Source organism: Xyrauchen texanus, chromosome 3, assembly GCF_025860055.1.
Source record: "Xyrauchen texanus isolate HMW12.3.18 chromosome 3, RBS_HiC_50CHRs, whole genome shotgun sequence".
Lineage (NCBI taxonomy): Eukaryota > Metazoa > Chordata > Actinopteri > Cypriniformes > Catostomidae > Xyrauchen > Xyrauchen texanus.
The window spans coordinates 27287999-27417512 of NC_068278.1; the positions used below are offsets into that span (position 1 = coordinate 27287999).

The 129514-nt window shown below is 37.7% G+C and overlaps 1 protein-coding gene across 2 annotated transcripts; it reads right to left on the minus strand.

Moving 5' to 3' along the window:
- Positions 1-2662: 2662 nt before the first annotated feature.
- Positions 2663-104469, minus strand: arid3c (AT rich interactive domain 3C (BRIGHT-like)). 2 transcript variants are annotated; one of them, XM_052098291.1, is made up of 9 exons: positions 104244-104469; positions 103208-103834; positions 90659-90745; positions 31489-31561; positions 13205-13388; positions 11825-12069; positions 8879-9166; positions 6963-7052; positions 2663-6056 (listed from the first exon to the last, which is right to left on the minus strand). In XM_052098291.1, the coding sequence occupies exons 1-9, from the start codon at positions 104280-104282 to the stop codon at positions 5887-5889; spliced, it is 1803 nt and encodes a 600-aa protein (XP_051954251.1). In that variant the 5' UTR covers positions 104283-104469; the 3' UTR covers positions 2663-5886. The 2 variants fall into 2 exon arrangements, with proteins under 2 accessions (XP_051954251.1, XP_051954259.1); XM_052098299.1 differs by lacking the exon at positions 90659-90745.
- Positions 104470-129514: the final 25045 nt, after the last annotated feature.

A 129514-nucleotide genomic window follows, 5' to 3' on the forward strand; every position in this document is an offset into this window, starting at 1 on the left:
GTGTGGGCATCGCAGCTATTTCAGCCCACATTAGATCAGATATTACACTTATTCTGCTGTGTCTCGTGGGTTGATTTAAATAAAATAAGATACTTGCTCCAATCTTGCAAATAAAACTGTCCCCAAAGCAGGGAGATGTCATTCATCTGCTCCATCATGATGAGACGGCACCCTCATGATAATGCGCACTGCATAGTGGATGGAAACACGCAACAATTTGAATTTACTTGTCGAATTTTTAGAAATGCGCTTAAAAAATGCTAAACATTTTGGATGGAAACCCAGTATATGTTAAACTACCACACAAAGCACATTTTTACATTAACAGACAAAACTTAAAGTGTACTTCATTAGTGTATTTGCCCTGAACTATTTATCGTACATTGATGCTGTAATTACTAAAATCCAGTGTTGACAGGGCTGATCTGATGGATTGGGATGTTTTATACATCTTATTGGTCATAAGGGTATAAAAGTGCAGTTTTTAATAAACAATAAGAAGAAAACTCCTACAAGGAGAAAACTCCTCATCTACCTGTCCTCAACCCAGATTGATGGTCTCCCTGACTTTATAGTACCTCTATCGATTGTGAAGGTGCTTGTCAGTGATGCATAAAATTAACACTGTGTTATAGGGCATGGATTTCTGTCAGGACCTGACAAGATAACTCATTATTGGACGACGCTGCTAATTTGTTTTTGTTTATTCCGAAGTGTTATGTAACACTGCTTAAGCCTCAATGATAACTCTATTACCTGCAAATCCTCAGCAAGACCATTGACAGACACTAATCTTGGCCCTACTCCTAATTACATCAGGCTCTCGGGTCTTAATGAACCAATCTTTACCACATTTTAGCTGCTTATTGCTGCACACACCCCTGGCTTCATTAGTTTAATTGCCTGCATTTGCAGTGCGGGATTTTGACCTTTGTCCTGCCAAGTCAACTTTTTCTGTCTGTCTGTCTCTTTTTTTCCTGTATCTTTCCATGTAGGATTTATAGGCTAATTGCTGATATTCTCTGTATAATGCTGAGCGCTTGTGTTTACATTCTGGACCATCTACTCTTTCCACTAAATCTCATTATGTTTTAATATGAACATAATGAGATTGAAGGCCGTCTTGCTCTGTATACATCTCGTCATTTAATGAATGCTTGTCGCTCAATTTGTCTTTTAAGTGGACAGCTTTTATCAAAATCCTTTGTCAGTGAAGGCTCATCAAATATTAAGCGATCTATCATTATGACTCCACTCTGTATTATCTAAACTTTAATCTAAAATATTTTTTTTTTTTCATGGTTCAACTCTGGTTTAGTCTGTGGATTATGTTAAATTCATATGTTAGGGTCTTTAGTTAGGTTGATACAGATGAGAGAATATTTTCATTACTTTTATGACACTAATAAAATATTATGCTCTAGAAAGCAGTACAGCTCTATCAGAAGAGGCACAAAAATGTACACAAATGTTGAAACTGAAGCAAAGTTAGCATGTTACAATAAGGTAGTATTGGTTAACAGTAGTTCACTAAATTAGTTAACATAAGGTAACAATGAACACTACTTTTACAGCACTTAATAATCATGGTTAATATCAGCATATACTAATACATTTTTAAATGTAAAAGATGTATTCATTAATATGAACTAACAGCGAACAATCCTATAAGTTAACATTAACCAATATTTATGAATGCAGTTAAAAAAATATTGTTCATTTTAGTTCATAATGAATTTACTAATTTTAACAATTAGAAAATTATTGTAAAGTGTTACCAACACAATTTTTTTTTTTTTTTTTAATAATAATGTTTTAAGAATCATGGAGGGATTTAAGGCAAACGCAAGACCAGAATTACGCACTGTAAAATCTAATTAGTTGATCTTACTTCGGTTTGCATACTTTTTTAAGTAAACATACTTATAAAGTAAAGTGACTTAATTATTTAAGAACAGTTTACAAGTAAACTAACTCATCTGTGATTGAAGTATCACTGTTCTAATTTAATTATTTAAAATGTAGTTATAGCATATCTTATAAAGTACAAAGAAAATTATGACTGTCTAGGTTACCCATATGCCACACTGGATTCTCCTCAGTACTTCTAATTTACATAGATCTGCACTTTTGTTAAGTACAATTGAGTAAAGAAGAATTAATTAAATTTAACACGCTCCAAGTTTACCATAGGTAACACTAATCACCCAAAACAACAATAGTCATAAGAATTAAAACTATATTCACTTTTTATAACAATTATTATATTTCTAAATAAGTTTCCATGTTTTGATCAAACATACAGTACATCATTTATTAAAGCACAAGGGCTTATGGGTATCCCACAGAGCCACAAATTTGTACTTGATAATTCTGAGTTAGTTGTACTCAAAGCCAAAATCGAAAGAATGTATATATTTCCAAAATGTGACATCTTTAAAGTACTATTTAATTAGGACCACTTAAATGTTTTAATTAATGTTTTAGACAGTAACTGTAACTTAAATTAAAACTAGTAAGAATAGTAAAAATAAAGCTTGAGTCAACTATATTTTTCATATGAGAAAACTATTAGTATTTACAGTAAGTCCTACAATTAATTTCATCACCAAAACCAAAATAAAAACTCAATTGGTCATTAAAGTGGAAAGCAGTACTTTATTTCTAATTATGCTACAAGTCAATGGCAAAACAAAGAAACAAAAACAAACAAAAAAACTTTCACCTGTTTTTCCCCCTCCTTTTTTTTTTAACCCCTGAGCACCACAATCCAGCTTTCCCATAATGCACTGGATTTATCCAAATTGAATTAAATGAAAAGAAGCTTCATACACAATGAATAATAGGACCTAAAATCTACCAGGTTAGCATTGTTGACATAGCTAAACATAGTAAACAACATGTTATTTTTTAAGCACATGAGTGAATTACCTTTTTTCCTAAATTGTTTTTCAAAATGATAGTCTTATATGAACAAATTCTCAAAACATTATCATCTACAGTAAGCCTGTGAGCACGGTCTTGTGAAAGCTTTGGTTATGGAATCACTCTGATTCCTGTTTTTGTTTCACAGTCAACAAGCTCTCCAGAGTTTGTCCAGAAATCTCTGGAGTCTAGTGAAATGAGCCAAAGAGAGAACAGACAGTAATGTGAAGCAATAGACTTCATATGCTGATCAAGAGGTAAATGACACTGAACAACAGGAATCAGACAGTTGTGCATTGATTGTGCCCTCTGGAATTCCACATAAATATACATTATATATTTCTATTACAACAACAAAATGATGCTCAGGTTTACTTGTTTAATTCTTTCTTAAATTGTGCTGAAAAGTCTGGAAAATGATGTTATATTCTTAGATTTCCTTTCGTGGGCCGTGACAAATTGAATATACAACTTGGCCTTGTCTTTGAAAACTTTTTGATCCAAAAGCTTAATATCAAGTTTTGCTACAGCAGAGACCAACTTAAAACTTTCCTGTTGCTTGTGATTAAATGATAAAGGTTAAAAGATGCAGCTGTCAACATTGTCAAACCCAGATCTTTGGTATTTTTTTTTAAACAAATGTCCTGTTATATCACAGGAGCATGTTTCCACATTCCAATCCCATTTAAGAGAGTGTATATAAAAAGATAATTACGCTTTTTGTTAGTTTTGGTTTAGGTTATATATCTTCTGAAAGCCACATTAGGTATGTGATGTAAGCTACAACACTTCATTAAAAATGTTAAAAGACACAGCTTACCTTAGTTTATATGATATATTAAGATGTTTTCAGATAGATATAGTAAAGATCTCATTTACGAAACCTCTATAACATCAATATTGAATCAATTTGAGCAGTTGTACACATAAAATAGAGCCTTCTGGTATTTTCTTTCCCCAGTGCATAAAAAAAATGCCAATAACAAAAACGAACAAGCAATGCAAATCACGCTGTGTTAAGCCCTGTGTGGTCCAGCCTCTGGTTTTGCAGAACAAGTCACACAAACAAAGACGAATTTGGACCAGAAAGGCTACGATTAAAAACTGGAGGCTGTGATCATGTAGTTGGCACAGTCTATAACAAATGAGGTAGATGTGTGTTCATTATATATTCCCTTCTTTGGTAAAACAACATAGAAAAAAAAAAAAAAAAAAAAAAAAAAAATCCAGTGATCTATTGAGAAAGAAAAACAAAACAAAAAAAAAAACATCATTTTCAAGTGGCTTCACAATAAAAAATTATAGAAATGAAAAAAATAAAAATAAATGAGGTATATCTTTTTATCCATTTACAGGTTTACAGGATTTGTGAGGTACTGGGCTGTAAAATGACTATTGTTTTTTTTTTTCATTTTTTTTTTTCATAAAAGTGGTGTCACTAAAAGCATTGAAACAGCCCAAGATTCAACATGATAGGATGCTGAGAATAAAATAATAAATACAATCTGAAATTGTCTACAGAACAAAAACAAATGACACAATAACATAATCCCATCTTCCTCACCAACAGAAAAGAGAAGAAAAAGAAATAAACAATATAAAAAAAAAAAAAAAAAGAAGAAGAAGAATGGAATAAAGAATGAGAGATGAACTCTCACATGCAAGTGCATTGTTTAGAACTTGATGAAAATTGGATTCTATTCACAACAGAGATAACACCTCATGAACTGTTGGTTAACCCATTTACGGCACATGTACTGAAATCTTCTCAAGAGCCTCTTTTTTTCTGGTTGAAGTGCTGAACCATTTTTTTCATGATCATATTTCAGCTCAGAGCCCGCACTTCCATGTCACAATATTATATAATCTTCCATGACTTCCTAAAACCTGTATTAACCAGCTTGACCCGTTTGTCCATCTACTAAACCATTTAATTAACACTCTTTCCAATTAAACACAAGCTGAGATGGTGAAAAAGCGTGAAACATTGTTGACAAGTGTTCCCCAAATAAGTAATCAGTAATCAATGGAATACATTTAGCCATGGCCATGTCTTGAGCGTGTAGGAGACATAATCGCATCTAGTCTCCCAGCTTTCTTCAGTATTAAGCTGAAAATGGCTGTTGGCTGCCTGACTTTGTTTTTTTTTTTTATAGATTCTGTACATGATGCCATCACAGCAGATAAATATACCTTCTACATTTGTCTTTACGTTGAACAGAAATTCAAGCAGTGATACAGTAAATAAGCTGCATTAACCATTTGATGCCCCAAGTAAAATGGCATGTGCTTTGCTTAAAATCAAAATATTAAAATCAGAGTGTTAGCATGATACTTCATTATGATGACTCTCCATTGCATATTTCTGATCTTTTGCAATGGCATCAGATATGTGTAATGTTGCTAGAAAACTGTGCTTTGTAATCATTATAAGTTATCAAATAAAGTCATAAACCACTAATATGTTGCTCGTATTCTCTTTGGTAATAGCTGACAGTAGCTCTTGCTGTTTGATTCAAGAATGCATCAGGGTAAGATACAGGAAAAATGAACAAGATCTGTGCCTGAAAGTTAAAAAAAAAACCTGATTTCAAGAAAATCAGCACTCAGTTTGAGGAACATCCTGTCCTCTTAGGTTCCTCACACTGTTCCTTGTGTTCATGGCATTGCCACACAGTATGTTTCAGTCGCTCCTCACTGAATAACAAGCTGCAACTTGATGCATATGTAAATGTAACACACTTCAAATGTGCGGCTATGAGCTGTTGGTGCTTAGCTTACACATTTTGTCTTTGCCTTTTTTTAAGTAATAGACTCTCCTGTCCTGATTGCAGGGGGAGGGTTATAAAAACAGTAAAAAGTGTACATTGAAGGAGACAAAAAGAAAACTGGTCCAACAGGATGACCTAGAGACCCTGCCTTATCTGACAATTGGGGAGAGTCGAGTGAGGTGCGATGGGCTCAAGGGGAGGTGGCCGGTCCGTGTGAGGAGGCGGTTGAAGAGGAGGAGGATGGCGGCATGTGGATGCTGAGCCCTGGGCTGCTGCTCTTTCCCTGAGTGCTGTGTTGGTGATGGACTCGCTGGCTGCCTGGTATGAAACCAATGGCTGGCTTACGGGCAAACAAGACCCCTGGAGTTAGCATACAAATATTAAAGTTAGTTTTAAAGTTAGATTTATGGCATATAATCAGCTTGAAAAACTAAATTGTTTGACATTTTAATGCAATAGTAGTATATATGCATGTTGTTATACATACTGTATTTTCTAATAAGTTTTATCTGAACCATATTTATGGTGGTGAAATGATCCTAACAAAAATATATGACAACACCCCCTTGCCAAAGCAATTGCTCCATTTTGGTGGCAGATCTGGTCACCATCCACTTGCATTGTGAGGACCTACAGAGCTCAATTATTTTTCAAAAAATCTTCGTTTGTGTTCTGCACATCTGGGATGGCATGAGGGTGAGTAAATGATGAGTGATCAAACTTTTTGGGTGAACTATCACTTTAATGCTAGATGAGATTCTCACTGTTTTTATTTCAGATAAATACTGCTCTGTTCGCAAAAGTATAAAAGGATATGCTTTCTCCCAAAAAAATGTATTAGTAGCTAAAGAAAGAAAAAGAAAAAAAAAAACTGTTCTGGAGCTATTCATCTTTACAGGAAACAATCATTCAGTGAAAAATGGATGCCACTTCAACTTGATCTCCTCCATTGAAACATTCCCAGCAAGCTTATGAGCCATCTTCTAGTAATTACTGTCTCCCGCACATCAAGCACAAGCACTGTATCTAGGTAAGGTGCAGGGCCTTTCTCTCGGGCACAACAGCCGATAAGCTCCATCGACCTCCCAGCGCCCAGGCCCAATTTTAAGATATTTAACTTTTTTAACTCTATTGGACTTGCCACTTCATTACGATGGATTTTATAGCAAAGACATCAAATTGTGTGGAGGACTAAGCGAGGGGGTGCTGCTATAACTTATTGAATTTCCTGCCTGCAATTACATCAGCAAACGGCGCTCTATTTACCTGTGTAGACAACCCCATTTATTTCTATTGACATGTTGATGCTGCTAATGCCGTTGGTAGACAGGTTCAATGCGGTCTCTTGTCTATCATCTGTCAAGAGAGGAGCCAGAGAGCGAGAGAGAGAAAAACTCAATATGAGCATTTATAAAAGGAACACAAGAAGCAAGAGAAGTGTGCCACCAACTATCGGTGATAACTCATGAGTGACAGGATAAGGAGGGGCTTATTAAATATTGGGGGGTAGTAGACTACTGTAAAAAATGTGACTTAAACTTGCGTTCTCTAGATAGGGGAAATCTGTACATTTCTTTGAACATTTCTTATAATAAGAACAATGAAACTTAATGTTACACACAGATTATTAAACATAAATACACTAAGGTGATTACAGTCATTTTAGATGTACATTTACAAGAAGTCAGCCACTAATATTGAGTGTTTTTCTGTATTATAATATAAAGTCCTGACCAGCATTATAGAATTGTGCTTCATTGTCCAATCATCTCTAAAGAGTAACACCTGTTAAATGAGTGGCTTAAGAATAACAGTCATGCAGAAGACAACAAGCACATTACTCATGGCTAGCCTGCAATCACAGCACACACTCTGCCATTAAATTATGAAGGTAAACTGCAATCATTACCATTAGAAAATTAGCTTAAAAGGAATTGTAAACTTTCACAACACATTTACACCTAATTAAGCAGATATGCTTATTTTTTTTTTTAATGAAAATGTCTGTTGAATCGTTCTCTGAGTGTAACCCTTATTAAAGTGCATTTAGAATGATAATGTATTATTTATTCATAAATATTATTATTCATTCAGAACATGGTTTGTTTAGGTAAGATTGGATGGATGACGTTGGAGCACCTTTTGTTTGTCCGTTAAGCCTGAGACTTTCCCTGCTGCCGCTGGCTGTTTGTGATCCTTACTCAGCACATAGTAAATAACCTTCAGTATTATCTACCCTCATCTGCATTATTTTATCAATAAAGATTTCTCGTGTCACTACTGACTCAGTCCACAAGACTGTATGGGTCACTCTACATAAACACTCCACTTTACCACCGTTTCTTCCCTGTCAGGATGTAAGAGATTACCAAATAATAGGTGTGGGAATCAGTGGGTACCTAAAATAATTTTATATTGACATCTGGTTCATGATACAAAAATATTATATATATTTGTATTGTGAAGTTTAGTGTAAAGTTATTAAAAATGGTTATATCTCGTACTAATTTGTTTCTAACTTGTCTTCATTGGATTTCGGTGCTTTGTTTGATTATATTCTTAGCTTGTTTGGAAGTTGTATTTTGGTCAAATAGAATAAATGACTGTGCATTAACTTTTCACAAAAATATGAATGTAAAAATATAGCTAAAAATATAGATTATTGGCATTAGAATATAAATACAGTATTGCAAAGTAAATATCGATTTTTACCCCATCTTTACCAAGTAGCTGCCATTATTATTAGCTACTTGCTAATCATTACAATTAGGTAGTCTTAAGCCAGTCTGCTCCACAATTACAGTACATGCCTTTCCATGAGAAACATGTCATCTTGGTGGTTGATATCATGGCAGATACAGTGTTATTATATTACAATACTACACATGCTTAATTATAAAGGTTGTTTATTTAAATTGCAATGTTATGACTTCTAAGAATCTTTTAAGCTGACTGGACAATACCACAAATTGCACTACATTTTACACCCAAGTCTACAAACGCTTGCTGTTTATCATTCGTCTCCAATAAAGTGTCTTTCAAGAAGAGAGAAATAAAGTTTGTGCCTCTGTTAAGAGCTTTTAATTTCAAGTTTTTGTAACACTAGATGACAATAAAGAGTCTTTTATGAGAACATAAACTGACCATGAGAGCAGTCTTAGCACTCTATTTTCTTCACTCACCTCTGTTGTTCAGTTTGATGTTCATGGGTAGTTGGGTTGCCATGGCAAAGAGATTCTGCTGCAATGCATGCTGCATTATCCTCTGCTGCTCCTCTGCCATAAGCATCACTTTCTTCTCCGGTGGCTCTCCAGACTCCAGCTTCTCCCGCAGCTGCTCCAATGCAGCCGCCTGCACAGCTGCTGCAGCTGCAGCCTGGGCCGCAACAGCCTGAGCTGCACTGTGGTGGCCAGCCAAAGACACAGGGATGCCCATCCTGTTAGTCAGGCAGTTGGACAGCATGCTGTCTTCTGTGGAGCAAGAAAGCATCATGAGGTCTGTGTGTAATGACTGCGTAGACTGAAAAAAGTGGTAACCTACAATTGTTACCTTAAAGAGCTCTTTGTACCTGATCTAACACTAACCTAATTTATTCAGGTTGATTCAGTGATTTAAAATAATATTTTTGAGTTAATTTCGATTTACCACAAGATGAAGCACATTTTTGGGGATTAACATTGTTTACAGTGTAGTAGTGATGTGACTCTAAAGCATTTTGGCTCAATATTTGACTGTGATACTAACTATACCTCATACTTTACGATAGTTTAAACCGATACCTTAGTCTTTATACTCTGGAATGGTTTTGAAAGTGAAAAACAAGCTCTGAAGTGACAGCATTGCACAGTTAACATTTTGCAAAAAGGTTTGGTTCAATAACATTATTGAATGCATAATGTATCATGAACTGACAATAAACTTTATTTGTAATTTTTTTTTGTTATTATTAAAAATGTATATTTAACGGTAATGCTTTACAAGGTTCCATTTGTTAACATTAGTTAACATGAACTACCAATTAAAAATATTTACTAATCATGGTTCGTTTTATTTTCTACATATAGTAATACATTTTTAAAATCAAAAGTTGTATATAGTAATGTTAACATTAGTTAATGCACTTTAAACTAACATGAGCTAACAATGAACAGTTGTATTTTTTTTTTAATAAAAAAGATTAATAAATGCTAGTTAGTAATGTTAACTAATGTAGTTTACTAATGTTAATGAATACAATCTTATTGTAAAATGTAACCTTGCACAACTACACTGTAATAAATTTGCTTCATGAGGCAACATCTAAAAATAACTAATTTTATTCAAATGTAAAAATTTAAAAAAAAACTTGTATTATTTAATATGTCTTATGAACTGCACGTATCCACGTTTTGCAGTGTTTCTTCTTTGCATGTAACATCATCAGTTTGGATTGTATGCTACATATTAATATTGGAAATGTTGTAATAACATCCTCATAGGGAAGCATGAGTATGAAACACAAGTCATGCAATAAGCACTCAGATCTATTTAAAGCTGCATTGTAAACACTATAAATACTGTCAAATTTGTAAGGGTCTTTGATCCTTCACGAGTTGCGTGACTTGTCTTTTTCCATATGGGCACATTACTGAATCATGAAACAGACCAGGCCTCTTTGTATTTCAATGCTCCTGCTGGTGGGATGCGGAAACTGGCAGAGTGGGCAAGAGGAAGTCCTGCAAGCTGTTTCCTGTCCGCTCTGATGACCACTCTGGCCACAGTGAGGAATCAACGTGCCAGTGTTATTGTGAAATAGAGATGATTTCTCCTTTGGTGGGTCTAGTTGGTAATTTAGATTGTCTGGAATAACATGACAAATTCCTGATAAAGAAGTTTGGGATTGAGGTTAAGATGGTGAAGGAAGGCATATCTAAAGTGAACTTACAACCCATCTCTGACACAGTCCCTATCTTGTCTCCAGAGACTGTATGAATGTATAGATCCTATATTTCTGCAATAGTGATGGCATCTTACAGAAGCCAGTCGGGAAATGCTCTGGATCATATATTTAATGTTTTAATGCTTAGTAGTGGATATAGTCATGTCGTTTTTCAGTTAAGTGCATTGCTTAAATTATTATGACACCCAGCTAAACCTCTGAAACATCTAAACTTGTGATCTCTTGTAGAAGGCATTATCTGTAAGTTTTTCTGATAATTGTTTTATTTATTGTCTATATAGCTATCTGTAATGTAATATTTAAACCCTATAAAAAAAACTCATATTAGTACTTTGTTGCCTGAGATTACAAGTAGTTCTCTAATATTTTTATTGTTTTGCTGCAGTTTCACTCTGTTTCAACATATACATTGTGGTGTTGAATAAAAGGAACTTTTATCCACAAGCCTATGTGTCTGAGGACAAGTGAGGACAGAATAAATATATTTAAATGTATTTTTTAGTTTTCCTTTTCTTTTCACTATTCAACAAGCAAAGTAATATGTTGCATTCCTTTTTTTATATATATATATATATATATTCTTCGTTAGGGATAATATACAGTGAACCAGACATTGTCACATAACTATCACAGGGTGGTTGAGACAACTACTTGTCTAATGAATAAAATAAAATAAATAAATGCACATTATATACTGATTTGAGTTGAAATGATTGTATTATATAATTCTATAATAATTCTATAAAATATGATATATTTATATAATTATTTCATTTATTTAAAATTGACCACAAAGTGGTACGAGAGACATGAAAGTTGCATTTGTATGTTTGCCTTAGCGGTCATTATATGAAAATATTTGACATGCTGTGATTTCCAATCAGAATCAAGTCTTCCAGAGAGCTGTGTATTAAATTGTTTTACTTTTTATTATTTAGTTATCTATTTATCCTTTCAATACATTGAGATTGCAAGGAATTATTGTGCATGGTAGTGAAATAATGTTTATGTTAATTTGTATGGGTTAAAAAACAAAAAACAATACTCAAATAAAAAAAAAAAAAAACATTTCTCTTGAAATCTTACAATACACACATAATAATGTAATTTTATCCTTCGTGCTTTAGACACACAATTTTGTCACATTGGAGTTGTAGAGGCATGTTCACAAAGTGAAACAAAAACAAACCTTTCTTGATGAGGGGGGTCTGAGCCATGTGCCCACCATTGGGAGTGGTCATGCTGATGTGGGGCATATGGAGTTTGGGGGAACCATGCAGTGTGGGGGTGCCCACGGGGGAGTAGTTGAAGAGGGTGGAGCCATAACTCTGTCTCCGCCCTTCACGACGGTTGCTGTCGATAGCTGCCTGGAGCTCGCCGGGTGAGCTCAGTCCCCGCTTTTCACATTCATAAGGATAAAGGTACTTCATATACCTGTAGAAAAGAAAAGAATATTGTCCTGTTTTGTGGCGATATGATGTTATAATGAATTGAGAGATTTTTCAGTGCTAGATATTATGCTATACTGTTTTTTTTACAGTGGCACGATTTTAAATATCCAACACGAAACGGAAAACTACAGTCTACTCTGCAAACTGTGAATGTTTCTAGTAAATGTGATTGCACAAGTCAAAATGCCATCATTTTTTCTTATGGTAGTTAACAAAATTGGACTTCTTAGATTGTAATGAAATTGTGTTAAACGACAGTGCTGACAGAAAGCAAAACCAGAACCAGCACAACATTTCTGAAACAAATACAACAATGAAAATGTACAATGTCATGTTCATTGTTTAGGTTTGGATTTTTGGAGTAATGTGATCTGATATTTTCAAGTAAAGGGTTCTGAGTTCATTATAACAAGCACAAAGAAATCCTAAATGAGCAGTTCAGCCAAAAATGACAGAATATGTATTATTTACACAAAACCGCATGCTACTATTTTTTTTACATGCAACACAAAGGAATCCTCTTATGGGTTTGAGACAAGGGTGAGTAAAATGTAATTTTTGGGTGAACAATTCTTTTAAATGTAAACATTAATCGTTAATATTTTAATTTCATCATAGTAATACATCTTTAATATCAAAAGTTGTTAACATATAAAACATTTTAACATTAGTTAATGCGCTATGAACTAACATGTTCTAACAACGTACAATTGTATTGTTATTTACTAGCATTAACAAAGATTAATAAATGCTATAACAATATATTGTTCATTGTTAGTTCATGATTCATAATGCATTAACTAATGTTAACAAATGGAACCTTACTGTAAATTGTTGCCCTTTATTGCAATGTATACTACATTAAAATAATGTCTTTATTCAATTTACATGCTGATTCAATAGAGCAAAATGCTTAAAAACAGCATTATTTTTTAGTTGATGAATCACAGTCTCAATTTTATCTACAAATATATCTCTTTTATCCACTCAAACCCTGTCAAATATACTCTCCCCTTTACTCTCCCAATTTTAAAAGCAGATAATTGAATTGGACGAGATAGTCAAGAATCAACTGGCTGTTATCAATAGGTTTTCCCCTCTAAAGTTATCTCACTCACTGTGTTCGGAGGGTGAAAGCCGCACTGGTGATAGAGGTAGGGAGGTTCAGGCCTTTGGTAATCTCACGCCATATTTTCTTATTGATGACTTCCACTAAGCCGCCTTTTTCGGTGACAAGCTTGTAGAGAGTGTAGAGATCCAACACCTGCTTGGCCATGATAGGAATCCGATTCACTGGAGTCCCTGCAGGAGCGGGGGAAAAGCACAATATCCACAATCAATGCCATTAACTCAAGCTCATTGACGGACCTCTGTGCCGCTTATAAGGCCAATCAGTCAGGCATAAGTAAAATGTCCGACAGCTTCCCAGTCCACTTAGCAAAAATATCACTTTTTGCCTTCAATCAAAGGTCTCTGCTGTCTGTTTCGCCAGAACTGAAAAGATTTGTGGTTTCTCCTTTGGAGCAAGAGTGCATCAGTCTTATTACAAAAAGTACATATCTTATTCTCACATACTGAATTATGTATTTTTAGGTTAGCTTTTTTTTCAGTGTATGTCTAACCCCAGTGTATGTCTCACCTTTTCCAGTTCATTTGCTGAAAAAAAAAGAAGAAAAACCTTGGTGGTAATTTGTGATCACGATTTAATGTTCGGTTGTAATGTGTGAAGAGGATAAGCCCTTTGTGTGCATTTGAGACTGGCTGACCTCAAGATAATTAACCTGTATTTTGCTGATAGAGTTCTATTGTGTCCATTGGATTTGCCATAATAGCAATCAATGTGCGAAGAAATATAGAGCAAACAACAGCAAACAGATCCACGGACTGAAAAGAGAAAGGAGAGCAGAGCTATGGTCTATCACGGTAAAAACACATCAATTAAGACATGTAATTACGCTTTCATTTTACCTCCCTGGCATGTGAACTAAGAGACACTATTAAAACTAAAGATTTATCTGCTCTCTACTCTGAGACAATGCTGGCATTAGATCTAAAGTAACACCACCATCTAAAACAATCGATTGATGTTTCTAACTTCTCCTCAAACTTACCACACAAGTCACTGAAGAAAAAGGAAGTATAAGGGGTCTTGGTCTGGGGGAAAAAAAAAAGTGGTAAACTGTAAAGTGGTCTTGACAAAAGCCACCAGACTCCTTAACTGAACATGTGTTTTTCTATATGCAAAAGTAAATGCAAATCCCAACCCTTTGTGTCTTATGAACCACAGCCCCATCAGTAAGGCTCAAGTATGCCTTCGCAACACTTAACAACAGCAAAAAAGTGCTCCTATCAGTATTGGGTGTAATCCAATTACAATTTTTTATTTTTTTTAAATACATTTTATATTCTTGCAATCAGATTACAATTACTGACAAAATTACAAATTTACAATTTGCGATTACTTTTTAATTAACTTAATTAAAAAGCTTATTTCTAGTATATTATTTACTGTATGTAGAATACATGAATTATGGCCCTATAACAAGCTATTGAGAAGTAGAAGTGAGGTGCTGAATGTATGATTTATGTGCAACAGTGACATTGGAAGAAATATAAACATTATTTAAAATTTGATGAGTGAAAAAAAAAATTGTTTAAGAAAGTAACTTAAATGTAAAGTAAATAGTAATATGATTACTTTTCCACTTAAGTAATTAGTCAAGTAATCTTATTACAATTTTAGAGAAGTAATTAGTAATTTGTAGTGGATTAATATTTTTAAGTAATTTACCCAACACTGGCTCCTATTAAACCATATTATACTGGATAACATTAGGCATAATAGTGAATTAAAAACACTTACAAAGTACAGTCTCACTAAGTTATTTCTACTTGATCTGACTTGGTTGATCTGTTCATTGGAGTAACCTAATATAATCTGGACGATTCAGTCATATAAAATATATTTTATCACTTTAATAAAAAAGAATAATAATTTAGGTGTTACCACATAATGTTTTTTTGTTGTTGTTTTTTTACGGTGTATCACATATATTCTGCTACTTTCACTTGCAAATAATGTGTAAATCATTCATAAATCCAATAATTTACACACAAATGTTCACTGTTCGTGCCTCATGAAATAGGCCCTTTACACACATTATTTCACACTCCTTCCTTACAATGGAACTGAAAAAAAAAAATTATGATGTGAATTCTCTTAAAATTGTTAAAAGGTTTAACAATGCAAAATCAAAACCTTTTCAAGTACCCCCTGGAACCTGCTTCAGTACCCTCTGCGGGTTGATCATTGCTATAATGCACAAAGTTAAATCCCAATAATGCACAAATAATAATGTAATCCCATGCACAAAAAGCCAAACTAAACAAGGCTGAAGCAATAAATTAAAAACTAGACTCTACAAAAGCCACCTTTGGACCAAATGTGAACCTGGATAAGCATCTTTAAAACAAGATTTACGAGCACTCGATATCTGAGGTGATGTATTCATCTCCTCCAGTTTCCTGAAAGAGATGCAGCGAATAAAGGCCAGAGCGAGCTTTTGTCATACCAAACAATTTGATCTGGTCATGCATCATTATGACAATGAGTGATTGTGGACTGCAGAAAAACAGGATTTGCCGAACTTACATAGCTGCCTTCTGTTAATTGCTCACTGGCTAAAAAGGTTTAATTGAAAATGTGCTGAAGGGAATAAGCCGGTGTTGGGGCCAATCATCTATGTGGCTGCCTTCATCAGCAGTCTGTGTTTTCATCATTCACTTCAGGCAGATAATAGAAGGGGAATGTGCCTGCGATTGCTTGCTCTTCCCAAGCATGAAATGAATGGGCTAATTTGTAAACACAATGCTAGAAAAAAAAAACTTTATCCATCTGTATAAAACAGGCAAATTGCCCTTATTAGAAGACCAACAAGCTTGAGTAAGTCCTCCATGATGTAACTATCAGGGAAACTAGCTAGGTTTACATTTACATAACATTTATTAATTTAGGAGCAGATGTTTTATCCAAAGCAACTTACAAAACAGGTGTTCCTAAGTGTTTTTTCAGCATACTTGGAAAAAAAAAAGTAAACAATACCTTCTCCTTGCATTGAAACCAGTGTATAATTAAAAAAAAGTTAAATGAAATAATTAAATAGGCCAGCCAATCAAATAACTTTTTGCTACTTGTTTAAGTTACTTAATTAAAATAAACTAATCAACACAATGTCACAATACGATTTCATTGCATTGTATCCATTTAAATTTGTAAGATGGAAATCCATCTTAAGTAATCAAGTTGGGACTACATGAACACATTTTGTGGTGTTAATGTACAGTAGCATTGATGAAACTGGTTTTATTTTTATGCATTTTAGTGCAAGATACTTAAGTGGAGCTTGAGCTAATGATGAGGACAAGGAACAAATGTCCATGATGAAATCAAGTTTAGTCAAAGAGCTATTGCTTTTTATAATTATATTCCTCCTTGACCATTAAGAATGCTCTCAGATGATGCTGATTTATTATAGGAAGATCCAATAAATGCATATACAAAGATTGTGTGTGTGTTTTTGTTGTTGAAGCTTTTCTGACAGAGTAAACAACTAAAAACATACAGGCTGAATACAGCCTGGTGTACTCACTTTTGTAAATAAGAAGTACTAAAACATGATACTTTCTTTCTTGATTTTTGTTTTGATCTTCAGCATATTTGTTATGTACAAATGGATTCAGGTATGTGCTATTAGCCTGATTTCCTTTTCTATATGGAAGCAAGAGTGAAATTTGGCATGAACTGAAAGACAGAAGGAAATGTGACTCCAAGACTCGTTCTTCGAAATCACACAACTTGCCTTTCATTCTCCTCAGGTAATTATGAGAGCGTCAAATATTGATTTATTCAAAAGAAAGTGCTGATGCTGCCCTAGATGTGATCAATTTATTGTTGCCTCCCTGTGGGAATCATGAATCAAAGTGGGAATTTATCAGTTTACAACAGGCAATAACACTTGCATTGTTCCCATTGCTTTAAGATTAGTGGTCGTAAATGAGCCCATCACTTCCAAGTCATTTCCATGATGGACGTATGTATTCTTCAGAACCCATCACAGAAACTTAAAAGAAAGGATACAATTAAGTGATTTACATTAGTTGTTTAAATCAAATACTCTACATTTAATGAGACAAGCATACTAGAGCCAGCATCAAGCAGAAGGTTTTCATCGAACTACCATAAAACAACAGTCTACTGAAGGGTTTCTGAAGTTTTGAATTTAGTTACATTTTAATTTCTTATTTTATTTTCAATTTGTGCTTTCAATTCAGTTTAGTTTATACTCTATGAATGTTACTTTTAGTCTTTTCAGTATTTGTGACGAGGAGGAGGGCGGGGCCGGGCCATGACTATGCACGCCTGGCCCCCAATCGGGCTAATCAGCCGAGGAGAGGGCTGAATGCACTCTGATTAGCCCGACTGGGGGCCGGGTGTGCATAGTCACGGCCCGGCCCCGCCCTCCTCCTCGTCACAGTATTATTTGGCTTTAGTTTCAGTTTTCAGTACATTTAGATTTATTCTACATGAAACATCAAGTTGTAACCTGCAATTGTTTCCTCAATGATGTATTGCTACTTGATCTAACTCATAAAAATTACATAGTCAGATTAAATAACTTTTCCGAATGGAAGAAAACAACTTAATTTTGATGTTACCACATGAATCACAGGTTTCCAGATAAAATATTTCTACAGTGTATACTGAAGAAAAACAACAACTTAAAAATGTTCTTCATGTGGTAAGATCTAAATTAACTGGTTTTATTCAAAATAAATAAATAGAAATTAACATTACTGAATCAACCTAAATACTTCAGGTTACACCAACAACACTTAATTAAAGAGTTAGAACAAGTAGAAATAGGTAACAAAGAAAAAGGTAACAAATGCAAGTTACCACTATTAGTTTTTCAGGGCTGACCAAATTTGATTGATACAATTAAAATATGTTTAGTGCAGATAAATGTTTTCAGTTCTCCCTAATATTATTGCTATTTAGTGGCATTTTCATGTTTAAGAAATATTCCGGGTTCAATACAAGTTAAGCTCAATCAACAGCATTTGTGGCATAATGTTGATAAAAAATTTATCTTGACCCGTTTGTCCTTTTAATAATAATAATTCCTTGCATTTATATAGCGCTTTTCTAGGCACTCAAAGCGCTTTACATAGTATAGGGGGAATCTCCTCAACCACCACCAGTGTGCAGCATCCACCTGGATGATGCGACGGCAGCCATAGTGCACCAGAACGCCCACCACACACCAGCTATTGGTGGAGAGGAGAGAGTATAGTTATGTAGCCAATTCAGGGATGGCGATTAATACGATGCCATGGTAGATAGGGGCCAATGGGGGGTATTTGGCCAGGACACCGGGGTTACACCCCTACTCTTTACGAGAAGTGTCCTGGGATTTTTAATGACCACAGAGAGTCAGGACCTTGGTTTAACATCTCATCCGAAGGATGGTGCCTTTTTTACAGTATAGTGTCCCCATCACTATACTGGGGCATTAGGACCCACACAGACCATAGGGTGAGCACCCCCTGCTGGCCTCCCTAATACCTCTTCCAGCAGCAACCTTGGTTTTCCCCGTACTGGCCAGGCTCAACCCTGCTTAGCTTTAGTGGGCAACCAGGAAAGAGATGCAGGTTGATATGGCTTTTCTTTAAAAAAAAGAAGGCACTTACAATGGAAGTGAATCAGTAAACATTAAAATACTCACTGATTCAAAGTATAGCCACAATAAGTAAACAATATGTGTAAACATGATTTCAGTGTCATAAAATCGCTTACTAACCTTTTCTGTGTAATGTTATAGCCAATTTGACAACTTTGTTCCCATACTGATGTAATGTCAACAAAAACAACTGTAAGAATGAAGTTTTAAACAACTTTACAACTCAAATAATAAAAAAGTTTAAACAGAAGAATTTATGTAAATTATATAATAAATTATAAGCTTCACATTTCTGCCTTTAAACCCTCCAAAAATTCACTTCCATTGTAAGTTCCTCTCTGTAACCCAGATTTTTACATGCTGCCGATTGAGCTTAATTTGCATTGAACCTGGAATATGACTTTAAATGAAGGCGCTTTTAAAAGTTGAATATTTTATAATATAATGTGTATAAAAAACTAAAACTAAAATTAATTTGTGACCTTTTTTATTTTAGTTAGTTTTGGAGTAATGAAAATGCAATTTTAGTTTAGTTTCAGTTTTACCCAATTTTGTCAGTTTTTACTTCAGTTAACAAAAATCTTTTCATTTAGTTTTCGTTTTTGTTCATGACAATAAAACTAATCTGTTTTTGAAAACATTTCTTCATTCTGACAGAGGTATAATTTGCCCTCCAAAGTAAACAGTACAAGTTTCATTTACATGTCTTAAACAGCTGGTCATAAATACTTCTCTCTATATAAAGCTCTCTGGGGGAGCAGTGAATATCATCTACATTCTTCCATGAGCTGAGCTCAAACACAGGCCTGTTTGTGTTGAGCTGTGAAGTAGAGGCAGCCATTTTGATGTGAAAAAAGATACGGCCATCTCAGTACACCGAGGGCCTTGCGACAAACAATCTGTATTTGACAGGTTATGATTGATGATGGCAAGGTCTAGGTGACACTGGGAAGGCCAATGACCTCTGGTCTCAGGCTAGGCCTACAGGGGACCACAGTCCTGGCACGAATTCACTCACAGCGGGGGAGAACCTTTCGTGTATTGATTTTTAAGATTTTTACTCTCATCAAACTGTAATCTGATCCTGTGACTAAACACTGTGGAATTTAATTCTGGGAGTGAGATTTAATTTGGAAATATCTTACTTAATCCCTGTTACTTTGCAATCACTGTTCTTTTTTATTGTGTACAATTATTATATGTAAGAAGGCATTTTTAGGTTCATTTCCAGGAAAAGTGTTCAAATCAAAGGTAGACAGAGGAAGAAATAAGGAAACCTGTTTGACAACAAACATTATTTTTGCCATTATGCTTGGTTACACAAGTGGCACAGAAGTTACACAGATTTACTGCAATCATCTCTGTGCAAGTACATGAATATTGGAGTCACAAAAGATTTGTTTGAAACTGTTGGAGCTTTCAATTATGGAAACCAAGAATTTTGTCAATCCAAAGTTAATTTATTTTGGCAAAGCTCTACAGGAGTTCAATTAATACTTTCCGGTTAACATAAATTTTTTCATGATCAGTGTTGACATTGGAAAATTATCTCTTAAGTATACAAGATCAACCAACATCTCTTTGCTCTTTCCCAGGGAGATATAAAAAAATGGGAGGGTGGTAGTGTTGGGTGAGTCTTGATACATAATGACAGAAAAATGTCCAACAGAAGTTGATTGTGATAATGATTCAACCACCATTTAATTTTCTAGTACAGCTAGAAAGGCAGTACAGGAGATAGTCCCAAACCCCATCACATTGATCTGACACAAATATTTCAGCAGACAGCACATTGTGCTGACATTTACCTCACTCTTACAATTTGGACCAGACATACTGTGCTGTCCACATTGAAACCATGGGAATCAAACTAAAATTTGATCCTGGACTTTTTTAGGGATTTTAGGCAGTTTTTGTTTAACAATTTTAAACATAGAAACATAATGATGTAAAATGACAAAGAAATATTTAAGATTACATTTAAGTACATGCTGAGGTTAAAGCAAAAATGGAACATACAAGATACAAAAGAAATTTACACTAAATTCTGAAATTCCGTTTTTGAAATTTTTTTTAATTCAACTCTTCACTCAAATGATTAAGATGATATGTTTTTTTTATAAAATGCTAAATGAAAGCCTGTTCACTAGTGGTCTCAGACAGTATAGCAGGAATGAAAAGAATATTCAACAATAAATCAATGCTTAAAGGGTTTATTGCTGTTTTATAATAACAACTGTTTAACTGATAGTCCATTAAGTGCAATCTTTCTTTTATAATTTTTTTTTTTTACTTTTTACTAAATACACAAAATAACAATGCCTCTAGATATAAAAAAATATGTGCCTCTCAACCACTTTAAAAGTGCTGTGCTGATCTTTTAACCTTCCTGGGCATTTTCTATTGTTGGTCTTCTTAACACTGAAAACTGATATACAGTAAGTACTCATTTGCACAGATATGGAAGTCATTATTGAAAGAAAAAGTTGATTTATATCCAAATATCCACATACTCCAACATGATCATGCGAGATGTCGGCATGTTGCTTTCGAATGTTTCAATACCCTGACATCTTGAGTTGCTCCGACAAGCAATGGGACCTGTGTATTTCCCCAAGTTTCTCTGAAAATGTTTCATAGCCTTAGCTCAAGGAACCTCAAGAAAGATAGCACTATTGAGCCTTACCACCTTTCTCAATCATACTTTTGCATATGAAACATGGCTGCAGGAATATTTAAATTTTTCATTATACATAACAATATCTGGAACCACAACCCTTGTTTGTCAGTTACAAAGAATGAAGGGAAAACAAAAGTGGAAGAAAAAAGAACTATTAATTTTACATCCCTCACAAATAGTGTGAAGAATATTTGCACAAAATCTCAGTGTCTTTCACTGGGACATACGTATATATATTTTATTTCAATATACAAATTTCAAGTAAAATATATTCAAGTATGAACATTAAATTTGTATATCAAACTTTTTGGGTGGCACTTTATTTTACAGTACGTGTGCTTTTAGTATACTAAAAGTGTACTTACTAAAGAAAGTACTGAGTATTATTAGGTAACTAGATGTAGTTAATATGGGTTAAGGTTATGGTTAGGGTTAGGGTTAGGCTTAGTACCTAGTAAATTCTATAATTGTTGTAATTATATAGTACGGAAATGTAGAACAGTACTGTAAAATATAGTGCTACCAAGTTTTATAACGTTACACTGAGAAAAAAAAATGAATTAAATTGTGGATATTGGTTCCACACAATGAAAATTTTGAACTTTATTAAAATGTAGGCTCTACACAAATACTTTGTGTAGCCAAAGCATAAATTCATTAAGTCAACCTACCTTAAATTTGATCTGTTCAAATAACTCTATTGAACCTGGCAGCTTGTTGCTAGTTAGCAACAAACACACTAATATATTATAGATATGTTTTTGTATAGTGTAATAAGTATGGTGCTGCTGAGTTTAGTGAGGGATCATCAGTATAATAACTGATGATCCCTCACTATTTGCTTCATGAGAAAAGCAATACACTGATTTGTCCAGTATTAAGGTAACCAAACCTTGACCTAACCATTAGCTCCACAATGGTAACTTCCAAAAACATTCAACAATAAAATTAAGTTGAGACCAAATTAAAGAATGATGCATTAGCTCATTTCAAATCAGTGAATTGCAATAAAAATCAATAAAGCAATAAAAATCAAGTTGAATTGTGGTGGTGGCGTTGTGGGCTAAAGCACATAACTGTTAATCAGAAGGTCCCTAGTTCAATCCCCACAGCCACCACCATTGTGTCCTTGAGCAAGGCACTTATATCCAGGTTGCTCCAGGGGGATTGTCCCTGTAATAAGTGCACTGTAAGTCACTTTGGATAAAAGCATAAATGTAAATGTAAATAAATGTAAATGAATACCATCTGTTAGATGTCTGAATCCATTTAAACATTTCATAGCAATGTGAACAGATCACTTTTTGATGACTGCACTCACTTGGACTTCATGCAATATAATTATGTCCTCATCTAAAACTTAAATGTAATAAGTTGATTTCAAATATACTTGTTTAGTATTTTCAACAGAGCTGCTTTCCCTTTTTTCAGTGCACAATGTTCATCAAACTGTAAGGTTGTATAAGGAGTCTGAGTTTAGTTTTCTTTAGCTCTTGTATGAAATGTCAGGTCAGACTAGTTTCAATATCTAGTAATGTAGAAATTTACTTCACATTCTGTGACCCTCAACCAAAATAACATCCATTTTCAGAAGCACCTGGAATGTCTCTATAAATGGAATCCACACGGTCGTACATAGCATATGTGAAACAGTGTGTCCTAATTAAATTTTTAAATCTTTTCTCAGTCGAAGCTCAGATTGCAGTGTAAATTACACTCATCTTAGCTCTATATATGAACTTGGTATCACTGATCATTGACCTCTCCTCTAATATAGTGTACTGCTTAAAATTATCCTTACTAAAATAACGACATGTGCATCGCTTGCATTCTATCATCCATCTTGCTCAATTCAACCATAGGGCAAAATAAGGCTGCTAATTACTTTAACCAAGATGCTTAGTTAATATGTAAATGTATGAGATTTCAACACACGCGTCTACTGAATATGACAACATACACTGTGTGCAGCTAAAAAGTATTGCTGTGACATATAATAAACTAAAAGCACCACAAAAAGGAAAATAAGGAAAACTCTGAAGTAAAACTTATTTACTTATCAGAGAGCTGCAATAATAAAGTCAGAGTGGGAAAACACTTTCAGCAAGATAAGCTTTTAATAAGCGCTGTAACTTGAAATCATCTGTTTGTATTTCCATCTCAAATTGCAACATGGCATTAATTTCATTCAATCCAAGTCTGTCTTGAAATGTAATTTATAATATGTAATGTGTCATTTGTAATATGATCCGTGTCAAGTTTCAAACAAGAAAATCCACTAACCGTGTGCTGCTATGGACACCCATATAAGTGGGGGCAGCAACTTTGAAAATTCCCAGGATCAATCAATTTTGGACTACTGCAAACAAACTTACACTCAGGTTTATAAAATGATCACCTGCCTCTTTTGAAACACACACAGGCTAGTAATGTAACTAGTGAGGGGGAAATGGACATGCTGCACCCATATAAGGCAAGAACTATCCATGGAATTGCATGTGTGGAATGAGATCAAGACAACAGTCAGAGAGAAGATAATGTGCTTTTACTCACTTATTAAGCTTATCGATGGAGTGGAGGTTTCCCCTTAATGTTCCATAGTTTACACTGTAAAATTTACTTCATAGGATAACATGCCAATAAACTAGTTTTCAGTCAAAAATATTATATAATATGACCGAATCAACCTGACAATGTTAGGTAGCATCAACAAAAGAGAGGGTTTTGTAAGGGTCTTAAGGGTTAGATCAGGTCTAATTGGAAAATAAAGGCAATCATTGAATTTGTATATAGTTCTACTATTGCTAACTTTGACTTAGGCTGCCAAAAAACACCCACAAACAACTTTGACCATTACCGTGGGTCAAAACATATTTAGTGCATTTCAATTTCATAACACATTTCTTTCAAATTGAATTGAATTGAATTAACTAAAAAATATTTTTCTTAAGTTTTATTAAAAGGCACACTCAGTAATTTTTTTCCTCATTAAAAAGTTGAACTCCTAAAGACGTGAATTGAAATTTGGAAATCATGACCACTCACATTAAAATGAAGACTCAAGTCATATCAGTATCCTTATGAAATCAGTTTTATTATACACGGAGAGGGTCCACACATGGGGGCTGCTATGTTAGAATCAAACACCAGCCAAATACTCGCTTAATCTCAGTAACCGTCCTGTTATTTGACACTTTCACTCATTGATTAAAGTAATCATGGCTGACTGTGAATACAACATTTCTACAATGACATCTGAAACTGAAAACTATTGATTTTAAATGATGCTGCATCCAAGTCGCTGGGTGTCAGTGCAAGTACAAGATGACCCAAAGACAAGTGCACCTTTCATTTAATTTAGTTAAAGATTCTAAAATTACATGAAATGCGTAAATCTTAAAAGTAGTAAAAAAAAGTAAAGTTTTCACTAAGTTTTCATGCTTAGTAATTTTAGACACTAATCAAATCATAATGAGCTGCATTTCTACTCTATTCTTCAGATGAAGTCTCGAAAGCGATACTTTTGACTACTGGCATAAACTCATATTGTATGAATATTGCAGAATATAGTTGTGCTTGAGGACATTGTGAGCCTGTCTATTTGCAGGTCTTGCAAACTCTTTTATTAAGGCACAATGCCACAGTTGGACAAATCCAGCAACTTTTTATTTTTTCATAAGCATTCATTGTAACAGCCTGATTACTTCTAAAAAAAAAACTTAAAAACACCTTGCATACATGTATTCTTAAATAAATCGGAGTACAGAAAGCTGAAAGAGTAAAAATTCTTGTAACTACGGCATTTTAAACAACATATAATGCTGAAGTACACATGATCTTCAGGTATGTCTGAGGATGAGTCTAAGGTTAGGACCTTTTTATTTTAACTGCAGTAATATTGAAAGAATTACTTAATAAAAACTACTCCTAAAAGATATATAATTTTAACATTTATTTCAAAGTCATATTCCAATATTAGATCTAAGGTTAGCCCCAGACACATTCACAAATGCACTGGCTATGCTCTGAATACCCATTGACTCCAAAAGCATCCCTGTCTCTTACCATCTACTCTGACTGAACATGTATTACTAAATAGCATTTTGAATCCTTCATCCAAATGGTGATGTGATTGAACAGCTCCAACGGTCTTTAATGAATATACTGAGTGACAAAACTTACGGCAGTTTCCTTTCTATTCATGCTGTCAGTCACTCAGTATTATAGCGCAGCTATGAAAGCCACTTGGTCATTTAATACCATAGAAACTTTATTAACACAACAGTGAAACAAGTACTGCAGGTAACCTACATTATGTGATGAAAGATTAATTTCTTTATGACAGGCGTTCCCAAAACATTTAACGGATCTAACGATCTCAAAATGCTTCATTACAAAATAAAGGGGTAGATAAATATGAATGATTATAACTGGAGTTTTCTGCAGTAAAGCAACTAGTAAAATGTAGCCAAATAAATGATTGTGTGAAACACCCTAGGCACACTAAAAATGAAAATATCCTTTATAGGCTTTTTAAGAAGTCTAACCAAACCAAGTCACAACCAGCGCTAATAACAAATACTTTCTATCCAATCTGCTAATTTATAAATGTAACTGAGCCTTTCATGAGTGTTCTGGGTGTTCAGATTTCCTGAGCAATCAAGTCAATACAGATGTAGACATCAAGCATAAGAACAGAAATGGAGGGGATTTAATTATATTTGATCTCATGGCTGAGCTGACGGGAAGAGCTTAACTTCACTGCATTCAGGCATTTTTATTTCATGGCATAACTAGACTGGGCGACTCTTCACTGGCTGTCTCGGATGGATTAGCCCATGGCGCAATAACAACAGCGTGAACTGCGATAAAACCTGCCCTGCATTCCTGTCATCAAAAATCTAAACAGATGAGAGAGACCTAAATGACAACTCGCCCCTCCCTGTCCTCTCTTACCTCTCAGGTCAAATAAATCAGATATCCCAGGACCTGTAACTGCCCCAAACACTAAACGAAAACACTAAGGTGAAGTTTTGAAAATCTGTTGCAAAGATGTTTTGACTAGTCAAAATGGCCACACATGATGTACTGTATAAACAAATATATTTCAAAAATATCACTGGTATGGGAAGTTTCAGAAAAGATTTTCAATGCGTAATTCATCATAGATACATTGGAATACTGCATCGATGTATATAGATGTGTCTATACATTGTATAGATATCATTGTTTTTACTGTTAACAAAAACAGAATTTAAAATTATTTAGCCAAATTAATTAAAAATACAAATATTACTAACAAATTCTTTTTCAGGACTCCAAAACATACTATAATAAAATTTAAATTTAAATTTAATTTAGTTTTAGAGACACAGTTCATTAAAGTTTACACTGAAAATGTGGTAACATGCAACTGTTACCTCAAGTTTTTTGTAACTCAACAAACCAGTTAAATTACATGGAACCATATAAGCACATATTTAAGGTTACCTTTACAAAACATATTTTACAGTGCAACTTGCCTTGATTAAACAGAAAATGTCACTCGATAGCAATATTAATAGATGACCCTGATAATTATAACTGTGTTAAACATATTTAAAGGATATTTAATATAGTATTTAAATGAATCCTAAAATAAAGCATATACTGTAAAACTAAACTGAAACTAGAAAAATGAAAAACATAACAACTAAGAGCCATAGAGTGGAAACTAATGAAAACTAAACTAAATCAAAAGGAAAAATTGAAAATAAAACGGAAACAAAATCAAAATGAAAAATAAAGTACTATTGGTATTGCTGAAAAACACAACAACCATTAACAAAATATACACAGAAAAAAATGTTAACCTACGGTAGACTGAAAAAAAAGTTTACCTAAAAATTAGCTTTTTGTGGTAACTAAATTAACTGGTTTCAGTCAAAAATATATTTTAACATCAATAAATCAACCAGTACACATTAGGTTACAGCAACAAAACAAATTTTAAGGGTTAGGTCAAGTAGAAATAACTCCTTAAGTCAACAATTGCAGGTTACAATTTTTTAAGTATAAAAAAATTTGGTAACATCTAAATTAACTTATTTAATTCAAGTCAAAAAAGTCAACAATTTAACATAACTGAATCAACCCAATTACATTAGGTTAAACCAACAAAACAAATTTTATGTGTTAGATCAGGTCAAATAAGCTCCTTTAAAGTACCATGGTACAGTATTACCAGGTTTTTTTGTTTTTCATGTACCACGGTGATAGCACCAGGTAGAACTGGCACCAAAACGTAACTTTTTTAAAAGGACACTAGCTGCTTCGATAAAACTAAATCTTATGACACCCAATAATATTTTTAAATATAGTACAAGTTGAACTGCTGAATTACAAACTGCATTGTGAAATTAATAATATCCTCATAGCACTTATATGTAGTATGCATTGAAAAAGAATAAAGTGGGCTCTGAAAGTGTTTTTCACTAATAATATGTTGTATAGCTGATAGTCAGCAACACACTATGAATACATTTACACACAGATTTTGTCGAATTGCTTCTAATTACCCTCATTGTAATGTACAAGGAATGATTCCTTCACAGGCACACAGCCACAAACTGTAGAGGCACATCTGTCATTATTCATGGATTAATAGAGGGTTTCTCACTCAACTCTTCTTTCTCTGGAAGAATCCACTGCATGTTTTATTGACTTGGAGATGATTGTACACGACAAGTTAATAATGCAACTTTTCAGTCAATCATGCTTAAAGTACACTATGTAAGAAAAGGAAAGTTGTTTGATCACGGTTGTAAATTACCACCATATTCATGGTGTTTTTCATGATAATAAATAAAACAATGTCAACAAAATCAGGAAAACTCACTCAACATTTAGATAATACACTACCGGTCAAAAGTTTTGAAACACTTATTAATTCTTTATTATAATTTCTTTCTTCACATTTTAGAATAATAGTAAAGTCATCAAAACTATGAAATAACATAAATGGAAAAATGGGAATCATGTTGTGACTAAACAAAATCCAAAATAAATAAAAAACGGTTAAATTTTAGCATCTTCAAAGTAATCACACTTTGTCTAGAATTTGCAGAAATGTACTCTTGACATTTTCTCAAACAACTTCTTGAGGTATCACCCTGGGATGCTTTTTAAACAGTGTTGAAGGAGTTCCCAGGTGAAACTCGAAAAATTAGAATATCGTGCAAAAGTTCATTAATTTCAGTAATTCAACTTAAAAGGTGAAACTAATATATTATATAGACTCATTACAAGCAAAGTAAGATATTTCAAGCCTTTATTTGATATAATTTTGATGATTATGGCTTACAGCTTATGAAAACCCCAAATTCAGAATCTCAGAAAATTAGAATATTGTGAAAAGGTTCAGTATTGTAGGCCCAAAGTGTCACACTCTAATCAGCTAAACACCTGCAAAGGGTTCCTGAGCCTTTAAATGGTCTCTCAGTCTGGTTCAGTTGAATTCACAATCATGGGGAAGACTGCTGACCTGACAGTTGTGCAGAAAACCATCATTGACACCCTCCACAAGGAGGGAAAGCCTCAAAAGGTAATTGCAAAAGAAGTTGGATGTTCTCAAAGTGCTGTATCAAAGCACATTAATAGAAAGTTAAGTGGAAGGGAAAAGTGTGGAAGAAAAAGGTGCACAAGCAGCAGGGATGACCGTAGCCTGGAGAGGATTGTCAGGAAAAGGCCATTCAAATGTGTGGGGAGCTTCACAAGGAGTGGACTGAGGCTGGAGTTACTGCATCAAGAGCCACCACACACAGACGGGTCCTGGACATGGGCTTCAAATGTCAAACGTCTTACCTGGGCTAAAGAAAAAAAGAACTGGTCTGTTGCTCAGTGGTCCAAAGTCCTCTTTTCTGATGAGAGCAAATTTTGCATCTCATTTGGAAACCAAGGTCCCAGAGTCTGGAGGAAGAATGGAGAGGCACACAATCCAAGATGCTTGAAGTCCAGTGTGAAGTTTCCACAGTCTGTGTTGGTTTGGGGAGCCATGTCATCGGCTGGTGTTGGTCCACTGTGCTTTATTAAGTCCAGAGTCAATGCAGCCGTCTACCGGGACATTTTAGAGCACTTCATGCTTCCTTCAGCAGACAAGCTTTATGGAGATGCTGACTTCATTTTCCAGCAGGACTTGGCACCTGCCCACACTGCCAAAAGTACCAAAACCTGGTTCAATGACCATGGTATTACTGTGCTTGATTGGCCAGCAAACTCGCCTGACCTGAACCCCATAGAGAATCTATGGGGCATTGCCAAGAGAAAGATGAGAGACATGAGACCAAACAATGCAGAAGAGCTGAAGGCTGCTATTGAAGCATCTTGGTCTTCCATAACACCTCAGCAGTGCCACAGGCTGATAGCATCCATGCCACGCGCATTGAGGCAGTAATTAATGCAAAAGGGGCCCAAACCAAGTACTGAGTACATATGCATGATTATACTTTTCAGAGGGCTGACATTTCTGTATTTAAAATCCTTTTTTTTTTTTATTGATTTCATGTAATATTCTAATTTTCTGAGATTCTGAATTTGGGGTTTTCATAAGCTGTAAGCCATAATCATCAAAATTATATCAAATAAAGGCTTGAAATATCTTACTTTGCTTGTAATGAGTCTATATAATATATTAGTTTCACCTTTTAAGTTGAATTACTGAAATTAATGAACTTTTGCACGATATTCTAATTTTTCGAGTTTCACCTGTATGTTGGACACTTGTTGGCTGCTTTTCTTTATAATTTGGTCCAAGTCATCAATTTCAAAAAACTTTTTTTTTTTAAATTAAATTATAGTTTTATAACTAAATAAATTAATATGGTGGCACAATTATATTTTTGTCTACAAAACTAATTTCAATCATTTAAGCATACGCCTTCAGATCAAAAGATTTTTAATATCATGAGAAACATTTCAGTCAAGTGTTTCAAACGTTTGGACAGATAGTATATATTCTATTCTATTCTATTCTATTCTATTCTATTCTATTCTCTTTGTGAATAAATTTGACAGTGTCCATAAGTTTAAAATGAGTTATGAATATAACCAAATACATTTTATGTAGACACAGATACTGTAAATGTGGATGCATTTTATTGTTTATGAAACAATTTCAGATCAATAATGACTTGGATGGAAAAACTAAATTACAGTGAATATTCACTATATTACCAAAACAGAGCCACACAAAATAAAAAATTCATTTCTGTGCAGTCTAAATAACTATTTAATTTTGTCCTGTCTTGGTTTTTTCTTCTTTCTTTTAAAGGCGGCAACCTTCCTCATATTATGTAAGACCATTAAAGTTCCCCTATAAATTATCTGTGGCTAATATTTCTTGAAGCACCTCTGTGAGAAAAATTCTCAGATGATGTACCTCCCTGCTATATAAAAGCTGAAAATTCATTATGCTATGGCAGGCTAACATAATACCAGGATGCTGCCTTTCCCACTGTGGCAAGGTCATCCCCTCAGGGATCTTTTCACATAATCTGAGAGTAATTATAAAACAAACAGCAGAAGCCGTTGTTTCAGATAGCATCGAGGGCAGAAACACGCCAATGAGGCAGCAGCTCTTCAGAGAACTGGAAGTTTCAAGCAGGAAACCTGAAAAAGCCTATCACAATAGTTTCTACACATTTGTAGCTTTTAGCACAACAATAAACCCTGCATTTCTATTGTTGGCAAGACTGCAGATGGCTTTTAGACATTTATGATACTTTGCTTTAGAACGCAAGTGGCAATCATCTAAATGAACAATTATAATGAAATGATAATTTGATCACTTATAAAGCTACAGCTCTAAAGTCTCCGATCCTATACCGTATGCAAAAATTTTCATCTAATGGCAAGCTAAGCTTGTGTAATGTGGGTGTGTAGGGGTGTGTTAGCTTTTTATATTTGCAATCTGAATAGCTGCACACACAGACACAACAAGACTCACCTCTTTTCTGCATAAAGCTGAAGAGATCGTCAAGAAACTCCTTCCTTTTCTCATCATCATCCAGTTCGTACAGCTGTGAAATGACAAAGAAGACGCATCATTAGTATTTTGAGAGGATGGAATATTATGTCTATGTTGTTCTGGGAGTTATTCGTAGCAATTACACCAAGACATTTTAAGTATACACCAGGGGTAGAAATTAACCCAGGCTCGGGGCAAAAATGCCACCAAAAGTGTCAAAAATACCCCAGATATTTTACATGTGAAAAAACAATATAAATTATTCATTTAAATTAATTAGAAAATAATGAAAATGTATTATACAAAGCATTTATTGGATTATGATATCCACTAAAAGACAACTACTTTTTTATTGAATGTTCGTCTGAATGAGAATTTATTTCAGTTAATTTAAATTGTGTTTACAGAGCTAAAAAATGGCACTAAATATCAATTCGACAGGACAAATATTGCTCCTTGATAAAATAGCTAATTTCTGACACTGCTATATGCTCATCTGTCTTTAAATGTATTGTATTATTGCTGGATGCTGATACAATCCCACCAGTGTGAAACCGCATGCATTCTACATGAGCTTTTCCCCTTATTGGCATTTCTATTATGTTTCTCCTCCCATCCCTCTTTCTACATGCTCAAAAGAGCCTTTTAAAAGCCATTTCGAAAACAGAACTGCAACCTGATGGAAATATGTTCCTCAACCTTCACTTTCAATAAGTCTTAGTCCACGTTAACAGGCGAGTAGGTCGATACAGGAAGACAGAGGGATGACCTTTGGAAACAGCGGGGCACATGGAACAAGGCCCCGGAGATAATAACTGATCATTTAAGAGTGTATTAGCTGTCACCAATATTAAAGGACCAATGCAATCAATGCCTCGGAAAGAAGGTACAGTGGGTTTAAAGTGTGAACAAGACACAACTGGCTTTTGCCCATATCTGACATTTCAAATACAAAAAGTGCTATTTGCAATACAGCAAGCACACCAAAAGAATCTCTAATACAACATTACCCTCTAAAATGCAGTAAAGTCTAAACAGTATATCCTGCATACTTTTAAGATTTATTTAAAGAAAGGTACATTTGAATCAGACAGTTCAAGTGGAAGTTCACAGAAGAATGAAAATTATCGTCATTTTCTCATCATCATGCCATTCCAAAACCATATGACATTCTTTCTTTCATGGAGCAAAAGTGATTTTAGGCAGAATGAAAGCCTCCGTTTCATTGAATCTTTTTTTCCATAAAATAAAAATGTATGGTGTCTGAGTTTTTCAGTCTCTAACATTCTGCCATCTCCTTTTGTGTTCCATGGAAGATAGAGTGGCATATACGGTTGGAACGACAAAGTTAAAAATTTGGGGTGAACTAACCCTTTAACTTAAACTAACATTACCATGTGGTTGTTCAGTTGTGTAGATGTAATTAGGTTTGTGCAGATATTGATGCACAGACTTTAAGCGCAGTATTATCAACTGTGAGGCAAATTGTTGAGCATCAAAATGTTGCCCCATGAAGCACAAGGCACAGAATTTGTAACATGACAAACCTGCTTCAATTGATGTTTTCGAGAAACACAAGAATACATTTATATGCTAATATGTGGAATAAGCCAAACAAAACTAATTCTCTGGCATATTTATAAGCATTCAGGCATAGAGAATGACTTCAAAGTATTTATTACCCATAAAAATACATACTATCATACAAATACAAAAATACCTCTATAAACACCCAGCCACATTTACAAGATATTCTTTTTTAAACTGTGAAGAATCATTTTAAACAATTTTAAATTATGCCTAATCAACCTTTCCACATTAAAAATAAATACAAATTCACTTCAATCAAGCCAACACTCTGCCCACAGTTAAAATGGCATGAGCCATAACAGTAAATTTGAGATTTATTACAGTAAGATTGAGGCAATGTAATTATGCAGAGGTCATCACTATGTTGGAGTGACCAGTAAAGGGATAATTAATGACGTCTACAACATTCCATTAAATTTTAACAGATGGAAAATACATTAGAGCTCTGCTTCACTTTTGAGTGGTCAATTACAGTCATATTAGTTATATTCCGAGCATTATGACTGCAGGAATGTAGAGCACTGAATGCATTTGGACTCACAAGCCTTACATGATTCAAAATGTGTTCACATATTGTATGTCAAATATTTTGTTAAATGACATCTACAGTGATTCCAAGGTCTGATTCTGGAAATATCTCTCATGAGATTATGCACATTAGTTGTTATTTAACTATGAGAACTTTTGGCGCAATTGACTTAAAGTTGCACTCATTAATTTTTGCCTCATTAAAAATGTTTTACTCCTAAAGAAATCAATTGCAATTTTGAAACATCTGTATAAAATCATGATGACTGATATACAAAGCCTTATTAAAGCTGTTTTATTCTACATGGAGGGGTTCCCCTCATGGGGGGTGCTATACTTAATCTCAGTAACCGCCCTGTTATTAGACACTTTCACTCATAGATTAAATTAATCATGGCTGACTGTGAATAGTGATTTTCTACAATGGCATCTTTAAATAATGCTTCATCCATGCCCCTAAGTAGGGATGTGTACGAGTAATCGACTAATTGATCACTCTTTTTGCACCAGTTAGTCGACTATTAAAAAACTACTCAAGTAATAATATTATTAGAATTCTTATTATATTTTACTCTATTGATCTTCAGTTCTTGTTAGATTCATGCAGACCAACAGATGCGGATTTGCTTTTATTGTGGAAAGAAACTATGAAGCGGTACAAGAAACTCTGAAGCTTATTAATACAGTAAGTGTCTGTGTGCATTAAATCTCTTATCATGGGCAGAGCGGATTTGATAAAAAGCCAACTTTTAGCACTTGTTTTTCTGAATAATAACATCTGAAATGATAAAAATGTGATAGTGTTTATGTAGACTCAGATTTTATACAGTATATGTGCATTACCCGAATGCCATCAATTGGTTACTATCTTTCTAAGCTCTGGGTGAGTGCAATTTCTTTTCATTTAAACGTATTTTAATTTCTAATAATGCATATTGTTCATGGTTCAATCACATAGTTTGTTGAAGTTACCTTATTCTGAAACCGTTCTTGGAATTATTTGTGAATAAAACAAAATATACATTTCACATACATGCCATACTTTTTACATTTTAACTTATGAGTAATCGATTACTTTTCTTTTTTTATTATACATTATCATAGTTTTTAAAATTGCAATAATTAAAATTTTTTATGATAGACTTTTGTATTTTAAGATTGGAAGTCAGGGTCTGGGACAATTCTATACACAAAAGCCATTTTAAAAGTAGCAAAAATAAATGATAAAGGCAGGTAAACATTTTCCAAGTTTAAATAAAAATCAATCCCTGGAGAATAATATAATTAAGTTTATGAAGTATTTATTTTCTTACTGAACTACTCAGTTTTGAGTGTGAGTATGTGGGTGTGTGTGTTCGTTATGAAGCTTCTAAATGATTCCTCCAAGTTTCAAATGACACAAGCTGCTTATAATTTCAAACCCTCTAGGCTGCTGTTCAAACACTGTCTTAACCATGAATGGCTGCAGGTTAAACATGTACAGGCAAAAAACAGACAGGTGAAGAGGTGATGCTAAATGTTAATTTGATTAATTTATGAATTACATATTTGAATAAAACCTTTCAAAAAATACAATGATTCCTTACAAACAAATTATTTAGCATGTAATATATTATCAGAGCTCATTTAAATCAGAAAATGAAAAAAAAAAAAAAAACTGTAAGATATGCTGAACTTTATTAACTGTTAGAATATACATTATTGACGTTTAGGTGTGCATAATGTAAGAAGTATCATGGCAGGATTTCAGTAGAGGGAGCTCTTCACAATACAATAAATTATCCTGCGCACATGACTAAAATGTTCCACGTCTATAAAGACATTTTCACCTGTGGTTTTCTTTCGCCTTGCCTGACCAACATTGAGGAATCTGACAAATCAAATGACTGTGAGTAGAAGAACAAACACTTCTTGTGTTTAAACCGTGTCCAAGAGCAGGGGTAGAAATGCTATCAACAGTTTCATAATCCTCAAATCAGGTAGGTGGGCCAATGGCAGGGTGACATTCTTTGTCACTGAACACACACACACACAGACACACACACAGACACAGACACAGACACACACACACACACACACACACACACACACACACACACACACACACACACACACACACACACACACACACACCATTCATTTTTTTAAGTGTCAAAAGCAAAAAAGGCAATGTAGGGGGAGCTGGAATATGACTTTGAACCCAGTTCAAGTGAAGCTTCAGGCAGTCTAGAACTAAACTACTATATGTCATACTAAAACCTGGAGGCTCAGCAGAGGGACTGACTCTTAAACTAAAAGTTTGGAAATGCTTTTGCTTCTTTACTTTGTAACCTCTGTGACCTTGCAAATAATACACACTCTGTTTAATAAGTGCAAGAGCATTTATTCAAAAGTATGGCTTTCAGCAAAGCAGAAAAGTAAAAATGTTAGGTATTATATAAGGTATTACCTATATAAGGTAAGGTAGTCAATTTAGAAGTTCAAGCAATTTCACATAAGCAAGGGTGCTGTAGTGTGGGGTGTCGCAGGTTATTACAGCCATGGTGATTTTCAATACAAATGCACCATGCTCCATCAGTGACCACATTTACATGCACTTAAGAATGTTCTTACATGTTCCAGGATTTTGCAGAAAGCAGCATTCTGAAACATCATGTACTGTAAATGAGAATGTTATACTACTTACACAGTTTAAAGGATTAAGAGAAAGCATTTAACACACCTGGGTGTCTCCCAGAGAACACGGCTTATGTGGTCATGTAAACCCCTTGTGTCCAAACGTTTTCGAAGAGTGTGCATTTGCGTGAAACAGACCGGATAACTAACATATTAGGACGGACCCATACATTACACACAATTGTCAATACAACTGAAAAAATTAAACATGTCTAAAATCCCAATATTGAAGTTCGCTGCAGGTGCAATGGAAAGTTAAGGAAAAAAAGAGAGCAACAAATAAAGCAAAGCAATAAAATAAGTATAAAATAAGAAAACTGCTTACTGACCAATCCGCATGTCTACAGTTGTAAAGAAAAAGCCAATAACACAGTGCTTGTAAACCTTTACACCAATTTCGAGTCTTAAGCACATTTCTTGCAATAAACGGCTTTCCGGTGTATATGTAAAATCAGTGAAGTGTTACGCTAAATATCAGCACTCTTAGAATGCAGATTTGAGGACCGGAACCGTTGCTTAATAAGTCATTAAAATACTATGGAATTGTGTTACTGTATTTAGCAGTGTAGCGCATTTGTTCTGAACGTGCTTTACATTCTTGGGAAAATGTGAGTAATGTATTATTTTTAAAAAATTGTCTAAAATGATTGTGATGAGATAAAATAAAAAGATAAATAAATGTGGAATAGTGAATTTTATAGGTAACAATCACCGTACTAACAAACCACTAATTAACAAGCATCAATACTGGGGAAAAAATTCCATGACAACAGAATCGATCACAAGGTCCTTCCTCATTATATGTGGCACTGATAGATTGTGTAGACACATGTGTCTGAGTGTTTATGCACTGGGTCCTGGAGCTCCTGGGAAACTGCTGGGTTTAATGTGCCTGTGTGTGTGTGTGTGTGTGTGAATGTGTGAGAAGCACAGGCGCAAGTGAGCAAGAGTTAATTCGCGAACAGCAAGACTGGTCACTCTGGCACTGGTCCAAACTGGCGGACTGCCAGTACTGCTTCCATTCCATTCCATCACACACACACACACACACGCTCATCCTCACAATGGTGTGGAGCTATGCAGTGAGCTCAGCTGACATAATGAGATGTGTAAGCTAATATGAAGAGCTGATCTTTGTCTTTCCTTGATGGAGTTCCTCCTAATGGGATTTGTCCGGGTACTTGAGCTGACGGACTGGATTAAGTGGCAGTGAGTTGAACATGTACTGCCAGAGCTAAGTGTTATTTTACAGGGGCAGAACTGTGCAGGGTGCCGTTTTAACTCCCAAGAGGGAGGTGTGAGAAAAGGTCCTTCTGCAATGAATATGGACTTTTGCCCAAACTACACTAGACCTACAGTGAGACACTTGTGAAAATGCTTTTATTTAGTATTTTTAAATAAGAAATAAATGTTCATTTTTCATTGCAAACTACAATAAAATATACAATTATATAACAATTTGAGATAAAGGTTGCATTGAAAAATGAACATTTATTTCTTATTTAATTTGGAACAGATCTTTTTTGCTTTAATGACAGTATGCACATCAGCTAGCATGGACTTCAGAAATTTGTGCAAAACCTGATTATCCATGCTATTCCAGCATGATTTGAGTATGTTCCAAAGAGCATCTTTGCAAACAAGAAAATCTGAGCTTTTGCACAAATGAGTTGTAACAGTATAAGTACGGTTCAAGTAGGAGGTGGGAACTGGCTGAAAACTAAATGTAAGTTTAATAAGAAATTCATCATAAAACAAACATAAACAAACACAGACACACATGCAGCATAGCCACGTGTGTCTCTCTCTCTCAAACTGGCATCTCCGGCTCCCCTTTATCTCGCTCTCCCGCTGATCACCCGACCATACCCTCCCCTCCTCGCCACAATGGTCAATGACACAAATGTGCTTATTTGATTAGTGATTAAGAAAAAGTGCAGCAATTTAAATAATTCTTATCTGTTTTATAATTAAAAGTATATTTTATATCCCATATTTAAGGGGATTAACATATTAAGTGGACTCAAATTGAAACCACACTGTAAAATAGATTGTTATGGTGTTGACCACTTCTATGGGAATTCAAGATCAGTGTGGACCCCCTTGTAATGTCATATCGTATATCTATCATCTATCTAATAAAAACAGAAAATAGACCAATATGGAAGTATAGGGTGAAATCAAAGAAACTAGAGATCAAACTGTGATGTATTGAACAGACTAATAAAATACATTATTATAATTTTAAACGTAATGTGACATTGTAATGCCTCAGCCCATGAACAGTTCATCCCTCCACCAGAGGGAGCCGTCACCCGAGTTTCAGTGGCACTTCCTGTTTGTATTCTCACTTCCTGTTTGTAGCTTTATAAGCCATGTGCTTCACTGAACATGTTGCGTAGTATTGCCAGTTTACCTGCCTTACCAAGCATGTTACTAGTATTTTGACCCTTTAGTCTGTTTTTTGGATTTTGTTTGCTGTTTGCCTGCCCTGTTGTAATTAGAACCTTGCCTGGACTTTGGTTACATCTTTTGCCTGTTGCCTTGGATTGTTTGACTGTTGATTGTCTTTGACAATAAAGAACCTCAGCAACATGTAATCCGCCTCCAGTTATGGGTTCATTACAAAATATTTCGCCAGACCAGAATCCAGTGGAGGTTACACAGTTCAGAGCCATGATCACCTATCAAAGTGATGTACTACAGGGATTTCAAGAAAAACTTGTGAATCTTCGAGCTGCTAATGAACCAGTCGATGCCATCCTCACGCCCCGACACAGTAAGCTATGTTGCCAATGTTCAATATATTTCACACACCAACCCGACTCCTTTAATCAAGAGACAGCTAAATGTGCTTTTCCTGATTGCTTACCAGAAAAACATTAGTGTGTGCTTTGGCAGTTTGGGATAATGATGAACAAATTCGCAAGTCCTTCACGTATTTCTCACAACAGATTAAGGAAGTTTTTGAATACCCTGCAGTTTGAAGAGATTTCTGTGAAGTTATTGCACCTACGCCAAGGGAAATTATGTGCAGACAATTATGCGGCACAAATTCATACTTTAGCAGCGCACAGTGTTTAAATACCACACTGTGTCAGCCAAATTGAATGAACTAGGGCTGTGACAACGCGGCGACGTCATCGATGACGTCGACGCAAAATATGCGCGCCGATTCGTTGGATCCAAAACAAAGATGGCGGCGCCGGCGAATAGTACACGAGTGGCTCCTCAGACTTGATCAGAAGTGCAAGGCGGCATGCACTCATTCCTCTAAAGTATGGGAATTCTTTAATTTAAAAGGAAACAATTCCGTGATATGTCGTCTTTGCAAAATGGAGATGGCCTTCCATTCTAGCACCACGGCAATGCACCAGCATCTGAAGAGGCGCCACCCGGGAGCAGCTGCAGATGACAGAGCACCGTAAGTTTTTTTTCAACTCCCCACTTTGCACTCGATGTTGGAGTTATAAGATTGTCGACACCTAAAGTTTTCGCTTATAGCTATTAATAATGTGCTTATAGCTATGAATGAATGTCGTGAAAAATACATAGAGGACACTGACAACGCGCTGACAGACAGGACCAAGCAGGTAACATTTAATAAAGTCTCAACTTTCAAATTTGGTCATTCAAAGAAAATTAAACCAGAAATAGGCCTACTATTTAGTGGCTCTTTAATGTGTCTTGACAGATTGCCTCAGTTAAAGCTGCTCGTGAACCGATCATCTTTTCCTTGGTTAATTTATAGCATCAAATAGGCTAAACATGAATGTAGCCCACATCAGAAGGACTGTCGTTTTAGCCGCGGAAAGATGTCAGTACAGTAGCCTACAATCCATTATTCAAATTCAAATCCACCGACGTTAATCTTCTCTCTCCTGACTACTTTGTCGGACAAAAATGGCGTATTATGATTGATTGATCAGATCGCCAGTCAATCAAACTCCCGGCAAATGTTTTTTTTTTTTTTTTTTTTTTACATTTTATACACCCCCACCCCCGATGAAACCGGTATTACCGGTGTTGTCACAAGTCGATTAATCGAATCGAAATCGAATCGGACTGAAAAAATGAATCGTTAGATTAATCGATGCATCGAAAAAACAAATCGCTAGATTAATCGTTAAAAAAATTATCGTTTATCCCAGCCCTAGAATGAACCCATGCAAATCCAGCCGTATCGAATGAACCCATGCAAATCGGGCATGTGAGGGTGCCCGAGGAGGAACGCCAGCGCAGACGAGATGAGGGGTTATGTTTCTACTGTGGCCAACCAGGACATCATTGTAACACATACCCACATAGAGCCAGAGCCTAAGCTGGATCTTCTCTAAGGGTGAGCATCACATTCGACTCAGTTTCCAGTCAGAATTTTACTCTTCCGTGACCATTTTTATTGAAGATTACCAATCATGTGTTACAGCGCTAGTGGATTCAGGAGATGCATTGAACCTCATTTATCATCAGATAGTTACCAAATTCAATATCCCTACAATACCATGTAATCCTCCAATCTGAATCACTGCAGTAGATAATACACTCATAGGCACGGGGCAGATAACCCATAAAACCTTCCCTATCCAGAGTCAATTAGGACTTTTCCATGTCGAAACCTTAACACTCTATATCATCACATCTCCTCGCCACCCCATTATACTAGGATACCCATGGCTATTATTCCATGACCCATTGATCTCCTGGAGAAAAGGGGAATTGCTGCGTTGGTCTCCATTCTGTCAAAAGCTTTGTCTAACCACCAAGTTAATAGTACCGTGCCTGACCACGGAGAGCCCCCAGACTAACATCCACACTCACATCCCCAAGGAATATTCTGAACTAATAGAGGTGTTTAGCAAAGACAAAGCCACCCAATTACCAACCCACAGACCTTGGGACTGTGTCATAGACTTGCTTCCCAATTCATCTCCCCTAGAAGCAAGGCTTACCCTCTATCCCACCTTAAAACGCAGTCTATGGAGGATTACATTGAGAAGGAACTAGCATGTGTCCCTCTACGTCACTAGCCGAAGCTGGATTTTTCTTTGTGGAAAATGATGGTGGACTCCGGTCATGTATAGACTACAGGGGTCTGAATGCTATCACAGTTAAATACTTCTATCCCCTGCCATAATTCCTATCTGTCTTAGCGAAACTAAGAGAAGCTAAGATTTTTACTAAGCTGGATCACAGAAGTGCCTGCAACCGTATCAAAGAAGGGGATAAGTGGAAGACTGCATTTATTAGAACTAGGGGGCACTATGAGTACTTTGGCAAGCCAGATGGCCTTGTCAATGCACCTTCAGTTTTCCAGTCATTTGTCAATGAAATTTTCAGAGATCTTCTCAACAGCTCTGTAATTGTTTACATTGATGATATCCTTGTTTACTCAAAGACCAGGGATGAACATATTCAACAAGTCAAGACAGTGCTCAAACGTCTACTCCACCATCATCTATATGTGAAAAGCAGAATAATTTGAGTTTCATACCACCACCAACACAAACTTCTTAGGATATAACATCAGCCCCAAATGAGTAGAGATGGATGAGTCCAAAATCAAGGCAGTCACTGAGTGGCCAGCCCCACAACCATCAAGTAACTACAACGATTTCTTGGGTTTGCAAACTTTTACAGGCGATTTATAAAAAAACTACAGCATCATTGTAGCCGCACTCATAACATTACTCAGAGGAAAACCAAGGAAGTTAACTTGGCCCGAGAGTGCACAAGATGCTTTTAAAAGACTCCAGTCTAGTTTCACCACTACTCCCATCTTGAAACACCCAGATCCAGACCTCCCCTTCATAGTGGAAGCTGATGCTTCAGACTGTGGCATCGGAGCTGTACTCTCCCAGCGTTATGGTTATCCAGGTAAACCCCACCCATGTGCCTTTTTCTCCAAAAAACTCACCTCTATAGAGGCTAATTACGATGTAGGCAACAAGGAACTGCTGACCATCAAATCTTCCCCAGAGGAGTGGAGGCACTGGTTGGAGGGATCCAGGCACCCGTTTCAAGTCATCACTGACCACAAGAACTTGTAATATATTAAAACGCCAAGAGAATGAATCCACGACAGGCCAGGTGGGTGCTCCTCTTCCCCCAATCCAATTTCACTGTTACTTATCATCCAGGCAGCAAGAATGGCAAAGCAGATAACCTGTCACGAAGACATGATCCAGTTCATTCATCACCTCTCCCAGAACCCATTCTGCCACAGTCTGTCATCATCGTACCATCCGTTGGGACATAATGGAGATCCATCGCGGACAACAAGATGAACAACCACCATCGGAATATCCTTCCAATAGGTAGTACGTACCCCAAAATCTCAGACAGAGGGTCTTACAGTGGGTGCACACTTCCCTAGTCTCTGGTTACCCAGGAATTCAAAGAACGGGAACATTGGTACATAACTCTTTCTGGTGGCCCACTTTTCTCCATGATGTGACTACTTATGTTAATGCCTGTGCACAAGTTAAAACCCCCCCGTCAACTCTCTGCAGGGCTGCTGGAACCTCTACCCATCCCTCAATGACCATAGTCAAACCTAGCAGTAAACTTTATCACCGATCTCAGTAATTACAATGGTTTCACTGCCATCTGTGTCATTGTTGATCGTTTTTCTAAAATGTGTCGTCTGATCGCCATGAAAGGTCTCCCCACATCTATGGAGACTGCAGTGCCCCTGTTCAACCAGGTTTTCAGGGTATATGCGCTCCCAGACAACATTGTCACAGACAGGGGACCACAGATCATATCATGGGTATGGAAGGCTTTTTGCCATTTAAATAGCCAAAGGTTAAACTGACATTGATATCACCTTCAGGCTAACGGTCAAGTGGAGAGAGTAAACCAAGAAATTGGATGCTACTTGCGCTCCTATTGTAGTTGTGAAAAGCACCATTGGAGCACTTTCCTGCCATGGGATGAGTACGCTCAGATCTCCCGTACACATTCTTCCACAGGACTAACCCCTTTCCACTGTGTTCTGGGTTAACAACCACAACTGTTCCCTTGGTCTGGAGAACCATCAGAGGTGCTGGTGGTGGACGACTGGATTAGGAGTGAGAGGGTGTGGGACAGCGCCCATGTCTGGCTTCAGCGAGCCATCAGGAGACAGAAGATTCAGGCCAACCGCTGGCCACATGGTATGGCTTTCTACAAGGGATCTACGCCTGAGGCTACCTAGCAGGAAGCTCAGTCCAAGGTATGTACAGTAGGTCCTTTTAAGATACTAAAACTAATCAAAACTAATGATTATTGTATCTCTCCTTCCTTCCATGAATCCCTCCTGAAACATGCACACCCTGCACTGGAGCCTGTAACCATTGAATCAACGTCACCTCAAGCATTAGAGATCAATGTATCCCTTGCCTATCTCGTCTGGGAGATCAAAGATTCCCGAAGGAGGGCTAATCGACTAAATTACCTTGTGGACTGGGAGGGATACGGTCCTGAAGAGAGATTCTGTGAAGCAGCCTCGGACATCTTGGATCCCTCACTAATCAGGAACTTCCAATGTGGTCATCCAGATCAACCGACACACAGACCAAGGGGACGGCCAAGGAGGAGAACACCTGAAGGTGTTGCTAGAAGGGGGGGGGGGGATCTGTAATACCTCAGCTCATGAACAGTTCATCCCTCCACAAGAGGGAGCAGTCACCTGAGTTTTAGTGGCACTTCCTTTTTTTTTATTCTCATTTCCTGTTTGTAGCTTTATAAGCAATGTGCTTCACTGAACACATTGCGAAGTATAGCCAGTTCACCTGCCTTACCAAGCATTCTCTTTTGCCCAAGCCTGTTACTAGTATATTGACCCTTTAGCCTGTTTGTTGGATTTACCCCTTTGTCTATTCTTTTGGATTTTGTTTGCTGTTTGCCTGCCCTGTTTTGTTTAGAACCTGGTCTTGACTTAGGTTACATCTTTTGCTTGTCACCTTGGATTGTTTGACTGTTGATTGTCTTTGACAATAAAGAACTTCTGCAACATGGATTCTAATCTGTCTCCAGCTATGGGTTCATTACAGACATAAGGTGAGTCTAATATATTAAAAACATTCTAATCCTAAAACCCAACAGGAAAAAAAACAAGGCAGGACTGCTTGAGATGGCTCTCTGACTATCGCACATGAATCGCATATGGCCACCAAAAACATCTCTCTCTCTCTCTCTCTAGGTTCAGTCCTTTTATCTTTCAAAAGCACTGCTGATTTAAAGATGCTGTCTGCAGGCATCTCCTTAAAGCCTGCAAAGGATTTTAGCATGTGTGGATCAAAGTCAACAATGGCATTCATTTATCCCCACATTTATGGCTGAAATGTGGGGATGCAATTGCCCCCTACCATCCCCTGGTGTAGTAATTGTATTACATTGGGCTATTTCTTTATTGAATTGAACACTTTATTCTAAATATGTGTCCTTACTGTAATGAAAGAGAACTTTACATACTAATGGAATATTTTTAAATACAGTTTGGTGACGCTAGTGGTGCAGAAATTACACAAGTCACCTTTACAGCTTTAAATAACTCTATTACAGTCTTATAAAATTACTTCTTCAAATGGATGAATATTTTTATATTTACATTTTCATTTGTTAAAATGCCATGTTCAGATTGGTCAGTTGCAGTCACATGATGCAATCAGAGATCAACCACTGCTTCTGCTTTTATCTGGTGCCACAGGGCAGAATGTGATTATGGTCCATCAACCGTCCTTCACAATTGTGTTTTACTGTGTAATCTGAAGACTTGCGCTTTGTCCATGAGATTACACAAGAAGCCTGAAACCTCTATGTTTGACCACAAGCTCAGAGACATTATGAGATGCACAAAGGCAACTAAATGAGAACCTTCTCTAGTCTATGTATAGTTATTTCTTCACATCTGATTCTGATAATTTGGCTATTACCTTTATAGCTGTATTTTGGTTTGATGTGAATAAAATTTCACTGCTCACATAACCTCAGTCATTTAAGGGTAGTGAGAAAAAAAAGAGACAGTAGGTTGTCTGACAGAATTAAAGTCACTTAAATGGCAAGCCCCAGTATTGTAATTAAGGCATTAGACAGAAAACTGCTTGGCGCTCAAATTTCGCTCTTTAATTACAGGTGAATAACACAGCAAATCTTCACAGTCAATCAATCGGAGCACCATGAATTTATACATCATCTGATCAGGACAGTTTCTTTATGTGTGCATGTGTGGTTTTTAATCAATAATTTAATGTAAAAATTTAAATGGCTAGTTGGACATGGACCTTTTATTTTTTTAATCATAAACAAGATTTTAGGTTTACATTTATATGACTATACATGTAAAAGTGTGTCTTAGGTACTGTGACTGGTTTCTTTTAGTTTAAAAACAAAAACAATTTAACCACCTTTTTGCCTTCACAAATTAGTTATTTTTAATGGTCCTGGAATGTGGCAAATTATTATATATATTTTTTTAAACAAGTACAAATGTTTCATGTAGTCTCTCAAAATGAGGCCACAACAGCTGCATTGCATAATAATGATAAATGAATGAGATTTTGTTTTTAAAAATATTTTTAGATTGAGTTTATCATGTCACACTGCAGGACATGTCAACTTCCCAAAAGTATCTCATGTCAGCTACACCCTTTATTGGTTTGTCTTTCTCCATGAAAGTATGCATGTCTCAAATTACAGGGCAGGTTGTTTTTATATACATGTATAAAAAGAAAAGGATTTTTAGCAACTAAATTATGTAAAACACTTAGATCTTCAGTTTTAAAACCTGAAAAAACTGACCACTATTTAAGACAAAACAAGCCAGTCAGCTTTGTGACTTCTGCATTCTTTACAGGAACAAGCAATATGCATCTATCAAAGAGAGGGTGCCTGTGTGGAGAGAATGCGGAGGGTTTTTGCTGTGAATTTAAGAGGTTTCAAGTCCATTTTCAAACCTGAGCTTTGAGGGGAGGATGTATTGATAATATACTGTCTAACCTGAATAGACAGGTGCTATATAATGGATTTATCAGTTTATGTATATAATACAGGGGCAATGGTCAACTTTTTACTTCAAACTATTAAAAGTGAGTAAATAGGGCTCTGCATTACTAGACCTTAAACCCTATAGTGATGACAGGGGAGCAGCTGATAAAGCTTTATGGTATAGAATAAAATACATACTCTCAATAATGTGTGTAGCATACACCTAAATGTACATTGCATTATCTTGATTACTGATTAACAATCTAAAGCAATAAAGGTTCCATTGAAATTGTGGCAATATCACAATCAAAGTTTTACAGAACTTTTTTTGTGAGTGTCTATGACTAAGTGAAGTATGTATGTTTATATCAAAGTTCAGTGACTGATGTAGTTCTCATTTCAATGCATTTGGTGTGTGCATAAGTCAAAGTAAGCCCAGATGTTTTCTACATTTTATGCACTTATTTATCTGTGAAATTATGCTGAATGGATTTAAACATGGTAAAATGAGTGAACTAATTTTTTAAAAGCTCAGTTTTTGCTGTCAAAAATGCTCTCTCAGTGTGGACGGAATGCCAAAACATGGAAAGCCCTAGTAAAAAGACCAGCTTAACCAGCATACAATTCCCATGATGTTCTTGGCTGGTCAGTGCTGGTCTAGTTGGTAGATCAGCAAAGCAATGCTTTTCAACAGCAAAAACTAGCTGGTTGACCATCATGGTCTTTCTGATGAAGCTGGTTTAAAAGCCTGGTGGAGACACCAACACACCAGCATCCCATCCTGGGGGCACCAACACCCAAAACACAATGTAAGCTGGTAATCAACAATGCTGATTATTTCAGCAGGGAAGAGGCACTTTCAAACAAATAAACGTATTAGTGTGGGTGTGACTTGAATGAATTTCGGGATTGTATCTTTAAGAGTTTTGGGAGATCCATTAAATACACTGCCTGTTACGTGCAAATTTAAAATTGAAACAACCGTCTGATTGAAAAAAAAAAAGCATATGCAAGACTTTCACAGATGCCTGATATCAACACGCAGTGACACAGATAAGATGCACACACATCAGATATTCCACTTAAATAACTCTAAACGTTAATGTTTATTCAATAAATAAAAGTATAATTAAGAGCAATGGTGTGCCGGTTCATAACAACTTTTTATTTTTTATCATGCTTTATTATCATGCAGTAATACACTGCCGATATATGCAATCATGAAATCAGAGAATTTCCCTTTTGAAATATGAGCACAAGTGGTCAAAAGAGACAAGGTCTGCTTGTGATTGGATCAGCCAAAATGCATGTTCAATACCTGGTGTAAAAGCAATTCTTGAATCGGGTCATATAGTTAATACACCCAGTCATGTAGCGTGCACACCACCACAACCAAAAATAAAAGACTGTGAGTCTTTAAGTATGCACAGGGCGTAGACTGCAAGTTGCGTAGTGTGCGCTTGGCTTTACCTGCCACTAAAAGGATAATTCACCCAGAATGTTAGCTTCAGGGCACATATAGCTTGTTTGATTTGTTCTGAAACAGGGGCTAAAATTGTTACAATGTTGAATTTTCCTCTTGGTTCTGTTTGCTTTCACAAGTCATCATTTAAAAATGGACCAAATTGTGTCAATAAAAGTCACATGTAAGTAAACTGTCCTCTTATTGGTCAGAATGTTTGTGTGCTGTTCCGGAATTTAAAGTTAAAATGATATACCTGTGTTTTGAACCGTAACACATTTTCGAGTATTGTTTATGTCACTGTGGCAGGGCGGAAGGCGGGGCCGGGTTGTGATTCCGCACACCTGGCCCCTAATCAGCCCAATTAGGGGCCGGGTGTGCGGAATCAGGACCAGGCCCCACACTCCACCCTGCCATAGTCACGCTTATGCAAAATTTCACTGCATGGTATAGAATGTCAGAGGATGCATGGCAAATACACTTTATCCAACACACAAATTATTGCATCATATGTATTTTTATTTACATTTACATTTATGCATTTGGCAGATGTTTTTATCCAAAGCGACTTACAGTGCACTTATTACAGGGACAATCCCCCCGGAGCAACCTGGAGTTAAGTGTCATGCTCAAGGACACAATGGTGGTCAGGGGATCAAACCAGCAACCTTCCGATTAACAGTTATGCGCTTTATCCCACTACACCACCACCACTTCCATTTTTATCCATCACTGGATGCTTTTGTATTATTTCTGCATTGAAAATTGCTTGTTCTCACGGTCACAGAGCTTGCGCTCTCTCTCTCTCACACACACACACACACAGCAGGGAGAAGCCAAGGGAAATTATTATTTACTTTTTAAACTGTCAAATAGTTGCTGACGACATCTTACCTGTGTTCTACCACTATCCGAGAGAAGTGATTGTACTAAAATTACATCAGGAATGATAAAACAGCTCCCATTTTAAACATGCAACTACATCTAATATAGTCGCCAACAATATGAGTTTTGATGATAAATTACAGTGAAGTGCTGATCTACAGATGTCTTCTCCAAAGATCCATCAGGTATGTTTATGGTTTTTATAGTGATATTGTTTGGTTCGATGGTCCATTGGGTCAAATTGCATTCTCACCACAAGCAAACCGTTCCAGTGTTCGTTTGCAATCAGTCTGAGGCCTCCTCATCTAGGTGGTCTCAGACCATTTGTTTTGGTGCAGATCCAAGTGCGATTGCAGTGTTCATATATGCCTAAACTAAGCAAACTAAGGGAGAAACCACACCAGGTTCCAAAAAAACAAATGCTCCAAACGAGCCAGGTGAGAAAATGCCCTCAGTCACCCTGTAATTTCATTTCAAAAGATGCAATAAAAGTAGGCTAACATGCTAACCATCTGCCTAACATCTCCTTTTGTGTTCCACTGAAAAAAGTCAAAAGGGTTGGGAACAACAAGAGGGTGAATAAATGATTTTCATTTTTGGGTGCACTATGCCTTTATATCTTCAAAAGAGCTAGTAGCTAGAGCTGGGAATACATGTACCTGTGATACCAAACTTTTCTACAATGTGTTGATGCTAATGAATGCTGTCACCCTACTACAGGGATCTACAAAATAGGAAGAACCTCACACGTGCAAACATCCTTATTCATTTGGGAGACACTTTCTTACCAAACCAATTTGCAATTTAACTGTAAAAAACCTTCTGTTTGCATGCACAGGTAATGAAAGCGGACGTATAAGCTTTGTCTGTAAAGGTTAAAGGTTAGCACCTCTTCAACTCCGTTCTTTTGTTTTTTTTCCAGTGCTGCCTTCACTTGGTATACAATGACCCAGCCCTATTATTACAAGCTTTCAAATGTTCCAATGAAGAAACAACTCTCTTCATCTTTACTACTTCAAAGCCACATGCCCTCTGGTCCTATAATACAGATTCAATCATACACTAAATCATTTGGTTAAATCAGCTTATTATCTCTTTCAGCCTTTTATTATGAGAGATATCCTGCCTCATGTATTCTGTCGTGATTGGCAACAAAACAGGCCTCTTTCACATGTCATTCTCACCACTCCCTCAGAATTAATTACTACCCACGCTAACGTATCATACGCTCTTGTGAAACCAGGTTTACAACATAAAATTCCACCTGTCTCCTATTATCTATAAAAATGGGACATATAATCTTGAAATATAAAAAAGCTTCTAGGCATTTAATCCAGCTCTGGATTCATTTTATTCAGGGTGACCCCCTAGATGGGTTATAGAAAGCCTTTCAAACACAATTCATGTGACAAATGTGCTGGGTGTGTGTTTGATGGATGGCGTTCACTCCCAAAAGTTTTCTTTGCATAAAAAAATAACTGCTGATAGTAGTCCTGCTTTCACATTAAATGGGTCATAAGACATCAGAATGTCAGATGAAGAATTAGAAATGAAAGGTAGTGGCAGCGTTGGTAAGACAATACAATAGCAAACAGAACTGCACCACCTGCCAAAAATAACATCAAGTGTTCTAATGACTCATTACTAAAAACGACAGATACCAGAATCTAAATTAGCAGGCAGATACAATATATCTTTATAACCTCTAATCACTTGTTTTTGTTTTTTATAAAATATATTATAATATAATATATAACTCGTTATATAAAAAAGCCATTTCCACATTCAGGCTTTAAATATGTGACTGCTTAAGAGTTAATTAATTGTTAAATTTCTGGTACAGTCAATATCCTCAAAGCCTTTAGAATTAAAAAGACGTGTAAAGAACACAAAGCGTTTCTTTTCTCTTTTTTTGTGGTCATTTAGTACAAATGTGCCCTTCGGAAAACTATTTGGCTGAAACACAAAACATTTTAATTGTTACTCGACAGCTACAAATAGGATTCCACAAAACCATACTTCAATGAAAAACAAATGCAGCTCTCGTATCTACAAAGTCTGGAAATGTACCGACAACAGCTTCCCAAACCAACCACCATTTTGGGAAAACTGTACTTTACAATTCCTACAGTAAAAGTAATGTTTAAAAAAAAAAAAAGTATAGCATATGTCATACTCTTAATATAGAATTTCCAAATAACATTAATTTAAAAAGGAAACCTGGTCATGTACCTACAGATGCAAATTTATGAGAAAATGTGACATGGATTAGCATTTAAATGCTAATCAATAATTGCATCATTATGCTGTAGCAATGACCCACACAGCATAAACACAAGAAGAGGCTGCTGACATACAGACTATACGATTGATATATTGATCACCTCCCCCAATCATTAATTTATGGAAAAATAGACTCAGCACAGCCTTTTAAAATGAAACACTTGAGTTGTGAGGTGAACAAGCCTCTTTGTTTTTTATTCTGGAGCTGATGGGAAGAGCTACAGTGTGTGTGTGTGTGTGTGTGTGTGTGTGTGTGTGTGTGTGTGTGCACATGTGTGTAGTATGGGGGAGCTTTGTGATCTCTAAGGCAGGCATGACACGAGAGGAAGAAAAGCTACATCTCTGTCCTTCACCTGTGTCTGAGCCAAGACAAGGGTCAGACATGATTTATGCAATAAGCATAGAAAACAGTAATGCAAGGAGTCCTTCTGCTGTCTCCATTTGTAGAAGTCACAGTAATGATATCACATAGACTTTTATGATTGCAAACTCATATATGGGTGCAGTCTACAAAAGATAATCTTTTAAACAGCCACTGTTGTATTATTTTAATTAATGTAATTTAAATATAGGTTATTTAATTATTACATTTTAATGTAATTTTTATTTATCCATTTTACTGGAATTACTTTATAGCCATAAACATTAATTAATTAATTAAAACTGCACAAAAATTATTACATTTAAATGAAAATGTTATACATCTTAATGTATTTTTTATATTTTATCATTTTACTGTATTTTTGTGTTTGTTCTTATCCTTCATAATTGAATGAAACTACTAAGAATGTATCTATTTCAGCATTTAGAATACTATCATAAAACACTCAAATAAATCATATTTTATATAATAAAGAAATTTCATACAGCCATTTTATTTCATTATTTTTTTTTTCAAATAATGAAATAAAATGGCTGTATGAAATGTCCTCTTTTTATAAGGTTTATGGTATAAGGTTTAAGTTTTTTTTTACTGTATGTGTATGTATATATATATATATATATATATATATATATATATATATATATATATATATATATATATATATACACATACTAGTGTTGTCAAGGTACCAAAATTTCAGTAGTCGGTACCGAACCCAGTTAAATTTCACGGTTCTCGATACCAATTTCGATACCACAACAAAAATATGCTAATATGATAATGTGCTATTGAACACCAGTTTAGTTATTAATTATAGATTAATAAATTATTATTTTCCAGAACATTTTTTTATTTAATTTCATCATAGCAATGGTGTCTAATGAATAAATTCTTAAAACTTTTAACATGTTATTGCCAAATTTTTATTCAACAGATGTCTTGCTTGTGATACTTTGATTAATTATTATTAAAGAGAATATAACATTTTACTATAAAGTTTATCATATTTTTATTCAATTTCAGACATCTCGATTTTATTTTGAATCGTGCTTTTATTATGACGTGTTTTTTGCCGTATGCTTCACTCTTCTGGATGACTTTTATGTAACGTCTTAAATCTCTTTAAACTGGACGTTAAGTCTGACAAATGAAATGTAGGACACAGTTTTGAGTGTTTATATTTTAGATTACTGGTGTTTGCGGTCAATTTGAAATGTTGTTATCTTTGAAATTGTATTACTGTGACGCACTTTGGTTAACTGTTGTTTTAAATGTGATATAAATAAAGCTGAGCTGAGATTAGAGTGCAGATGCTGTGATTTGAATGATATAGATATATCATTTTCCTGATTCTCAATGTTTGTGGAGTTTCTAGTGGATGAGAGGTTGGATTTATTTAACTACACATCTCTACCACAATAAGATTGCGGCCTTTATCGGTTTAATAAATCATTCTAGGGCATGTCACAATTTTAATTTGATGAATTGTCCGTTTCATTGTACAAAGAGTAAAAGGGCACGCATTCAAAATAAGCTTGTGAGCATTTTAAAGCTGTCCTGTGTCAGTCATACTGTGTGCTGGTACCGGATAGATTCTGTGGATAGAACACTGGTACCATTACATCTTTGTTATTTTAGTACCGACTCTGTACCAAAGTACCGGTACTTTTGACAACACTAATATATACACATTCTAAGATGCTACTCTTCTCACTACAATTGTACAGAGCAGTTATATGAGTTACCATAGACTTTGTCAGTTCAACTTTGTCAGTTGGCCATTCTACATTGACCTCTCTCATCAACAATGCATTTCCATCCACAGAACTGCCCCTCACTGGATGTTTGTTGTTTTTGGCACCATTCAGGGTAAATTTAAGAGAGTGTTGTGCATGAAAATCCCAGGAGATCATCAGTTACAGAAATGCTCTGTGGGAGACATGGCATCTGTTGCAGGGCACCCTGTTCTTCTATTCGAATCTTTTCTTTTTGCAATAGAAATGTTTGGGTGTCTAAAATGTATTTTTCCTATTGACACACAAAAGCTGAAGATATAAATAACCATCTTAAGACAAATGTTTTAGTGAAACATCTTAAGTGCCTAAAACTTTTGCACAGTACTGTATGTGTGTGCATATATATATATATATATATATATAGGCCACATGTCCAATGACACCATCAGAAAACTATGTGGAGAATACCTGTGGGTAATTTTGCCACATAGCATGTTTCGAAACTTATCCTGCAGCTGAAAAGAACATATAGAGAACACTAAAGAAAATTCTGTTCTACTCTGAGAAAAAGTCACTATGTATTTGGACAGATACATTGAGTTTAATAATTTTAATGACTAATGGCACTTAGCAATCCTGTAAGCTCATAGGAGCTTGAATCTCTGTGGCAGTTTCCCACAACAGTATCCCGTCATTAAGCGTTTTCTGCCCCTCATCATTTATTTCGTCCAGTGACTGGGGCCCCTCCTCCATCCTTTTGTAACAGTGTGATGTTTACCCTCTAAGCCCAAGGCCATGGCTCTAATTATCCCCACATGAAAACTGGAATGACCAGCACTGTCATTAAAAATAGAGCTAATGCCTAGAGCAGCAAAACAGGTGTGATCGTTATAATGCCAAACCACGATTCTTTTTCCATTTTACTTTGCACATTATTTTCAAGTTAAGTAATACAACTGCCTAATTTAAAATGTCCTCATTTGTAATGTTTCATAATGCTCGTGAAATTTTGTGATGCCTCACGGGCTGGCCAATATATTGAGCTGATCAACACCCATTTCATAGCAAATTCATAAATATCGAGACATCATATGAAAATTGTCGAAAGGCTTAAAAATATTGAGATATAGTTCCCGCTAGCTCAGGTCAATTGCACATGCCGAGTGCTGGACTAATGAAGCAGGCAAATGTTTAATCATTGCATACACAAATGGCTGAAAGGGGGCCACATCCACTGAACAGTGCAAAGGCAACCTCAGCAAGAACACTCAATGGCCAAAACAATGAAGGCATTCGGGCCTGGCCGCATGGAGGCTGCTCCATATTTCACTATTGCTGATGCACAGGGGTCAGGTCTGATTCACATGATTGAGCCCCCAGAGCTGGATCTCCCTTCCACTGTATGCTATGAGTTCTTACACATGCCTAGATGAACAAATTGCATTTTACTTGGGAAATATCAGTCTACTTAGAGACTAAAGGTGTCTTTACACAGACAAATTAAGCCTGCTCTGTGTCTGCTGAAAACTCTGTGTAAAGATGCAATGATGCATAAAAGCCAGACTACATTATGCCTGTTCTGACACACCTTGCCCACCTTCTGTCAAAGCTCTGAGTATCAAAGGCAGTTCTGATGCTTCTTTGGTTCTGTGTAAATGATAGAGTATATATTTCATAGTTTAGTTTCATATTTAAAAGTGTAACTTCATATTTTTACTCATTTCATATTTCTATATTGACAGTTTTATGCTTTAAACATACATCTCATAACATAATCCAATTGTAATTGCTGTGTGCATTTATACCTGCTCTGAGCAGCATTAAGTAGTCTGTATAAATGCACCTAAATGCCACTTCAGATGTAAAGATGGCTTTAGAGAAGCTCTTTAAACGTAAAACAATTCATAACAGTGAATATGTGTAAGGAACATTAAGTATGTTAAATGCCTCAATGACAGTTTCAGACAGAGTTTTTGGACTTAAAACACTAAAAATTCTACTAGATTACAATTCAGCTACAGTTTATCAAGACTAGACCCTTTAACCTCTTCAACTTTAGAGCATTTTTGGGCTGCCGCCTGCAATTTTTCACACTCATATTTAAAAGCTTACCTTTTACACATACTGTGGACTAATTGCTAAAAATGTTTTTGTCTAATTTTTTCAGAACCCCACCCCATTAAATAATAATAATAAAAAAAAATACACTAATTATGTAAGCATGTTGTTCTGGTTGTGTTCACTCTCCCTCCAAGTCTTCTTTTATTCCACAGCAAGTAATAGAAAAAATATTTTTCTCTATCACCTTCCATAACAAAATGCAGATCTGAAATGAAGGTAGTGCTCTAATGCATTTTTGCCCTCAAAGATGAGCTTGTCCATAGACATTCAGTCTCATTTTCCGTTCACGCACCACCCCCTTGTTTAATCTAATATCTAGGGCTCTGAGTGGACTAGAAACTCAGTCTCAAGCCATTGGATATCTGAGATCCTTCCCTTTGCAGTGATGTGTAGCATTTTATCATCAGTAGTCAATAACATATATTTCCGATTGTTTGATTAGCATGCTTTCCCTGCTGGACTGCATATTTTGGTCTGGACATCTAAGATATATCATTGGATTATTCACACAAGCAATCTCACAGACAAGTAAAAAAATGACCAAAGGTAAAAGCAGAAATAAAGTTTTTAGTTATTTGGGGCTTACAGCAGCAGTGATTGTGCATAAAAGAGACGTTTGCATTTAATGTCTTACAAATATCATATTTCACTTTGTGAACTGTGGTATTATGGCAACAAAAGCTTTCTTTTTATATTTCATTTGTCTATTTATGTGCTATTTGAAAGACTGTCATATTGATATTTAATATTTAATATTTCTACCACATGACCTCTAGATGGTGCTTATTTATTTTTAAGCCTAATTTGTTATTCTATGTAACATAAGTGCAGAAATGTTGGTTATCTCTGAAAAGATCAGATTGTAAACTTTCAAACGTTACCCCATATGACTTGAACGTTTTAAGGGTAAACTCTTTTCACGACATAGTGATTAACTCCAAAACCAGTGAATAAGCTTTATTGGAGAAGCTAAAAGAACTACATTACTGTACATTCATCACTTCTCACAAGAGGTTGGTTTTCCTAAATATTCAATTACAATATCAAAAGACTACTAAGGAGACCCTACCACCCTAAACTTTCAAAAATATACTTACGACTCACTATCCAAAACACATGCTAAATTGAAAACAAAGGCTGTTCTCTGAATGACTAACCTGACCAGGCACAAAGAACACCCTGACCAAATTAAAATGTTAATCAGTGTCCGAGAATGAACAATTAAGCATTTGATATTGCTATGTGGCTTCACGCTAGCTGCCTGTAAAGAATGCAGGCTGTGCTTAATGTTCTCAGCTAAATCTGTTTCCCCCTGAAATGCTTCCTGTCCTGAATGAATGTGTTGGGACAAAAGAAAAAGGTTAACGCTAAATGAAAAGCATGTGATGTTTGGACAAGTGCGGAAAATGCATAGTTAGTGTTAATGGCTTTCCAAGAACACAGAGAATGTTAAAACACATTTATGACCATGATTCTTCAACTTTCAGCTCTTTCTTTACATGTGCATCTTTACAACTTCTTAAAAACTTCAAACCTTTCCAAAAATATAAAACGTAATTAAGAATCATGCATTAAAAAGATATTTCACCCAAAAATGCAATGTCATCATTTACTCACCTTCATGCAGGTTTGGAAAAACATTTTTGGGTGAACTATCTCTTCAACACAACAACTCTTTTTGGTCAGAACAGAGGGACGTCAGTTGAAGTAAGAAAGGAACATATTGTTTCTGTTGCAATTTAAATGATAAAAAAAGATACTGCATGAGTGAGAGAAAACACTTCACTCTGTGGTCTCCGCTTTTGATTACTCCGTGCCCTTATGCAGCAACCAAGAGCATTAAGTGAGAAACCACTGTGATGTGTTTTTCAAAATTTATGTTGACAAGCATTCTGGTCATGTGAAACTATGATAACGGCAATTATAAATAACGGTTGCAAAATGAAGAAGTGGGCAAGGAAGTGTCATTGCAGCTATGGGTACATCACATGATACAGTTGATAAGGGAGCAACAGTTATGACCAAATTGGCATTTTTCTTACAATAGGAGTTAAAAGATAGACAATTTTTTGATTGGTGTTATCACATGAAGTATAACATGATGCTTGACAGCTTTTCTTAAAAAAACTAAGAAAAAGGAAATGTTTCTGTGTGTAAGTTGTAAGGACATTTTGAGTGTTCTGTTTAATGTATAAATATGGCAGTGTGAAAGATAACCAGATGTTGTAATAGTTATACACTATATGTATATGTATGTGGGAAGTGGGTATTCAATACTTTTGGGAAGCTGACATTGGTAGTGTGATGTGCTATACTTCATCTAAAACTATTTTAAATGGTATTCTTCTCATTCTTTTTTATTTTGCATTCAGTTTTATGACTTCTTATACTTTAGAGGCTACATTAAATATTTGTGCTTTACAAATTAATTTGTCGCAGTGTATTTAGAGGACATAAAATGTACACTTTCCCTTATACTGTACATTCAGATTAAATGGAATTTTTACGTCTGGGCTGGGTGATATGGCTACAAAAATTATATCTATATATTTTATATAGAGCTATAATTATATCTCTCTCTCTCTCTCTCTCTCTCTCTCTCTCTCTCTCTCTCTCTCTCTCTATATATATATATATATATATATATATATATATATATATATATATATATATATACCCTGTATATATATAGATATAGATATATATATTATATATTAAAATATTATATCTCTATATACTTATTGATGATATTTGATATACAGTATATCATGATAATCTTGAATTTGCTATGAAATCGCATTAAAGGTGTGTTTTTTTTTTTTTAATCAGAGGAATCATCATTTCAACCACTGTAGCCAAGTAGATTAAAAATGTTTAATGCATGAAATTAAAATATACAAATAATAATGACATGAAGCTGAAATTAACACAAGAATGAACAATTTATAAAAAAAAATGTAAATGCACAATTACAACAACTCAGTAACAAAAAGCAATATTTTTGCTTTAACAAGTTGCCGCACTATTTGGAGCCCAGTTAAATGCTATTACAATAAAATACAACACTAAATTATTAATATATGGATCATTATAATGATTATTTTTGTTTTGTACAATAATAATATTTTTTTGGTCGTATTTACTGCACCTTAACATTTAGCTTTTATTTTGGCCGAACACTTAAGTGTGTGTATTTGTCAATTTGTCATCTCCTCCTTTTCTGTGATATTGTTTCCATTTTTAGAATGTATAATATCTTGTATAATAATCTGCAGCACTTTGCACTCACAATACATGTGACCCACTTTTGAGTGCTGAAAACAGCATATGTAGTCATTGAATAAAATCTCAATCTTTTGCAGTTTAATAATCACATATGACAAAACTGTGATTTTTACGTTATTTTGATTAATTGTGTAGCCCAGAAGTATTGTGAAATAAGTCTCATGATGCACTCTTTTGGAAACAGTGGCCAAATAACAAGAACAATGTAATCATCGCAATAATCACAATATTGCTTAATTGTTTTATCGCCAGCAAAATCACTGTGATAATACCTTGAATATTCGATATATCACCCAGTGCTAAAAGCCACCCATCCCCCAACAAAGAGCTGAAGCACATTATATGTCTATATGACACAACCAACATAGTAGATGACTTAACAGGTTTTAACTCTGAAATTCTTAAAGTGGACCCCTTTCATACAGTATAAATAATCCTGGAACAGAGCCCAAATGAAGACAATGTTCAATGGCTTGTGAGGCCCTGCTTTGGACCCCTGCTAGCAGAACTCTGGATGGAATGCAGTTGCTTATGTTTAATGAGCAAAAAAAACTCCTGCTATGTCTAAAAGGAATGTTACCAGTTGTCCAGTAGAATAACTGAAATAGTAGTGATTCACACAAATACGAACAGCATTTGGGTAGTTGATATGATATACTTTGACATGTGGTGTGACGTCATACTGCACCTAAAGCTATTTTAAACAACATTTAGCTTTTTTTTTTTTAAGATTATGCATACATGCTCAGATAGAATATTTGTATTTTTAAAAGCTCATTTGATACAAAGTTGGTCCTTTTAAATTAACTAATGAAGGCAAAAATTCAAAACAGTGGCGAAATAAATATGAAATGGTGACCAGTTACAGGACCTAAACTACAAACGTTCTATTATCCATTTATTTAAATTTTAACCTTGAATCCTGATGTTGATTTAAAAAAACTCAGACATGTTATGCATCACGTACCCATTTCCAAAATGGTGCATTTCCTACACCCAGCACACTCATAATCATAATCAAAATCACTTAAATTCTCTTTTGTAATGACAATCCTCTTCCTACCTGCTGGATCAAATTGGTCCATACTCAACAATGCATTTCTATAATAATAGCATAGTCAACAACATGTTTAGATCAATCCCAGTTTGAACATAACGTGTTCCTAAAGCAAATATGTATGGGAGTAGTTTCTGCCCCACTTAAGTTTAAATTACATTTTTACTAAAGCAAGCTCAGACCATCAAAGATCATTCACTGCTTCTAAAAACTAATGATTAGCGACATTATAGCCTTCTGAATGCTGTACATACATGTGTTTTTGAGACTAGAATGTCATGTATAGTGCAGCTAAAGCATTCAATCAGTCTGCAATCCCCTTACCTTTATGCTTTTTTTATTGTTTGGATTCACATGCAGAGTAGCTCTACTGTATAGTTATATATGTATATACAGTATGTCAAAAGTCTGCGCACGCAAAACTGTATTTGGAGTGTGAAAAATTATATTTTGTGCATACAAAAAAGATGATATTTTGAGCATGCAAGTTGATATTTTGAGTGCACAAAAATGTTTTGTGTGCACTAGGTGATATTTTAAATGCGCAAAAATGTTGTATGCACTTGAACTCAGTTTTGTAAAGCAATGTATCTTCTCGCAAAGATTAATAAATACTTTGAGTGTGCAGGATCTCACTCGTTCTCTCTCCTCATATGAACACTGCGTGCTGTCGGAACTTTAGACTGCTTGTTTGCTTTTCCAACCATATTCCGACAAGTCTTGCTTCCTACGTCAGGATTGGCTTACAAGTGCTCTGTGATTGGACAGCTGAGGTAGCTACAGCAACCAGGAACATCTCAGTGTAAATGTAGCAGAAGAGCCAACAGGCACAATGCTCCAATTTCAGTACACACTTTATATACTGTATGCAGTTATCATTACAAAAGATTTTTACCCCGTGGATTATAGACATACCAGAAATACTGTAAGGCTTAACTTACTGTAATGTAAGTTTTTCAAACTAGCATAGCCTGGGATCATGCAATGTTGAGGAGTTCTTTCTATTTATTTCAAACTTTTTGCACTCAAGCAATTGAGGTTCAAAATACTGTACATTTAATTTACCCCAAACTATGAGGGGAGAAATTATTAGCCTCTTTTCCCTATCGTACATTTCTTCTCCTTAATAATTTTGGCCAGAAGGGTTGTGGTAGAATACATAAACATCATAAAAATACTGAACATTTCAAGATACCCCACAACTTTGAAATGTAAACATAAATGTCTTTTCTAAAAAGTAGGATAGGACACACTAAGAAGGTGGACAAAATAACATGTTTATTATAGAAAATAATATTTCAAATAATAATAACAAAAATAAGAAGTTTAGCGGTTGCTGATCCATGGTAGACTGTAATCTGGTCACATTTAATTTAATAAACTGATCTCACAGAATATCCTTTGTTATAGATAGTAAAATGAAGTTCCCCCAAAACTAAACTATTACATTTTAGAATGTAGTTTTACACATGGGAGATGTTAAATTAATATAATTTCAGATAAAAGTGGTAGCTAACATGGCCAAGCTAGTAGCTATGTAAGCTTGGTTATGTAGATAATCAAATACTAGCCAAGAGAACCAAATACTAATATAGACCAAACTAAGAGAGCTAAACAGATAGTTAGCTAGCTTATAAGCCTATTAGTAGTGTACAGACTAAAATTTCATAAAGGTTCAATAAAAACAGTAAAGTCAACAAAAGGACTGCTTTCGTGTGGTCATAGTGTATTATACATTTCCTTTCTTGAAAACAAACTATACCCTTTTCCACTTCTTGTTTTTATTAGCAGTATGATCTGTGGTCTAGCCAGCCAATAAAAAATTATCACCTTATTTCTGATTGGCTGAAATTCTGGCACATTATAATGCTGTGAATGTGTTGAACAAGCAAGTGGTCAAAGCTATGCCTGCACCAGAGTGGGTAAGACAGAGACCGAGTGAGATCTTGCACACGCAAAAAACAGTGGAGTTAAGTGCATTTCAGAATTCTGTGCAAATTCACATTCAAATAAACTTTATACAAGTGCAAAATTTGTTTGCTCAAAGTGAATTAATCTTTGCAAGAAGATACATTGCTTTACAAAAATGAGTTCATGTGCGTGCAAAATACCTTTTTGTGAGCTCCAAATATCATCTTGCAAGTGCAAAGTAAAAAACTTCATTTTACAAATATTTATGACTAACTGATTATCAATATTGTGTCTATTGAAATCCAATTGCTCATTTAAAAAAAATGATCTTCACAAAATATCGGTGAAGTTTACATCTTTACATTTAAAGAAAAATTATCCCCTCTGGACCGCTATAAAAGTCAATAGCCCATTGTGTGAGAGTGGGCCCATTGCACGCTCAAGCTCTGCTTGAACTTGTCTAATGTTTTAACTGCTAAATTCAGAGGGTGGTTTAATGTGTAGTGATTAAATATTCATTCATGTGCTTTATACAGCCCATTAAACTTAAAAAAAAAAAAAAAAAAAACACTGTATATCTTTATCTGAAGTACAGAGTGACCTCTGCTTTACTTAAAAACACCTATAATTTATATTCAAATATTAACCTGGCTAAGCATGATTGAGAAGACTTTCATCATGTTATGCACTGAATAAATGTATGCAGAGACAAGCAGACCTGCTTTCATTTGTAACTACTGGCCTAACACAAAAATTAAGTCTCGCTGCTTTGTGAATTAGGCCTTTGAATAACAAATAGAAGGTCACTTTTTCTTATTTCAATGCTAAACAAAAATATAATGGAAATTGTCTGACTTCAGATGGAAAGAAATGTCTGTGTTCTCCCTCAAACAGCATTTGGTGTGACAATAATAATAAAAAAAAGGTAAAAAAAAAAAAAAAGAAAAAGAAAAGTATGTTCTCTCCTAATGTGCTTTCTGAACAAATGTTCATTTAATATACTGAAAAACACTAAAAACATTTTCATCATTATAACAACATCTATTTCCATCCATTTAACTTCACAATCATTAACAAAAATTTATACTTGACTTTTTGAGTAGTTTCTTATAAATCCAGATTGTAACTTGAACGTTGGCACCACTTTGGTTTGACTTAAAGATTTAAGCCAGCAATTAATCCTACATTTCCAATTTAAATGGGTTGATATTTTTACAGAGCAGTTGCATTTTTTTACTGTTTACTGTGAGGAAATATTTTTCTCAAGGCTACATGAGCTCAGATGCTGGATGTGTGCTGTCAGCAGAGAAGGAAAGACAGTAAATCTCCATGGTGTATTGTGCATTTCAGCAACAGATGTTTGAGTTTCATAATGGCTGTATTGAGAATCACATCATTATAAAACATGCCTCACCCCTATCAGGATCACTTCTCATGATACAGGTTGTTCTCTGGCAAGCCTTACATCAATAAATGACAAGAAGCCAGGCAAGTTTTTTCTTAGCCTGCTGCCTAACAATTTTACCTAAAGGAAACTCTGAAACTCCTTAACATGCATGTTCATTGTCATTTCCTGTGACAGAAGCAGATTTCATAGGAAAAAAACTAACTGAAATAGCAATAACTACAAATAATAAAAATGAAGAAGAAATGTTTGGAACTGTCATATAACACAAGGCAGATCTTATTCATGAGGTGTGTTTTATAGATTCACTGGTGAACAAGACAAATCTAGTTTCTAGTATTTCAGAACAAACAGGCCTCAAAGTATTATTGAATATCTATACGCTGTAACCCTGATATCAAGATCAGTCATGTGAAGCAAGAGAAGTCATATCTCTTTATTCCCTAATAATAATAATAATAAAAAAATACAAAATCAGAATGCAATTACTTATTTAATCAGATCTTTTTTAATTGCATCTTTAATAAAGATGTGATCATTGTTGATAGTCATGGCTGACTAAACCTAAAGTAAATACCTGAAGTAAAGATTTGATTTATTGCAACATAAGCTTTTGCACTTTGAACATCTCAGTTACTATTAAGAACCGGACTGGCAATACAGGCCCCAACTGCACAGGTCATATAAATGTACTGTTCTGTACATTATTCCCATTCATTATGCTTTAAATAATTTTAATAAATGTACATTAAAGTTCTGGCCTGCTCAAAATGACACATGATGCTTTTAAGCAATGGAGACATGCCACGATAATGTAGGTCTATTATGTTATCTCAAAATTCAGCCAAATACGTCAATGTCCATTTTTCAGTTTCTGATACCAAATAAGGCGTCAGGTGTAGAACATTCATCAGAGCTTTGATAAACAAAGATTTGATCAACTTTAGCTCTTTCACCTGATAGCATACCAATGTTTGTTTTATTGGACATTTAAGTTACTAAGGAATCAATCAAACAAAAATCAGTTGATGAAGGAACCCTAATCGTATTCATTCATTGATATGGCCAGGAATGTACTAATATTGTGGTTTGTGATGAGTGCGCTGTGCTCTTAAACTATTTACCATTCATGTCTACACAGGAAAAGCTGGACCTTCAAATTCCTTATCAGCAGCTTAGATAATGTCTTCTACGGTTGTGCAGATGATGGAAACCAGTCAATATCCTTCTGTCAACGCTGGAATGTGAGGAACAGTAATTTACTCGAGCCTAGGATGGCCATATTAGCTCGCACAACAACAAGCTACCAATGCAAAGTTCCTTAAAGTCATCCACCAAAGCAGCCTGCTTCTATAATAATAGAACCAATTCTGTAATCACAATACGCATAATTTGATGGGCTTCTCAAGGGAGACTGAGCTTTCTGTGTACATAATACAGAAGTTTAGGGTGGCAGTTAGCCAGATGCAGGAGACAATGAGGTGTCTAAAGAAAAAAAAAAACAGCTTCCATATCCGTCTGAGTGAAATGCTCATCAAATCAAAGATACACTACAGACTTAATTTTTTTGTTGTTGTGTGTCTTAAACCAATATGTGCATCTTTCAACAGATTTTAAGGGATAGTTCACCCTAAAAGGAAAATTCTGTCACCATTTACTCACCCTTGGGTTGTTCCAAGCCCAAATGACTTTATTTCTTTCTTTTGCAGAACACGAAAAGAGATGCTAGGCAGAATCTTAGGAACTTATGGCTTCAGTCACCATTCAATTTGACAGCATCTTTATCCATTCAATGAAAGTTAATTATCACTGAGACTGAACTTTATGTCTAGTGTCTCCTTTTTTGTTCCATGGAAGAAATAAAATCATACAGGTATGGAACAACAAGAAGGGTGGGTAAATCATGGCAGAATTTTCATTTACTGTAAACCCTAATAAGTTAGGAGAACTCAAAAGAACTGAGCCAATCAATTACATAAAATTTTTCAAGTTAATAATCTCCCATGTTTAAGTTTATATACAGTGGGTACGGAAAGTATTCAGACCCCCTTAAATTTTTCACTCTTTGTTATATTGCAGCCATTTGCTAAAATCATTTAAGTTCATTTTTTTTCCTCATTATTGTACACACAGCACCCCATATTGACAGAAAAACACAGAATTGTTGACATTTTTGCACATTTATTAAAAAAGAAGAACTGAAATATCACATGGTCCTAAGTATTCAGACCCTTTGCTGTGACACTCATATATTTAACTCAGGTGCTGTCCATTTGTTCTGATCATCCTTGAGATGGACTTGATTAGGAAAGCCACACACCTGTCTATATAAGACCTTACAGCTCACAGTGCATGCCAGAGCAAATGAGAATCATGAGGTCAAAGGAACTGCCTGAAGAGCTCAGAGACAGAATTGTGGCAAGGCACAGATCTGGCCAAGGTTACAAAAACATTTCTGCTGCCCTTAAGGTTCATAAGAGCACAGTGGCCTCCATAATCCTTAAATGGAAGACGTTTGGGACGACCAGAACCCTTCCTAGAGCTGGCCGTCCGGCCAAACTGAGCTATCGGGGGAGAAGAGCCTTGGTGAGAGAGGTAAAGGAGAACCCAAAGATCACTGTGGCTGAGCCCCAGAGATGCAGTCGGGAGATGGGAGAAAGTTGTAGTAAGTCAACCATCACTGCAGCCATCCACCAGTCGGGGCTTTATGGCAGAGTGGCCCGACGGAAGCCTCTCCTCAGTGCAAGACACATGAAAGCCTGCATGGAGTTTGCTAAAAAAACACCTGAAGGACTCCAAGATGGTGATAAATAAGATTCTCTGGTCTGATGAGACCAAGATAGAACTTTTTGGCCTTAATTCTCAGCGGTATGTGTGGAGAAAACCAGGCACTGCTCATCACCTGTCCAATACAGTCTCAACAGTGAAGCATGGTGGTGGCAGCATCATTCTTGAATGGCCCAGCCAGAGCCCTGACTTAAACCCAATTGAGCATCTCTGGAGAGACCTGAAAATGGCTGTCCACCAACGTTTACCATCCAACCTGACAGAACTGGAGAGGATCTGCAAGGAGGAATGGCAGAGGATACCCAAATCCAGATGTGTAAAACTTGTTGCATCTGTCCCAAAAAGACTCATGGCTGTATTAGATCAAAAGGGTGCTTCTACTAAATACTGAACAAAGGGTCTGAATACTTAGGACCATGTGATATTTCAGTTTTTCTTTTTTAATAAATGTGCAAAAATGTCAACAATTCTGTGTTTTTCTGTCAATATGGGGTGCTGTGTGTACATTAATGAGGAAAAAAAATGAACTTAAATGATTTTAGCAAATGGCTGCAATATAACAAAGAGTGAAAAATTTAAGGGGGTATGAATACATTCCGTACCCACTGTAACTTTCAGATTTTGATGCATGTTAATTGTTCTTAACTTGAAATACTGAGTAAGCTAAATCATACATTTTAATGACACTTAACTTTAAATTCATCTCTTTGGCTGAGTTAAAAATTACCATATAAACTCAACTTAAATACCTCAAGTAGAGGGAACCAACATACTCTCAAGGCAAAATCATCAAGATTCGTACAACTTTTCTAAATTTGGCTAATTCGTAATGATCGTGCGACTACACTTGTTTGAATTCCAATGACGTCGCTGGACATCGTTTCCATCTAATACGTGACAATTTCATGCTTCTGTCACACACAACAGCTTCCTATCATGTCTACACACTCTACAGATCGGTTAGGTTTAGATAAGGGTTTTGGTAAGGGCATAATATTAATAAGGATGTCCTTAACGCCTCGTGCGCTGAACTCACGCTTACTTCTGCATTAGACATCCGGGAATATGCACATGATGAAGTCGTATGAGTTTATGTGAACAACATTGTGCGAGACCATATAAAATAGCCAACTTGTAAATCATGTATGAATTTTCATGAATGGAGTATGTAAATTGAGGCTACAAGATGAGACTCTGGCTAACTGCACTGTTATAAAAATCCAAAGCAACGATCCAGACCCAAGATTTGGTCAGTTTTCCCATTTCCTCAAAAGCCACATCCACACACAGGCGAGACAAATGCTGCCTGCTCGAACCATAAACATGCCCCACATGCTTAATTGCTTCACAGTGAATACTTAGCAGTGATAATAGAGGTGTCTAGTCTGGAGGTGCAAGGGAGGTGTGTTTGTGTTTTGTTGAGCGGGAGAAAGAAGGAATCCTATTAAACTGTTGGCTCCGAGTGGTTTTTATTTCATGGCTTTGATGTTTACGGTTGGACTGTTTTTTAGTAAAGTAATTTCCTTCTCTTGAGTGTCACCCTTATTCAGTGAAGACTTATGATATTGGCTGCAAAAATTTTATATTAAAAACAGTACGTCTGGACCTTGTAAAAGTATCCTCCACTACGTAACTTAAATATGAAGAGGTCACGGCTTTAAGATTAATTCTGTCTATCAAAAATGTCAATTTCTTTACACATTGTAAAGTGCTTTCTAAAGTTTTTCAAAGATACCAGAATGCCATTAAAACACTTTGAGGGTTCCACTTAAAACCAAGAAACACTCATGTCTTCTTCTCTGTCTGGCTCTCCAAGCCTGCTTGTTTGAACATGCTCTCACTGCTCCTTATTAGAACACAATAAAAGACAGGAATGGAATGGGATGCCTCCCCTTACCCAAAAGAGCACTCAAAGCTCTGAAGATGGAGACCAGATAATTAGGTCTTGGTCTTTGATGCTCCAGCATTGCAAAAGGTGAGTTACCGGCTCATTTGTAACACAAAAGTTGGCAGGGCAATGGAGGTTAGAGTACAGTAAGGGTAGAACAACAAATTGAACAGTCATTTAACTGGCATGCAAAGGTTAAAGATGTCCACTTTTCTCCTATATTGCCTTGTGGTTTAGATGGTGTCATCAGACCTCAGCTTCTGCTGCCACCAAGCAAACATTCTGGGCAATGGCCAACACTTCCACAGAACTACAAAGATAGACCACAATTCACAAGCAACTGATGTTTGCTAAGAAAATATTATTAAAAGGAATAGTTAACCCAAAAATGACAATTAAAAACTAAAAAGAACTCAAATTAGTAAACATGCGAGCCACTATGAACAAGCTTCTCTCATAGCACTCATAAACGTGTTATGGACAATCACTAATATTTCGGTTAGTTTTTTTCACCATAACCAATCGCATGCTGTTTCAAGACTTGGAATATGATGCAGGACTTTGCACAGGCTACTTTTATGGTAATTTTGGGTCCATTTATAATCTTTAAAGTGAGGCACTATCAACTGCCATTGTATTGAAAAAACGGGATGTGATGCTTGTAAGGACTACCCTGGTGGCCACCAGGGGCTGTTATGTTTGTTCACTTCATGTTGTTCCTTTGATTATGGGTTTTGTAGTTCTATTTATTGTCTTTGTTTCATTGGTTCTTATGATTATTAGTCCCATGTGTTCCTTGTTTTCTCATTAGTTCCTTGTGTATTTAATCCCCGTGTCCTCTGTTCATTGTCAGTTCTTGTCCTTTATGGTTGTAATGTTTTTTTCTTGATTTCTAATCTTTCCTGTGTTTGAGGATTTCCTGATTTTGCTTTGAATACCTTCATTAAAAATCGTATACTTTTGCTTCCACTCATCAAACATTACAAAGGGGAAGTAATAAGTGGATTATTCCTTAATCAACTTAACATAATTAAAGATTTTATATTGATTAAATAGGTTGCAAAATGCTGAGCATGGAGCAACACAAAAATAAATCCTGCTAGTCCTGTGTAGAATTAGATTATAAACACGCACCATCCCATTTAAGAGCCTCAGGAGTCACTTTAAAAACCTGTGCAGTCGATGCCTTAAAGTTTTTGTGCAAATCCAATAAATGTCAGAGCCATAATTAAGAAAATATGCAGCGATTTTTCAAGCCGGAATCCTGTATTGGCAGTCCAGTTCTTAATAGTGTAGTGCCCGATATGTTCAAGGCATGCAAATGTATCAGAAAACTCATCCAAATCCAAAAGCAGACAAACAAATCTTTGAATCTGGAATGCAAACTAATCAGAAAACACAGAAGCAAATACGTCAACAAGCAACTTGACTCATCAGTGCCGGCCCATAAACTCAAGTTAAATGCTCAAATTGCAAACAAACTAAGATATAAGATCAAATGTGTAACATTTGAAAATATTTCTGCAGAACATTTCTCAATATTTCTGGTAAATTGCCTCAAAATATAGTGTTGAAATTGTGCATTTGTGACAAATAGTGTGATTTGTTGTAATGCTTTGCATTTTACGAAGATGTTGTGCTGATATGTAGCTATTTGGATTTGAGTAATATCTTTGATTTGTTTGCATGCTTTGACTATACACTGTGAGTACTACACTAGCCCCCCCCCAAAAAAAAAAATAAAAAAAGAGGGTAAGTCCAAGTATTTCATGGCATTTCACACAAACTGAAATTTTAACTTTGAAACGATGACAGAAAAATTCCAAAGCCATACCATTATAACACCTCTCTTCACTTGTTTAAAGTAAAGACAAAAGAGCAGCAATCCATAACCCTCCACCCCCTGTGTGTCTCTGCATGTATTTACTCAGATGAACAGCGAGGACTCAATGTTTTCCTTTTTCTGCCTCTGCTGACAGGACCTTCCACAAAAGGAGCCTGCCTAGTGGGAGGTCTACTATGGTAAGTGGCTGCCCTCACCTCTGTGCCGTCAGCCTTAGCGACATGTCTGCTCACCCCCTGAAACCCGGGAATAATGATATTAGTGGAGGGTGGAGGAGACAGGACATCAATGGGCAGATTTGTTGAATTTAACCCCTCTGACCCCATCTGGCCTTCAATCTGTCAGCCAGACCCTTCCCACGTGCTAAGCATCTACGCAGGGGCAGGAACAGGCAAGGCAGAGGAAAGAAAGCATGAAAATCTTAACAAAAGATAAAAATGACAAAAGCAGACAAATTCTGCTTTCGCTGCTGGTATATGGAGGAATTTATTTGGGAAACTGACCGCACCCAATAGAGAGTCTAAAAAGAGTTAGGTGGTGCATAGGCAAAAACATTCACTTTAAGATGAAGTTTGCAAAAAGCCTGCACACTCTATTCCTAAAAAAACAGAGGCCCCAAACAAAAATGTCTGCTTGCTCGCTAAAATGCTGATACAAATTTTTCTGGAACACAGAGTGCAGGCTTTTTTCAAACTGCAGTATACTGAAGTAGAAAGGCAACAAAGCACATCTGAATCCAATGCTTGCATAACATCCTGTATACTACGATATCTTTATCAGATCTATTTTTGAAAGCAGCATAAATTTATCCTTTGTTGCCTATGATATACCACAATCTTACGCGTGCAGTTTGGCCATTGGTGGAATACAGTACAATAAAAATGACGTCTCAAAGTGTGGTTGAAAGAATTAAATTCCATTTCTACAAAGAAATAAACATTGTAGTCCCTAAATAGTTGCTTGGTTGTCTCTAACTGACTTGAATTTGTTATAGATCATTAGACATTATGTCACAATGCATTAGAAGCTGATCTGAAACCAGTTCCCTTAGGAGGTGCTTAACTTCATGCACAAAACGCAGCCTGTGTTGTCATTGAATGACTTAGGTTTCGGACACGGCCAAAGAGAGATAAAAAGAATGGGTAGAAAAAGAAAAGGATGCTAATAAAACGAACCTGAATGAAAAGACACACAAAAGAGTTAAAGGTGTAGTGGTATAGGAAGTTAATTAAGTGTGTAACTGCAAAATAAACTGCCTCAACTGACAACTGTTCTGAATAAGGCAAACAAACCTGCAAATGTGACTTTTACGGCTGTGTTTGCTATAAGCACAAGAGGATTTAGAAGCACAGAATACAGAGGAAATGTATTGTCTCCCCCCACACACACCATCAAGGCATGAATTTAATCTACTGGCTACTTGGATGAACAGTCAGCAGTGCACCTGGCTCATGCTGCTCCATTCGTGCACCCCTTGTTTGTAAAGCACAAGTCTTATATCTCTAGACATCTGTATGAGATTGTCTGTGTGCGGCAGCAGCAGCAGCACAGTCAGCCAGCTGGAGCCAGGCCAACGAAATGCTGCCAGAAAAGTCAGTGGGCCACGCGTGTGAACAAACAGTATGGGAAGAGGTCAGAGAAAGTGTTGTGTGACGCAGACCTGGGAAAGAGAGGGGGATTCAGGGGCGGAGAGGGGATGACAGAGACTCACGGCACATGAGCCTGTTTTATTCTAACATTCTACGGCAGCTGCAGCTGCTTTTTGAGAAGCTGAGCAAACATGACACTATTGAAGAGGACTGACCAAGATAACAGCCTGAAAAAACAAGATCATCACAATTATGCTTATCTCGCCACTCTGTTGGATGCCAAATCGATATGGAGGTGAATTACAAGAGCCCATATGTAAATGTTCACTAGCTGAAATTATTAGAAGTGCTTGTAAGAGGGTTACCACTAGGGATATAGACAGTTAACCGGTTACCCGATTAGCTGGCATTAACAATTTCTTCGACTAATACTGATAAATATTAACCAAGAGGTTATTAAAGAAACAAAAGTGAGGTAAATTTAAAGTTTAGTAGTAGCACGAGTACAATGCGATTCCATATAAAAACAACATCTGCAAGCCTCGACATCTAAGAGCATATATTTATAGTCCCGCATTTCACTTATATTGTAAGAGAGATGGGAGTGCGATGTGCGGTGCTGGTTTCAGTCGTTGGGTTTGCCGTGCATCATACTGACACCTGCCTATGTAAATATATGTTGATTTTTCTAAAGAAAAAATTATTAGGATTACCCAGAAGCACAATTAGTGGCTAGGCTGGCCGTTTTTATTCTTCCATTGTTCAACTGCCAAGAATTATCACCTCGTAGCTTAATTTTGCATACAAGCGATCCATTCAAAATTGATTTTTATGAAACATAAGGAAATATACAGTTGTTCATTCAAATGTTGATGTAATAATTATTGCTTAATATGGACATCTTTCATGTGAGCCTGTTTTGTTTCAGCCAGTATTGACCTTTGTAATGCATGTTTGGTCACTTGTTTGATTCATGCTTATTGGTTAACCGGTTAATTCTGGTGGTTACTCGGTTAAAAGAATTAGCCAAAATTTGCATCTCTAGTCAGCACACTTTTTGATTTTCCATAACTTTTCCAGTCAATCATGATTACTGAAAGAATTATCTTTTTTACGAAATAATTAAGATTGTGTGAATTTCTAATTGTATGTGAGGTACAAATCTTTTGAACTAGATTTACACTAGTTCACTAGTAGTGTAAAAATGTATCCAATATGACCCTCAATGGACAGACTGATGTCATCACATTGGCATGCAGACCACTTTTACTCTACACAAGCACTCGCAAAGAGCAATATCCTGCCAATGAAATATTTTAGTAACACTAGAAAAAATATTCACAATATACATTTTTACGACTTTTCTAGTTTTTGGAAATCACAATGTTACAACCCCAATTCCAAAAATAGAAATAAAAACAAAAAAGAGTGATTTCTAAATGATATTCACCCTTTGCTATATTGAAAATTCTACAACTAAACATTATATGATGTTTTACCTTGTGAATTTCATTGTTTTTTTTAAAATGTACAGTCATTTCCAATCAGATGATTGCAAGAAAGTTGAAATGGGCAATTTAAGACTAATAACAATTTGCCAAGTTAAAATGACAAGGCGATGTGAAACAGGAGACGTTAAACAGGTGAGACAATCCTGTCATATTACTTTATACTTTATAAGGAGCCTCAAAAAACAGCCTAGACCTTCAACAGCAAGGATCGTTCAAGACATGTCTCTTCGCCAGCAGATGCTTCAGTAAATGTTTAGTTGTAGAGCTTTTAATATAGCAAAGGGTGACTATAATTTACAAATCACTCCTTTTTGTTTTTATTAGCATTTTTCATACTGACCCAACTTTTTGGGATTTGGGGTTCTGGTTTTACATGACCTGGAAATCCTGAAAGCATCACTATTACTATTGCTCAAACTTAGTGTTAGGGATTTGAACATTCGGTTACAGACATAAATGATACACGAAGAGGAACATCAGAGAATATCCGGAGGACTGGCAGGCTGATTGAGGAGGTGTTGAACCAAATGGGACATGTAGTGAGATGATGAGAAGAAGAGCTGGGACAGTGGGTCTTGAGAGCTTCTCAAATCAGTGAACAACCACTTCATTTTAATACTAAAAGATACTTCATATTTGAATGCTGTAAAAATTGCTTAATTCTTGATAAGGAAGCATTACGTTAACATTTGTTGACCATTAATTAATGCACAAGAGCTGTTTGTTCACAGTGGCATGCATGTTCGTGCAAGAAACAGCATCGCTTTTAGTGCAAAACAATGCAATTTCTCACGCAATCACAAGCCACTTTTTTTTTGTGTTCCACAAAATTCATTGTGACAGAATTATTCATTTTTGGGTGATGTTTTATAGTTTTATTTTATTATTATCTCTGTCTTGTTGCTATATTGTGTGTGCACTGGAAGCTTCTGTCACCAAGAATAATTCCTTGTATGTGTAAACATACTTGGCAATAAAGCTCATTCTGTTTCTAAATCCACGATTTAGGCATCTCTTTAAAATCTTCAGGTTATAAGCAGGAACTGATTTCTTAATTCAGCAGTCTGAGAACGGCAGTAGACTGGATTAGTCATTAAGTTCTCTCTTCCTGATGTGGAATATGGCTCCAATACTCTTGGGTCCATGAACAGTTAATCAAAATGGTAGTATAACTCAGAGCCTGCAGATGGAAATGTACGTATCCGCCTCTAAGCCAATATAAAGCTACGTGAATAAATCATAGGTCACCAATGTGAGGCAGTTGGAAACTGGTCTCTCTGTACAAATAAATAATGCAAAGCAACATGACCAAGCAGTAAAGCCAAGAACCTCAACTTAAATCCAGATGCTGAGATACATATTTCAAATATCAAGACAGCCCTGCATGGTACCACATTCTCAGAGGAGGAAATGGTTCTAAGTGGATTAGAACTAAAAAAGAGCTAACATTATAGGGATAGTTCACCCACAAAATGTAAACACTGTCATCATTTATTCATTCTTATGTTGTCCAAACCCGTTTTTCGTGTCTGGGAACCGGTGAGTAAGTTTTCCTCTTTTTGTTGTTTTGTTTTTCCCTCCCCTTGTCTCCCTCCCAGGTTGCGGAAGGCAGGGCCGGGCCCTTAGTGACTACGCATGCCCGGCGCCAATCGAGCTAAATGCGGCAGTTCGGGAGAGAGAGAGCTACAGGCAGCTGCCCTGTATGCGTTTACGTGTCTTTGTGTTTATGTTTATTAAAAATTATATTATATATGATTATATATGATGATAACTGTCATCAATTTCTGCAGATACCTTTTCAGCATTGCTAGGAGCACCGATACAATTAAGTAAGTTGTTATAAAACATAAAAATAATAAATAATAAAATAGAAAATAGAAGATTACAATTAATAAATCAACAAACAAGGAGGATATATAGACATTATTTTGAATTCATTGAGCAGAAAAACAAAAGCTTTTTTTGTTTTAGAAAGTAACTTAAAGTAATTAGTAGTGTGATCAAAAATGTTATGTTATCAGTATAGCAATCAGTAATCAGTAAAGTAATTAGTAATCAGTAAAAATTGTGTTACTTTTTAAAAGCAGTTTTATAGTAGTAATTATTAGTTTGTAGTTTGTTTGAGTAAGTTACCCAACATTGGCAAAATGTTAGGGACTAATAGAAAATAAAAAATAAATAAACTATTATTTATTAAAAAGTTTCTTAGATATGGTCAGAGTGGTTGTGGTTCTTTAACAAAATCCAACAAGCAAAAAATAGCTTGGCAGCACACTTCTAATACAAATCTCACTAAAGTGCTCCACATAAGCTCCTATGGGACATGAAATAATTCACATTTTACAAGTATGGCTTTACATTAAAGGCATTTATTTATTTATTTTTATTTTTTGAAAAATGGGCTTGCTTTCAGACAATCATCAAAATTTGCACAAGTCATTCTGCATTTCTTGTACTCAATCGTAATGGAAATTGTATTGAAAGGAAGTTTGGTGCTTTACTTTTTGCTACAGAGGTAATCAGCGGCGGCTGTTTCATCCTGCATGACACATGCTCTGATTCACCAAGTCAACAGAAGGGCAGGTTTACCAATGTAAATCTTTGATGTTGTTTGAAATGTCATCATTATTTATTTGCCCTCATACTCATGGAAATTTAATTATGTTGATACCCAGTACTTAGGTGGTGATACTGGCTTTTTACAAGTAACAACAAGCATCTCTAGCAGTTATTCCCTTAGACCAACAGCAATGCATTCGTATTACTTTGACCCAGAGTAAAGTTGGATTGCAGCCAAGACTAGCTAACAAAGAGGGAGCTGGAGCCCTGAATAGATCAGTGATGGATGAGTACATCATGACTACTCGAATAATCATTGTGCCAGTGAGAGAGTGCGTTTTGTGTGTGAACGAGTGTGTCAGGAGGGTCTGGTGTTTCCCACAGCTGTGTGTATGAGTGCTCATGTGCATTGGAGGCGAGTGGGCTCTATCACTTCAAAAGCTTCTGTGTGAGCTAACCTTTTATGGTCTTTGACAGCCAGGCTCAAGATGGCTACCATACCACACAGAGACATCTTTTTTTTAACCAAATTCTAAAGCAGCCCACAGTACATTAGCCAAACTTAAACAAGCATTCCAAAAAAATAAAAAAATCCAGTTGAGCTTATAGCATAGACACCACAGTAGAAAGTGAAAATGTGCGGTTGTTAATTTAAAAGGAAAGTTTCCCTAAAAATGAAAATTCTGTTGTCCTTTCCTCACCCTCTCACTGTTCCAAACCTGTATGGCTTTCTTTCTTTGTGCATCACAAAAGGAGAATGTGACAAGGAGGTGGGCATGGCCAGTTAATTTATGCATTAAATGTTTATGTTGATTGTTCAGCAAGTTCCCACCTCCTTCTTGCCCAACCTTTACCTTTACCTGTTACAGTGGTGCCGAAACCCAGGAGGGAAGAGGGATGTGCTGCTGCGGAGTCCTCACCACTGCCAGCTGCCAGGGGAGCAGCCGTGGCCATCAGCCTGGGGACTGAGGGGTCGCTGCCGGCCACTGAGAGCCGGAGGAACAGTCAGACCGGTGGCACCCCGGCCTGAATCGGGCAGGTGAGGAGTGTGATGAGGAGGAGGGTGTGGCCGGGCCGTAAAGGAGCACAGCCGGCATTGAATCAGCTGATCAGCAGGAGAGCGAGTTAAGGGGCGACCGGAGATGCCGGTTCGAGAGAGAGAGAGACGCACGCGGCCACATTGCATGTGCGTCTGTTTATGGTTGTTTAAGTTCATTTATGCATTAAAATTTATGTTGATTTTTCAGTCGGTTCCCACCTTCTCCTTGCCCAACCTTTACCTTTACCTTTTACAGAGATGTTATTTAAAATGTTAGGGACTGAGAGTGAATGTGACTGAGAGAATGATGACTTTAGTGTTCCACAGAAGAAAGCCATATGGGTTTGGAACAGCATAAGTGTGAGTAAATCATAACAGAATTTTAAATTTTGGGGGACCTATCCCTTTAAGGAGCGATTTAAAATGACTTCTGTCATATTAAACAGCATTTTTTTTTAGATACTGAAAAAATAAAATGTTTTATAGTGTGTGGCAGGGCGGAGGGCGGGGCCGGGTCGTGATCGTACACACCCGGTCCCGTATTAGGTTAATCAAAAAGGTCAACTGAAGAGGATCGTGCGGGAGAGAGAGATCGTTTCGTCATGTGTGTGTGTTTGTCTTTAGTTTAAGTTTTATATTAATGTATTATTTATATCGTCAAGCCGGTTCTCGCCTCCTCCTTTCCATTGATCCCTTTACACTGGTGCCGAAAACCCAGGATGGAGGAGGGATACGCCGTAGTAGAGTTCTCGCCACTACTGTCCACCCAAATGGAGCAGCCGCAAGGGGAGATGGGGCTCCTAACTGACCGCCTGGAGCGGTCAGGGCCGCTGCAGAGGAGTTCCCTACCAGGCGCTGACACGCGCCGGGGTTTGAGACCGCCGACCGCGAGCGGGGGGGGCTCGCTTCCGACCGCCTGGAGCAAGAGAACCGCTGCCAGGGGCAGGGAAGACCCCTTCTATTCCCCAAGAACGCGGCGGGGTGTTCCGTCCGCCAGGGGCTGGAGGACTGCCTCTGATCCGCCCGGAGAGGCGCAGCTGTCGTCCGATAGAGGGTGGAGGAGTGGCCGAGGAACAAGCTACGGCGTATCGAAGAACTGGCGAGTAAGACTTTTTTTTCATCTCTCTCTCCTCTCTCTCTCTCACTGCCACTCTGCGTTGGCCTTTTCCCTCTCTTTAAAATTTTACAGTGTTTTTTTGGGGGGTACTACACTGTTACAGGAAGTACCCCCCCCAGTTTAATTATTTCTGTTTCCCTCCCCTTGTCCCCTCCCTCGTCCAGGTAGACGGGGATGACCTGCCTGCTGACGGGGCTTAGGGCACACCCTCCCCAGGGAAAGGGGGGGGGGGGTGTGTACATCATGCTGGGGGCTCCCCAGCCAGAGAGAACGAGGAAGGAATGTGACAGGGCTGGGGGTGGGGCTGGGTCGTGATCCTACACACCCGGTCCCGTATTAGGCTAATCAAGCCTCCCGAGAGCGATAAAGGTCGACTGCAGAGGATCGTGCAGGAGAGAGAGATCGTTAACGGGCATGTCCGTCATGTGTGTGTTTGTTGAAGTTTTGCATTAAAAATATTATTTATATTATCAAGCCGGTTCTCGCCTCCTCCTTTCCATTGATCCCTTTACATAGTGCATGGCTGAACTTTTACATTGTAAATTGACATCCTTCACACTGGTGGTAGCATTACATGTAGATACTACACACAGAGGTAACAACTCAATCTCAGCCTATCCCACACTATGAACTATGTAACCTTTTAATAACCTGTTTGTTTAGTTTAAAGGATTTAGAGTTTGATTTCAGTCTACGCAAAGCTTATTATTTGTATCGTCAGCTCCAACAGACACTTTTTTAATCTAGGCTGCAGTGTATAAGCCACGTTCATGTCTTATTTAGTTTAGCAGACCTTGGTGAAATGTGTGTAGGTCAGGTTTTGCCAAAATGATGGGGAATAAATTTCCCAACAAAGATAGATAAACCTGTAATCACAAATGTTGTGGAGATCAGCCAACAGAAGAGATTCACCAAAAATTGTATAATAATTTACTCACCCTTATGTTGTTCTAAGCCCGTATGACTTTCTTTGCCCCATGGAACACAAAATGGGATGTTAGAACAATGTTAACCACTCAATTTGAGTCACCATTCATTCATTCATTCATTGTATGGAAAAAAGATGCAATAAAATTGAATTGTGACTGAGGCTAACATTCTACCTAACATTTCCTTTACGGTGATGTAGTGAGTGAGTAAATGATGACAGAATTTTCATTTTGGGCAGAACTATCCCTTTAATGAAAGTGCAAAAATGCATCTGGTAAGGGTTAAGTTTAGCTCTGTATTAAAACAATAGTCAATGGAAAAATGATATGAAAAACAAATGTGTGTCTATTTGTATTCATAGTAAGCACTGCATTCATACAATAATGCTGACGTTAACACTAGGCTAGTAGAGTAAAAGATGACAAGGCGCATGATTGTCTACATGTCCAGTGTAAAAATGACTATTCCTCATAGGGGGTCTTAGAAAATCAATAACACCCTACAAAATCCAAAACTAAACTCCAATACTAAAAGTGCTGGGCTGTATATCAAGGTAAATGTGTAGTGTAAATATACAGCTCTGGAACAAATTAAGAAATTGCTGCAAAATTATCAGTTTCTTTGGATTTACTATTTATAGTTATGTGTTTGAGTAAAATGAAAATTTTTGGTTTATTCTATAAATACTGACAACAGTTCTCCCAAATTTCAAATAAAAATATTGTCATCTATAGCATTTATTTGCAGAAAATAACAACTGATCAAAATAACAAAAAAGATGCAGTTTTCAGACCTTGAATAATGCAAAGAAAACTAGTTCATATTCATTTTTAAACAACACAATAATAATGTTTTAACTTAGGAAGAGTTCAAAAATTTATATTTTGTGAAATAACCCAATGACAGCTTTCATGCGACTTGGTATGCTCTATACCAGTCTTTCACATTGCCGTTGGGTGAATTTATGCCACTCCTGGTGCAAACATTCAAGCAGATCAGCTTTGTTTGATGGCCATGGCAGGGTCTTAATCTTCCATCCACACCTTGATTGACCTGGTTTTGTGGCATGGAGCATTGTCCTGCTGGAAAAAACAATCCTCAGAGTTGGGGAAAACTGTTAGAGCAGAAAAAGGAAGCAAGATTTCTTCCAGGATAACCTTGTATGTGGCTTGATTCACGCGTCCTTCACAAAGACAAATCTGCCCGTTTCCAGCCTTGTTGCAGCACCCCCAGATCATCACCGATCTTTGTGAAGGATGCATGAATCAAGCCACGTACAACGTTATCCTGGAAGAAAACTTGCTTCCTTCTGCTCTGACAATGTTCCACAACTCTTAGGATTGTTTTTTCAGCAGGACAATGCTCCATGCCGCACAGCCATGTCAATCAAAGTGTGGATGGTGCACCACCGGATCAAGACCCTGTCATGGCCAGCCCAATCTCCAGACCTGAACCTCATTGACAACCTCTGGGATGTGATTAAGCCGAAGATAGATGGTCACAAGCCATCAAACAAAGCTGAGCTGCTTGAATTTTTGTGCCAGGAGTGGCACAGCAATGTGAAAAACTTGTAGAGTGCATACCAAGACACATGACAACTGTGATTTAAAATCAGGGAAATTCCACCCAATATTAACATGTTTTCTTTTCATAATTCAAGGTCTGAAAACACATATTTTTGGTTGTTTTGACCAGTTGTCATTTTCTCTAAATAAATGCTCTTAATTGTAACATTTGTGAGAATTTGCCCTGGCGGCAACTAGAGGTGGCTAGGAGAACTAAGACTTTTAGTTTGAAGTTCTGTGTTTCCCTTCTTGTGTCTCTGTTCCTGATTCCTTTCCTGATTGTCATCCCAGCTGTGTCTTGTTACCCTTGTTAGTTAATTTTTTAATTAAAATTTTTTATTAATAGCCTGCACAAAGATCCTCCTTCTCTCGCCTCATGTCACATTAATGACAATATTTTTATTTGGGAGAAATGTTATCAGTTTTTTATAGAATAAATCAAATGTTAATTTTACTCAAACCCATACTTGTAAATCCAGAGAAACTTATAATTTTGCAGCGGTCTCTTAATTTATTCCAGAGCTGTTATATGACAACAGTTCTACATAATGTTTGGCATATAAAAGTGATTATGATCCTTTGCATGCCTAACAAGAGTTTTCTCCGATCTTCTTTAAGGTGTATTCCATCATTCTATAAGCTCCTTCAGAAATTCCCGCTTCTCATCTAATTGCTGTCTCGTTTCCAAATCTGTACTTAACCTGCTTTTGCAATAGTTTAACTTCATTATAATAACCTAATTTATATAACAGATGATCATGAAGCAGACCATAAATCAACAGACATATGGAGCAAGTCTTTAAATGGCAGGAAATCACTGGCTTTATCTCATCAATTCTTTTCACCGGTCACCGATCAGAAAGGGACTATTGCACAGTCACATTACAGCATATTGGGGGGGCTTGAACGAACCCATCCATTGAGAGCTCTTTCGTAACAAATTCTAGCTAAACAGCAAGAATTAGCAGGATAAATAATTGAAGGAATAAGGTCTGTAATTCTAAGAGAGGAAGGGGGCTATGAAAGGATGGAGCAGGGGAAAACGAGGGAGGGGGTCAGACTATTAAATTTATGACCCAAATTGCCACATCATCAGTGGGGGATGCCACTTCCTGCCGGGGGGGTCACACTAGCATTGCGAAAGCAGATGGTGAAGATATCACCACAAATTATACCTTCAAACACACTATCAAGTCCTATATCACAACAACAAAACCCCTATTGATGCACAAAGGAAAACACAGACTAATGCGTATTAAAACAATTATGTTTAGAAGGCTCACATCCATCTGAACTTTTCTTTATGTTGCTAGTTGCAGGTATAGACACATCCAAAGCAGATCTGGTTATTATTTTTATGCTCGTTGCTATAACAAAAAAAAGTTACTATAAGAGAAGCAAAGAGAAAATAGCAGCAAATCACGCAAGCAAGCACTAAGCAAAATGCATTGGAAAATGTGAGTTTGAGAACGGGATTGCTGTGAAACATGTTTCTGCAGGTAAAATCCTCAGTGTTTTATGTGTAATGTAAACTTGTATCATTGTTCTTCCTCCATGGTTTGAATGTCCAAAATTAATGCTAACCAAACCCACTTCTCTGATTGTAAATACGCTGATATTGGGGAAAGCATTCAACAGTCTCAAACTGAAATATTTGTGTTAAAACCAATATTATCACCACTTCTTTAGCATATCTTATTCAGGCAAAAAGGAGAAGTGTGTTAACCATAGTTCTTATTTGAAGATGTCTGCTATAATGGACGGGTTTATTCTAATTTCATTTCAAATCATTCTAATAAGTTCATTCTTACAACAATCACTATATATACAATATAGTTTAGTTTTGAGCAATATGTAGCAGTTGAAAATATTTAAATATCTTATATTTGTATTATTAAAGGAATTCCTCATCCAAAAATTATTATTTTTAATTGTTTACTTTCTCTCATGTTGTACCAAACTGATATTACTTTTTTCCTCCACGGAACACTAAAATAGATGTTAGGTAGAATGTTCAATCTCAGTCGCCATTGACTTTATAATGTAATGAATATGAAGGGTGACTGATGTTATCAGTCCGTAACATTTTGTCATTGTTGGGTAGGTACAATAAACTACTATTTACTACTTTAAAACTTTTATCAGATTACTGAATTTACTGTTTACTTCTTCAAAAAAGTAACCAAACTAATAATTACTTTGTTACTTTTTAAAACACTTCTAAAATATTTTGTTCATTGACTCGTTAGGGGGCACACACCCTTCAGCTGTAGCAAAAATACGTACATATCAATGTAATTCGAGTTTTAAATGTATTCTACATCTAAAATATTATTCTAGAAATGTGAAATTCAGTAACTGTAATCTGAGTATAAGAATTGTGGAAAAGAGTTTATGCATTAACTTCTTGAGCTTTCTTGTAAAGAGCATCTGGATTTGATCTGCTGAACAGCATTGGCCTGTCTAATTTAATGTTGATCATAAAACATTTGTCTAAGATGATACACAGCAGGAGCACAATGTATAGGCTAAGCCAACAAAATGACACTGAAGGAAGAGGCCTTTAAAGTAAGAGCTTTACAGCTCTGGCTCTGAATTATTTAAGAGAGGGAACATGAGTCTTGGTCAGCTCAGAGGAATACACCACATTTCTCCTGCCATAGAAAAAAAGAAGGGGGACACACATGAGCTTGTCTGAAACACATACTGATGCGACGTGGAGACACTGTGAGCGGTGAGTGATGAGAGGTGAAAGGTGAGCACTATATATACACATCTACACACACACACACACACACACACACACACACACACACACACACACACACACACTCCACAAACAACAGCCACCACACATTCCTAAGAATGTGTTGTATTATTCTCAATATATTTATATACACTTGTGTTTATAAGTTTTAAAACCAATATGAGTGTGCTACTGCCACAACTGATCCTTTCACTAACCCTTTGATCTTAATGATCAATGAGTGAGTGAGGATTCTATGCACAGCAAGCCTTGTTTTATGGCGATGTGAGGGAGTGAGGTCTTCAAATAAGTCAAAGGTCATTAGATTCTGCTTATGCTAAACAGAAACGAAAAGTCAGCAAGCCCATGTTAGATTTCACAGAGGCAAATGCTGATTGGAGAGGATCATGTTTCACTAGGATACCATCTTAAAGTGACAGTAGCATTTTTATCTTGATTTGGGAGTATATGTTATATGTCTGTCAACACTTTAATAATGAAACAACCTGTAATAATTAAAAAGACACAACAATAAACTGCCTTACTAAAGAAAAGTCTAATTGAGCTATGACCAAAATCTGGTCTGTTAAGAGTGTTTCTCAACTGGTGGGTCACAGGTCTGTTCAGATAGGGTTGTGGACAGCAGAGAAAGAACAATGCCAGAGATATCCCTCCAAAAGATTTGACCAGACCTTTATACATGCTAAATATGCTTCTCATCAGCAACATAATATTTTTGCGGTGTGATTGGAACCTGGTTTAAATGCAGAAACACTCACGCCAATGATCTGCTCTACTCTTAACAACTGCTTTTGCTTTGGGACCTAGATCTTATATTGGACATCAGGTAAGATCTAAGTCCCAAAGCAAAACCAGTTGAAAACCACTGCCTTGGACTATAATGGATACTCATATTCAGAGTAAACTGAGTGGAATTATTTATAATACACATTTGACTGAAAAATCATTAAAACTTTTTCCATGTTCAGTTTTGGTACAGTTTCTGTGTTTTGGCTGAAATAAAGGGTTGCTTTAGATGCAACAAAATCCATACAGTACTTAAAAATAGATCTACTTTACTAGGTCATTATCTAACCACCATCCACAGCAGGCAATGTTAAAATACTGTACACTTCAGATAAAGGCTGAATATACTCAGTCAAGTAATTTTGCAGCAAGGTTGCAGTACAGGCTGCTTCCTCTCTGCTATGTGTTGTACATTTTTATTGGTCAGCGATCAGCCGCTGAGGGGCCAGATCCAGTGCACAAGCCTTATGGCTTCTCTGACACTAGATAGTTTCTACACCTAAGTGCAAACTCGGTCCGGATTTACAGACGCCTTCTCAATATTTTTTCCTTTTTCTCGAAAAGGGTCAGTATTGATCTTTCATCCCCTTTTGAGCAGCCTTGAATAATCCGTTTCCTTTGATCTTCTTTTCTACACAGTTTGTCATGAGCGCTGAGGGGGAGAGAATGGAATCAAGGATGGAAAACAAATACATTATCTTGTCAAAATTATATTTATCTTCATTAGGCCTCATCCTAGAAGAAGTGGACAATGTTCTCTGTTGATAGCATTGGCTGCTTTTTAACAGTGCGGTCAATCATGATTGGACATGTTCGACCCCCAACATCTTTATCAATACGCCAAAATTATGCATGGCTGCACTTTTATTTGTATACGAAATACAATGAGCATTCACTGCTCTTTTCATTGGCTAAACAAATTATTTCCTTCACATTTTTGGAATGTTCTGAATTAGATGCCAACTATTTCATGTGATGAGTCCTTGCTAGTTATGATTCTGTTATCTAATTTAATGTGCTATTTGTTTAAAGATAGACAGTCCAAACCACAGTGAGGATGTGAGCTCTCTTGGTCAGCTGTGGATCTATGGCATTACAGGATATATCTAGTTTGTATTGATTTAGTGAGGACTTCAATCCGAATTTACTGATTGCTTCCCAGTACCTTTTGGAGCAAGGAAGGGGCCAGAGGATTACCCTTAAGATGTACACGGATATGACTTTTAGCTCTATTAATCCAATTGTATTCATCTATATATAAGACAGAAACTAGCTGGAGTACATGGCTATTTTAGGAAAAAATTCTCACCAGTAGAAAAAAAGAGACAAAGAGAGAGAGAAAAAAGGAGGGGAATATTTATAGCAAAGTGTAGGACAATGAACCTCACAGAAATTTGAAGGAAATAAAGTTGTTTAAAATTCTGTTGATATGCTGATCATTTTCTAAAATTCATTCTACATATTATTTACACATTCGACACCTTTATATTCAGAAATCAAATGCTTTTCTCTTTAAAATACAAGATTAAATCCACACCTACGCACACTTTAGTAATAGAAAGTCTATATTCAAGCAACAAATCTGTCCCTTGCAATAGAAACTCTATATAATACAATAAAAAAAGCAACTGAGCTCTATAATGGAACATAACGGCAACAGAAATGTGATTGGCAAACACAGACGGCAAAAACATTCAATGGACGCTATCAGAGGATAACGATATTCTTACATAAGGCACTTACACGATGTAGAAATCTTCCACAATTGGCATGGAGAAAACCAGCCTCTGCTATTTACTTTATTGTGCACTGCAGGTCAGAGTCCACTTTCTTTTTGCTCTGATGATAGTTAGCATTTAATTGGTTCAGCAGATTCTGTTATAACCATAATTCACACAAAAGGCAGCAAAATCACTATTTCCTCAGAATTCGATACAGCGAGTGTTCCTTGTTTACCTGCCAGTGTAACTCAATCTTTGATGCTATACAGTAGAAAATACAGAGGACAATTCTTGCACACAGGTATGCCTTCTACGGTGGCACATATTCATAGGATAATAAATGCTTTTCATAGGTTAGAAATACAGTTTGACACTTGTTTTGAATACTCAATAATAAAGACCTGCATTCAGTAATATGAGTTCAAAGGTTTTTAAAGACTAAATAATGAGGGGGTTGCACTAGTAACAAGTAAATCTCAAAAACAACTATATGAAACAATTATTTTAATAATTACAATTTATTTAAAGAAAACCTGATTAACCATCTGAAAAAATCAGAGCTAACATTTCTCATAAACAACACAAACCTATTCTGGTCATGAAAACATAATAAATGACCTTTTGGAACCTTTTTATTTTTTCAAACAGCATTTAAAATAATGTGTTCACTGCAAGTAGAAAAACGGAGGAAACCAAACCTTTCTACTTGTGTGGATATATGCTTGAGGAATTCTCTCCAGAGTAAAAAAAAAAACAACATAAAATCTACAGACATTTGAGAAGAACTTTAAAAATACCCACAATCGCTCTCTCTATTATTTGACAAACCATATTTCTCAGCCTCACTGAGTGTTCAGTGTTCCTTTTCATTTTAGAGTGTAAATATTTTAGGTTACAGCCTCGTTTAACACCTGAGCAAGAAGGAAAAAAACAAAAACCCTCTGTACAAAACGCAACACAAGCTTGTTTTCATTTCAAATATTTCATAGATCCCTTCAGACCTGGTAAATCATCTATACAGCATCAGGAGAGGAATTGGGTGCAGTGCAAAAACTGTAAAGTAAACAATCCCTGGGATACAGAGGGGTCTGGTGCTGTTTCAGCAATTAATTGTTGCATGTTTCTCCACTGCCATGGCACAAGCATGCAGAGGTCTCAATTTTTCCACTGCCTTTTTTAACTGATCTGCAAATCTTTTAGCACAAAAGTGTGGAAGTGAGAGGAAGTCAGTGACATCCATGGCAATAATACTGAAATGTCCTTTCTTAAATGAGTCAATAAACGTCTAATCTCGCACACCTGAGAAGTAATCGATAGGTGCGTAGGACACAAGCTTCAGCAAAGTCAACGAAATGGAAAGAAATCCTGCACACTATTGTGCAGGATTTTTTCCATTTCGTTGATTTTCTTAAATAAGTGAAATAATCAACTGCTTTAAAGAGCTGTACTTTGGATTAAAGTAGAGACCATCTGCTGTAATTGAGGTTTCTTTCATGAAGGTGAGGAATGTTGCATCACATGCCTGTGGAATTCAGGCTCTAACTGACTCTTGAATTCATTGCAGGCCATTAAAAACAAAGCAAGCCTTCTATGCTGCATGTGGGTTGTTAACTATGTAGGGCACAGTCCGGTCAGTGGAGTACCACTTACTCATGAATTCAGTACTGTATTAAAGTGGATCTTGATAGTATCACACTTGGGACATACCATTACTTTGTCTATTAATGACTCACATTTGCCTTCTCAAAAAACAATTTCACTCAGTAAGTGTGCACACTTTAACATGGTAACCTGCAATTCCACATGATCTAAAATTAGTCTTGTAGGTGTAACCTAATGTAGTCAGGTTAATTCAGACATGTTAGTCGTCCCTGACTGCGAAAGCCTACGGTGCCATCGGACAGGCCGCTTCCGCCCTGCATGCCATGGCCCTCCTGCAAGTCCACCAGGCCAAGGCACTAAAAGATCTGCACTTCGGTAGTCCTGATCCTGATGTGCTGCAGGAACTGCGCTCAGCAACTGACCTTGCTCTCCGGGCCACGAAGGTCACAGTGTGGGCACTTGGACAGGCGATGGCCACCCTCGTGGTCCATAAACGACATCCGTGGCTGAACCTGGTCGGGATGCAGGACACCGAAAAAGCTCTCTTTCTCATTGCCCCCATCTGCCTTTTCGGTGAGCCCCGGCTGTAAGACAACAGGCAGCTCCGCCTCAACCTGGGCCTAGCTTTCAGCCCCCGCGTAGAATGCCCCGCAAGAAGCGGATGCCCCTATCTCTCAAACCTCTTCGAGGACCCGGAAGGCTCCCAAGCATTCTTGAGACGGATCGACCCGAGGAAAGAGGTGTTCACCGTGGAGCTGGTAGACAGACCACTCCATTCCCCGGTGGAGGGCTGGGCGGAAAATCCTTGGTTTCCTTTTTTCCTTTGCTAAACTTCCTTTGGGCTGCTGTACCCACATTGTCAACAAAAGAGCAATTTCCTTATTCCTTAGGTCGCCTAGCCGGTGCACACATCTACCGTTCTCACGGAAGCCCGGTACCAAACACTTACAGTCACGGCACCCTGGACGTGGACCCTTTGCTTCCACACCAGTGACTGTATCATATACAGACCCCCAGCCGGCCGGTTCTGACGAGTCCAGAGGACATCTTCACAGGACCTCCTCCTCAGTCACCAACCCGTCCCCTGCCAGGTACGCGGAGCAAGGTAAGTTAGGCAGGGACGGGTTACCCCATCCTCTGAAACCTCCACGTCTGGCCCTTGGACGGGATGCAGAAGATCTAAGCGGCCTACCACCAGCTGTCATAGACACGATCAACCATTCAAGAGCTCCCTCCACCAGGCAGCTCTAAACCTAAAGTGGCATCTGTTTACAAACTGGTGCTCTTCCCGATCTGAAGACCTGCAGAGGTGCGCAGTCGGGTCAGTTCTCTCATTCCTGCAGGAGAGGTTTTAGGGGCAGCTGTCCCACTCCACCTTGAAGGTGTATGTAGCTGCTATATCGGCTCACCACGATGCAGTGGACGGTAAGTCCTTAGGGAAGCACGACCTGATCATCAGGTTCCTTAGAGGGACCCGGAGGTTTAATCCTCCCAGGCCATGCCTGCTCCCCTCATGGGTTCTCTCCGTGGTCCTTGCGGGCCTTCGGAGAGCCCCCTTTGAGCCGCTTGATTCGGTTGAGCTAAAAGCCCTCTCCCTGAAGGCGACCCTTCTGAAAGCTTCTTCCCCCAAGCCATCAGACTCCTCAATACTCAGTGACTGGACTGACACACACACACACGTATCCTGAGTTGTACTTTAATTATTGTCACTTTATACCTGGCTGCTACCTCAATAACTGCTATGTGTATAGAGCACGATCTCATAGTATGTTATGTTTACATTTGGCATTTTTAGAAACTGTCGTCTTTTTGCACTACTGTGTACTGGTCGGCACTGCACTGTCTCTCACTGTGACTATTGTCCTGCTAATTTTTAGTAATTTATTGCACTGTCCCATACTTTTTGCACACGTTTGCACGTGCACTTTATATATGTATGTTATTTAGTCTGTGTAGTCTCATGTGGTTCTGTGTTTGTTCCATGTTGTTTTATGTAGCACTACGGTCCTGGAGGAACGTTGTCTTGTTTCACTGTGTACTGTACTAACTGTATATGGTTGAACGACAATAAAAACCACTTGACTTGACTTGAAGAGGGTTGGAGATCTGCAAGCGTCTCTGTAAGCGACACTTGCCTGGAGTTCAGTCCGGCAGATGGTCATGTCATCCTAAGACCCCGACCGGGCTATGTGCCCAAGGCTCCTACGACCCCCTTCAGGGACCAGGTAGTGAACCTGCAAGTGCTGCCCCGGGAGGAGGCAGACCCAGCTTTATCGTTGCTGTATCCGGTGCGTGCTTTGCGCACCTATCTGGACCACACATGGAGCTTTAGACGTTCTGAGCAGCTCTTTGTTTGCTTTGGCGGACAACGGAATGGGAACACTGGGTCGTCGATGCCATTGCATTGGCCTATCAGACACAGGCCACGCCCGCCCACTTGTTGGTTTGAGCACACTCTACGAAGGGTGTGGCAACCTCGTGGGCACTGGCCAACGGCACCTCCCTAGCAAACATCTGCACAGTGGCGGGCTGGGCAACACCCAATACATTTGCGAGATTCTATAATCTCCGGGTTGATTCGGTCTCGTCCCATGTTTTGTCAGGTCCAAACACGTACAACTCGGTAATACGGAACAGCTGACCGGGTGTACCACTTGCAAGTAGCACCTTTCCCCTCCTCTGAGATGAACACGTGTGCTCTTACTCCCAGGTGAGCCAACAAAATTTGTGCACCCTGGATGTCCTTCCTCCTTAGCCCCCTGGCTCACTATTCGGTGGAGGAATTCCCGACCAGACCTACTACGGGTACTAATTACTCTGTACTGGAATAGGTGCTCCACTGGTGCCAGTTATCACAGTAACTCCCTCTTGCTACAATACCGTACCAACCGCTGTAACGGCCAAACCTTATTCTCGGCTCCTCAGTACAAAACCTGACTAAACAGATGCACGATTCCCATGCAAATTCTGTTTGCCAATTTCTCATTGGCCTTTTCTCAAAGTTCAGAAGCAACCGAGGCTCTCAAGAGAGACCCCTACGACATCGGCATAACGTCTTGTTCCCTCCATCAGGGAACGGGGGTTATGACAGTAACCAAGATGTTCTGTTGTTACTTCCATTACAAATATGATTTTAATTTCATCAAAATGATCACGCTTAATTTAATTTTTGTAGGCAAGCTGAGCGCAAGCATCAGGCACAGATGTGCAAGTGTTCCAAGTACTCTCTTCTAAAGTATGTCCTCACTCAAATGGCGAATGATTCATTTTTCTTGTTTCAACAAAATATCAGAACAAACCAATTAATTACAGTACACTTCCCAGTGCTACAGAGGATGCTCTGGAAGTGTATGCTTAGTTTGCGCATCTCTGTGCAAGCTCAATAAACTCTGTTCAGCCACTCACACAACAGCAGCTCTACTCAGTTGTATGATGTGAGGTATCGGGACATTTTTACAAGAACAAGTACATGAGTAAAGTATCTAAGGAAAATGTTTATGATTTTCATGCATCTGTTTTGAAACTATATCTTTAATAAAAAAACAAAATGTATGAAGGTTGAAGATATTTTGGGATGTGCAATCTGGAATTCTCATTCAGTACTACACTAATAAACATGTTAGCTAATTTAAGGTATTTAACGGCAGTAGAGGATTTTTTTTTCTACTTTAAAATCAACAAATGTACATTTCCATAGCAGAACAAATGCTTAATGAAATACATATAGTGAAATGTCAGTGTGATACCATCCAGCACCTCTCATTTGACTATTTATTAATATGTAATAATTATACAAGCAATGATTTATATCAACCATTTCTTGTAGCTAAACTTTACATTCACTAAGAGGTGTGAAATTGTTCTTGTTTCACAGCTGCTGTCTTACACATAATAAGACTTTGCTATCTTTTTTCTATTTGGATTAATGACTAGGGAGAGCTCTGGCAAAGTTAACACACTATCGTTTCATCTTCCAGAAAAGGTGGCTTTGTTTTTAGCACTACGTCAAGACAGATGCAAGTTCTCCGGACTGTCACTACTGTTTGGGTAGAGGGGTTGTTACGCAGAGGCCCAGGGCCAGTAAAAGGGGGTGTGAGTGCAATTTGAATGAAGCAGAGGGAGAGGGGAGATGAGGAGTGGGGGATGATTACTGACCTCCTGTATCAGAGACGAAGAACCACCACCACCGAAAGCAATGCTTGACTCTTTCAGCTTCCTCCCCGGCCCGCTGTCGTGGCCTGACTGAACACATGTCAAGGGCACAACTGAAATCATGGGCTGAGAGGTACAAAGAACTACATTTGACTCATGCTAATGAAGGCAGCAAAGACAGGCAGCATTTGTTTTAAACAAAGTAAAGGTCACAATACAAAACATTCTGGTGTTAGTTGCTTTAGTAGCAGACATTTTTCTAACAGGCAAGTGAGTTGGATTAGCCATAAAAATTCTACATTTGCATTCACATACAAAGATTACGACCCTTTCATTTTTACTTTTCTCTCTTATTTTTCTTTTCTGTTTTTTTCTATTTCTGACTCTCTGTCTGTCTGTATAGCTCCACAGACACTGTTCTGCACCTGTGGGATTAAACAACAAGCTAATTTACTAATGTTACATCTGATCTTTAGACCTGTGTGTGTGTGTGTGTCTCTGAATCAGACTGAATGGGTCAGGCTGAGATTACTCTACCTCTCCTTAATGATTTAACAGCTGAGGATCTGGAGACAAGGGTGTTATTGCTATAGCATTACACTTTTAACACATACAAACAAACAAACCTATGCCAGCACACACAAAGATACAACAAACAGAGTTAGCAAGATAAACTGACTTAGTTTAAAAATAGAGTGTGTGATCATCTAATTATAACTGTAACTGCGCAATGATTTTCCAGGCAAATTAAAACATGTATAAAGACATGTCTTATACAATCATGCATAGACATGTCTGAGTGCTTGACCAAGCCAATCAGGCAGTAATAAACTCAAACAAACACATAAACAGTGTGTGTTGTTAGTGGGTCAATAGGGTGGGGGATACGCAGAAGAAGCTAATCATGTAAAGAGAATATCTGATTCTGACCTTAAGCCTAAGACACTCAATGCTTGATTCCTCTCTATCTTTCAGTAGCACTCATCACCTTAATGAACACAGGCACGTGAGGCCATATGGCCAGATTCTGATGACATGAGCCTTCAGTAGCCTGCTGCCATTTTACACCTACTTCGCTGCATGTGTCTTAGTGATACTGAACCGATCAGAAATTAAAGGTGAAGTGTTTGAATTTTTTCAATGTTAAAATACTTTCTCCTATGCAAGCTTTCCATGAAAACTATGAACACTGGTGCTATCAAAGTTCTCGGTTTGTTCGAGCATCCCAAACAGCAACACTGGAACAACCAATCAAGAATGGATTGACTTTGTGGCAGCACTATCCTTTTGTACGACTAATGGAACATGGGGGGAGTGTCTGAAAACATATTTATTTTTTGTGAAATTCTGTTTGGTGATTCCTGTGGCACAGAAATTTCACCATGAAGGCCCCGATATACTTCCAGAGAAGTTCTTCATCATTCTTCGTCCAGGGGTAAAGAAATGCCTAAACAGCCGAGCAATGGTATAGTGTTTGGGAACATTCAGACACTCACCACACCGCTGTGGGAGGCGTTTAGAGGAATATTTAAATATGAAGATGCTACATGTATAACCTTTAAAATGTGTAATCAATTACCTTTTGCCTCATTCTTTGAGTAGAAGTCACAACCAGTAAAATAATCCCTTTTTACCACTCGATGATGATTTAAACCAATATATTTGCAGTAAATAATGTTTAATTTTTCTTGTTTACTTTTGTGAATTCATTATGCTTATGCGCTAACGCTATACGTGGCCATAATAGGCACTCTGCAATTGTAATTTATGATGATACTGATACTACTGCAACAATGGGCATATAAAAGTGTTAATTTTCATAATATAGACAAAAGAATGGTGATAGAGGCATATCTTCCTTTGGGCAGACGTGTGAATGGTTTTCGCTGCAGATGGCACGAGTGAATGGGCACTTGAGAGTATTTGAGTAGATTTGATTTCTTTTGTGGACTAATTAAACATGGAAAAAAAATAGCATGAAATGTTTTTGGAAAATATCTCTTTGCAAACGATCGTACTGATGTAGGTAAACGTGCACCAGCTTGCTAATAAATCTACACGCCGGTGTGTTCACGTTGAAAACAGACTGAACATTGTACACAAAGTAGCAGGTGGAGCTTTAGTTCATACCAACCAATGACATGGACCAATGGCAGTAAGACGTGTTTAGCAGCCGGTTAGAAGCTTTCCTAAAAGTTCACCCATGCCAGCTGCTAAGAACCACCGAAACAAACGCAAAAACACATTTTGCACGGAGTAGAGTTTTGGACAGATTTTGATCTAAATGACGTCACACCCATTCGTTTTTTGTTTCTTATTAAGTTTATCTGAGCCTTAAAGTACCACCAAAGTGCCATCCTCAAACAACAGTCTTTTTATTAATTTTATTGCAGAAATTAAGTTTTGCCTAAATGCACAGCAAAGTTTTAGTAAGGAGCCCTTTAGAAGACATGGCAGGAATTTTATTCTGAAATAGCTTTTGAGTTCCCTCGCAATAGTACATGGTTTTACCTCAATAACCAAATTTTAACCTTGATATTTGTAGTAAAACCATAGTAATAATACAGGAAAATGAAAACTATGGTAATAAAAATCACAATTGTTTGGTTATTATGGTTTTACTACAAATACCATGGTAAACCCTTAGTACCACAAGATTAACCATGGTTAATCCATAGTAACATAATGGTTACTATATGGATACAGTAAATTGTATTAAAACCATGGTTTCTACCAAAAAACATGGTTACTTTTCATAGTTATATATACAATATTACTCTAGTACAACCATGGATTTATGCCACAAAACAACAACAATATTATTATAGTAAAATCATGATTTCTGGCCAAAACTATGGTTACTACAGTCTACAATATTACTATAGCCAAAAATTTTTTAACTGTCATGGTTTTACAACAGTAACCACAACTAATCAAAACTATTAATTTACTTTTTTACCATAGTTTTCATTTTCCTTTATCATCACGTTATGGTTTCAAAATGTCCACACTGTCCTCTAAGGGCTCCGTAGATTAGACATTTCTTGCATGATGATTTATCGTGAACTGAAGGTAAATTGGCTCAGTATGTTAATGAATAATTAATTACTTCAAGTACCAAAAGAAACGTATGGAATCTCGTAAGATGAACCTTGCACACTGTGCATGGTAAATGGCCAGCAAACAATATAACACATGTTAGCTGCCCTAACAATGATACTGTACATGACATTACAACACAGTATGAAAAATGCTATATAATTATTGCACCATATACCAACAAGCACATGCTTTAATGGATCAGGTTTTTACAGTTACAATGTCACAAAAGTTTATTGAGAATAGGGATGGGCAATTGTACTTGTGTACTCGAACGTGACAGCGACGATCGATCATAAAAACAATGATTGTGTGAGTTTAAAAAAATACATATTTCTCTTTTTTCTGATTGGTTATAGCAAAATGTTGGGCGGCACCTTGAGCTCTGATTGTTAGCATTGCCAGAGCATGCGGTCCAAAGCCCAGACCGAAGAACAGAGAGAAACATGGCTTCAAAGTTGCGTAGCGATGTCTGGTTTCACTTTAACAAAAATAGATGAAAATACAGTTCAATGCAAAATGTGCAGCACCAAGCTGTCACACAAATCTACCACAAGTACAATGCGTTATCATCTAGTATTTGTACATAAAATGTCTTGCGATACCAGAGAGGCAACTCCAGCATGGCATCTTTTACCGTCAGACAGAAATGCAACGTAGCCCCAGTATAACGTCCCATCGCGCAAAACAGTCACGGGAAGAATATATGCTTCTTCATATATGAATAGAATGCTTCTTCACTGAAAGACAGACTGTCAAAGACAGCGAAGATGGCTATCTCAACGAACTCATGGAGCTCGCTGACCACGGAATCCTATATAACACTAACTTGCCATTACATTGCTGAATGGGAAATACATAGTTCAGTATTAGAGACGCGCAATTTCGGCGAACGACACTCTGCTGTGAACATAGCCAACTACCTTAAAGATGCAACAGAACAGTGGCTGTCAAGTTTGGAGAAAGTAATTGCGTGTGTTCATGATAATGCTAGTAACATGGTTTTGGCAAATCGAGATCTTTGGGAATCAGTGCCCTGCTTTGCACACACCCTGCAGCTAGCCATAAACGAAGGATTCAGCGTTGCTTCTGTAAAAAGCGTGATAGCTGCCGGTTGGTGGCACATTTTCACCACAGCACAGTGGCTACAGTGGCACTTCGCCAGAAACAACAACAGCAGAAAGTACCCGAACACAAACTTATCCAGTACTGTCGCACGCGATGGAATTCTGTGTGCGATATGTTTGAGCGTCTTTTGGCGAACAGAGATGGACTGTGTGCGCTGTTCTGTCAGATCGCAATATTACAAAACTTGCAGATGCGAAGACACTTGACTTGAAAGATGAGCACTGGCAGATTGTAGAAGAACTGATACCCGTTCTTCAGTCTCTGAAGTGCGCCACAACAACAATGTGCTGTGAGACGCATGTTTGTGTTTCGATGGTCTATCCGATCTCACATAGCCTCATCACTAAACACACAGACCAGTGAGTCTCCAAGAGTGTCGGAGTTCAAGACAGCCGTGGCAGAATCTCTGAAACGGTGCATAGTCACTGTTGCAGATGATGCTGAGAAATTGGCTCTACCTCTGATTGCGGCAACATTGGATCCAAGACACAAACATCTGAGGTTTCTTGAGACAGAGCTTCGATAGAGTGTAAAGGAGAATCTGAAACAGCTTTACGACACAATTACAAATTCTTTCACACCCATACAAAGCGACTCTCAGCCTGATCGAGCAGCAATTACGGCGCTCAACACTCTCTTTTTGGTGAGGATTATGGCGTGAGTGGTTTTTGTTCGCGTGACACCGAAATCGAAAGCTACTTCAGTGAGCCATGCATCTCCATAAACCAGGATCCTTTACTGTGGTGGAAGGTAAAGGAGAATCGGTTTACAAAGCGAAGCATCCTTGCCCAGTGGTACTTAGCTGTTTCTGCGACACCGGTTCCAGCGGAGCGCGTTTTTTCCACCGCCGGCCTAATTGTGAATAGACTCTGCACACGCCTCTCACCTGTGCACGTAGACCGACTTCTCTTTTTGAACAAAAATATGTAGGCTGTAGCCTATTTTTAAGTTTCATCATTCGTGGTAAATATACAGGATGTTTTTGTTTTTGAGTTTTATAAATCATTTCGTCTTTGTTTTATTTACCATTAGCAGTCGTTTGGTTAAATTGTTAAACCTTTTTTCTTTAGCTTTGAAAATACAATCTAAGATGTTCATTTTTGTTGTTGTTTCAAAAGCACAGGTGAAATATGCTGCTTAAGTAATATTGAAGACAACGTTTTATTTAAAAATGACAGTTGAATAAAGTAGCCTAAAAGTAATCCTGTGTGTTCATTTTTAAATCACATTTGATAATAAAAACACAGAGACAAGTAATATTAATTAGAAGCCTATATAAAATAATATATAATAAATCAAATGTAGCGGCTCTACTTTAACTTACAATAACGAACGCAGAATTAAGGTTTAGTATTACAGAAATAGCTTATATTTGGAGAGACGATGAAAATCAACCCTGTTTTTGTCATAGTTTTTATCTTTTGATGAAAATATCCTTTAAATTGTATTCATAATTCATCAATAATCATTGTGTGCTGTTCAGTAATTTAAGCCAGTTTTACTCTGACTAAAATGTCATTTTAGCCAATATATAGGCAATGTCAGCAATCACTTAATAAAGTAGATGAAAGTACTGTAATGTAATCAGCAATATACATAACATTATGTGAACACCATAGAATGTTGTGAATTATTTTTGCTTTGCTTGCCCGCGTTTCAGCGCCCTGTTAGAAGAGCACATACACAACGGATTTACACTCTCTGGCTATAGCACGTAACTGCGTTTGCATCCTTTTGTGCAGATACAAGTTGTAATGTTACGTTTATGTTGTGTATCTAGTATGTCTGATTAATCTCATAGGATGTGTCATAGAAGGGGCTTCAGTTTACTGGTGTTCATTTACTCTTCAGCTTCACCTCATCCAGCTATTCTTTTTCAATAACATTGATGCGGCATAAGCAGTGTTATTTTTTATAGTCATATGTTCATGTTTTTAAAATATTTTCATTATCTCCATGATGGACCCCCCGAGTACTCTTTTTGAGGCCTATCAATAATCGAAATAAGAAATTGACAAAAATGCCCATCCCTTATTGAGAAATCAATTCTAAAAATAACTTACTACTAAAATAATATTTCTACGTTTTAGACAACAATAAGGAAATATTTCTCTGACTTATTAGAATAAAGTTAGTCAGTATGTGGTCAATATGTTTCTGTTGTTTCTTATTTTCTTTCACTCTGTGTTCTTGACTTGAATTAATATTACTAGGGGGTACAAAGCTTTTAAAAATATAGAAAGAAAAACTCAGTACACTTTGTTCTATGCTGTTTTAAAATGTCTGTAATAAAATTAAAATAAAGAAACTGGGGTAAAAAATGATTTTACAATGTAGACAGGCTGTTATTCCACAAGAAAATCCACACATATAGGCTGCCTTCATGATACCTCGACTACAGGATACAGGAAATCATGCAGGGAACTCACACTCTAAATTGTGTGTCTAAATGTTGCCATGTGGCCTAAAACTGCTTGAAATCACACCTCATTCTTCAGATTAAGGGCAAAGTGTTGAAAAGGAAAGGAGACCATTAACAGGATAATAGTATGTATTTCAGTACCCAGAAAAACAGTGTAAACTGTTGCTATGAAAGTCTAACTTCTTCTAAATGCACTAGAAGTGGTGTATAATCATTTAGCCTAGTATTTGCTGAGATTGTTCACTCTCCCGTGACTTTTGCAAAGCAACAGCAGAAAGGCCAAGCTTCTTACTCTTAAAACATGAAACCCACATTAAAGAGGTATGCCAAACGAGTCTGTCTCCCTGTGTTTTAATAAGAAAAATACCTGTTTGCTCATTTATAAGCACTTCTTGCTTGAGCTGTAGTGAAAAAGCTGCATAATATCACCTGCAGTGTTTGAGTGATGACTGAGTTCTCGGCAAACAGGATTAAAATGGAACACTCTCATTTTGATGTGTCACCCTGTTTGTTTGTACAAGAGGTTAATGTGGCTCTAGCCACGGATCTGTGACCAGATCTGAATGTTCACTATGGCTAATGTTAGGAGATGGATTATCAGGTCTCCTCAAAACTGTCAGCTGATGACATCGTCAACAGGGATTTATAACAGGCAACCAATTGGACTCGGCTAAAGCAGGCTCCCATATAAAAAGCCATCTAAAAGGGAGACAACTGCTGGAATTCTATTAACTATTTCCACTGACAGCACACGAAACTGCCACAGCTGTCGGTAGGCCTGCGTTAACTCATACTACAGGCTGCTAACGATAGTGCTGCTGGGTGAAAATCACAACCTCTGTGCCATATGGAGAATTTGCTCCATGCATGTGTTTTAGCTTAACAGAGACTGCATACTGGGAAACTTAATGGCTCTCAGGACCCCAAAACATATGAGCAAAGCAGTGCAATCAAACAGAGGGGGATAACATAGGGGTGGAGCAGGCCTGTAAAGAGAAGGAATTTCTTGTGTTGATACTGGAGATACTGTGTGTGTGTGTCTATTTCAAAGAAGGTATTGAGCTTGAATTGAAGTGTGTTACTTGAGGAGACACCAGGACAGATCATTCAAATATATCAACAGACTAACTGACTGCATTTAGCCTCAGTGTATCACTTCCACTTGGAGAAAAAAAAAAAATCAGTAACATTTTCTATGAAGCCCATATATATAATGCATTGTAAAGCCTTATAATGTATTAATAATGGCTCATAATACACCTTATAGTATGCATAAATAAATAAATAAATAATTGTAACCACAAATTGAATACATTATAATACTTACCTATTCACATTATACCTTAAGAGTATAATGCATTATAACACAAGAAACATCTCATTTTATCAGCAGAAGTTATAATGTATTATATATTTGTAATATGTATAATAGGTATGCTTTATGTGTCAAAAGTAATGTCTTCTTATAAACATCCATAAGATATTTTTAAGTGGTCAAAAGACATTACAAGTCATGCTGAAATCTATATACATTATACATGCACAAAATACAAAATAAAAAAAAAGAATATATAAAAAAAAACACATTCAATGTAAATTTTGTAATATTACAAAAAACACTTGTAAAGCTGCCAGGTTAAAATATATCAGAAACTCTCAATATGAAACTAAAAAAATATTTCTGTTGATCACACATGTAGCCAATCCTCTTGTACAAAAAATAAAATCAAACTGATTGTATACTGGACTCAATTCAGAGCATCTTATTTGAATACGTATTTTATAAATAACTTCCATTGTATAAGTTTGACTTGGTATTGTGTGTTACAAGTTTGTAATGGCTGTATATAAGAAAATATTGCTGTTGTAACTTTACTTAAAGTAGGCAAAGCCCACTTATAATATGATCACATCATAAAGCCTTTTGACTGTTTACACGATATAGCACTAATATGATAAAATGTATTAGCTTCTGCTGCGTTAAAATTGGATGTTGATCATTGGGTAAAGTATAAATAAGAACAGGGGAAGTCTTATAATGTATTATAACTGTAGTTATAATTATTTATGAAAAGTTATAACTTATTATAAGGTCTATTATGAGACATTATGAATTCAGTATAATGCATTTATAATGTCCTTACAATGCATTATAAAAATGGGCTTCATAGAAAATTGTATAAAATTTACCAAATTATTAAAGGTGTCCAGCAAAACAAAGGTGCATATCTTAAAACGTCTGAACAATGACAACGTTTGTTTAACCAAAAATAATACTTTGCCTTCCTGGCTGGGGGTGGGTGGTGGTGAGGGGGGTACTTTGTCTTCCTTTCAGTGATTTCACAATTGCCTCATTTCCTTTTTTCTCCAGGAGATGTTTTGCTTAATCGTGAGAGTTACAGAGTGAATTAGGTCACCACTGGCTGCCTCGATATTCTGACTAATCTGTTTTTGAACTGGATTTTCAAATTGTGAATTTAAAGAAGTTTCTAACGGTCACTTCTAGAAGATTAAGGGGACAAACTGTCCCTTCTTAACTCAGAACAAACACAGAGTTCAGAGTGTAGAATGCGCTAATACCCTCAGAGCCAAAAACAATACATTACACTAATTTTTACTAAAGCCGACTAGACAGGAAAGACAAACCTCCTTTCCACAAGCTTCTGTTGTGAAACCAAACACCAATGCTGAGTTTCCTCCACCCTCTTTCAGCTCTACCCAGCCCCCTCTATGGCCCTGTAAATGCCTTGTTATGGGAAAAAGCCATTCTGTGAGTTTTTCATGTTTGCAAAACAGATCAAACTCAAGCCCCGAATCCAAAGTGGTGGTCAGACTGAGTAATCAAAAGATGAGTGATATTTGATGAAGGAAAATGTAATGTTTGTTGTTGTTTTTGTTTTGTTGTTTTTTAGCATAAGATATTTATTTCAACAAGAGTTAAATTTTGAGCTTGCAGAATTGGCATCATTTTTGCAACTGTGATATAAACCCCAAATTGGAGCCTGTTTTGTATCAGGTTATTTAATCATAAACTCAAAGATTACTTGTGTTTTGTGAACACTACCCATAAAATTGCTCTAATCATGTCGCACACAATGTTGTACAGTAAATTATAACTTTTCAAAATTCCGAACATTTTTGCGCAATGCAAACAGAAACCATGCTATTTCACAAAAACATCTTGCTCAACAATCTGTATACATTTTTTTTTTTTTAAAAGAATAAAAGTGAAAGTCGTAGAATGAAAAGTAAATATGTAAGTGTAAAAAAATTCAGTGTAGGTACTCAATGTGCATTTAGTTACAGACATACACACACAGATATGTACTGTATTGAAGTATATGCAGTTTGTTCCTATTTCGTAATGGCTTGGCTACGAGCCGACCCATTCGCTGTCTGAGAGGGATATCCCAGGGTTATTGGGAGGGAGCCAGGTTGGAATTCCACTAAGTCTAGTTTCCTGTATTCCTGCCAAAATTCTATGCAACGACTTGCTTTTTTTCTCTCCCCTCACTGTTCCTTTGACAATAAATGGCCATATGGCAGCCGATTTAACTTTGTCTCTTCCTATCCTTTCTCTATTACTCTCTCTCCTGCCTATTCGTTGTTCTTTTTAAGAATTACACATTTTTCATATCAGTGCAAATAGTAGCGATAGAAACACCTAAACTAAAAGATCTACATACATTTTAAATAACATGCAAGTGATAGAAACGGAGGAACAACACGACACAATGTTAAATTTACATATATGAAAAATATTTAGATTTTTTAGTTTTGATTTTAATTACAAAACAACATTGTACCGAAATAAAAATAAAACATGATGAAAAAACATGAAAGATTTGAGCCAGCATATATAGTTATAGCAAACTAAACAGCAGTCTGCATTAATTGCTGAATTAATTACTTTTGTAAATACAGATGCCACAAATTTGGCCACAACCAAGTTGTTTAATGTCTTGGCCTATTTTTACATTCTTCTAAACAGCTTTTCTTATTTCAAGAAGGCATTTATTGCATTTAGATGAGTTTTTTCAGTGTTGAAAACAGGTAGTACACTGGCTCCAGTCAGTCTGCCAAATGCCATCATCATCCTTTCATTGTTTCTACGTTTCACTTGATTTGTGCAAATAGCTCAAGAGCAATTAGAAAATGTATGTTCTTGACTTCTGTTAAACAACATTTGGTAAAACCTTACAATAAGGTTCTGTTCATAAATATTAGTTAATGCATTAGGTATCTTTTTTTATTGTATTTTATTGTATCTTTTATTGTTAGTTCATGTTAGTTCATAGTGCATTAACTAATGTTAACAAATACAAATTTTGATATTAAAAACGGATTACTATATGTTGACATTAACATAATCTAAGATTAATAAATGACTAATATGTATTGTTAATTGCATGTTAACTAATGTTGTTAACTAATGGAACCTTAGTGTAAAGTAAACCAACATGGTTTTCTGTTATGTTGTTTGTCATTTTTATAAAGAGAATATTGTTTGTTGATATTAAATTTATGTCAAAAATGTACAAATTTCTAAACTTGTATTAATTACATCTCTTCTTTAAAGCCCTAATCAAAAAGCTAAAAATTGCAATAAATAAATACATAATAATAATAATAATAATAATAATAATAATAATAATAATAATATTACACTCAATGTTCTTAATGAAAATCATAAATGTTTTCATTACCGAACGGTGACCCACATTATCATGTTTAAAAATACATCACATTATTAAAATTATGCTGACTACACTATAAAGTTGCATTTTGTTTAATTTGTTGAAGTTGTTTTTGAACAGTTGAATCATATATGAATACAACCACATGAGTTATTATCCTCCATTGCATGACTCTCAATCAAAGCAGCTGTCTGTATTCAAACTGCACTGTACTCCTTATGTTAAGCCGGTGCTTACACTAATGCAGCTGCTAATGTGCATGTCTCATTTGGTCAGGGATCTTAATGATCTATCATAAATAAGAAATGACAAGCCCATCCATGCTCATTCTGTATGGATCTGTGTTTGCTTAAGAGCCTCAATCTCAGTGTATCACTCTAAATTATCCCCAGAGAATAGAGTGGAACTATACTACTATACCGCATAACTCGCAAACAATCTCATGCCGCAATCCTGAATTTCAAGTGTACAGATATACTACCTTGAAGAACAAGCGCTTTCCATCCCGATATAGTTTTATATAGAATGATCAAAAGCAACTGTGGCTATACTAATGTTATTTTTTCATTTGTATCTTTACACAAACATGTACTGACACATCAAAAGTAGTGATTCCAAAATAGAGAGAGGCTGTTCTTTATGCATGTTGCAAAATCACTAGAGTCATAAATAATTATTTGGTTGTAATTTAAATGCAATTACATTTAAAGCAACTATTAAAATATACCTGTCACCAGCCTATGTGTATGAGTATATGTATGCCTATCTAAAGTATGATACAATGGCACATTGAAGCAGAAAGTATTACACCTATAAATGAAACTCAAAATGAAAATGATCCATCTGAACCTTGTAGTTTTTAGGAAGACTACACTGTTAAGATGAAGCATTAAAGTCCTAGCGCTGCCTAGTCCAAATTTGGTACACTTACAGGTGGGAAATAGGCCTATATATCTATATCGACACTTCAGAACTTCAGTACAGGACATATGTTCCTTGTTTTAGTGATGACTAGTTTAGTGTGTAGTTGATTAAAATAATGGGACTTCAGCAAGTAGTTTCACACATGACTGAAAAAAATCTCACTTCATGCTTTCACACTTTGCACATTAGTAAGCACCATACAGTTTACCAAAGTTCACATTCAATGGTTATAATATCAGTGCATTACTTGAATCTACCTACAGAACTCACTAATGCACATACCTGTTTGAACTGTTCCTCATAAGTCCATTCGTGGTTCTGCGATTGTGCTTGGGGTGCCAGACCACTGGGTGATTCGGCCTGTCTTGGAGCTGCATACGAAGGCTGGACTCTGGACAGATGTATAGGGGTACTTTTTGGAGATTGTCCCGCACCTGGATAAATAGCATGACGCGGTGGGTAATGAGCTAGGGGTCCTTCCAAATCTTCATCCCCTCCACCCTCGTTCATACTGTCATCTTCCTCCAAATCCCGCTCGTCATCGTCCATGCCGCGCTCCAGGTCATAATCATCGATGTCAGAGTCGACGGTTTGCTCATCGGGGTGGCCTAAGCTCGCCATGGGTGATTTCGGGGCTCCCCCTGCGAACGCCCCCCTGACCGCTGCTTGATAGTGGCGGAAGGCGAGAGCTTGCTGTTGGATCTGGGACTCCACCATGGACCTGATGTCTTTCTCCTTCTCGGCTTGCCGGAGCTTCTCTTCCAAGGCGAGGCGAGCCGCCTGCTGTCGCTGAAGGTTTTCCATGACCGCCTCCAGTTTCATCCCGCCGCCGCCGCCGCTCGACTGACTGTGCGCGCTGGAGGAGTTGACCAGCAGAGGAAGAGTGTTCGCCGACGAGAAAGCGGCTTGCTGCGGGCAACAAAATGTCAAATAATGTTAATAAAAATTTTAGTTGCAAGAAACTAATGCTTAATAAAAAGTAAAACACTGCGCGCGTACATGGGAATACTTTGAAACTGCAAAAACTTAACCACGTCTGACTGACGTTACAGTCTATTTAAAAAAACAATGCTTACAAGTTTTCTCTGTATTACTGATTAAATCAGAGCATCACAATTTATGATAAAAAGTATATTTTTCCTGTATGGTAGCAATAGGTCGAAGGGCAGCGTGCCTATAGCACGAGCTAGTTTGTAACCAGCTATTGCAAATATATCACAAGTTGCATGATAAGACTTTAAGTAAATAAAAACTATTGGACATGCTAATAAACACGAGGATATATCTGTTCGACCAGAGGAGCAGAGCTCACGCTTACCAGTGCAGATTTAGCTGCGATTCTTGTGTTGTCAACCATGCTTCTCCCGTCAAATGCGACGAATTAGCTCAAAAGTGACCTTTTCCCCCAAACAAAGTCAGAAGAGGCTGTACTCCCGTCTCAACATCTAGTTCTGTGTCGTGGACGCGGAGAAATAGTTCGCTTGGTGAAAACGTGTTCGCGGCGCGCTCGCGGTCTCTAGGCGATTTGGCAACAAGTGGCTGTAACTGTAGCGAGAATGACCTCTGAGGACCAGAGATCAGATCAGTCCCTCTGCCTCCATCTGCTCTTTACACGTCAATAGAGAGATGAATATAAGGCAATCAGGGCAGGGTTTGCACTCAGCCAACAGAAATACAGCTGAGCTTCCGGCGAGCTGTGGTGTTCAACTACTTGTGTGGCACTTCAAACTTTAAACCAAATTATTGCTTTTCCAATTTAAAGGTGTTAAAGAGTTCTGGTTAAACATACGTATGAGAAAATTTATGTTTCGTCCTGGAGGTTTAAAATGTCGAAATTGTTGTTCAACCCGCGTGTAAAACTATCTAACATTTTGGTTATCACTCGCAAATGATAAGTAGTAATTATAATCTTGTTCACTGAGCTGTTCTTCAAAACAATGTACACTTTCCACCCACTATTTTTTGCTTTTGAACAAGAGAAGGTTCTCAATTAGCAAACTATGATGTTAAAAATGATATTTCTGATTTTACAATGTGCCTGCCAGAGAAAATGATTAATTTAATTGTATTTATTTATTTCAATGTGACATTTAAACATTATGAATTTCAGAGCAACCCTTTTAAAGCATACGGTCTTCTAACCGTTTGTCTTTAATGTTCTCACTGTTTGTTGCCAATTGCATTCGTTTTTATGCATCTCAATACTTAAAGACATAAAGAAAATCCCTGCACACTATTAAATGCATTGCCAACCCATAAGAGTTCACTGAACACATTTAAACACCAGGTTTGATTGAGATGTAAATTTCACATATTAAATTTCACATGGGTGAATCCATTACACCAGCATGTAGACAGACTTAAATAGTACAGATAAATACACCCTTCTGACTGCAGAACATACAATTGCCATTCACCCTGCAATTATCCAAGATTTGTAATTATGGAACCGATAAACAGACTTACAATTGAATTCCATATAATTTCAGTGCAGTACATTAGTCATTACCGCAGTTCTTAGGGTTTTAAACTATTTGGTGGTAATGAAGCCTGAGGTGTTTGTCTAATTCTTCACTCTTGCCTTTGTGAAATGTCTTCACTCATATGGGAAATATGGATGAATATGAACAGATAGATGGATGGATGGATGGGTAGGTTGGTGAGTAGATGATAGATAGATAGATAGATAGACAGACAGACAGACAGACAGACAGACAGACAGACAGACAGACAGACAGATAGATAGATAGATAGATAGATAGATAGATAGATAGATAGATAGATAGATAGATAGATAGATAGATAGATAGATAGATAGATAGATAGATAGATAGATAGATAGATAGATAGATAGATAGATTAGTCCATATAGCATTAAACAGCGGGTCATTTCTCCCATGACCCTTTTGCTCTGTGACTGTGATAAAATAACTCATTATCTTTTGACCCCAAAAAATCCTGCAAGAATCCTGTGTTGCTTTATGCCCTCAAACTGTTCAGCAAAATTGATAATCATTCCAGGTTTACAATCCATTCAAGTTAATGCAATGCTAAGGTCTTGCACTGACACTGATTAAGCTAGAATGATGGTTAATATGTTTGACATTGTGAACTCTGCTTAAAGAAATATCTCATTAATGGGACTAAATTCACACACGTTACACAATAAAAAGTAAACTGAAATGTTTGCATAATTTAGAACATACTCTCAGATTAGAACTACTGAATGGAAGACATAATGGGGTAGGCCTACATATCTAATATAATATAATCATAATAATTAAACATTTTAATTCATACTAATAAAGAAGTATGACTTAGCAAATACTATGTAAATAAAAGTTGTTCCAACTATCTGAGATAACAAACATTAGTCTCAGAGTATTAAGCAACTAAATTAACATAAAATATGTGCTGTTTAACATCGCCACCTGCTGTTTATTTTCGCTAAACGCATCAACACAATTCCCACCAGAGCATATACAGTAGATTAATGATTTCCATGTCTATGTATCCAAGGTCAGAGATTTGGACAAATGCAAGATTGTCCAAATCTCCCCCCATGCCCCACCCCATATCACAAAACTCAATATTTGTGTTATTTGCTTAATTGGCTCAATGAAACTTCGATACATTGCATAATTTTAAAGTTTTGTTAATAAATTCAGCAGGCTTATGCATCATTAATGTGAGACCAAACCTTGCATTTCTTGAATACAGTATATCTGGGGCATATAAAATGAAAATGCAAAAACAGAAACTAATAATAAAAGTGATATTGTTAATATATTTTACATTTGCCTTTTTGTTTATTCATTAATTATTTATTTGATAGTTTTAACAGTGGTATTTTTAACATGGAAGCATGGATCTTCTTCACTACCATGGTTAGACACTGTAAAAAATTAAATAGCATTTTATCCAGCTTATGGGAGTTTTTGAGGAGCAGAAACTCAAAATGTAAATTACTTTGCATATATATAAAAACACATGTTAGACCAACAATATTCCCCCAAATGTTGTCCCAACTAGTCAAACAGAGTTGTCTGAATGAACAGTCAGACTTTTTTATTGAACAGTGTTGCTGATGTGTGAGTTCCCAGCATGCATTGCAACATTAATTAATTATGTGGTTAGTGTTTTTGTTGAAGTTGTTGCTGTTTGCTGACTTTTTTCACCTATTTCTGGAGTGTTTTTGTTTTGTTTGTTTGTTTTTTGCCACTGTAAATTAATAGTTGTGTGGTGATGTTAGGAGCTCATCTTCTAACTTATTGAGGTTTGTTGATTGTCACTGTTATTAAGGTTTGTTTGTTATAGGGTTGAGGTCTATTGTGTGTCTATTTCAAACTATTGTACATACTGCCTTGCCTCACTAGACATACCTCTCTTCAGAGGCAAATATACCAAGTAACTTAATTTAAAAGTACTTTAAATGGTGACAAAACAAAAGTTGCCTTATGACTTCAGTTCACTTGACATTGCGTTTACTAACGCATATGGGGAGTGCCTCCCCTGCAGTGCTCCGGCAAACATCACTCCGCCTCACTGCTTGACGCTTTGCTGGTGAACGGACCTCAGCATCCTGATTCTCCGCAGTGCGTCGGCAGGTGTGGAGTATCATTTTAAAGCAAAATTGTTATAAACATAAGTGATATAAATCTATATTTATATTTATATATCTAGAAGAGCCACTTATGTGTTCACGTCTTTATCTAGATGTCGTTCTGTAAATGTTCCTTGTGCTAGAGACACATCCCGCCGTCAGACAAGCATGATAGCTGTGTTTTCTGTCTGGGCCTTTTCCGTTTCGCTCACGAATCGCCCTCATTCTGAGGGACGATTCAGCCTCTCACGCCCTCCCACCCGCCTCTTCTTTGATACCCGAGGGTTCACACGAGGGGGCATGGCGGGGCCGCGAGGTCCAGCAGGACGAACTTGAGGTGGATTTCATGCCGGCACATGCCCCACGAGCCCCTCAATCTCCACAAAGCGCATATATCCCCATACGCTATGTGTGAGACGAGCTCCGGCCCTCTGAAAGAACGTGCAGCCTCGTCTCATTTGGTGGATCTGACGCTGGGGATGATGACGATGTCATGTCTCTCACCGCATCAGGCAAATGGTCAGTGGATGATGCTGCCGCCCCTCCCCCCAGCGAGGGCGAGGAACGTGCACGCGCCACTGACAGGGAGATGCTCCGTGTCCTTACAAGGGCAGTTGAAGTGTTTTGCCCTGACTGGTCTCCCCCAGAGGAACCTGAACTGCCTCGATGAATGATTCCAGCAGTCCGGATGCCGTCAAATGGCAACATCCCGCACAATTCTTCCCTGAAGTTCATAGCACGCGTCCTGGCACGCGACCTTATATGGCGCGCTCGCGCAGTGACGTCATCCTCTTTAATGTGGATCATGGGAAAGAAAACAGTTATGCCCAATTACTCCCTGTGGAGGAGGCAGTAGCGGCACACCTCTGCCCAGCGAGTAACATGTACATCCTTCCAAACCGTGTCGACAAATGTCCACACTTGCGGGAAAAGCTTAATCAACAGCAGAACAAGCTGTATCAGCACTCCACACAATGGTGGTGCTCCAGGGCAGAAATGAGTGATAAGGAAAAAGCCACTCTTTTGGATGCTCTGGTGTCTCCAGCCGGCCTTTTTGGTGGCTCTATGAATAAGTTTGCTGAGTTATGTCACGATTCAGCAGCAGTCACAGGCTATGAGACACTTTATGCCCATGCGGAGTATATCACAGCCGGTTCGCCCTCGCTCTGTTTCGAGTCAGCGCATGACTAAAAGCCACATACCTGCTGCCTCACAGGCACCTGCATATCAGTACGTGCAGCAAAAGCACTCCTGACGGGCACAATCCTTTGAAGTGGAAAGCAGAGCACGCGATTCCCTCCAGGTCTGCTCCAAACAAGGTTCGATCGGAGAGACACAAAACACTGTTTCCCATCTCCCCACTTTTGTTTGTCGGGAAAGGGATATTATTGTTCAAAATGTTGTTTCTGTGTCTTGCACTCAAATAAATGCAATAACAAATGCAATAAGTGCAAAAAAGAATACAGCATTCGTTGCACGAGATGCTCACACATTCTCAATAAAGAGCCCCTTTTTCCTCTTTAAAGCACACACAAAATGCCCTCTGTCCCACTACGCAGATGCGTGTGCAGCCATTACGGGTATTTCAGAATGGGTGCAAAGACGATCTAACATGGTTAGACGATCCAATTTTGCACACCGGCCACCCTGTTTCAACAGCGTTCTGTCTTCCACGGTTTCATCCGATGATGCGCCAGTGTTACGAGCCGAAATACACCTTTCATCATGAAAAAGGCGATAGAGATTGTGCCAAATTGTCAAGCACAAAAATGTTTTTATAGCCGTTATTTTCTTGTTCCAATGAAAGATGGCAGGCTTCGGCCAATCCTGGATCTGAGACATTTACTGTAAATTGCGCATATATAAAGCACCTATTCAAAATGATTACTCAGAAAAGGATCTTATCGCATGTACGCCCACACGATCGGTTTGCTTTGATAGATCTGAAGGATGCGTACTTTCATGTACGACATCACAGGATTTTTTGAGATTCGAGTTCGAGGGAACAGCGTATCAATTAAAAGTCCTGCCCTTCGGACTGTCTTTGGATCCTCGTACATTCACAAATTGAATTGATGTGGTTCTCGCCCCTCTGAGACTGAGCGGCATACGGAATATTGTTGGTCTAACATATAATACCTTGACAATTGGCTGTTACTACCAGCACAGCACAGTTTTACTGCTTCAGCCATTTTATAGTGTCCATCTCAGTTCAAACTGGGGAGAACATTTCCACTGAAACTTGTTTCAGAAAGCACTGGGATTTGTGGCGGCGGCATCTGCCGTCATTCCATTAGGTCTCTTACACATGAGACCTCTTCAGTGCTGGCTGAAGCGTTGTGTGCCACGACGTGCTTAGCGCCAATAACGCATGTGCATCACTAATTCCAACCGCTGTTCAGCACCACAGACAGCTCCTCCTGCATTTTACCAGCGAGGTATCATGCTGGGGCAAGTGTCATGCAGTGCCTAAACCATTGGCTGTTTTTCTAGCCTTTAAGGCTTTTCAGTCAGAAATATCAAACTGTCATGTCCTGGTTTGCTCAGACAACATTGTGGCATATATAAACTGCCAAGGTGGAATTCAGGAGACTTCACCCTCAAACTGTATTGAGGATTTGGGAAATATCTGGCAAAGCAGAAATCAATCTATTTGCCTCAGTGGAGAATACCCACTGTCCCCTCTTGTACTCGAAGTCCTAAGTTGTCAGGCAGAAAGTGGTGACCACAGATGCTTCCAACACAGGTTGGGGGGGGCGGTGTGCAATGGACGGCCAACTTTTGGCACCTGGACAGGTGCGAGGAGGGCGTGGGACATCAACCGCTTAGAGCTCTTGGCTGTAATTCTAGCATAAAAAGGCTTTCAGTCAGAAATAGTGAGCTGTCATGTCCTCAGTCAACATGACAGTTGTGGTATATATAAACAGCCAAGGCGGAATTCATTCAGTGCCACTGTCGAGAATGACACGCCACCCCCTCCTATGGAGCGAGCATCATCTCTACCTGAGAGTGACATATGTCCCAGGCTGCCTGAATTACGGTGCAGGTCTACTGTCACGCCAATGGGTGATACCGGGAGAATGGAGACTTCATCCTCAAACTATACTGAGGATTTGGGAAATATTCGGCAAAGCAGAAATCAATCTATTTGCCTCAGTGGAGAATGTCCACTGTCCCCTCTGTTATTCGAACAAGCCCCGCTGGGAAAGGATGCAATGGCACACAAATGGCCGGTGAAAAACAAATATGCATTTCCTCCGTTATGCCTGATTCACTCTGCCATAGGCAAAGTCTGAGAGGACAAGGAAACGGTTCTATTAGTTGCACCGAAATGGCCAACCAGCCATGGATTCCGGAAATGATGGAGATGCTGTACAGCTCACCATGGGAAATACCACTTAGGAGGGATCTCCTCTCTCAGGCGCAAGGCACAATCTGGCATCCCCAGCCCCAGCTGTGGAACCTGCATGTGTGGCCCCTGAACGGAGCACACTATACGCACCACAACTGACATTTTCAGTCATGAACACCATTTTACAAGCCAGAGCACCAACAACTAGATGCATCTACGCACTAAAATGGAAGGTGTTCGCTGATTGATCTCTCACACAGCAAGGACCCAGTAAACTGCCCCATAAATGAAATTGTAATATTTCTTCAAGAGCGATTAGATGCAGGACTCACCCTGTCAACGCTCAAAGTGTGTGTGGCAAATATATCTGCATATCACGCACATGAAACCGCCGCGGTCAGTTTCGAGCGGTCAGTTTCGCGCCAAAAAAGGAGGGGCTCAAACACCATAGCCAATATTAGAATATTGGTGTTATTGTAGAGAGGTTTCAAATAGGTCGTGTATGAAGGCACTCACCATATGCATTAGTAAACGCAATGTCTCATTCCCTTTGCCTCAGGGAACCGTAGTTACATAGCCTACGGAACCGAGACATTCTCACATTGTGAAGTGTCCATTGGCTAAACTAGAAATTAGTAGTTCTCTCAACAAGAATTTAGTGAACAAACAAATTCACATTGACTAAACAAAGAAATGTTACTGAGGACAATTATTCAAACGTTGTTTAGAGAACCTAAAAATCTTACTGCATCATGTTGCTCTGAATTTTTAAATTTTCTCAAAGATTATTTTTCTTTTTTTACAGTGGATGTAACATGATTTCTATAAAACAAACAATGGCACTTTTTTATTTATAAACTGTAGGCCTACTCTAAACGTAAAAACTATACATACAAAATAAACATATTTAGAAGTTGCAAAAAAAAAAAAAAAAAAAAAATATATATATATATATATATATATATATATATATATATATATATATATATATATATATATATATATATATATATATATATTCCTTGCCTCACTCCCTAATGTAGCCTATGACAAATTTAACGCCTATGAAATTAGCATAGCCAGGCTATATAATGGGCACCCCGTCATACGAAGTTCCTTTAGATTTAATCTCCTTCAGCGAAGACCTCCTCTTCGCTGGATCCTCCGGATTGTTGGAGTCTTTCACCCGGCGTTGACAAGCCTACAGCAGGACTGCTAAGAGGACGCCGGCGCCTTCAGCCGCTCGAAGCCTTCTGCTACGCCATCCGGCGCAAGATCACTATATCCTTTTACTAAGCTACTTTGCAAGTGTTCACCTTTGCGACACTTTTTGTATTTAGTAAAAGAGCAAATTCGAGGCGTTGTTCCAAATGCCTTCGACCTGCGCCTCGTGCAGAGGCCTTCTTCCTGACAGGGACCGTCACATTATCTGCACTCGCTGCCTGGGACCTGACCACGCAGAAGCTGCTTTCACTCGAGGCGGATGCCCCGAATGTGACTCCCTGGGCCTCAACGAGCCGCTGCTCGCCGCCTTTGCCGCGAACGAGCCTGCTACCACCGTGCTGCCGTCCCTCTGTTCGAGCCGCGCAAGAAAAAAGCGCCGCCACGGAGGCCGCCAGAGCACGCGGACTTCAGTGACGCCACGCCGGGCCAGTCCCCGCGTGCTTCACCACCACCCGAGAACTCCCCGCCGCCAGTCCAATTCCACGCAGACGGACCAGCACCCCTCCAACAGAGCGGTGGGTCTCATCTCGTTCGCGCGCCAGGGGACGACGGTGAAAAGGATGACAGCCTTTCCAATTGGCGCTGCATCCGACGACTGGCCGGGCTCGGCCTTCGACCCCGCCGTCGACATTAGCGGACACGAGCACAGGCACCAGCACGGTAAGAGAGTTCGCTGAACGCTTCACTGCAGCGAGCAAAACGTGTAAAACATTACCCAGTCCCCTTACAGGCGGCTGGAAATGTCTGTACAGCAGTCAATGGGCCAGTCACAGAACTCGCTCACCTGCAATCAAACGCCGCTTTAACGCCAACACACAGAAATCACAAGAGTCATTTTCTGCCTGTGTCACTAAGGGTCACGTGTCCACACTAAAGTGCGACTCCACATATCAATACTGTCCAAACAGTGCCGAATACTTTCCCAGCTCGAGCTGGACGCCCCATAAATGTAGATCGTGTGCCTATTGTCATGTATGCACCACTACACACAAGCACTGTTCCCACAGTTATAAACACTTCCCCAGTAAAAGCGGGAAATACTATAAATGTAGCGCGCGTGCCTGCTGTCCTGCACGCACTCCTACACACAAACACTGTATGCATGGCCAAAAACACCGCCGCTAGCGGAGGCTTTATGAAAGTGGCGCCGCGTGCCTACCACAGTAGATGCACCCCCACCCATAAGCCTGCCCATACAGTTCCAAACAGATCTCTGGCTCACGCCGCGAGCATCACAGATGCGACGCACGAGCTAAGAAACTCCCGCTAAGAGCGGGAAGCTTTATGGAAGTGGCGCGCGTGCCTATTACAATGTATGCACCCCCACCCGTAAACACTGTCGTTTCAAACATTTCTCCGGCTCTTGCTGCGAGCATTACGGAGATAGCGCGTGCATGTAATCTCACACGCACCCCTGCACTCGGCACTCAACACAGCTGCTCAGCGCGCCACGCTCTGAGAGCTGTAAGCTCAGTGTTAGCACATTTTCTGCCTGTGTTACTAAGGGGTCACGTGTCCACACTAAAGTGCGCATTCCCACAGTTACAAACACTGTATGCATGGCCAAAAACACTCCGCCGCGAGCGGGAGGCTTTATGAAAGTGGCGCGCGTGCCTATTACAATGTATGCACCCCCACCTGTAAACACTGTCTGTACAGTTTCAAACATTTCTCCAGCTCACGATGCGAGCATTACGGAGATAGCGTGCGTGCCTGTAAGCTCACACGCACCCCTGCACTCGGCACTCAACACGGCTGCTCAGCGCGCACCTGCGCCTCTGGGAGCTGTAAACTCAGTGTTAGCACAAGGCAATTTGCCGGTGGGGCCCATACGCCACTGCGACACGCCCCAGCCAACATTCAGCCCATATCTGTGCGAGCAAAAGCCTGGGAAAAATCCCGACATGCCAAAATGGGTTTTGAACATAATAAAACACGGTTACTCACTTCAATTCGCCAGAGACCACCCCGCTTTCAGCGGTGGTCGAGACGAAAGTGAGGAAAGATGTGTCACATGTTCTACGCACCGAGGTGCTCGAACTGATAGAGAAGGGCTTATAGAAACTGTTCCTCCTCTATGAGCTGTAGGCGGTTTTACAGCCGCTATTTTCTCGTCCCGAAAAGGATGGTGGCCTTCGCCCCATCCTAGATCTCAGACATCTGAACAAAGCTTTTATGATTCGCTCGTTCAGAATGTTAACAACCAAACATATCCTCGCGCAAGTTCGCCTCGGGGTTGGTTTCTATCAGTGGATTTGAAAGACGCTTACTTTCACATTCGATAGCGCCTCATCACAGGCCTTTTCTGAGATTCGCCTGAGGACAGTCATACCAGTACACAGTACTACCATTCGCCTATCATTGGCCCCCGTACATTCACGTAAATGTATGGACGCGGCACTTTCCCCACTGAGACAGCGGGAGTGCGAATACTGAATTACCTCGACGATTGGCTAATCATAGCACAATCAGAGGGTCAGTTAATGACGCACAGATCTTGGATTATCAGCCATCTAGAATGCCTGGGTCTGAGAATCAATTTTGCAAAGAGCGTGCTATCCCCCAGCCAGAATATCTCTTCTGGGAATAGTGCTAGACTCAGTGCAGATGACAGCGCCTCTCATCAGAGCGCTCTCTATTCGACGCCTTGCAACATCATTCAGAAAGGGCGCCGCCCGCCAAACGATTTCAAAGAATGCTCGGTCTCATGGCCTCGGCATCAGCTGTACTCCAGCTAGGATTGTTGCACATGAGTCCTCTCCAGCGCTGGCTCAAGAGCCGTGTCCCCACTCACGCATGGCGCTCGGGCCACTTTTTGATCAGAGCGAATCACGGCTGTATAAAAGCCCTGACGCCCTGGAAAGCCATCAACTGGTATCAAACCGGCGTGAGTCTGGGCGTGAACACGCAGAGAAAAATGATCACGACAGATGCCTCCAAAATAGGATGGGGGGCCCTTTACGAGGGCAGGCCTGTCTCCGGCTTTTGGTCAAACCCGGAAAAGCGCCTACATATAAACTGTCTGGAAATGAAGGCAGTCGCCTTGGCTCTCAGAGCCCTGCTTCCGTACCTGAAAAACGAGTTGAGCGAGTTGAGCTCCCTGCACTCTATGGAGGGCCCTCCATGCATGGCCCCTCAACGGGTTCCCGAGAACCTCCCCAGTGGAGTTTTGAGAACCATCACTGAGGCGCGAGCACCCTCTACGAGGCTCTTATATGCCCAAAAGTGGAAAGTGTTCAGTGACTGGTGTGATACCAAGAGCTCGAACCCCAAATCGTGTGAGATACCAAGTGTACTCGCCTTTTGCAAGAGCTGCTGGAGGCGGGTCGCACACCCTCCACGCCAAAGTCTATGTGGCTGCCATAGCGGCCGCGACTATCCTGATAAAGGACATTCATTAGGGAAAACGATCTAATCATTCGTTTCCTAAGAGGTGCTAGGAGGATGAACCCTCCTCGCCCCTCGGTGCCGATCTGGGACCTGGCCACGGTCCTGGACGCATTCAAGAGCGCCCGTTAGAACCTCTCCGAACCGTGCACCTTAAACAGCAAAACTGCGCTCTTGCTGGCTCGCTTCAGTCAAGAGAGTGGGCTGACCTGCACGCTGTCATCAAGCGCTGCTTGCCTGGAATTTGGACCTAACGACTGCAGAGTTGTCCTTAGGCCAAAGCACGGGTATATTCCTAAAGTGCTCTCCACACCCTTCAGAGCACAGGTGATATCTCTGGCAGCTTATCGTCCCCAGCAGATTTACTCTGCCCGCCAGGGCGCTCAGAGTATATTTGGAACGTTCTGCCCTGTTCAGACAGACGGAACAATTATTCAGTATGCTTTGGCGGCCGCACTAAAGGTCTCGCAGTCTCAAAGCAAAGAATATCAGCTGGATAGTGGATGCTATAGCGCTAGCTTATGAAGCCAAGGGCCTTCAATGCCCCTTAGGCATCAGAGCTCACTCTACGAGGAGCATGGCCTCCTCGTGGGCTTGGTCGAGTGGGATACCCATTTAAGATATTTGTGCGGCGTGGCTGGGCCTCGCTTCGACATTTATCAGGTTTTATAACCTACAGGTCCCCTCATTGCATTCCAACATTCTATCAGCCTGACTGTAGAATGGACTGGAGTATGTATATGCTGAGCATTATCTCCTCCCTTATAAGGTCCGTCTCTGACCGACTCAGAGGATTTTTATGCATGCCAGTACATAGAAAAATGCATTCCAACATTCTATCAGCCTGACTGTAGAATGGACTGGAGTATGTATATGCTGAGCATTATCTCCTCCCTTACAAGGTCCGTCTCTGACTGACTTAAAGGATTTTTTATGCATATCAGCACATAGAAAACTCAGTACATAAGATATGTGCTTGTGTTTGTACTATGAGCGCCCCACCATGGACCACCTTGGAAGGGCGCTCTATACTATCCCATTATGGCTCGTGGAATAATCACTTTGCTTTAAGGCTCAGGCATCTGCCTCTGGCTTTATAGAGCGAAGTCAGCACGCACAGCGTTTTACATGGTGTTCCCATAGCGTAAGCTACTTACGCAATAGGAGAGACCTCTCGATAGGGAACGACTCGGTTACTAACGTAACCTCGGTTCCCTGAGAGGAGGGAACAAGTATTGCGTAAGCTGCCGTGCTTGTGCTTGGTCAGTTCGCTTCAGTCGATTGAACCTAAAGGAACTCGTATGACGGGGTGCCCATTATATAGCCTGGCTATGCTAATTTCGGCGGGCTCTGAGCCTGACGCGAGGCGCGCCCATTGGTCGCTGCGTTCAGAGTCGCCCGTCATTGGTTCGAGCAGTTGCCGCAGCACAGCCAATGACCGAGCTGCCTTGCTCATTACTGTCTGCTGTGCAGCTGCAATGCGTTTTACATAAAGACTTCAATATTTCTCGAGAAACGTTTTCCCATAGCGTAAGCTACTTACGCAATACTCGTTCCCTCCTCTCAGGGAACCGAGGTTACGTTAGTAACCGAGTCGTTAGGAGCCATTCACGCCGAATGTGTTTTTGCGCATGTTTGTTCTGATTTCCCATTGTTTAAACAGTTGCTGGACGAATTTGCACATTTGCAATTTGCACCACGTCTCGCTTTTTCTTCAGCGTGTCGCGCAGAACCGGTGATGTATCGTACTCTGTTTCCCCGTCAGAATCTGTATGGCAGATCTGTATGGAGGAACAGTATTTTTACGGTAACATTCTCCGCTGTCAGAATGCGTTCCCCATGCACATACCTAAAACATAACCCTTCCCTACCCTAACATAACGCCATACCCCATCGGGGCTAGGGGGAAACAGATTCTGACGGGGAAAACACTGGCACTGTTTAAATACCATGTCAAATTAAAAAAGAACTTTACATTTTCAAAAACGTATGAGACACCTGAGCTCTGTTTCATTCTTTGCGCTGAGTCTAGATTGTTTTTAGTGCAGTTGTCACTAAATAATATTCAATAATCTGGACAATTTCAGGCAGCATAGAAGGGACTGTTGCGCCGTTTAATTTTATTCCAGATTGATCTGCCTAAACAGTAAGGTAATGCTTTTTCCCGTCTGCTCAAGTGTACTAAGGTGCTGCCATGCCCTGTTAAAACTGTGTATGTTTACGGTTTCAGTACTGTTACGAATGTTGCCTATATGCTTACATAAATTACAGCTATACTAGGAGAAGATACTAGAAGAAGAAATTAGATAGTAAGCGATTTCAGAAAATCAGACTATATCGTTCGGGCCTGGTAGGGTCGGGCCACATAGTCTCGGGTTCGGGTTTTTTTTACGGCCCGTGTAGACCATAGGCAGATTTCTGTGCATCCCCTCAGATTAAATCCTGCAGATGTTATAATATTTATTATCAACCTATTTCTGCCTAAAGTACAGTTAGTGTTACTATAGTAAATTCAAGGTTGGTAGGCTTAATGTAGAATTCTGTGCTGAATTCAAATAGTTTCCGCTTCTTGTGCTGTGCTTCTCACTGATTCTTGAAAACTGCGAGTTTAAGAGCTCAAGCTTTAAAAGTTTTGCGCTCGCGCTGCTCTGTCCATTGAGCTGCATCCATCTACAGAGCCATACATTACATACAGGTACATTAGCTAAGGTTATCCTCCACCTGTGTATTTGACGCTGCTAAACCAGAAACTTCAGATGCGCCGCTAGACTTAAAAATTAGATGAACTGCCGTACAAATGCGTCCAAGTCTAGATAAACGTTGTAATGCAAAGAGGAACTTGATGATAGATTTGATTATTATGACCAGGGGCGAAAATTTCATCAAAATGTTGGGGGGGACAATAAACATAACAATTCTCAAGAGCAATTTTTGAAGGGGACACCAAGGTTTTTTTTGATGTTGCCCCATTTGCATTTGTAATATTTTATTTCTTAAACAATTATTTTAAGAATATATCATTATATTATTTACAATACACATATTCCGCCTATGATTATGACTGACAAACGCCCCCCATTTGTAACCTAACACCCCCCTCTAAACAAATTTACTCTCAGCGCCCCCTGGCTTCCTTTGAATGTCCCCTGGGGGGCAGCACCACCCCCGATGAGAACCTCTGATGTACAGAAAAGCAAAGCTTTTACTGATAGCTGCTCTTTTTACTGAGAGCTACATGTGTTGTTTATCTCTCCATATCAAATAAATAAAGACAGGTCTCTCAAATCTATATACTTCCATAAAACCAGAAGCCATAAATATTAGCTACATATAATACATGGTGTCATTCAAGACCATAGACATAGATTCAAGATATGCTTGATGTATTGATTTCTTTATTGTATTATTACATTTTTCATGAATCAGTTTAAATATCTGACCAGAATGCTATAAAATTACTCAGCATAAAATGTATGGGAAATGTAATTTAATTTTTAATGGAACCCACATCTTCAAAAACACTTAGGTAATGAAAACATGAAATGGTTTCTGCTTGGCATCAGCTCTGAGATGGCAACTGAGTGAATTTAATAATACTAATACATTGGCCAGTTTAATAGATCAGAAAAACTATCCCTGATACAATTAAGATAAAAAATCATCACCTCAAATACAAAATGACATCAGAGAATTTGGCTCACATAAAACAATCATCATTACAACAAATTGATATCTACACTTAGTTTTTACATTAGTATGAACATTCTGATAAAACATACGACTGTGAATCGAGTTATACATGTGGGGGGAAATTATATTCAGAAAAAGCAGTCAGAACTTTGAAACACTTGAGAGATTGAAAGTTCAGTTGTTCATCAGTGGCCCACTCCCAGCCCGAGGAACAAATATGTTTTCTCGGTTGCTAAGTCTAAACACTTGGCTGCACAAAACCTGCAACATGAGAGGACTGAACTACATTGATCATTCCAATCTTTTCTGGAGTCAAAGAGAACAGTTTAAATCAGATGGCCTTCACCCAAACAAACTTGGTGTAAAAAGGCTAAAGGACAATATCTACTTCTCCCTCTTTCATCCATCTGCAACGTGCACAAATCCACTCAACCTGGATGGCACACAAACACCACCACATTATATGCATAACACAGTGAAGACACAACAACATGGGGCTGAGCACCACACACAGAGCATACGCCAGTTAGATGTGTTGACTTAAAAGTGCTCTAAGATACAGGACCCAAGGATGCTTTCTGGGACAAGGGAGCCAAGATAACACATCAGCCAACAAACACCAGAGCCACAGGCTCTGTCACCACACACCTTCTCCCTTTTGTCAGCATCTCCACTTCTGAGCTTCTCTGAGAAAATGGAGGAACTAGTGTATGCTGGTAGAAAGCTCTCCCACTCCATTGCTGTGAGCGCCCAGATACCGACCAAAAAATGCCAGGCCCCTCTACCACCAAAGCATGCAGGCCCAGCTCACCCTCCCTCTGTGAGAGCTCTCCGACCCACTGCCACAACGAAAGGGTACATCTAGTCCTTCTGCTCTCGGTGAACAACAAACAACTGATAACAGCTCTAATTGATGTGTATCGGGTCCCCGCTATGGTAGCAGCAACACTCACAAATGTTTACAGAACAAGCAGGAACCTGCTGTGCCAGTAGCTTTTTCAATATCTGTTATGTTATGTGATAGTAAGATTAAGGCTTTCTCAATACATATGGCAAACCATTCTAATCTGTTGCATATTAGACGTCAATCCAACATTACTGTGGGGCCAAAAACAGATACTGTCAAGTTAGCACTTTTAAACATTTGCTCACTAAAGAACAAGTCGTTTCTAGTCAATGACCTCATCACCACAAACAACCTGAACTTAATGTTCTAAATGAGACTTTGTTAGATAACAGCTGCAGTGCAACATTCCTCAATGAATAAGCCCCTCCAAACTTTACTTTCATGAGTGTCTATAGAGCTGTTTGGAGAGGTGGAGGATTAGCAGCAATATTTAAAGATGTCTTTCGATGCAAGAAAATGTCACTTGACCTTTTAATATCTAAGTATTGTACTAAATGGTGCACCGTGCATTCTATTTATAATTATTTATAGGCCTCCAAAATACTCTCCTGGCTTTGTTGATGATTTTACAGAACTGTTATTAACAACTTCCTCTGAATTTGACTGTTTAGTTATTGCTGGGGATTTCAACATTCATATAGATAATGCTGAACAAAACACTGCCAAAGATAATATAATTTTTAATAAGATAATTTATAATGTTTGATCTGACTCAACATGTAGATAGACCCACTCTATTTTGGACACACTCTTGATCTGCTCATTAGCAAGGGTCTGAACATTTCATCCACTATTATTAAGGATGTTGTTCTATCTGACCATTTCTGTATTTTCTTTTAGATATTGATTTCTCCTGCCACTGAAGTTAGATCTGTCTCTGTCAAAAAAGAGGCACATAAATGAGAACACTAGTGTGCAATTTATCAACGTTATATCTTTGAAACCGATTATATCTGCAGACTGTGTTGATGATCTCCTCAATAACTTTAACTCAAAAGTTAAAAATGCTATTGATGGCATTGCTCCTGTATAGGTCCGGACGATCGCTGCAGGCATACATCACCTTGGAGAAACACAACAGCAGTGAAAAACATGAAAAGAAAATGCAGTAAAGCATAACGAATGTGGCAGAAAACCCAACTTGAAGTCATTTTCAATTTGGAATTAGGCACAGCTAGGCAGATCTTCTCAAACATTTTTAACAGCAATATAAACAACACCTGCACTCTATTTGCTACTCTAGAGAGACTAACAAACCCCCCAACACAAATTGTCTGTGAAATACAACAAGTTTGCATCTTTTTTTCATATAGGAAAATAAATGATATTAGAATGTTGATCAGCTCGTCCTCATTTTGCTCTGAGGTCAGACAGCACCCACCACAAAAACTTCAGAAATTAGCCACCATGTCTGATTTTGAAGAAATGAATGGCAAAACCCTGATCCAATGGAAAGGAGGAGGCGAGAACCGGCTTTTAAATATAAATAGTTTTAATGATAAACTTAAAAGAAGACGTAAACACACACACGACGGACATGTCCGTAAACGATCTCTCTCTCCCGCACGACACACTGCAGTCGACCTTTATACCTCGGAGGCTTGATTAGCCTAATACGGGACCGGGTGTGTAGGATCACGACCCGGCCCTGCCCTCCGCCCTGCCACATTCCTCCCTCGTTCTCTCAGGCTAGGGAGCCCCCGGCCTGACGTTCATCCCCACCCCCCCTCTTTCCCTGGGGGAGGGCACGCCTTCTGCGCTGACTGCCGGCAGGTCATCCCCATCTACCTGGACGAGGGAGGGGACACGGGGAGGGAAACAGAAATAATTAAAATGGGGGGTACTTCCTGTAACAGTGTAGTACCCCCCCCCAAAAAAACTGTCAAATTTAAAAAGAGGGAAAAGGCCAACGCAGAGCAACAGTGAGAGAGAGGAGAGAGAGATGAAAAAAAAAAGAAACCCTTACGACCGTTTCACACATACTCTGTGTACAGTGCGTATGCGGTACGTATGCGTTGCGTATACGGTACAGGAGCAGCACGCGCTATAGTGCTTTCACATATGCTGTGTTTGCAGTGCACTACTGATCCGCAGTTTCTGTGTGCCACAAAATCAAAAATGTGTAAGGAATTTTGATTTTAAAACCAAACGTTAACTTTGAGATTGTTTAAGGCATTGAAACAGTATGAAAATTAATTTTAATCATTGTGATTCTTTGTTTTACATGTAGTTCGAGTTGAAGAAAAGCTATCGCGCTATATCTGTTGCTAAGAAGGAGAAGAATGAGGCGCATCCTCCGCCCCTGGGATCCATCCTCCTCCGCCCCTGGCAGCGGCCCTGACCGCTCCAGGCGGTCGGCTAGGAGCCCCTTCTCCCCTCGCAGTCGGCGGCCATCGTCCTCGTTCATGGGGCTGGGCTCCTCGTCCCCCGGCAGATGGCCGCAGCTGCTCCGTTGGGGTGGACGGTAGTGGCGAGAACTCTACTACGGCGTATCCCTCCTCCTTCCCGGGTTTCGGCACCAGTGTAAAGCAATCCAATGGAAAAGAGGAGGCAAGAACCGCCTTTTCAATATAAATAATAGTTTTAATGATAAACTTAAAAGAAGACATAAACACACACATGACGGACATGTCCGTAAACGATCTCTCTCTCCCGCACGACACACTGCAGTCGACCTTTATACCTCGGAGGCTTATATGATCACGACCCGGCCCCGCCCTCCGCCCTGCCACAACAGCAACTTCAACCTGTTTTCTTGACACACTCCCCACAACATTTTTCAAAAATATGTTTAACTGTCTGGAAAAAGATCTGCAGACCAATTTTAATTCTTCCTTTCATAGGAAAATCAATGAAAAGGTTGTTTTCAATCAGCTGAACAAATTCTTAATCTCAAATGGCTACTTGGACAATTTACAGTCTGGCATCCGACTGCATCATAGCACAGAGAGGGCGATCATAAAGATACTTAATGATATTCAGCTAAATACTTATTCAGCCAAAATATCAGTGCTGGTATTATTAGATCTCAGTACTGCTTTTCACACTGTTGACCACAACATTCTCCTAGACAGATTGGAAAACTCGGTATATACATTGCAGATATGCTTGTTGAATATCAACCTAAAAGACCTCTCAGATCATTAGGATCAAATCAGTTAGACATACAGAGGGTTCACTCAAAACTAGGTGAGACAGCATTTAGCTATTATGCCACCCGCAGCTGGAACCATCTTCCAGAAGAGATCAGGTGTGCCACAACAGTAGCCACATTTATATCCGGACTGAAAACACGTGTTTAGCTGTGCATTTTCTGACTGAACATTGTGCTGCACTTATTGATTTCACTGAATCATTTTGCTTTTGTCTTTCTTTCATTTTAATCATTCTATTTTATTCTTTTATTTTATTTTTATATACATTTTTCTCAATGTGTTATCAATTTTTGGTTATCCTCAGTTTAATCAGGGAAGGTTAACAACAGTTACGGATGGTGTTAACAATTTAATATTCTTTTTCTTCTTGTACGTTTTAAAATGTTCAAATATTCAAATGTATTTTATTCATTTGTATTCTTATTTCATGTTATTAATTGGTTTTATTTTTTTTTTATGTATATTGTATTTTCTTTCAAATTTATATGTAAAGCACTTTGAATTGCCATTGTGAATTAAATGTGCTATATAAATAAACTTGCCTTGTCTTTAAGCTATGAATGCAAATCTAAATAATTCAAACGCAAACCAAACATATTTTGTTCAAAATTGATCAAAAACTGTAAGGCAAGTATAGAAATTTGCTCGAAAGACTAAAGACTGAATTAGTGTATTGGAGAAATGAAAAAGAGAACAATTATAGAAATGTTCCATGTATTAGAAAAGGAAAGGGAGGTCATGAGTAGAGGCATCGGCAAATAAGCACAATATTTTGAACCAGCATAGCATCCGGCAGAATTAGAAACAATCATCAAAATTGAAAGGGATTTGATACAGTCAGGTTGGTTCTTATGGGAAATAATCAGTAGTGGAATAAAGGTGGTGTTGATAAATTTAGAAACAGTGTGATCTTTCACAGATAAGCTATCCAGGTGTGTTTGAAGTTTTTCTCTCAATAATAAATCGAATGCAAGAGTAAAATTTATGACATCCATTATAACATAATATTGGGTGGCAAACTAATTTTTCTAGACCTTTTCTCAGAATTAAAGTAATAGTTCTCCAAGAATGAAAATTATCTCATCTTTTACTCACCATCATGCCATCTCAGGTGTGTATGACTTTCTTTGTTCTGCAGAACACAAATTAAGATTTTAGAAAAATATTTCTGTCCTTACAATGCAAGTGAATGGTGACCAGAACTTTGAAGGTAAAAAAAGCACATAAAGGTAGCAAAAAAGTAATCTATATGACTCTAGTGGTTAAATCCATGTCAATGTTTCAAAGGTGGGTGAAAATATTTCAAAGGTGGGTGAGAAACAGATCAATATTTAAGTCCTTTTTTTTACTATAAATCTCACTTTCACTTTTTTTTTTTTTTTTTTTTGGTGATTGCTATTTTTGTGCATATCACCAGCTACTAGGCAAGGAGGAATATTTAAAAGGACTTAAATATTGATCTGTTTCTCACCTACATCTATCATCTCGCTTTTGAAGGCATGGATTAACCACTGGAGTCTTATGGATTACTTTTATGCTGCCTTTATGTGCTTTTTGGACCTTCAAAGTTCTGGCCACCATTCACTTGCATTGTATGGACCTACAGAGCTGAAATATACTTCTAAAAATCTTCATTTGTGTTCTGTTGAAGAAAGAAAGTCATACACGTCTGGAATGGCATGAGATGAGGGTGAGTAAATGATGAGAGAATTTTCATTTTTGGGTGAACTATTCCTTTAAATCTTTATTTAATTTTTTATCTTTTATTACTTTTAACCAACTGGTTCCAAGGTTCTTTTAGTGGATGTATTAAGTCAGTTCACATACGTTCCATGAGACTAGAGTAACCACATATGTTCATCACATTTACTATAGGCATGTTCCACTAAGTTTGACAATCTGAATGAGGCCAATATTTTTTTATCTTCAGTTTGTACAGTATGTATTGCTTAAAATTGTATAATTTAAAACCTAACAAACTTTTTGTTAAATGTTTCGCATGTAAAGTGTGCTTGTGCTAGTCTTTTTTTTTTATTTATTTTTTTTTATAAATAAATGCCCATTGGATTGATCTTTCATTATTAAATGCACAATTTATGATCTCTGAGCAAATAATACTATACCAGAGCACCTGGATATGGCTGATTGTAAGATAAATGGGAGAAGATATCAATATGTTGACCAAGATATTCTAGTCAGCTACTGGAAGTGTGATTTATTGAGGAAATGGCAGCAGATGATTAAATCAATACTGACCGTGGAAATTGATTTCTGGAAACTTGACAAGTGGGTCAATGTAAAAGTAACTGTGGATTTTTCCTTTTCTAATGAGAATGAAACATGTGCCATCTTTTGAATGCAGCAAAAGTATCACTGAATCACATTAACAAACACATTTTGACAAACCATTGTACATCACTTGACTGATGATTCACACTTGAGCATATTCTTTGATATCCATAGCAGATATCTAATATTCATATGTATGGATATAATGGGATATAGGATTTTAAATCACATTAAACAATTAAAGACATTTTGGGAAACGTTGCTCAAAACAACATCAATTAGTGCTTTCCTTCTTCACATTTTTCCTGATAAAGCTAACATCCAATTAGCTTTTCAGCAATTATACAACTGTCATATCTACCTAACACATTGTTGTGCTTAAGGAGAGGTCTATAAACGTACACTAATCTGGACAGTATTGATGTCATGGTGTTGAAAAGTCTCTGGTTTAAAAGGAAGGTTGGCTTCTGTAATTATCTTCTGCCCTCTTTCTCAGTGGATTTAGGCTAATTAGTCTCCCCCCCCATGACCCATTGTTCACGACTGCTCTAGCACTTTATTTCAAACTTTCTAATTTGCAGGCCAGTTTAAACGTGTTTAAGTGAAGAAACTATGTTTTCATCTGCTCCTATTTGTGCTCATAAGTGAATGAAGGAGCAGGAGTGAAAAAGACTGATTTAGTCTGAGGATCGCTCTTCATCTGGAAAGTACCATGTTGTCCAGGATATTGAATGCAAATCACCTTTATTATTGCTGTTTGCCTGGATGCCTTTGAGTAAAACAACCAGTAGATGTCTCCAGCATCAAATATGTGGTTTCAGTAGTAGATCTGTATGTATTAACAGTTTGGGATTATTCAAGTGCTTACTGATTAATGATCAACAAGCAGATTTTATTGGTTGTGACAAGATTTTATTTATTGATTTATTTAAATCTAAATCGGACCACTCCCCAATTTAGAAAGATTAGTTCCCCAATTTGGAAACTAACACTGTGGTTAGCTGAAGTACCCGAGACCTTGAAATAGCTTTGTAAGTCTTTCCAGACTGATACCATTTGAAGTCTTTTGGCATTTCGTTTGATATTGGTATAATGAATTTTACAAGTGTTTGTGCTGACAAATTAGCCCTGAAGTTAAAGTTATAATCTGTGTAAATTTAACTAGGGGTAAATGTGAATATTGGTATTGGATAAACTTGCTTATAAGAAACAAAATAATATAGATATGGGAAATTTATGCACTCTGGTTATTTTTATCCACAATTATATTGTGCTTGAAGACTCGATATACCACAATATAATGTGTTCAGTGTCTAAAATATGCACTAGTATAGGAAAAAAGGAAGGTGGCAAACACATTTTAACAACTGGGTGATTTGATGACACAGATGCAGCTGTTTTTGCTAAATGATCTAAAACATTAACAAATTACGTAAGTAAATAGTAACCTATCCACTCAAAGGTTAGTTAGCTTATACCTCTAGGAGCTGAGAGATTAGGTGGCACTTCTGAATGACATCCTTTGGTTGTTAGAAATCATGACTTTGCAGGCCACAAGCTGGAGAAATTAATCTAGCATAATCAGGATTAATGCTGAACACAGCCCTCTCACTCACACTGACAGATGGCTTCAATTACGCGAGCTCTTTGATGCATTTAAGAGAGCACGAGTCATAAACTCATCGATTAGATTAGCAAAGCCCAACACAACCCCTGGTCTGTTCCCACAATTAAAAGGTAATACATATTACTTGGTGACATTAAACTCTCAAGCAATATTAAAAGTTCATGACTTTAGGGTGACAAATTGACTTACAAGAGGAGTCTATGAAAGTCCAGAACATGAACATCATTATGTACGTTTTAATATCTAGGGAGCATTTTAGAACAATTTTGTGATTCAGTAACCATAGCAATCCCAGGAGAGAACTACACCCAGTACCACTGAATAAAAGACACTCTCAGCATACTGCATATCAGGAAACATGGAGTCTGCTATTTATGTGTTAGTACAGTAGGTTTGCCTGCTATTATTTAATTTTGGACTGATTATTACACAACAATAGTTATATGAAATTAAAGTTAAACATAAAAATATACCACTAATATGGCTACTATAATAATAACTGTAGAAAATATATAAATACATATGTTACACAGGTTAGTACATCTTTATACAACAGTTAGTTCCGGTCCTCAAAGCTGATTGGATGAGTGGCAATCCAAGAGTGCTGATATACATTCATAAAGTTACCATTTCTGGAGGTTGCATATTTACTCCAGTAGGTGGTGACAAATGAGCATGTTTATGCTCTGAGTTATTCAATCAATTTGACTAAAATGACAAGTGAACAAGAACGATTCGTTCACTTAAAATAAAAAAAAACACTAGGTGCATTCCAAACCACACACTTCTGTGCTATTTTACAGTAGTAGTATGTTTACACTGAAAATGCAGCAAAAAAGTGTACAACGAGTACCTGGATTATGCACTTTTTCAATCGTCAAAATGGAGTGTGGAATGTTGAACACTTCATGCACTTAGTGCACGCGACTTGCCGTACATAGTGGAAGGGGTGGAGTTACCTGGCTGCATTGCTGGTCTGACAAAACATTTGTAAACAATGGGGAATGTGGCAACTAGCCAAACATCAGTGAAGACAGCAGCTTACAAATGTGAGCTCAATGTTTTACCATCACCCTCGCTGTGTGACCAGACCTATTCACTATATTACATATAAATGTTAAACTGATTGGTAACACTTCACATGCATTTGAAATGTCACTTCCATCAGCTGTTAAACAGTGAGTGCTTCCGTGTAGTAAAAAAACATTAAGTGTTCCATTTGGGGCGATAATACACTTTCAAAATGTATACACTACATTGCTGAGTGCATAGTGTATTCTGTAAGTGCATAGTGTGTAGTGCGTCATTTCAAATCAAAGCACTTTATTGTCACTTTATTTTGGACACAGCTACTGATTAGTTTACGAACGAAACACCACTAGCTCAAAACAGAGTTTGAGAGCAGTACAGATCTAACTAACTGACAAATATTTTAAGTTATAAAGTTATATAACATTATTTATGTTTTTGTTGAACTGTTGTATAAAAGCATTATCACTCGCAATCATGCTGTTGTTCCGTCTATCAGCACAGACCCACTGCACGAGGCTGCAACAGCCCTGTTGCTCATGTGATATTGCTCAAATATAGGCCACAGACCAATCATTTAGCAACATCACTGCTCAGGTCACACACGGAAGTGGTGGTAAAAAAAGTGAACAAAAAAATACACTTTTTTTGGATTCTGTTATTGAAATATTATTTTGAGGGCTCTCGTAGATGGCTGTGGCTTCAAACCATCAACAGAGCCTACTGAAGATCATTGCAACGCATGTCTTTGCAGCAAATATTTATAGTAGAGCTGTCAGAATTAAAGTGTTAGCACATGCGATTAATTTTAAAAGTTTAACGCATTCATTTTTCTTAATAGCTATTAATGCATTGACCGTTAATACAGCATAAACACTGGTGTGAAGGGCGGAAACTCTGTACTGTAGTAACATGCTACTTGACCGTTATGCTCTCTCCTATGATAGAGCCGTGGAGGTTGTTGTCTCGTTAAATAAAATAATCTGACATTGCTTCCCTGTCAGTCATAAAACAGACTTTGTAAGTGTGTTTGTTTGCAAGAACTTTTCATGGTGAGTTCAAAGCGTTTAGCAATGCAGGCATTGCCGCTCTAATGCACATCATGAATGCAGCTTCACGATTGCTTCAACAAAGCAGATTCTGCAAGCTGATTAATATTGTGGAGGAAGACAGTTTAAGATATTTAATACCCATTGCAATGAATATGCAACCTATGGGGAGAATAAGTTTCAATTAGTCAAATTCCCACTTATACTTTGGGAAAGATTTGACGTGTCTTGTATTGGTGCTATATTAATGCATTTCTTTCTTTATATTGTGGAAGGC

What these genes read in the sequence shown, in the direction of transcription:
- arid3c (XM_052098291.1), bottom strand. Translation starts at nt 104,282, where the DNA reads ATGGTTGACAACACAAGAATCGCAGCTAAATCTGCACTG. An exon ending in TCGCAGCTAAATCTGCACTG is followed by an intron (nt 103,835 to 104,243) that starts GTAAGCGTGAGC and finishes TGTTGCCCGCAG; the next exon opens with CAAGCCGCTTTCTCGTCGGC. An exon ending in GACCCCCCTCATCAAGAAAG is followed by an intron (nt 9,167 to 11,824) that starts GTTTGTTTTTGT and finishes CTTGCTCCACAG; the next exon opens with AAGACAGCATGCTGTCCAAC.